Source organism: Battus philenor, unplaced genomic scaffold, assembly GCF_028537555.1.
Source record: "Battus philenor isolate CCGP_79_NKW_IND1 unplaced genomic scaffold, ilBatPhil1.0.hap1 SCAF_30, whole genome shotgun sequence".
Taxonomy (NCBI): Eukaryota; Metazoa; Arthropoda; class Insecta; order Lepidoptera; family Papilionidae; genus Battus; species Battus philenor.
In genome coordinates, this window is record NW_027181694.1 from 483,267 (window position 1) to 627,445 (window position 144,179).

The 144,179-nt window shown below is 36.2% G+C and overlaps 7 protein-coding genes across 9 annotated transcripts; 1 reads left to right on the forward strand and 6 right to left on the reverse strand.

Moving 5' to 3' along the window:
- The first annotated feature begins 6,633 nt into the window (after nt 1-6,633).
- Nucleotides 6,634-100,471, forward strand: alpha-Cat (catenin alpha). The gene is made up of 24 exons (XM_068771088.1): nt 6,634-6,758; nt 9,842-10,012; nt 10,411-10,554; nt 11,783-11,949; nt 12,621-12,830; nt 13,443-13,566; nt 14,449-14,510; nt 16,065-16,183; nt 17,709-17,823; nt 18,707-18,822; nt 19,268-19,385; nt 20,077-20,169; nt 20,381-20,537; nt 20,762-20,867; nt 21,886-21,980; nt 82,396-82,547; nt 84,739-84,808; nt 90,075-90,142; nt 90,516-90,697; nt 92,503-92,608; nt 92,902-93,036; nt 94,010-94,126; nt 98,788-98,952; nt 100,325-100,471. Exons 2-23 carry the CDS (start codon nt 9,844-9,846, stop codon nt 98,950-98,952), a joined length of 2,790 nt encoding a protein of 929 aa, XP_068627189.1. The 5' UTR covers nt 6,634-6,758; nt 9,842-9,843; the 3' UTR covers nt 100,325-100,471.
- Nucleotides 26,116-32,701, reverse strand: LOC137927381 (larval cuticle protein LCP-17-like). The gene is made up of 4 exons (XM_068771180.1): nt 32,667-32,701; nt 28,449-28,646; nt 27,419-27,523; nt 26,116-26,389 (listed from the first exon to the last, which is right to left on the reverse strand). The coding sequence occupies exons 1-4, from the start codon at nt 32,667-32,669 to the stop codon at nt 26,294-26,296; spliced, it is 402 nt and encodes a 133-aa protein (XP_068627281.1). The 5' UTR covers nt 32,670-32,701; the 3' UTR covers nt 26,116-26,293.
- LOC137927451 (bile salt-activated lipase-like) lies at nt 46,349-48,769 on the reverse strand. Its single transcript, XM_068771265.1, has 3 exons — nt 48,596-48,769; nt 47,185-48,398; nt 46,349-46,538 (listed from the first exon to the last, which is right to left on the reverse strand). The coding sequence occupies exons 1-3, from the start codon at nt 48,767-48,769 to the stop codon at nt 46,349-46,351; spliced, it is 1,578 nt and encodes a 525-aa protein (XP_068627366.1).
- Nucleotides 54,352-58,354, reverse strand: LOC137927297 (esterase FE4-like). Its single transcript, XM_068771080.1, has 3 exons — nt 58,148-58,354; nt 56,329-57,566; nt 54,352-54,595 (listed from the first exon to the last, which is right to left on the reverse strand). The coding sequence occupies exons 1-3, from the start codon at nt 58,319-58,321 to the stop codon at nt 54,397-54,399; spliced, it is 1,611 nt and encodes a 536-aa protein (XP_068627181.1). The 5' UTR covers nt 58,322-58,354; the 3' UTR covers nt 54,352-54,396.
- Nucleotides 59,959-67,118, reverse strand: LOC137927342 (esterase FE4-like). The gene is made up of 3 exons (XM_068771136.1): nt 66,920-67,118; nt 63,641-64,881; nt 59,959-60,244 (listed from the first exon to the last, which is right to left on the reverse strand). The coding sequence occupies exons 1-3, from the start codon at nt 67,091-67,093 to the stop codon at nt 60,067-60,069; spliced, it is 1,593 nt and encodes a 530-aa protein (XP_068627237.1). The 5' UTR covers nt 67,094-67,118; the 3' UTR covers nt 59,959-60,066.
- Nucleotides 100,472-107,595: 7,124 nt separating the features above from the next.
- LOC137927410 (uncharacterized) lies at nt 107,596-119,220 on the reverse strand. 3 transcript variants are annotated; one of them, XM_068771211.1, is made up of 4 exons: nt 119,083-119,220; nt 116,588-116,653; nt 109,226-109,354; nt 107,596-108,121 (listed from the first exon to the last, which is right to left on the reverse strand). In XM_068771211.1, the coding sequence occupies exons 1-4, from the start codon at nt 119,114-119,116 to the stop codon at nt 107,778-107,780; spliced, it is 573 nt and encodes a 190-aa protein (XP_068627312.1). In that variant the 5' UTR covers nt 119,117-119,220; the 3' UTR covers nt 107,596-107,777. The 3 variants fall into 3 exon arrangements, with proteins under 3 accessions (XP_068627312.1, XP_068627310.1, XP_068627311.1); XM_068771209.1 differs by having other exon boundaries at nt 107,600-108,121; nt 109,205-109,354; XM_068771210.1 differs by lacking the exons at nt 107,596-108,121; nt 109,226-109,354 and adding exons at nt 114,125-114,547; nt 115,494-115,643.
- Nucleotides 119,221-120,174: 954 nt separating this feature from the next.
- On the reverse strand, nt 120,175-139,114 carry LOC137927228 (peroxidase-like). The gene is made up of 9 exons (XM_068771008.1): nt 138,737-139,114; nt 136,682-136,874; nt 135,077-135,274; nt 132,675-132,819; nt 131,695-131,851; nt 128,293-128,460; nt 124,291-124,489; nt 122,699-122,804; nt 120,175-120,304 (listed from the first exon to the last, which is right to left on the reverse strand). Exons 1-9 carry the CDS (start codon nt 139,112-139,114, stop codon nt 120,175-120,177), a joined length of 1,674 nt encoding a protein of 557 aa, XP_068627109.1.
- Between the last annotated feature and the right edge of the window lie 5,065 nt (nt 139,115-144,179).

Here is a 144,179-nt window from a genome sequence, read left to right on the forward strand (position 1 = left end):
TTTAGAAATTTTTCGATTTTAGTTCAAGCCAATTTTGAAATACGGAAAAAGACATTGACCTAATTCACAGCTAAATAACAGGTGGCGCAAAAGTAATGTCATAATGTGAACGCGACTTAATTTTTACAAAATGGCGCCATATGTCACTGCGCTTTGACATCTATGATGTATAAGCTATATATGCTATACATGAGAAATGTAAAAGTTATATATGTTTTGTAATTTTTGATTTTAGTACAAGCCGATTTTGAAATACGAAAAAGATACTGATCTAATTAAGAGCCAAATAACAGGTGGAGCAAAAGTATTGTCATAATGTGAACGCGACTTAATTTTTACAAAATGGCGCCAAATGTCACTGCGCTTTGACATTTATGATGTAGATATATAGAGAAAGGGATGTCAATAAGCTATGGAGCGATACATAACTCAAAAGCGTAAAATTATTGACACTGCTTATTAGAAAAAATTTCAATTTGTTGCTTTAAAGCAGTGTTTATTTTGTCATCGTTTTTCTGGCGTTTACCGCAACATACCACGCACCTTAGAAGCCTTAAAGGCTAACACTGAAGAAGCTATTGCGTAATAATAATAATTCGTAGCCAAATGTTTCGCGAGCAATAATTCAAGATGCCATCAAATGAGCGCAATAATAAAATGGCTGCCGATTCAAATTATGACATTACTTTTGCAACATCTGTAGTTATGTATCAGAACAAAAAAATAGTGTTTTTCTATGAACACTATCAAAAATATAACCAACTTGCGGTAATTTTAGGAATCCATTTCCAAGCTTTACAGTTTTAAAATTATATAAATGATTTTTAAATATATATATCGAACGTTGGTGCTGTAAGTTTTTAGTAAAGACCAGCTGGTAGACGTGGCATGGGTATAGCTCCCACTAGGTAGACCGATGACATAGCTAAAGTCCCCGGAAGTTGCTGTATACGGGCGGAGCAGGTATGATCATCTTCGGTGGAATGCCCACGCATATAAGTGACATTTAGTCGAATGACCAATCTTGTACACATTTTATCACTTACATATTTCTGTGGGAAAATTATATTTACATCGCAAATACGATTCCTTGTTTATATAGTTGGTTCACAACGGATGTCATGCACTTAGACTAAGCGCGCGAATTCGCGCTAGCGGCGTCCGCCATCTTGTTTACCGACGTCATTCCGCGTAGTGTTCAGTGTTGTCAGTTCACTTCACATGCTTTGTTTAATATGTTATTACAGTGCCTTTTCGAACGTAATGTCGTTTGTAAATATTGTATTTTAATTACAATGTACGAGATAATATATTTGAGTGTTTCTAAAGTTACTTGCTGTTAATAGGTTTGTAAATAAAAACGTTGTTTCTCTCTCTTGTAGTGTCATTCGCAAACTTATTGTCGCTTAACGAACCAAGGAGACAGCTATGCTTGGAATTTTTCTGCGAGATGGAGACATCAGAGAAGTGAGCAGGCTAAACAGGGCATAGAAATATGGCTATGGCTATATATGGCTGCAAGAAACTTAATATTCTGGAGTGATGCGACAAGCGCAACGTAAAACGTGGTAATTTTCCAACCGGTTCTATTGGAAATCAATGGGATAGGCATATGTCCAACAGGGGAAAAAGGCATTAAGAAAATATATTCCTTAGATGATTTTTAAAACATTTAATGGAATCAGGCGTTATTTTGCGGAAGTCCATCCTAAGTAAGAAAAGGACCAATATTTAGCCACTTCCGCACATGCAGTGGTAGTCGTGCAACAAATTGCACCGCCCGCCAGCTCAACAACAACAGAGACTGCGTTTGGCACTAATCGGTGTAACATAACTCCTGAAGGTGCCCCGTGGAGGGGTGAAACACGTGTTGAGTGATTTGGTGGTGACAGTTGTGTAATTCGCATCGTTTGCCGCATACGCATTTATCAGCGGAAAATTATGTGCGGAAGTGGCTAAATATTGGTCGATTTTTAAAACGACATTAGATTAGTTTCTTCGATACGCAATATGTATATTTATTTAGATATGCCAGGAATTATATATAAATGAATACAATAAATATTGCGGTGTAATTAACGATTTTGTTATATTTTCCTTTATATATGATCAGGAAACATCAGATCAAAATAAATTTTGCCTCAATAATCTCTATTCTATTGTTTCTGAAGATGTTAATGCTGTTAGCCCTAAGGCTTTTACAGCTTCATCGGTACTGAGTTCACGGAGCGGAAGGGTTCGTGAACTAGATTGAATAATGTCGCCGGCGATCTCTTAGAATATATATTTCTTAACCCTTTTGTTACTAGCGCCGGAGTTAGTCGGCGTCCACTTTGTAATGCGTGCTTATATGTATCCCTGTTTTAAGATTTATCACAGACAAATAAATTACACCTATCCCCCGATTTACACGATAGATACGTTCCTGAGAAAAAAGTGTAAATCGAAAATTAAAAATTTCCAAGTCAAAACCGTGTAAATCGAAAAGCTTGCAAAAAATGCATAATTTTGCTATTTAACAGTTGTTGTGATTTATTTCAATACTTTTAGTGTACACAGAAATAAAAATAAAATGCATTGACAAGTTAAAATATTTAATATATTACGGACGCACTGTTTTTTATTTAATTACAATATATATTAAACAGAAGAATAAAAAATAAAAGTAAATGTGTTTTATTATCCTTTATCACTGTCAGAAATTACGCTCATTCTTTTTTTCCGAATTGAATGTTCGAATTCACTTTCATCACTCGAAGTTATTTGTGCCGATTCGATGTTTGAAGCAGAAATATTTACATTATGAGAGATGGTAATAAAATTGGTCATTAAAACAAAAAAAAAACTTATTTGGAAAACCGTGTAAAAGCGAAAACATGTAATACAAGTACCGTGTAAATCGGGGGATAAGTGTACTAAGTATTATCCTGACGTCCATTTTAAATTAATATACAAGTAAAATATTTAAATATGTAACATAAATGAGAAAATTCGTGCATCGGCCTACCGCCAATGTGCACACTTCGCTGCCCAGTTCACTAGCGTCACTTAGACGGAACGTACTGCGGTAACGAAAGGGTTAAAATACCATGACGTGTTAAGATCTATAAAGCCTGCAGGTAATTGTAGGCATTGATGTGGCGTGTATATCGCGCGACACTCAAACACCAAGCTCTTACCCACGTGACTGTCAATCGCATGGCGGCGGCGGCAGTGAAACAGATACATGACAGATGGCGCCACAGTAGACGCAACGAAAATCTGCATCGCGCTGTTGAGAGTCTCCGCGCTCATTATAAGGGCTAGCGGAGGTGGTCAACATTAGAATATAGCTAACACATCAAGAAGCAACCGACGAACAAGAAACAACCGACGAACAAGAGGCTACCGAAGAACAAGAAGCTACCGAAGAACAAGAAGCTACAGTACTACGACCACTCCTACAGCTTCTTGCTTCACACTCCTCATAGTTCGTCCAATGCCCATTGTTCACTTGTAGCATAGTCGCACAGACTTATTAAGACTAGGGGCCACTCGGGCAAATCATGAACTGATGGCGGGCCGGCCGCCAGAAGTACAGGTAATTAAATTTTTTTGGTTTTATTCTTTTTTTTTATACCCCCGCTATTGGGGGCCTCTCGTACCCCTATTTATGGTGGGACAGGGACTTTATTTGCAATTTAATTTTTCACATGATTTTTTATTTTCTCTCTCTTCTTTCATATTTTACTTTCTCTTTCGGTCTGTTATCTATCTTTCATGTTACATTTCTACTTTCTTACCCTTTTGCTCTGTTCATCTATCATTCTTTCCTCTTTTCTTATTACATTTTTACTTTTTTTATATAATACATTATATATCACATTTGAGTTTTATTTTATCACATTTCTTATTTTATATTTGGATTTTTATTTTTTTTGTATAACGTTTTTAACTATTTTCTTGCAACAAGCGAGGAATTCTTTCCTAGTTTCTTTTTCGCCTATCAGGGAGGCTATTGCCTCCTCCCTGATTTCAACGCCAGACCGGCACTCGAAGCCGTGCCGGTTGGTTTTATTCTGGAATAGAATTCAATATTTTTCGAATGCACGAGAGTATTATTTTTGCTGTCGGCGGGCCACCAGTATTCGACCGGTGGGCCGCGGTCTGTGCATCCATGGCTTATAGTATGCTCCTATATGAGAGATCTATCATTCCGTTGTGGTATCAGGGTAAGGGTTGGTCGTCAGTACAGGCCCCTCGTCCCATAATAGATAATTCGATGTAAAGAAAAACACTTGCCGAATGGTTAAACTTAATATATCACAGAACAAGAAATCTCAATCTGAGTTACAAGTATATCCTTTGTTGAACAGCGGTTGAAGCGACACGTCCGCTCGGTAGCGCGGCGCGTCAGAGAGTGAGCTAGATGTCCCGAGTGTAAGAAGGAGCATGCCAAAACAGATGCGTTCATAGATAATAAATTTGGGTGCGTTCTAATGAACCCTACAAGGGGTTATGTGATATAATTGATCATGGTCGAGCCTCTCTGGGTCAGCATATATCTGCTGCAGTGTTTTTTATGGTTCTGTCTTCTGGGTCCTTCGTTCAACCCCTATCAAGGATGTAGGGTCTCTATTTATATAAAAATCTTTCGTCCTTCTTGTGACAGCTCCGCTCGCATACGCCGTTCGACAGCTACTGAGGACCGGCTTCCCGCGAACGCGCGTTTTATGCGACACATATTATAGTGTGCGAGAGGGACGCTAAATAGATCGCTCTTATTCGCACATATAAATAAAAGTCATTTTTCGAAATAAAAACACGCAACGGTATATAGGTGACCAAAACGGCTTTTTTTGCTTCACACCTCCCATTCCTTTTCATACTTTCGCCTCATTTCCTTCGTCTTCAATCCAGTGTTCTACAATTATTTATTCTTATTTTTTATTTATTAATTATATAAACGTAATGGGCAACCTAATGGTGAAGGTGTTTTTCACCAGTTACCCCTTTGGACAGTGCAGATATAAATTAATGAAGGTAGATGAGATAAGTAAATAGTATTAAAGAGAAAGAGCAGAAAAAATCTAAAAAAGAAGCAAAATATCAAGGAAGATACCAAAAAATCTCATATAAATATAGTAGTGGCCAAAACTATAATTATATATATATATATATATATAAATATAATATCATATATATAAGACAATATCTCTCCACCATATAGGTATATGCTTCAAATAAACAATAATGCGTTGTTTTGAAAACAGAGAAACATTATTAAAAATTATTATTTCAATTGTCGATTCATTTTAAAAGTTTATTCTGCACAAATACCAACTGCTTTACCGACCGGCGACCGCACTGGACACCATTGTTAACAGCGCCATCTTTGAAGTGTCAAGGTTAAACAGATACTGCTCTACCGACATTAAATAAGCGCGGCGCAGTACAAAATCATCCTATGAAAACATTGTAAGCAATGGCAAACCCGTAAAATTAAAACATAAAGTGTGATTTATATATGGTTGTATCCCGAGGATTGAACTCGCGACCAACAATCGCAAGTGATAGTCCTCTATTGTTGGTCTACAAAGCATTATTATTAAAATTTTATCTAAATATGTTTAAATAACAGCTGACATAATGTTAACGAAGAAAGAATTAGGCAATTTAAATAGTGCAATAAAATAGTTTTATGAATATTTAGTAAAGGAAACATTTTGGAATTGGTAATATTAAATCAAGGTTTAATTTCTTGATCAAGCCATCACAACAATTTCTTTTTATTTGTTTTTGTATTGTAGTCATTTTATGTACGTATAATGGCGTTATTTAATGTATGAAAAACAATTCTATATTGTTGTGTAACGCCATCTAGTATACATATAATTAAAGTTGTCTGTAGTGTTGCAATGTATCCTTGTTATATTGGTTGCACCAAAAGTTCATGTTTTATTGTTGTTTTATCTGATTTAAAATATATTTAACAATGTTTTAAATAAATATATTCACTATACAACAATTTTTATTGCCTTTTTATAGCCTCATTATATATATATTAGCTTCATTTCTGTCATAATCGAGCTCGAAATTTTAATAAAAATAGTAAAGAACGATTGCCAATCTTAAATAAAATTAAGTAAATCGCAATATAAATGTGCTTTATAAAAAATATTATTACATTTAAAGCAACGTATTATTTTAATGCTTAAAATTCGTTGGTGAAGTTAAATTTCTTTATGTCAATTTTTTTACAAATTAATTTTAAGATTTAACGAATATCCAAAGTTCAAAATCTAATTAAACATTTAAACTTTTATAAATTAAATATAATGACATATATAATTTGTAACTTGTTTAATAAGAAGTATTATTACATATTTGAATAATCTCTCTTTAAGTATGACATTGTATTGCTTTATATCATTAAAGGCATATTGCCTTTAAAACTATATACTATTTTTCAGAAATCACGATTCAAAACCTATTTAATATCGAACGAAATATTTGTAAAGTAAATATAGTAAGATTATAATATATTCTTATTTAGAATAATATAATAATTAAAAGGCAACATTCTTTTAAATTTCACTTTCACATATTTGTTTAGTGGTATGGCAACACAGTTGCGCTTTGACACACCTTGGTGATACGATTTGTGTTTTCATTGCTTCCCTGTGTTATTTATTGTTAAATAAACAGAATAATCGTGAATCAAGCAAACTTTTTATTTAGAAAACTTCAGTATATACAACGTTGATCAATTATAAAAGGTAAAAATCTTCTCAAGCGGTTACTATACATACATTCTATAAATTTAAAAATAATCTTCCAATAAGTGTATCAATAATTCAGCCTCATATATACGATTCATATTTACTTTTCACACGCGGTCATTTCGAAAGTCATACTGTTTTTATAGAAAACATATATATATTCATATTTCCAAGTAAGTACTCAATGAGTCATGCTTTCACTTGAGGTACAAAACAATCGAATAGTTGTAACGTATCGACACATACCATTCAATTGTTTATTTAATGTAATATACAACCTATATGTTGTGGGAACAATATTTATAAAGAATTTGTTTATATAATTATCATCATTAAATAACAAGAAATATCAATATTTACGTAAATGGGACATGGAGATGGGTTTACTTGGGATTTCTTTACGCTATCAAATCAGGAATCGCGAGATTCGTAGATGAACAAAAGAAACTAGCATTGCCAAGCGGATTAGCAAGTCAAAGTAGCAGTAGCCAGGCCACATGACTGACTTGCATAGTGTAGGATGTTCAAGAGCAAGAAGGAACATCAAAAACCTCTTTTAGGTTGTTTGGACATAATGGATGTCTTTGCATTAGCTCTGAGATGTTAGCCCTAGGGCTTTTACAGCTTCATCTGAATAGAGTTCTTGGAACGGAAGGGCAGCTTCATCCGCAATGATTTCTCGGAATGGAAGGATCATGAACTATACTAAAAACTAAAGCGTTCAGGTTTCCAAACCTACATTATACCTACACACTAATGGATGATGAGGTAGTGAACATAAGGCTTTCCTGGTTGAGTCTGTTGTTGTTGTTTCTAAAGTAAGTGTAGAGTGAAAATTGGAGGGCAGAGTGGACCACTTGGCAATCGGAGAAAGGATACTGAACATACCTCGGATCGCCAACAATGGCAACATTGGAAGGCTAATTCTTTTACATGATGGATGGTGGAGAGTATCATGTTTGGCTTTTGATCATCGCATGCATTTTTCATCATCATTTTTCATGCAGTGAGCAGTCATTAATAAAGTGGTTATTATTGAGAATGGATGCAGTCTGCTTGCAACCACTCCTATTGCAAGTTAAGCTAAGAAAAAATATATGACCATATACCATAGACTAAATTATCATAGTCTATGAAAGTATTAAGATATATAAAAAGAATAGCTACAGACATGACAAACACTAAAGATAAAGATGAAGCTTATATCATATCTATTGTGATTGAAAAAGTAAGATGAGATTGTGATATAAAATTCCCAGGCATTAGGGGGTATATATTTTTTTCTAGATTTATTAGGACTTTCTATAACATTTATGAAGCATGTGTAAATTGAAAGATTTAATTATCTTATCTCCGAGTTAAACCTTACCTTACCACCATATTCTATTGGTTTGGCTGCATGGTACTTCTGGTTATTCAGCAAACTCGAAATGCCAAGACATGGACACTATTTTATCACAATTGAGGACATAAATACAGAATCAAAGAAGGTTTTAAAGGTTTTACTGGAAAAAGACTCTTCCAATTGTTTTAAAGACGGGAAGAAGTGTTGGTAAAAGTATTTCTTTATCACGCGCAGATATAACTTTGAAGGTGATGAAATCGATTTGAAAGAATAAATAAAGAATTTACTTTTTAATAACAAATTAACATTACTTTTTTATCCAAATAGTATGTTTGAATGAGGAAAGTATATATTCTATGCTTCATAAAAGTAATGTCTATGTATGTACAGAAAGTGTGGCATGGCATTACTATACAATGTCATTGATATATCATTTAAAAATTATTTATATATAGATGAAAACCATGTAAAAAGATACTATTTGTGTCTAGAATCAGTATTATACATCTATTTTTATATTGGCCCAGTTATGGGACCCTTTGCACTCCATATCTTGTACAAGGTTTAATATTCCAAAATGATTTTTTCACTATCTTTGTCTTTTATTTCGGTATTCTTCTATTGTTCTTTGTATGATCTATCTATTTTCTTCTCTTTGACAATTTTCTATTGTTATCTTTCATACTTATTTTTGTTCATCACCTAACTTCCTTTGCTTTGTTACTTAAATATCACAGATTTGAGTAATATCATATCTATTTACCTTGATTTATATTTATTTTGTGCTATTATACATTCTTATTTGATATGCTAATTTATAGCAAATTATCACAATTTGTCAGTTTACAGTTTTTATTCTTATTTCTTCAATTTTATTTTTGTTTTTTTTTTGCTTCCTGATTATTTGCATGCTTACCCGACCTGAATCTGTTTTATATCTTTTTTATTGTATCCTCTACTATCTTCAGCATTTGAGGAATACTAGCCTGTCAGTCATCTTTTATTAGTGAGGTGATGCTGTCCTTGCTGACCTTTTTGCCCAACAGGCATTTAGAGTCATATCAAAGTCCTCTGAATGTGGGACTGTCAGATATCAGATGCATTATGATCTGGTACAAACCCGGTTCACAGGAGCATTTAGCAATGTCCTTGATCTTTAACCATGAAGGTACTTGAAGAATCACTCGTGCCTCATGAAGAGCTGGATCAAGACAGTGTTTACCTCAATGCTGTGGAGCATGCGGTGTTATGTATCTCTTTTAGGTGTTTATAAAGCATGGGAATGAATTAAATGGATGTGGAACATTTCCAATTGGTCACATTGTAAATATATGGTGGAGGACATTGTTCAGCTGTGAACATCCTTTGGCTGAAATTATTTGTTGTAAACAACCATGCTGAATTATCTCCAGACCAGCTCAGACAGCGTCATTGCTTCTGGAGACGGTATGACCTTTTATCCACTGTAGTGTTGCGAGGTTGTTACTATTTACCTTCATTAGATATTTGTGACACTCTTATATTAATCTGGAGTTAATGGTGTGATCTCCCTACTGTTGAAGACAATTCAAATGGAAGATCTTCTTACTATCCTAGCAATTAGGGAGGCTCGGAACGCTGTGAAGTTGCTAGTGGTGTTGCTATGCTCTTGTTCAGGTCTTCAGAGAATGTTCCGGTGCCTGAACTATCTGCAATAGTAGATATAATGTTTTATGTATTCTAAAATTTTTAACAGGAATGGCGACATTGACGGACCCCTACGGCACCACGGGCCAGCTGACTTTAAAATGGGACCCCAAGAACTTGGAGATCCGCACCACGTCTGTGGAGCGTACACTGGAGCCACTTGTACTGCAGGTCACCACTCTGGTGAACAGCAAAGACAAGGCAGCTAAGAAGAAGCGGGGTGAGTTACATTGTAAAGGGTTGGAGCGGAGATTGCAGAAGAATATTTTGGTGATGAATTTGGTTTTTTTTATCTTATCCAATTATCTGCAAACCATTTTGGTTGATAATGTCTAAAAGTTTATGCCTTTTAGTAATATACCCCACTGGGGGTATGGACAGCATTGTTAGGGTCTGGTCTAAAACTGGTAACATAGTAACCTTTTGGTACAAGGCATACTTTGTAGTGGGCATATATGAGTTGATAGGAAGAAGATTACATTTACATATAGATATTAAAATAGCCTGATGAGGTCACCATATGAAAAGATTTACTAATGCAATGAAGTCATTTTTTTTGGAAGCTATGGGTAAGTCATAATTGACTGTTTATTAAAGATTTGGGGCACTTTCCAGCAGGTAAATCGAAGCGTGCCAGTGCTCTGGTGGCGACAGTGGAGCGGGCAACTGAAATCTTCATCGAGCGCGGTCAGACCATAGCCTACGAGAACCCGGAGATCACTCAAGAGATGCTGGCTGCTGTGGAGGAAGTCAGAAAGGCTGGTGAGTTCAACTTGGTTTTTTTTGAACTTCAACACTTGATGAATTGTTTCTTCAAAATTCAGTTCTTTATCAGTACAAGTGAACTGATGGCATATGGATCCAAGATGTGGTCACTTAAGACATGCCTCATAACATAACTCGAGGTTACCTAGAGAGCAATTGAGGTGGTTATTCTCGGAGTTTCCGCTGATGAACAAAGGTCACCGATATAGCTTGAAGGATTGCTCGTTTAAAGTGGCAGGGGTCGAAAGCTTCTCGAGTGGCGACAAGTAGCCGCAGGAAGGTCGGTTATGGTGGCGACCTTTGTAGAAGGCCCAAGCCTGGCAGTGGATGTCCATCGGCTGAAAGAAGATATGTAAAAATGGCGTATAAGTAATGTCATAATGTGAACGTGTATTATAGTACCCGGCGATTAATATGTGCAATATTAAAATGACAAGATTGACACATGAATGCAGTGTCATTTGGCCAATAGGCACACAGCCAAATAAAAGTTTGGCCAACACATTACTGCGTACGAATTTGTCTATATTCATTATGTAATCTCTTTCATCCGCCCTAAAGCATTCGAAAGAGACAGACTATTTAATTGTGTATGAACAGCTGTAGTATCTAGAGATGTGTTTACATGAGTCTAATTTTTTTTTTGGAAATACACCGGGGATTTCCCGCAATAACCGCAGAGACAGGATTAAATTCATCGACAATTGTAAATAAGATGTGTTTACACGTGACAATTTAAAAAAAAAATAATTTACGTAAATATAGCTACAATACCCGTTGATAAATATTGGACATCGACCTTTGGAAAGAGACAATCGGCTAATTTCGGCTTCGTAAAGCGTTGTCTCTGTCGCACGAAATACAAACAGTCCGGTATCTACTAGGAGCTGTTACAACAAGTATCATTTGCTTCCTTTGATAATTATTTTCAGATAAGTGGTGGCTTTAGGTTGGGGAAAATAAAATAAAAAAAATCATGTTCACATTATGTTTACGTATTTAATTATTTAGGAAAATTATAACTGTATATAACAAACACCGTTATACCTATTGTTAAAATTAGACATTTTAATAAAAATAAATATAATATTTCTGCTACCAATATCGCTGTACCGCGCCTTATGGGGGGAACGGAGTTATGCCCATGTTTCTTCGCCCTCTACCTAGAGTTTTCCTAAGGAGTGGTACAGCGGTTTCGGTCGCACTATAACCACCAGTATACCAGGTGCGGCTATGTCATTGGCTGCACGGGAGTTCTCCGAGGAACCATGCGCGTCGGCTGTGCGAAGTGCGATGGTTCGCGCGGCACGTGCGCTACTGTCTGCTGTCACTCGCCTCCTGATCCTCGCTGACATGGTGGATGTTCATCTACTGCTGGCCAAGCTTAGGGCGGTGAGTTAACAAAGCATTTTAAGGTAACGGGAGATGTCATGAAGAACACATCAGACCATAAAACAACAAGAGTGAGGTGTGATGAGGAATCATTGGGAATGCTTCACACACTATTATCACATTGGTTAATTATTTTATATTTTTTTTCTCTAGTGTATTCTCAAACGTTCAAGTTTCCGTCATCAGACGAAGCTCTACCTCTCGTTTTTCATCAACCTTCATCACCATCATTCCATTCATATTTTCATACTACGTATGGTGATTACTTGTGAACACCATAAATAGAATTCCAGGAGATCATAATTTTAGAGGAAATATTAAAAAAAACATTTTGAAATGACGGTTTTACTAAGTCACTTATTCGAAGAACCTTGGACTGGGTTATGCTCAGGATTTCCCTGCAAGTTCAAGATTTGAGAGATCCGTAGACGAACGGCTCAGAGGATTTGCGTGTTCAAGTGGCAGTTGCCTGGCCACTTACTCCTCAGAATTGACCACAGACCAGCTAGAGCCGATTGTATCTTCCACTCATGTAGATAGACAGATGGCCTTGTCGTCGGAAGATGCTGGATCCAGGTCCTATTGAAAATTTAAGGGGGGGGGGGTCTATAACCAGCAGAGTAAGGCTATATGATGATGGTGATTAACTTCGTTCTATAATTACTCTCCAGGTGGAAACTGACTTAGATAAACTGAAGTCAGCGTCATCCCAGTCCGAGCTGGTGGAATCAGCGCGTCAATTCGGCCGCTCTGCCAACGAGCTGGCTGCCCAAGCTGCAAGGAGGCAGAAGGAGCTGAAGGAACCCCGCATGAAGGACGAGCTCGCTGCCGCCAGGGCTGTGCTGAAGAAGCACTCCACCATGCTCCTCACTGCGTCCAAGGTATTTTACCAGATCTCTATTTACGTATTAATTTTCTTGGCAGAGCGTTCCCGATCTTAATGCTTCACAGCGCTTTATACGTTTTCCAGTTCTGTCACTGAGAACATTCAAAAATAGTTTATAGGTATGATTTATTTCGATTCAGATTTAATTTAAAAATTATGGTATCCGGAAATTATAGTTATAAGAAATAAGGCTGACACGCTTATACGACGACTGAAGTGACATTTATCCGATACACCCCACGACTGAAGTAAGATTTTGGCGGAAGACTCACACGACTAAGGCGACACATGGCCTACAGACCCCACGACTGAAGTAAGATTTTGGCGGTAGTCTCACACGACTAAAGTGGCGACACTTGGCGGATACACCACACGTCTTAGTGACAGTTGGCTGATATACCCAACGACTAATGTGACATTAGATCCATAGACCTTACGACTAAAGTGAGTTCAACTTGCCAATCTGTTGGACAATGTTGGCTGCGTTTACGGATCTCCACATAACTGAATCAATGTTCTTTCCAAGATCCTTAGAGTGAGAGACTGTTTTTCTGTGACATGAGTCATCCAAACCTGAGTCTTTGTTAATTGAAGAGCTGGTTTCCAGGTGTACGTGCGTCATCCAGAACTTGCAGCCGCTAAGGCGAACCGTGACTTTGTGCTTCGCGCTGTCTGCTCTGCCGTGGACACCATTTCAGCGGTTGCACAAGGACGCCCCCTGCCTCCTGGAGGTTGGTACTAACACTTTTTGGAGGGGATGACCTGGTCACATCTATATGATCCCAACGCATAACTCTAGCACTTTGGCGGTTTTATACTATGTATATATGTAGTATAACTTTATTGAACACTTATACATGGGTCTTGGATTTGGGGGTAGTGTGGAAGGGGCCAGTCGTCAATACGAATGAATCTTTCTCGATGTTTTTCCCTAATATTTAGTAATTGATTTCAACACATCGGGTCTGTAACACTGGATATTCTTAACAAAGTAAGCCCCTACCAGTAGGGGGGGGGGGGAAGAAAGAGATACCATGACGATATGATTAAGGCATACATTTATATATTAATAACTGTGATATTTGTTTATCATATATTCATAATGGCCCTTTTTAGAACCTCTTGTATGTATCATCGTATTGAGAACGGGGACCTTTTTTAGTTTAAATTTTTTATACTCTTGTTCTTCTGTTTACAATATTACTCTTCTTTTCTGTTGTTCACATTTTAATTCATTCTCTTACGATACTACTACTTATTCACATACCTCGCCTCTCTTCCTTCATCACAATCTTTTGGTACATCGCTGTAGTGTCATACATTCTTCCCATATCAGAGCTACTTGGAGTCCTTTTACTAAAAGAACCCACAACACTCGGATGATGTTTCTTTGGTGATGAGTGGTCATGAAGATAACTGTGATGGGGATTTCTCTATGGAGAAACCCCAACGGATTTACAAGTTGAACATATGACCGTTGGGGTTTTGAGGTACCACGGTTGGAAGAAGTTAGATGTCGCTTTAAACCAGGCCTGTTGGAAATCTGTGGGGAACCATGGTCTAGCTGTGGATGTCCTACTGCAGAAATGATGATAAATTTAATTGTGTTACAGGTAATAACCGGCCTCCGATCGAAGGTCCAGGCGAGCTGGCCCAAGCACTCGACGACTTCGATGTAAGTATATTGACGGTCTTCGTCTGCTAGATGGCGTTGACGATATTCGTCCACTAGATGGCGTTGAAGATCTTTGTCTACTAGATGGCGTTGACGATCTTCGTCCGCTAGATAGTGTTGAAGATCTCAGTCAGCTAGATGGCGTTGACGATCTTCGTCCACTAGATGGCGTTGAAGATCTTTGTCTACTAGATGGCGTTGACGATCTTCGTCCGCTAGATAGTGTTGAAGATCTCAGTCTGCTAGATGGCGTTGACGATATTCGTCCACTAGATGGCGTTGAAGATCTTTGTCTACTAGATGGCGTTGACGATCTTCGTCCGCTAGATAGTGTTGAAGATCTCAGTCAGCTAGATGGCGTTGACGATCTTCGTCCGCTAGATAGTGTTGAAGATCTCAGTCTGCTAGATGGCGTTGACGATATTCGTCCACTAGATGGCGTTGAAGATCTTTGTCTACTAGATGGCGTTGACGATCTTCGTCCGCTAGATAGTGTTGAAGATCTCAGTCAGCTAGATGGCGTTGACGATCTTCGTCCGCTAGATAGTGTTGAAGATCTCAGTCAGCTAGATGGCGTTGACGATCTTCGTCCGCTAGATAGTGTTGAAGATCTCAGTCTGCTAGATGGCGTTGACGATATTCGTCCACTAGATGGCGTTGAAGATCTTTGTCTACTAGATGGCGTTGACGATCTTCGTCCGCTAGATAGTGTTGAAGATCTCAGTCAGCTAGATGGCGTTGACGATCTTCGTCCGCTAGATAGTGTTGAAGATCTCAGTCAGCTAGATGGCGTTGACGATCTTCGTCCACTAGATGGTGTGTCTTCATCAGCTAGATAACGTTTATTTTTATAGCCCTGTGTTTTATGCCTCTCGTACCCCTAACTTAATTTTAGGTCAGGGACTTTTTTTATTTTTATTTCGCGTTCTTCAGTCGTTCCTCACATATTCTTTTATTATCTTTCTTTCTACAGTTCTTTCACCTTTCATTTTTATCCATTTTCCTTTCATTCAACGATTCTTTCTTTTCCCCATATCTCAACTATTACAATTCTTGTTTTAATTTAATTTCTAACATTTGGTCTATTCTAGGATTACTCTTTTAACAATATTGTTATGTTTACTTGTTTATTTATCTGCATATTTCTATTTTATTTACAATTTTTATTTTAAAATAACTCGCTGAAAAGTGTTGTTAAAGTTTTATGTCGTCCCTATCAACTGTACAAAAATAGGTTTGAGTGTATATAGTCTGAAGAATGCAATGAATTGTGAATTTTAAATACCTCAGTCACCGCCCCACTTTCGACTTGGTAATTCGAAGGTGGGGGTGGGCCCCCCACTAAGTGGGCCGATGACTTAGTATAGGTCGTGGGACCGGTCATCGTGGCGACTCTTGAGGGAAGCATATGTGTTCCAAGTGGCATCTATCGGCTGAAAAGAAGAAAAAGGACGATTTGATTGCATTTACCAGTGATCATGCTGATCCTGAAACCCGTTCCAGAAAAGACCCTGCCTAGATTACTCCAGCACTCATTTCGTGTCTGATCTCCAGGAGCGCATGGTGATGGAGCCGCTGGCGTACTCTGAGCTCCGTACCAGACCCTCGTTGGAGGAGAGGCTCGAGTCCATCATCTCCGGAGCTGCTCTTATGGCGGATAGCTCATGCACCAGGTATACACTAGTGTCTCTATATTTAGATTTACTTTAGAACTTTAATCTTAAATTATCTAAATATATTATTATGTGACAAAAAATCTTCTTCTTCTTCTTCTTTCCATTTTCCCTTTATTTAGGGTCGGGTCTCCTTATCAATTTGCGCCAGGCCACTCTATCCTGGGTTGACCCTGCATCAAGTTGAAGGGTTTCCAGTTCCTTTCTGATATTAGACCACCATGTAGCTTTTGGACGCCCTCTCCCTCTTGGGAATTCTGGGACAAAAAATGATAGGATAAAATTAAAGGTTCTAATATGTGTTCTTGTAGTAGTCTTTACAGCAACTTGTCCACCGCTGGACATAGATTTCAAACAGGACCGGTTGGAAGCGGTCTTCGTCCAGGGTCTTTTGACCTCAGCAAGGTTGTCCGTCATCTTATCTCATCTTTTTAAAACTAAAGGTCCAAAAATGTGTTCTTGTAGTACTCTATACAGCAACTTGTCCACCGCTGGACATGGATTTCAAACAGGACCGGTTGGAAGCGGTCTTCGTCCAGGGTCTTTTGACCTCAGCAAGGTTGTCCGTCATCTTATCTCATCTTTTTAAAACTAAAGGTCCAAAAATGTGTTCTTGTAGTACTCTATACAGCAACTTGTCCACTGCTGGACATGGATTTCAAACAGGACCGGTTGGAAGCGGTCTTCGTCCAGGGTCTTTTGACCTCAGCAAGGTTGTCCGTCATCTTATCTCATCTTTTTAAAACTAAAGGTCCAAAAATGTGTTCTTGTAGTACTCTATACAGCAACTTGTCCACCGCTGGACATGGATTTCAAACAGGACCGGTTGGAAGCGGTCTTCGTCCAGGGTCTTTTGACCTCAGCAAGGTTGTCTGTCATCTTATAAATTTCAGTAGACCATAGAAGTGATAGTAAACAATGTTTCTTATATTGGTACTCTGCATGGAAGGGTTGTGATCTGTGACATCTTCGATAGATGGCGCTGGCAGTCGATTGCCTCACGATTGTTAGACTCGTGCGTGATCTAAACAGATGTTAGATAGCAACTGATCAAGTCAAGGTCATCCATGTAATGCTACTAAGGGAGGAGGAGGAGGAAGGGGGTGTCCCGACGTAAGTCTGTAACATGTGGAATTTCCAAGGAAGCCTTGGAATGGGTTCTTTGCCCTGGCACCACGAACCCTTGGAAACTAAATGCCATTTGAACAGCAGTGTAGTTCAGTCTATCAAAAAATAGTTTCTTTACTGGTGATCAATTTAAACGATCCTTAACGGATAATAACATGAACCATTGCCCCTTATATTCTGCATGGTTGATCATCAGAAGCAAGAATCCTATTTTACCCCATCTTGTTTAAATAGACCAGGTGATTGGCAAGCGAAGAGTGTCTATCCAAAAAGTGGACAGACGATCTGGGTAAGGACGCTGGATGAAGATCGCTTTGAACCAGTTCTGTTGGAAATAGTGGGGGTGGTGGGGGGAAGTATGTCCAGCTGTGGGCATTCTACGACTATCTTGTTGCAGGGACGAGCGCCGCGAGCGAATCGTTGCAGAGTGCAATGCGGTGCGTCAGGCTTTGCAGGAACTTCTCCATGAATACATGAGCAATGTGAGTGATTCTTATCTTCAATGTGTTAAGGTTCAATTTGGATTGACCAAAGCTGATGCTTCCTCGTTCCTCATTTCTGTAGTCTCTATAGGTAGAAAACTACGAAAGTATCCATACATACACACACAAAGACACACATAGATATATATTTGTGTGTGTGTATGTATATAGTACATACAGACACAGTGTGTGTGTGTGCCTGTGTGCGTGCGTGTGTGTGAAATGTGAAATGAAAAAAATGTGTCTCATGAAAGAGGTGAATGAATGCAGAAGTATAGCTCTCTCTGTCTCACGACTATACCGCTATTGTGTAAGATGGATATTAAGATGTTTTACAAACTCACATATTTATATGTATATATATGTACACACATGTAAATATATACATATATATATGTGTATATATGTTTGTATACATGTATGTGTGTATAGCAATATATGTACACCATAAACTGCCTTCTTCACGTCTCTCATCTCTATCCAAAGGTTGTCTGGTAGAGATCACCTCGAGCGATAAGACCGCCTCTTGTACCATACGAATTGTTTTATTTTACTTCTATTTATTATCTATGGTGTACAAAAAAGTGTCAATAAATATAATAAAATAAGTATATACACGGGAATTGTTTATAGGTGTAATGAAATATGTTACATTTTTTTTTCTATTTGAATCCGACACATAGTAAATAATAATTAATTTTAATATGTAGTAATATGAATTTTGAAAACGCTTTTTCTTACTATGTATAGCTGTATGGTATTCTAGACACAATCTAGTGTGCGATTGGTGCTATAGGAGTGAGAGAGACAGACTACCGCTTCCCTCTCGCCTTCGTGACGTCATCTTATAAAGAAGCAGTATCTAAATTAAGTAATCTTTTATTAAAAATTGTTGTTGCCTGTTGTTGATCAGGCGGGCAAAGCGGAGCAGTCCGAGGGTCTGGAGCGAGCCATCGAGCACATGTGCCGTAAGACGCGCGATCTGCGCCGGCAGCTGCGCAAGGCGGTCGTCGACCACGTGTCCGATAGGTAGAGTAAACGACGATCAGTATCATCAGGTTCCAGAAAGCTCCCCCTTTTACTTTCATCTTGAAGTAGATTGTGGGGATCGGGGGAGAGTTTGGTATAAAGTAGAGAAGTTGAAAGAGGGAATTGACGGAGTAGAAAAAAGAGGGGAGGGGATAGAGAGGGTGAGATTAATGGAATACAAAAAGCAGAGTGAGTAGAATAGAGAAATGGAGTAGGTTTTACTAGGATTAGATTGTGAATTGACTTGTGGTTTTACTTTGGCTTTGAAATGAAGTTCAGTGAAGAAGAAATAGAGAGTTGGTTAATCTTTTCCCCCTTGCTCTACCTGTCAACAAGAAATACGGGATGAACATATAAATGTTTATGTATATGTATATATGTTTAGTGAGAAATATCAGAAAGTTTGTTCAGAAACCGGTGGTAATTGAGTATTTCACTGCGACAGCTTCCTGGAGACGAACGTGCCGCTGCTGGTGCTGATGGAAGCTGCCCGCAACGGCAACGAGAAGGAGGTTGAAGAGTACGCGATCATGTTCACCGAGCACGCCAACAAGCTCGTCGAGGTACGCCCTCCACTAATTCACCTTCATTTCTCCTAATCTTCACTCTTCTTTTACAGTTCTCTTCCACGCGTAATCTTTGCCTTCACTTATCTTCCTCAACTCTGTACTGTTCTTTCCATTTCTATCACGCTTCTACGTTCTCCGTGACTCTCATCTGCATTTTTCCCATTGTCTATCATTCTCCACTCTTCTTCACTTTACTGTCTTTTCCCACTACACTTCCTCTCTCTTTTCCTTTCACTCTCCTGTTCTTCTATCATATTCGCCTATCTGCAACCTTAAGCCTACTGGAGTCTATCGTAAAAATAATACAATGTAAACATACAAATGTTAACACCATAACGAAGCTGAAACGAGAGTATGAACTTGCCGTCAACTAAAGTGTTCGATTTTCAAATTTTATAATTATTTTTTTACTTGCCGTGCGAGATAAATTGAGGGTAGTTTTAAAAATCATTGATTGACGGTTAAGTTTGGGAATTTTGGTACGTCCGTCCACAAGGTGGCAGATGACCTTGTTATGGTTGAAGACGCCGGATGCAAGCAGCTATTAGTAATCTAGGGGGGAAGGGGGGGAGGTCATGTCTAGTGGAAGCCCTATGGCTGACATAATGATCATGATGGATTTTTAACTGGTGTCATTAATGATTTACTGTGGTCGAGGTGGTGGTGATGTTATGTTTGATGGTAGGTGGCGAACCTGGTGTGCTCCATGTCGAACAACGAAGACGGTGTGAAGATGGTGCGTCATGCAGCCGCCCAGATCGAAGCTCTGTGCCCGCAGGTAAGGTTTGATAACAAACATCAAGACTTGTCACGGGATGGTGGTAGAGATGTGATGGAACTGACCTCCAGCTGATGAAGAATAAGTACCACTTTAACGTATCCGTAACTGGTAGACTTCATCTAAAGGTCGTCGAATGGCGTCCACAGGTGTGCGTCTATCAGCTGACATGATGATGAGTGAGCACTTGATATCGAGTGATGTTTATCAGGTGATCAACGCGGCGCGAGTGTTGGCGGCTCGCTGCAGGTCTCGGGTGGCTCAGGATAACGGTACAGCGTTCGCAGCTGCGTGGGATGCAGCTGTTCGCCTACTTACTCTCGCCGTTGATGACGTCACTACTATCGACGACTTCCTCGCCGTCAGCGGTTAGTATGCTCTCTTTCTCTTTCTTCCTCTGCCCTCTTTCTCACACTTCACTTTTCCCATACTCCCTCTCTATTTTCCCACATCATTTCTCTACGTGATTTGATCTATTACGCATCACCCTGTAAAAAGTGATCACTTTCTAGAATACCACCAACACAGATCCAATGAGTAACATTCACCTATAAGCAATCTCCCTGTATACTGACTAGTTTTATCTCCACAGAGAACCATATCCTGGAGGACGTGAACAAGTGCGTAGTGGCATTGCAGGAGGGTGACCCTGACTCCTTGGAGAGGACCGCCGGTGCTATTAGAGGGCGGGCGGCAAGGTAAAATAAATGAAGACTAATTATTCCAAATATTTCTGTTACGATATATAGGTCTTGTCTCCAAGAAGGTATAGGCCTCCCCCTAAGAACGCGACTACCTAAATACAAAATAAAAGCCTAAAGTGTAAGTAGGGGGGGAGGAGGGGGAGATGGGGGGAAATGACTGGTAGAGTTTGCCTTGTATTTAAAGCGTTTGTTTTAAAGTCAAAAGTGAATAGGGTCCATTTAAAATATATAAAGTGTAGATAGAGTTGAGGTTGTCTTTGAAAAGTTTTCTAAACTTGTATTAATAATTCAATGGCAACCTTTTTCAGGAGCCTTTTTAAGCCTTAGCAAAGTTCGAAGGCTTCCTAGGAGGCCTCGGCATGGGCTAGTACCTCTACTTCAGTCCATAGAGAGTTGTATTAACAAATATATATATATATATATTAATAATATATAAGTTGAGGGTTATGATTTCTCTACGAGGTCGAATCGGCAATGGAGAGTTCCGTAGGTAAATAAAATTACTGAAATTGTCGTATTGGTTTAAGTGGCGTTGGCCAGAATGACTGAAGCCTTAAGGTCTGGTAAGACCTTGTTAAAGTCGTTGAGGGAGGTCTATGCCCTTGTAAAGGTTTTCAAAGACCCTAGATGCAGTTGCAAACTGCTCATGTAGAAAGTCAACGTGAAGCCTATATCCAAACTAGCTGATCCCGCAAACGTTGTTTTGCAAAAAAAAATATTTTTAATTTAAAAATAAGGGTTGATCGTAGAGGGGTGAAAATTTATGTTTGTATGTTGTATCATAAAAAAATAAAAACAAAAAAAATCGTCAAAAAATAAAAAAAAATTTTTAAGGGTGAACAACCTTTATCACTTGGGGGTATGGAAAATAGATAGTAGCCGATTCTCAGACATACTGAATACGCATGTAAAATTTGGTAAAAATCGGTCGAGTCGTTTCAGAGGAGTTCAAGTTCGAACACCGTGACACGAGAATTTTATATATTAGATGTGTAAAAACCCTCTTGTCCAGGGTCTGTTCGGTGGTGACGCAAGAGATGGACAACTATGAGCCCTGTATCTACACGAAGCGGGTCCTCGAAGCTGTCACCGTGCTCCGTGACCAGGGTAAGTGGAATTTCACTACATATAGGTATAGATATATTTACAATGCGATTAAAATAAGAATAGGACCGGCCTAGCGCCATGTTGTGACGTCACAACGGGAACTTGGTATAGTGTGCAAAAAAAGCAATGTTAAAAAATAATACCAGTGGCTAAAGTCACTCGCTCGGCTACCTTCGAAGCAGTTTCCAAATGCTTAATGAAACTTCCAAATACATCACGCGATATATGAATATTGCCATCTGGCCCTGGTACAATTCTTGCTTGTTTTAACTGGTCCAACAACATAATGGCACGTTTTTTCTCTTCCTCGAAGTACTTATCAACATTGCTGATAATCTCTCGAGCTCGCCGATGTAAAACACTACCTCTTTTGCTCATTGTAGAACAAATTAAACAATCAACGAAAACAATTATTATTATTTTTTATTTTATATATTTAATGCTGACCGTACTTATGTGAGTGAAGTTAGCCGAGAGCCCGTCCTATTCTTATTTTAATCGCATTGTACGTATGTCGTGTTTTTATGCGGTGGACCGCATAAAAGAATCACTCGAAGAAGAATCACTTGAATAAGAATCACGTAAAGAAGAATCACTTGAAGGTAAGTAAGTACCTCAGTCGTTTGGTGGTGATTCTTTTTTATTAAAGCAAGTCGGTGATCAGTTTAGGTGACGACAGCTGTTTTATTAGACATGCGTCTTGCGTAAACAGATTTAAGATTTTACCCACTAAAATTTATGTTTGATACCTTAATTATTTATTTTATAATTTTATTGATATTTTCATATAGTGCAGGAAAAAATCGAGCATATATATGTATATATAATGCTGCTAGTCCGGAGGCTTTTATAGCTTCATTTGAGATGAATTCACGGAGCGAAAGGGTCAGGGTCACTCCTCTGAAACGGCTTGACCGATTTTTACCAAATTTCATATGCGTATTCAGTAGATCTGAGAATCGGCTACTATCTATTTTTCATACCCCCAAGTGATAAGGGTTGTTCACCCTTAAAATTTTTTTTATTTTTTTGACGCAATTTTTTGTTTTTATTTTTTTATGATACAACATACAAAAATATGTACAACCCTAAATTTTCACCCCTCTACGATCAACCCTTATTTTTAAAATTGAAAATTAAAAGTATTTTTTTTTGCAAAACAACGTTTGCGGGATCAGCTAGTATATATATATTATCTTGTACTTTAAGTTACTTTATATTGTTTATAATGATATTAATGTTGCTAGTCCGGAGGCTTTTATAGCTTCATCTGAGATGAATTCACGTAGCGGAAGGGTCAGGTAGATGAGTGGTATATATATATATATATATATATATATATATATATATATATACCACTCATCTACCTGTGTTAATGTATAGTAGTAAGTTTGGTATTATGGTACGCAGAGGACACTGGTGTTCATCCTTTTGAAACTTGTTTATCAGCAGTTGCAATCCTATATAATTAATGCACAGTGTGAAATATATAAGAATGTAATGTGGGAATCGAACCTGGAACCTATAGCAAGTCGTAGTCTTCTATCGTTGAGCTGCAATTGCTTGTTACTCCATGTTTTTATTAAAAGTTGACTCTGTGTTTGGCACTAATCGGTGTAACATAACTCCTGAAGATGCCCCGTGGAGGGGTGAAACACGTGTTGAGTGGTTTAACGGTAGCAGTTGTGTAATTCGCATTGTTTGCCGCATACGCATTTATCAGCGGGCTGGCGGGCTGTGCACTTTGTTGCACGACTACCACTGCATGTGCGGAAGTGGCTAAATATTGATCCTTTTCTTACGCCTGATTCCATTAAATATTAAAAGTTAAACATTATGCAGATTTTCCTAAATCATGAGCTAAGAAATTATGGAGGCGACTTCAATGTATTTCTATTAGATGAATACAGAATTAAATTGTTTTTTTAATGACAAAAACCATATTTGATTGTATCTCTCTTTCTCGCACGTTCGCATTCCGAGATTCTAAATACAAAAGTTCTTTCAATAATAAGCCAACACATGACGTAACACAAATGTTCTTAAATGAAAGTTGTATATTGAATATGTTTTTATTTCTTGAACACATTCCATGCCATGTGGGGCGTATACGACCACCGCTGCATTTTCCGTTCAGGCCATTTGCAGTTCTCATTGAATAACAAAGGATTCTTAAAATGAATTGCAGGCTCGAATATATATAATTTGACGTCACATATGCGTACGTAATGCATCTATATATATATATATATATATATATATATATATATATATATATATATATATATTTATATATATATATATATATATATTTATTTATTACCTTTTCCCGCTAATTATAGCTTTTCAGTAGTAAAAGTTTAAAAAAAATCGGCTAATTTCGGCTTCGTAGAGCACTATCTCTTTCCCACACTACCTATGTGACGTTTTGTCAGTCGTTGTATTACGTGCGACAGAGATAGCGCTCTACGAAGCCGAAATTAGCCGAATGTCTCTTTCCAAAAGACGATGTACAATATTTATCGCCGAGTGCTGTAATTTAATTTGATTGTATTACAGATATAAAGGCTTTTTGATAACCAATATGGTATATATTTACCCTTTTAAGGTTTTTACACATAAAAAATGACCTAGTATGTTTTAGTTGAAACAATGAAGGGAATACTACATACTTATAGCTTTTCAGTAGTTAAAGTTTAAAAAATCGGTTAATTTCGACTTCGTAGAGCACTATCTCTGTCCAACACTACCTATGTGACGTTTTGTCAGTTGTTGTATATCGTGCGACAGAGATAGCGCTCGACGAAGCCGAAATAAGCCGATTGTCTCTTTCCAAAAGGCGATGTACAATATTTATCGCTGGATGCTGTAATTTTATTTGATTGTATTATAGATCTGAAGGCTTTTTGATACCCAATGTGGTATATATTTACCATTTTAAGGTTTTTACACCTTTAAAAAATTACCTTGTATTTTTTAGTTGAAACAATGGAGGGAATACTACATACTTATAGCTTTTCAGTAGTAAAAGTAAAAAAAAATCGGCTAATTTCGGCTTCGTAGAGCACTATCTCTGTCCCACACTACGTATGTGACGTTTTGTCAGTCGTTGTATTTCGTGCGACAGAGATAACGCTCTACGAAGCCGAAATTAGCCGATTGTCTCTTTCCGAAGGTCGATGTGCAATACTTATCGCCGGGTAATGTAATTTTATTTGATTGTAATATAGATATAAAGGCTTTTTGATAACCAACGTGGTATATATTTACCCATGAAAAATGACCTTGTATGTTTTAGTTGAAACAATGGAGGGAATACTACATGCTATATACTGTTTTAGATCCCGTTTTGTAGATGTTCAGCATAAAACAGTTTTAAAGTATTATCTGTAAAAGTATGTTGAGGTGATTTAGAATTAAATAATAAGCAAAATCTAAGTTGTAACTTAATATATTAAGTTTCTCCTATCACAGAAATTCTACAGTTTGTAACATACAGTTGAGTATTTATAATTCATTTATAAGTAAATATATAACTAAACAATTCACTCGATAGTTTATAAGAAAAATTGCACATATGTTTAATCATTAACAACAATGTAAGCATGCGTTTATATGCACCTTTCTTAAGTACAGACATCGAAAAATATACGTATAATACTATTTAGATTTTTCATGATGTCATTTGCACACAATAAAAATAGTCGCATGTGAATACATCTTTACAATAGTTGACGCCCACAATAGTCTGTCCCTTTCGCACGTCCACAAAATGCTATTGAATGTTCACTGTGTTAGATCTGACGTTGAAGAACTAAGGTTACAGATGTAGCTTGTAAGCATGCGTCCACATGCATCTGTTTTGTTAATTGACATTTTCTTTGATGTCGAGTAGATTTTTCATGATTCCTGCACACTGTTTAAACAGCCACATGTAAATACATCTTTATGTGTGTTTACAAAAACATCTGTTTGTTTGTTCTGTGGAAAACCGAAAGTCACGGAAATAGCATAAATAATTGCACGGGTCGAAAGGTTCTTGGCGACCACCAGCTGGTAGACAGGCGGGAAGGCTTCTGGGTTGTCTGACATGGTGAAGGTCGGAGACGGTCAGACTTGGGCAGCGGAAGACATCATCGCGGTGGTGTGATGGGACGTTTATGATTTGCTGTGGTTGTTCTTCGGCTGGCATGATGGTGGGGATATAATTTGGAATTGGATTTTAGAATTACAATAGATATATAAATCGACGATTTACGTCATTTTCTTAGCATCTAAAATGTTTGATCTGATGTAATTGTCAGGAGTTGAACTTAGTTCTTCTCAGGCGGTGGGGGGTGGGCCCTGATGTACTCCAAAGCCCTGAGGATGGCCTCTGGGATCGGCGGTGGGGTTGGCAGATGTGAGCCCTGAAAAAAATGGTTTAGTTTATTTCACTGTACTGATTGGATACAGCATTGTTCTCCAACATGTGGAATATGCCCCAGTAGTGGGCAATTGTAAAATGAACTGCATTTTGCAAAAACGATTTTAAATTTCGCAGTCTTTAATAGTACTTGAATATAATTTCGCTTGACGAGACAAAAATGTCGAATGAGTGTATGGCGTTAGGTAAAGTTTCCTGCGCTTCTATCGTTGAACTAAAATTAGTTTGCATCTGAATTGTCCATTGCAACTTATGTATTGTGTTTTAAAGTATTCAGGTGGCGTTGATTTGAAATAGGCGTTTTAATATAAAAGTTATTGTTATGCGAGGGGAGGGGGAGCGGGGGGATTTGAAATTTTTGAAATGCAAAATTGAGGTGTGCACAAAAAAGTTTGGGAAACACTGGTATATAGCCTCTTGCAGTGGCCAGCAAGCAGAAGAATTATATATATGTATATATATATATATATATATATATATATTCCTGCATTATATGACAATATCAATAAAATTACTAGATAAATAAGGTATAAGAGCAAAACTTTAGTTGATAGAACTTTGTATGTGTGTGTGTGTGTGTGTGTGTGCGTGTATACTTGGAGATATACAGGATGATTATTGATACGTGTAAAATCTTTAAACGGGTGAATGTACAGGCAACTCATTTGTTTTAGATTAATGTACGGTATTCTATATAAAAATAATAAAGAAGTAATGTAAATATCAATTAAAATCATCATCATTTAACAAAGGATGATTGAAAATAGGTGATGAAAGCTTAAAAGTTTGTTGGCAAATTAGTAACGTATCCACCGTTTTAAATGTTCCGGAGGCTTTAAGAGATGCAAGTTCCCATCTAAAGTAATGATTATGCCCACTACGATGGTTTTGGTGGGAAATTAGGAATCCCATACAATATATTGCCTTATACGGTTTCAAAGGTTTTCGTCATTAATAAAAAAAATGATTGGTTGTACTTAATAGTTGCAATTTCGTATTTAAAACTAATTACCTGCGCTTGGAATCCGTTCTCATCGGCTACATATTGAAGCTGAATGACTTCGCCGTTGGGCGCTGTCCATTGCGCTTCCCCTTGGGCCACTTGCGATGGGTTCTCCTGTTAAAACGTACATGTACTTTAATATTTAATATTAACTCAATATCTACATCACAATTCAATAAGTATAAGCTTATATTTGTAAGTTATATATAACGTAGACAAAGTTTATTATATTCGATACAAGATGGCGCTTGGGGCGCTGTGATGTCAATTAGAGCCGATAGATGGCGTTGGCTGTCGATTGCCCCAGACAAATCGTAAAAGAACCTTTTATTTATTTGACGATTAGGGTGATGGAGTATCTTCCATCACTTCCAGAACTTAAGCCTTTTTGAAAGCGATAGTAATGGTAACCAGGTAATAGGCAACTGGCTAAGCCGAAGCCACCATATGGATCCATTCTTGCGACACTCGAATCCAGCTACTTTTACCAATGGGTCTCGTGGTCGTCATTTGAAAACCTTTCTGCCAACGACCTTGGATTTCAAGCAGCAATGTGACTCGCTCATGGTTATTTAGATAAACACCTTGGTTCTTCTATTCTCCCTCATTTCAAGCTCTCTTGTCTTGTCTTGTCTCTACGGGCTGCTTTTCTTAACCAGGCGCCACTGCTCATTTTTCGTCTGGGTTAGTCTTACTCAAGCCAACCCAACTCCTCGAGGAATCTCAAATCCTTGGTAAAAGGTTTTTATCTTTGATGATGAAACGTCTATGTTTCGTCTAGTCCAAGATTGCACAGACTTATTAAGACTAGGGGCCACTCGGGCAAATCATGAATTGAAGGCGGGCCGGCCGCCAGAAGTATATGTATTTAATTTTTTTTGGTTTTATTCTGGAATAGAATTCAATATTTTTCGAATGTACGAGAGTATTATTTTTGCTGTCGGCGGGCCACCAGTATTCGACCGGCGGGCCGCGGTCTGTGCATCCATGGTCTAGTCCAACAGTGGGTTTATTGGAGCTGGTAAGGTAAACAACTCACCCCCTGAGGGTTGTTCAGGGCACCGTGCTCGTGTGCGGAGATGCCATTCTCAGTTTCGATGGCCCATTGGTACTGGCCCTCGAGTCCCAAGTCCTGATCCTGTTTGATGATCTTGGCGTCGGCGTCGCTGCTTCTGGGCACGATGTGGGACACGTCAGCCGCGGCGAACGCCACCAGGAGTGTGATGATGAGTAGTTTCTGGGGGTGTTCAACATACAACAATCTATTATCTATTCAGATAGTGTCAGAGGTGAGAAGGCGATAAAAGCTCAACAAGAATACTTTTTTCTAATCCCCCCACAGGAGGGCAATTTAATAAATAGGCTAGCTAAGAACGGATTTTACAAAATACTGTATGTAATATATATATATATATATATATATATATATATATATATATATATACATGTTAGGGGGACCGGAAAGTAATGTCGTCTTTGTCGACATTCAGAAAAACCGATTGATTTGTTACCGCTCCGGCATTGATTTGTACGAAGGTGAATATATTGTTGATTAGAAATAAAAACTTGTTAAAAATGTAGTTGTATGAATTTGACTTAAGAAAGCGTATATATATATATATATATATATATCCGCAGGTTATAGAGATATTTCGATGTTATACCTGTTGTGGTTACTTCTACCGCATACTATATATTATAATTATTAATACACACTACGTAAAAATATTTTCATATTTTCATCTTTTACGAACTTTGGTTATTTTAAAATGATACTAGCAATTCGCAAGATATATCGAAGTGGTCAAATCGGCAACCACCGCACAGATGGTGCACAACCTGATGATGTCAATATGGAGTAGGGACGAGGAAGTGGTCGCGCGAAACGTAATGTTGAACTGGACATTGTTATGGCGTCGTTAAAATATATCAAGATACTTAGTAAACACTATCAATTGAAAAACGTAAATATTAAACGCAATTATAAAAACAAAGACACGAAATGTCTGTGGAATATAGGTTTTATAAGTGATACATACATATAGTGTCTTGAAAGTTGGACCTGTGTTAGGAGGTCGATATTTAGACCACACGGACCCTCAAAGTTTATCCAATCATCGTTACGTAATAGCAAATACCACGTAGTTTACGTTAAAAAAAAACAACCTTCCGATATTACGGAGTCAAATAAGCCGTAGTCGTATATTTCGCAACTCCGGATCGCATCCCATAATGTCGAATACATACCTCATTATGAGGCGCGGTTACATTACATAAGCGGTAGCGGAAAGTAATTTATGCAAATATATTTTTGGGTGTATTTACTACTATGATAGAAGTAGGGCTTATATCGAACTAAAATCTGAATGCAGGTATTTGATATTTGAAATCCAATCTAAATTATTTAATTTTTTTGTTACATACTTTATGTATTTTTATAAAGAAGACCATTAGGCATTATTCATTAGGCAGTAGATGTAAAACATAGCCAATCGTTTTTTTATTGCCGACACCGCCGCTATTCGATGTTGCCATACTCGGCTCCTTTTGTGTAATAAATGTGCCTGATATGGATTTTAATACAATAAAATTGTATGTATATCTTAAAAAAAATTAATTAATTAATATTATTTAAAATTAGATTTATATTGTGCATAAATTCAATGTTTGTCATGGTATACATAAATACCGGTTTGTAATGCCGGACAAAAATCGTCCGGGATGCCGGAGTTCCGGTATTGTAAGCCATAGATAGAAGTACAGATGAAAACCCAAAGCCTTAAGGCTCTGTGAAGTAGTATATAGTGCTATAACTATCTGTATTGCAGGCTTTATTCACTAATTTTTAGTATGTCGCATTAAAATTAAATAAATAGATGAAAGTAACATATTTAGTAGTAAAGTACAATATTTTTAGGCGTGTAACTCTAGTATTTGTCTTTCTACTATGATAGAAGGACAAATGACAACTTAAATAAAGCTTGCCGGTGCTATAAAATTAGTAAATTATTTATGAGGAACTGTGAAAGATTTTATAAGTAAAAAGCTCTGGAATGAGTCGAATAAATTGAATTTACAGCGAGTTACGTAGGAGATTTTTGTCCAGCGGTGGGCGTGAGTTAATTTCTACGATATATATGATAATAATGAATATTTAAAACAATATGATAAAATTATCGCCATCTAAATCGCTTCCGCTTATCACTAAAACCGCATACAGAGGTCTTCAGAGAATGTCATCTTGCGGCCTCCTCGTTTCGTGTACCAACTCAAACACGCAAATGTAAATATAGTTAATTATTTAACCTTTACAAAATTAGACTTTGCAATGTACAGGATGTTTGGTAATGCGTGTAAAAGGTTTGAACTTTTGTTTGACAAATGTACCTACATGCAAGTTCTCAAAACTAATTAGTCATTCTGTATATTAAATTTTAGGACAGAATATATATAGATATACACGAAAAATAGATGCATTAAAATGATTCAAGTGATATGGGTGGGCAGGGGTGGTCAAACTGCGGTTCGCGAATCTCCCGAAAAAATATACAAGAGGTCAGTATTCATTTGTGTAAATATATAGCTATACTAGCTGATCCCGCAAACGTTGTTTTGCGAAAAAAAATTAAAGTTTTTAATTAACAAATGTAAGATAAGAGTTGATCGTAGAGGGGTGAAAATTTAGGTTTGTATGTATTTTTGTATGCTGTATCATAATAATAAAAACCAAAAAAATTTCGTTAAAAAAATTAAAAAATTTTTTAAAGTGTGAACAACCTTTATCACTTAGGGGTATAGAAAATAGATAGTAGCCGATTCTCAGACCTACTGAATACGCATATTAAATTTGGTAAAAATCGGTCGAGCCGTTTCGGAGGAGTTCAAGTTCGAACACCGTATTTAATAATATATATATATATATATATATATATATATATATATATATATATATATATATATATATATATATATATATATTAAATTAAATTGTAGCTCGCGTAATATTACAAATTAAAAAAAAGCGTCCGGACTGTCAAGTTCACCACTTTTGTTACATGCAATGACGAAGATAGAGATATCACCTAATCACTCATCACGATATATACGGAACCATTCGGCTTAGAGATTTCAGATTGGGTAGGTATATACCTTTTATAAAATATATATCAGTTAAGAATTCATATCAGAGTGAGATTACGGAAACCTGGAACCCTTGGAGGTTTAAGATGGAAGAAGTCATATGGTTGGACTTGTTGAATTTTTAGACGAAAACAAATGATCAATATAAGTGATATAAAGTGTTATATTAATCATAGTTAGTAATAATCATAGTCAGTTCATAGATGACCACTGCAGGGCCTGGGCATACCTCAAAGATATATATATATATATATATATATATAGAGAGAGAGAGAGAGAGAGACAATGTACCATAATCGCCACGCTTGAGGCAATCCTAGGCACGAAGTTTGAATTATATAAGATAAGACAGGAATTGAACTCGAGATCTAGGATCGCAAGTCTCAGTGCTCTACCGGAATACATATGTACTTATATACACAGGATTATTGGATATATGATACACCCTTTACATAAATAAATGGCTTAATAAATAAAAAATAATGTAATAAAGAGCGTTCAAGAAAAAATTACGTAATATATCTCGAGAGTTATGTCTTTATATATGATTAGAAATAGATGTAAAGTAAAAGGAAAGTACAGCTGGTTTGCTGTAAATTAATATAATGTTACCACCATGTAAAGTTTTAGAAATGATATATAATGTTAATAAAATAATATGAAATAAAATTAACTCTTAAATGCATAAAGATATAAAACTGCAACATACGACTTAAATGTGGAATGGGTACTACAATTAAAAGTAAATGCATAGTGTTGTATACCTGCAACATGGTTTTTTCAATAAATAAGTATAAAAATATTAAAGATATACATATTTTGTGCCATTTTTCCCTGCATTGTTGTGTACTTAACTGTTAGATATATATATTTTTAAAGTATAAATAACAGTCATGCATTTAAGGGTTAATCATTGTTTACTATATGTCCCTGGAGACACTGCCAAAGTAACTGGAGTATTCCGATACAAAAAATTATACATACTATATTTCAGTTATAGGTTTATACAGGGTGATTGTAAATATATGTAAAAGCATTTAAGAATTTGAACCTCTTATATGTATATATATATGTTATATGTATATGACTTCGTCACTGTCACGTCACTAAAACTCACCATGTTGATATATATGTTATGACACAAGTGTTTCACTCGACTGGCTGCCTTTGCGCTTAGCGAAGCTTATATACAAGATGAGCACCGTAAGGCCATCCGCTATTGTACGGGGGTGGTCGGCTAGGGTGACCATGAATGTTAAAACATTCGAGATATTCCTGACTATGTTAATAAAATTCAAAATATGTTTATTTGCATTTGCGCTTTTTAATCGTATATTATTTCAATATATAGCAAGCTGTCGCACGATGGGAATGCTGATCTATCAGACAGATTTAAACTAAACAGATGCTATATAAATGAAAATTAACAATGTATGATGTGTACATTATAATATCAAACTAAAAGTGTAAAGAGACAAAGGTCGATATGCTTCGATCAAGTTAAAACTTTTTACTGGAATTTAACAAAAAGGCATACACATTTATACGCATTTATCAGCGGGCTGGTGGGCGGTGCACTTTGTTGCACGACTACCACTGCATGTGCGGAAGTGGCTAAATATTGGTCCCTTTCTTGCTTAGGATGGACTTCCGCAAGGTAACGCCTGATTCCATTAAAAAAAAATATCGTAAGGCAGGAACGCTTTGAAGGAGGCTTTTACCCTGACGGGGTCAATACAAAATTAATTCAAAATCAATTATTATTTAAAATTATTAAGTTTTAAGTCATTTGTATGGAATAAAATAAAACCTTATTATTCTTATTATTAAGGGAGAACGCTATAAAAATAATTAAAATATAGGAGTGTAGAGTCGTATTAACGTCCGTTGTCTTATATATTTTAAATATATTAATGTAATACACCTATCCCCCGATTTACACGGTAGATACGTTCCTGAGAAAAACGTGTAAATCGAAAATTAAAAATTATCAAGTCAAAATCGTGTAAATCGAAAAGCTTGCAGAAAATGCATAATTTTGCTATTTAACAGTTGTGATTTTTTTCAATATTTTGAGGTGCACACAGAAATAAAAATAAATTATTTGGTATATTACGGAAACACTGTTTTTTATTTATAGTAATCTAAATTATGCACTCACTTGTAATTTACGAATATGTGAAGTTAAATCTTTCTAAAACTGTGAAACTTTCACTCAAATACAATTTTCCGTAGATAAAACTTTAATTTTTTGCGAAGAAATACAGACACAGTGTGCGTGTGCAGCAAGTCGGCGCATAAGCTCGGGATTCCCCGTGAGATGTGTACACAGCGCACGTGTTCAATCGCAGTAGCATTTAGTAGAGTGCGGTAAATACCAAAAAAAAATTTTTTTTTTGGAAAACCGTGTAAAACAAGTACCGTGTAAATCGGGGCATAGGTGTACTTCTATATTGCGAGCCAAGGTATGAAATAATCTTCCGGCGCCATTATTTCCAGACAATCATAACTAAGGAGTCTTCTAGAAAAGTGTGAATAGGTTTCTATGGAAGTTTCTATGGAAGCATGTATCATCTTGACACCAGGCGAGACACATGTCAAATGTTTCACCTACAAAGAATAAAATTAAAAAAGGAAATCCTGACGAATATATATTCATGGTCACCCCAATTTTCTGTATTCGGTGAACGTTTATTTAAATGCGGTTATTAATTCAGATCGTCTGTTTATTTTTTTATAAATAAAACGGTGATGGTAATGTCAAGGTGACGAATAGTTATATATTACTGTTGGTGATAAAACCTCGTGGAAGGTCATCCTAGTGATGTGGTGTCTAGGAGGTGATATGTGCAGGTAGACGCAGCCAACCCAGTGGAGGTTCCTACCACCTCCACTGGGTTGGCTCGCACGACCTTTTTTTTTTGGTTTCGGAGGGGAGGGGAAACTTCCGGACGCTCAAGACGCCCTGCCTCTGGGGGGAGGACAGGGGTATGTGGGATTTCTACCCACTAACCCCTCCCCCCCTGTGATCGTCCTCTGCGCTATACGGGGGATCGCGGCGTCTTCCGTTCAGGGATCACCACGCGGTCTTCCATCGCGCCGTGCTATTTTTCGATAGCCCGCCCCGGGGTATGCGTGTATGATTCACGTTACCCCCGAAAACCCTCGTGGATCAGTGTCTAACCTTTTTTTTTTGGTTTCGGGGGGGAAATCTTCCGGACGCTCAAGATGCCCCGACTCTGGGGGGAGGACGGAGGTATGTGGGATGTCTACCCACTAAAATCCCCCCGGTGATATCCCTCTGTGCTATACGGGGGACCGCGGTATCTCCCGGTCAGGGATCGCCACGCGGTCTTCCCTCGCGCCGTGCTATTTTAGATAGCCCATTCCGGGGTATGGGTGTATGATTCACGCTACCCCCGAAACCCTCGTGGATCAGTGTCTAACCTTTTTTTTTGGTTTCGGGGCGAAAATCTTCCACACGTTCAAGATGCCCCGCCTCTGGGGGGACGACGGGGGTATATGGGATGCCTACCCACTAACCCTATACTATCCCTCTGCGCTGTACGGGGGACCGCAGTATCTCCCGGTCAGCGATCGCCACGCGGTCTCCCCTCGCGCCGTGCTATTTTCGATAGCTTGTCCCGGGGTATGCGTGGATACGCTACCCCCGAAATCCTCGTGGCGCTATCACGATGGTTCGAGACCACGTCGAACCATCGTCCGCCTCAGAGTCGCCGAAGCTAGTGGGAGTTTAGGGCCCTCACCCTAAACTTGCGCGACTCCGAAGGCCCCGTTTATGGTGGGGAGCACCATTTGCGCTGACGGCGTCGTCTCCGAGCGGGATCTGTCCTCTGCCGATCCCGTTCGGCAGTTGGTCGCACGATCTAGTTCAAGTTAACACTTCTACGGATCTTGGTGTACGTATATATAATAAAGTTCCAAGAGTAGGTAAAAGCGTAGTGGCAGAAGTTATTGGCATTGCTATAGAAAAGTGAACGCTTATACAGAACGATTTAAAATAGGTAAGAATACTTTGAAGCTTTTGTCTGATAAATGAGCACATTCTTCATTTCAACTAGGTTTTCCGTGAAGATCGATACGATGACAGGTCCTGCGCTTCCTAACCTAACCTAACCTAACCTAACCTTCACTATGTCGTCTGTCCACCAAGTGGGTCGTTCGTTGCACGAGCGATATGCCCCGCCTACTGTCAGACGAGCAATTCTTCGAGCTACGTCGGTGATGTTGGTTCTTTTGCTGATCTCCTTATTTCTGAAATTCCGAGCATATCCCTATACCTTGGTCTCTGGGTGACCTTGAGTCTTATGATGCCCGTCGTAAGTGACCACGTATCGGATACGTATCTCATCACCGGCAACACACATGGGTTGTCTAGAAATTGTAAACAGAAATACATAGTCTCTATGTTAGAGGAAATTTTGTAAAAATAAATTAAAAAAAAAAAACACAGATTGGTCAAAGACCATCATCTTCAAAGGTTTTGGTTTACACTGCCTTAATGTATTGTATCCCATGAAGCAATGGAAAGAGAATTTGATCATATTTTTATTTATTATAGAGGCTTTTAAATCTATTATGGTATACCTCATAGGATCATTGCAAAGCTCACAAATATTTTTATTAATTTAAATAATAAAGCCTTTGTTGAAGTAGAAAAGGCTAGAATACTGCTCTCTCTCTCTCTCTATATATATATATATATATATATATATATATATACACATCGACCACATTCAGGGTATGTTTAACTTCTTCCATTACTCTACATTTTATGATATAGTTGTCTTTATTTTTTCGTAAATATTTTATTATTGTCGACACATTAAATTAATAAAAAAGGTGATTATATTTTAATTTGTCTCCACTTTTAAAAGTACGAGTTTGAACGAAAGGATCTGTGAAAGAAAGAAGGAGATTATAAGAAGTTGTAACGTTTGTAAGAGGATAAAGTGAGAGAGGAAACAATTAAATGTGAAACACTTCTGTATCAATAATTAGGTGTAATGATAGGTCCTCAAAATTTTGACAGGATAATTAGCCATAAAAATAAACTTGACTGTGATTGCGTATGTGAAATTTGAATATAAATGATCTTTACAAAGCAATTGGACATAAACTTCTACGTGGAAATCATGAATGGATTACAAATAGGTCTGGAATAAAACTGCCTACATGCAGCGCCTTCCGAGGACCTATAAAAGATCGTCTATCCTTCGTATAGTTAAATGCTATACGTATCAAATTACACCAATATCTCACTTTGCGTCGTGGTTACGTTCCAAAAAAACACGACGCAAATTGAAACGCCGCAAAGTGAATTAAGATTTTCTATAGCAAACCATGTAAAGATCGAAGATAGGTTCCAGGGTCTCGAAAATACTACTTTTCAAAAAGAATATTGAACAAAGTAAACATTTAAAAAACATAAATATTATGACTCTGCCGATAAATAAATTGGAATAATATATACTTTTTTTGTAACCAGAAACAACACGTTAAAATTTATATAAATTTATAATTATCTTTTAAAAAAAGCACAACACACTGTGTAATTGAAACTGAACTCTAAAATTAGCAAAACAAAGTGAAAATAAAACTGTATTAAAATTGCGTTGATTTTTAGTTAGAAAGGGAATCCCCGAGTTTTGATGGCATGGCGCGATTAGAAACAAAAGTGTTGCCATCTCTTGGAAAAAAAAATTCCAAAAAAAAAAATTAAAGGCTCGAACCCAAAACGACGTAACCTCGAAAATCTAACGACGCGCAGTGAAAATTAGTACTAATTAAGCAGCTCTCTTACATTACAAACGATGATATTCACCTAGACCGTAAGGTAGAACCCGTCAGTAATAAGAAGTACATAGAACCTCACCATCACTTATATGTCGAAGACATACAGCTCTTTGACACTACAAATATATACGTGATTCGCCGAATCAACCAATAGTACGTCGAACATTAATCCCTATTGCTGTCTCTCTCGCACAGTACCTACAGGCAGACCTGTGCGCGTTCACTCACCCACTAGTTGTACTACCCAAAATGTTTAGATATAGCGGCAATATAAAGAAGCGCAGGAACAAGCCAGAAGAGAATCGAGAACCAAATCGACTAGCGATATTGAATACAGTGTTTCTTATACGTTTGGCGAATTTTTACTTGTAGAACTATTTCCTATAAGTGCTAAGTATAAAACGGACAAAACTGTTTGAGTCTATGTTCACGGAACCTTACGCTCTGTGATTTCAGTGTCGATGAAGATGTGAAAGCCTCCGGGCTAACAGCATCAACTTCAAATGGAACAAAGCAAGCGTTTGAGATAGTAAAGTGCTGGTGTGATAATAAATTAAATGAGAAATATCACAATAAAGGGACTTCCCCTTTAATAGAGTAATTTCTAACTACGCCAACATTTGCTATGCTTTTCTCTTTCCTCACACTTCACCTGCCTACTTAATATTAAACTGGACATTATTATTGCGCCGTTAAAATAGAATAAGAGACATAGGAGACACTGTATCAAAAACTTAAATGTTGAACACAATTGTAAAAACAAAGGCACTGTCGCTAATAAAAAAATGTTTATTATTGTAAAAATTCATAGTGTTTCCTGGATGCATTTGGCAGGTCGGAAATGTTAATCTATGAGAATAAAATTGGAATGTTCGTTTGTAATAATAAAGTAACTTCCTTTTACTACATGCATACATACGGTACATATATCAAAATTACCTATATTTAAATTTCTGTCTGTCTGTTTGTTACGGATAATATTTGAAACGGCTATACCGATTTTGACGGGATTTATATTGGCAGGTAGCTGATGTGATAAGGAGTACATTGGGATAATTTTATTTTAGAGGAAAAAAAATTATTTCCACGCGGACAAAGTCGCGGATGTGGATAGTATATAAATATATGTGGATTATAGGCGCTAAAGAAATATCCTCTCTCTGAATAGAGAGCGATTTCGCGCTGAAACATTCCGTCTTAACAAGATTACGTAATACAAATTATATTTCATCCGTATTTGGTCACTGCAGACCCCAGATCGCCCGCGGCTTGAAGAGGGTCAAGTGGGAGCCGGCTGCTCGTTGCAACACCGATGAATTGTGTTTTTGCATTGCGGTTTATTTATGGCAACACTTTGTAAGATCAACACTGGGTCAGCTCTGGAATTTCTTACCTCGCATAGGTATCCTTACACATTTTTTTAGAGGTTGCTAGTGTCCGCCTTTGGCCATAAATTTGACTGTTGTAAAGCGAGGATCTGATCGAAGATCGCAGACAGTAGGTTCCTGTTCTCTCTGACCCTGAAGAGACCTGGGTCGTCCAAATAAGGTACATGGTATACACATATTTTTAGCGGTTACTAGTGTCCGCCTTTGGCCAGCAGTTCGACTGTTGTAAACCGAGGATCTGGTCGAAGGTCACAGGCAGTTGGTACCTGTTCACTTTGACCCTGAAGAGACCAGGATTGTAATTCCAAATAAGGTAGAGGGAACATAAGAAACGTTGAGTCGAAACGCTTGGTACAGCTCCAAGGAAACTTCACCAAAAAAATTATAGGAAAGGCGATACAGAGAGAAAGAGAAAGATAGTGGAATTGTGGAAAGAAAGAAATGAACGACAGATGATATGAAGTATGAAAGAAGACAAAGAAAATAAAAAAAAAGTATGTGAAAAAATAAAATAAATGTAAACAAAAAGTCCCCGTCCCACACCAGATAGGGGGTACGAGAGGCTCCCAATAACGGGGGCCATAAAAAAAGGAAACTTCACCAAACAAATCTGTGATATCAAAAAAATAAAGATAAAGATTGTAAAATAAAAATGTACCTAGCCACCTAAGAGTAAAAAAGATAAGGAAAGGAAGGCGATGAAAGCAAGAAAGAATGAAAGAACAAAAATTGCAAGATATTGTGAAGGATAAAAGGAAAGAACAAAAGAAATTGAGAAGTATGAAAGTGAGTGTCGAATGAAGATAAAACTCTGAAAAAATTATGTGTAAATAAAGTCCCTGTCACAAACTAGATAGGGGGTACGAGAGGCTCCCAATAGCGGGGGCCATAAAAAAAAAAGAACGGAGGTAGGTGTGAAGTGGCGATGGTGGTTGCAGATGATAGCTGCTCTTAAACATCCAGGAAGAGAGAAAAATAATTTTTGTGATATATATCAGGGGGACCAGAAAGTAATGTCCCTTTTTGGCTGCATTTCTAACAAGTTTTTATTTCTAATCAACAATATATTCACCTTCGTTAACAACCTTTTGCCGTCTAGTATACAAATCAATGACGGAGCGGGTAACAAATCAATTGGTTTTTCTGTATGTCGATAGAAACAACATTCCTTTTCAGTTCCCCTAATATAATGTACCACTGAGATCGCTCCATAGATTCCCGTTTGGAAGTGTTTGCGGAAGGCATATTAGGGGTATCGGAAAGTAGTCGCTTTCTAAAGTTAAATTCACACGATTGCATTCTTAACAAGTTTTTATTTCTAATCAACAATATATTCACCTTCGTTATCAATAACCGTTTGCCGTCTAGTATACAAATCAATGCCGGAGCGGTATCAAATCAATTGGTTTTTCTATATGTCGACAGAAATTACACTAATTTCCGGTTCCTCTTATAGTTATTTATTTGGTTCTTAAAGAAACCAAATAGCCCGCGTTTAAGGGAGGGGTGATCAGAGGAGGCAAATGTCACTCCTTACCTCCGAGTAGTCAAATCTACATCACAGTACAGTCACAACATTATACAACTACACGGTGATAGTCCCTCTGTGTAAATGGTATACAATCTGCTAGATTAACATTTTTAGTATTTAATGGAATCAGGCGTTACCTCGCGGAAGTCCATCCTAAGTAAGAAAAGGACCAATATTTAGCCACTTCCGCACATGCAGTGGTAGTCGTGCAATAAAATGCACCGCCCGCCAGAGCGCTGATAAATGCGTATGCGGCAAACAATGCGAATCACACAACCGCCACCGCCAAATTACTCAACACGTGTTTCACCCCTCCACGGGGCATCTTCAGGAGTTATGTTACACCGATTAGTGCCAAACACAGAGTCAAAATTTTTAGCTCTCGGACCTCCTGTATCGGAGTTCAATATTGATGAAGCTGAACAAAGTTTTAGTCGACTAGCAGCTAGTACAGCATAGAAAGAAGATAAAAGCGAAAAAATGGTATAATTAGAAAAACCTGTGATATTTGAGGAACGAGGTGATGGAAGAGAGGCAATGGTTGAAAGTAAATTAGTATGATGAGGAATGCTAGAGAATTTTAGAAAGAAAGAACATGGGTAAATGCCCTTGTACCAAAATTAGACAGGAGAGTGTGAAAGGTCTGGTAGCGTGGAAGTATTGCGAATCATGATTCGACTTCCCGTGATCAGGACTCTGTAGCCAGTTCACCCTTCATGAGACATATCCCCGAGAACCTTTCATCCCCTACAGCCATCTGCACGAGGTATATCCATCGTCCACTGCCACTTAAGACGTGACCTACTTTTAATCTCATTTCTGATTTGGTAACAAAACTTTAAGCATTGCTCTCTATATACCATATATACGTGAAATAGATTTAACATGAAAACAATTTTAAGAAAGTAACTGCTTAGTTTGGGCAAGTAAGGCAGATCATACACGCACAGAAGGCGGCTTGTAGAACCTTTATGTTCTAGATCAGGGACAGAAGAAGAGAGGTAAGAGAGAACACGAACAGCGTGGGACATTGATGTTCGTAAACGACATTCAGGTCATCGGAAGACGCCTGGAGGTAGGTCACATCATCACTAGGTGCTATTCTAAATCTTTGAGAGATATTTATGTCCAGCTGTGGACTTTCAATTGTTGCAATGATTTGTGGGCAGAAATGGATGGTTTAACAATACACTCCTATGTATTGCGACTGAATTATCTCGTAATAAATTGTAGAGAAACAGGAGTGAGTGGAGTCCATATAGCGGGAGGAATTTCAGGACATTTGGTCTTCAAAGATCGATATGTCCTGCCCCTGATTAGCAATTCTTCGTCAATGATCTTGGTTCTTCTGATATTATTATTTGAGACATACCCTCGTGGCGTAGGTCCGAGATTTTTCCAGAAAATTCCAAGATGTTATAATTAGTTATATGCAGTCTCTAACAGCGAGTTGAGAGACTGTGAAATGCGTTCAATAACCACCTGTAGAAGTAATCATATATGACGATTGATTTAAAAACGCTCCGTCATATTTAATGGCCCGCGATGGGTAAAAAATGTTATTTACCTCGCGACCTGCTTCGTTCGACCGTCACCCTTCATATGTGCGTGGCTATTAAATCAGCGGGCGCGTGCGCTTAAGCGTTTTAGTAATTTATTTTTATATTTTATTTACCCTTTTTTAACTTCATTAAATCAGCTTGTATATAACACCTATTCTTTTTTTTGTGGCCCCCGCTATTGGGAGCCTCTCGTACCCCCTATCTTGTGTGGGACAGGGACTATTCAACATTATTTAATTTTTTCACATATTTTTTTAATTTTCATTATCGTCTTTCATACATCGTATGATCTTTCGTTCTTTTCATTCTTGCCACAATTCTTCTGTCTTTCCTTTTCGCTCTGTAACGCCTTTCATACATGCCTTATTAATCTTTTACATTTTTATTATTTTATTTCTATATAGGATTATTAAAATATCACTTGGTTTTACATTTTTTTTTTATTTTTGTTGTTTAAATTTTTATTAGCTTTTATTTCTATCTTTTACTATACTTATTATTTTTCTAGAGTAGGAGGAACTCTTCTTTGATTTTTCTTCTCTTATCAGGGACGCTATTGATTCCTCCCTGATTTTCACACCAGACCGGCACTCGAAGTCGAATATAACACATATTATAGCGTGAAGGATTTAAGTGGTAATAAAATTCGGGAATGCGTTTAAATTTGTGGTTACTCCTTGAAGTTTTCTTTGAAGGATATTTGATGGGTTAAATTCGATTCTAGTTTATATCGAATTGGAATCTTCTATCATCCTCATGACGCCCATTTCAATGCTCCAATAGGTCTAGTTGTCGACGACCTTTTTTTAGGTATCAGGGGAGAGAAATCTAGATTGGTACAAGATACCCTGCCTTCTGGGGGAAGGAGAGGGTTTTGTGGAAATCTCTCTTCGGTATCCTTCGAGGGAATGCCGGATAGCTTGCCTGCCATTCTGTACTTTGCCAAGACACCAGTTGGCTTGCGTCTGAATTTATGACCACATGTGGTACATTTTAAAAAATGTAATTAAATCAGGACCAATCTTCATGGGGAACATTAGAGAATACCTATGCCCTGCAGTGGGCGTCCGTCAGCTAAATAAAAGAAGATGGGCTGTAAATGATAGTGAATAATTTAGTTTTGACTAGCTCATTTCGTGGCCCGACACGCGATTTCGCAAGATGTCACAGAAAGGAGCGGACGAGCGCCTTGGTGAGGCATTTCTGATCAGTTGCGCAACATGACGAAGCTTCGAGGAGTATTATATATAAAACATTAATATGAAATATGCCTTGTTAAGGTCGAAACACTCTGGAAGGCAGGCCGCTTGCATTATTTGAATCTTGTTGAAATTGGTACAATGAATTCATATGTATCTTTGAACAAGTACTTTTTAAACGGTTTTATTTAGTTCGACCCGTACGGAATTTATTTGGGTCAAAATTAGAAATTGAAATTTAAGCACCTTCCCGTTGTCATATTTATCCGAAATTTGGTACACGCATTTAATTTAGATGACAATACAATATAATAAAATCAATAACATTATAAATCTGAGATGGCCGCCGATACAAAATGGCGGATTACATATTTTTCCTTAACCCCCTCAATATGGGTATCAAATGAAAGGGCTACACTAGTAAAACACGATGATTGTGTCAAAATTTAAAATTCAAGATGGACGCCGTTCCAATATGGCGGACTAGGTACATATTTTTCCACAACCACCACAATATGGGTATCAAAAACTTATAAATATATTTTCAAATAAGCACGCTAACTACACGATATATACAGGATGTTTAGTTATAAATGTAAAACCTTTGGTGTGAATGTATAGATCGTTTTCTGTAGATTTATATATAGTACAGCCTGTATAAAATCAATTGCAACAAGCGTTCTTGTTGTAGAGTTCTTGTGTTTGATTCTCGATATAACTTATGACATGTCTAAATTTATGAATCTATAAGTTTGAATACACCTTGTCAATTTTTTACATAACTTTCGGGCTAAAAATGGCGGAGATAGATGAAGTTATATGTTTAATTTTTTTAAATAAACAAGGTGGGTAGAGTACAAAAAATAGTAAAGCGATTATAATATTAGTAAAAATATTTGAAATGTAACAATTTAAATACATCTTGTCAATATTTTTACATAACTCTCTGGCTAAAAATGGCGGATATAGACGAAGTTGTATGTTTTATTTTTTTAAATAAACAAGGTAGGGTACAAAAAATAAACAGATTATAATATAAGTAAAAAATATACGTCTAAACGGCACGGTAAGAATATGTACAAATGTATTATAAATATTTGTAATGCTTCATGTAGACAAAAGTTTTTCGTTTCTCCAAAGTTGTATTTATAGACACTTGTGCATTAATTATATAGGATTGTCACTCACAAACAAGTGTCTAGAGCATGGTTGCACAGACTTATTAAGACTAGGGGCCACTTGGGCAAATCATTAACTGATGGCGGGCCGGCCGCCAGAAGTATAGGTAATTAAATTTTTTTGGTTTTATTCTGGAATAGAATTCAATATTTTTCGAATGTACGAGAATATTATTTTTGCTGTCGGCGGACCACCAGTATTCGACCGGCGGACCGCGGTCTGTGCATCCATGGTCTAGAGCAGAGTTCCCCAAACTTTTTTGTGTCGTAGACCCCTTGCCATGTTTTTCCGTGTTGGGTAGACCCCCTACTTACCTGATATTGATTTCCTGTAAATTTCTAACTGCAGTGAAGTTTAGTGTTAAAAACTTAAAGTAAAAACACATGTTAATTTTATAAACATATATAATAATTTTTTTTACTTCATAGGTACTTTTATAAATAATGTAAATGTTTTGATATTATAAGATAGTATGATGTAAGTAAATAGGTACTATCAGTGTATGCGTTGAGATCCACTATCGTGGACGTCCATTTTCATTTCATGGACCCCCAATTTTTTTTCGCTGACTTAGACCCCTTGCAGGTTATCATAGACCCCCATGGGTCGATATAGACCACTTTGGGAATCACTGCTATAAACGATCATTTCGTATAGGGAAATAGTAATGTTTTTAATCATAATGAACTTATAATTACGGATATTAAATGTTATTGTGTTTAACATTTCAAATGAATCACTAGAAAAATTCTTGGGCCGAGGTTAATTGCGTGATATGACTTATAAGAGAAATGTTTGGTGACGTAATTGCATAACTAAGAAAGGGACATATATATCTTCTTCCGCTATGCAGCAGAAACCGACTCATCAAAACATTCTGCTGTAGATTTTTTCTTGAGGAGGTCCGATAAGTTGAACGGAGGTATATTAAGGTTTTCACATAAGGTCACGTGGTTATGTCTTTTGGATGCGAATCGGGAGCAGTGTCTGAGTAAGTGATCAAAAGTCTGTACTGTGCAGTCGTCACATGGGCAAGTCTCATTATCGATTATTTTAAAACGGTGCAGGTGCTGCTTGCAGTACCCGTGCCCGCTTAGTAGTTGTGTCAGATGGAAGGATGTCTTGATGAGTTTTCGCAGTTTGTTTATGTAGGTGAGCTTCGAAAGGAGTCATATGGTATGTCGACTCTGAGCCGAGCTCTTGTATCTTAAATATTTAATGGAATCAGGCGTTACCTCGCGGAAGTCCATCTTAAGTAAGAAAAGGACCAAGTTTAGCCACTTCCGCACATGCAGTGGTAGTCGTGCAATAAAGTGCATCGCCCGCCAGTCCGCTGATAAATGCGCATGCGACAAACAATGCGAATCACACAACCGCCAGCGCCAAATTACTCAACACGTGTTTCACCCCTCCACGGGGCATCTTCAGGAGTTATGTTACACTGATTAGTGCCAAACACAGAGTGTCTCGTATCTTGTTATAAGAGCTATGCTAGTAGTTTTGCTTCGAGTTCGAATCAGAGATGAGGTCACCTGAAAATGAGGGTCAGAAAACACCTGCCTGCCAAGCGCGGTGATGGTATAACCACCAACCCCTCTTAGATATTTCATCATTGCAGAGGGCGCTTATGCTACAACCAAGATTACTAATAGCAAAAACATTGAAATTGCAAAAAGAAGTGATTTTATGTATTACTTTTTATTAGTCTAAATCAGTGATTCCCAAAGTGGTCTACATCGATCCCTAGGGGTCTATGATAACCTGCAAGGGGTCTACGTCAGCCAAAAAAATTTTGGGGTTCATGAAATGAAAATGGGGGGCCACGATAGTGGATCTCAACACACACACTGATAGTACCTATTTACTTACATTATACTCTCTTATAATATCAAAACATTTACATTATTTATAAAAGTACCTATGAAGTAAAAAAATATATTATATATGTTTATAAAATTAACATGTGTTTTACTTTAAGTTTTTAACACTAAACTTCACTGCAGTTAGAAATTTACAGGAAATCAATATCAGGTAAGTAGGGGGTCTATCCAACACGGAAAAACATGGCAAGGGGTCTACGACACAAAAAAGTTTGGGGAACTCTGGTCTAAATTATCATTATCTTAATCCATATTTTGTCCCTTTTCCAAATGTCTGTATGTTTGATAGAACAGCTCCCAGAATGCCATTCGTTGGTGAAAGGGTCTCTTCTTCAAAGTGAGCTGATTATCTATGTTCAGGTAGTGCAGGGTGTTCTCTGTCGCTGGGATCCATTTCACCGGAACCAGGTCTGATGTCTGAGGAGTTGGGTCTCTGTGTAATTGGGATAATGTTTTTATAAATTTAATCTGTCTTGTCTAAATAATGTATCTTATATGATTCTGTCAGCAACATGAACAGGGAGTTTTTTTTGGAATCTCGTTAAATTTCTAGCATGGCTGATCAGGGTCTTTATAATTTTAATTAATTTTCATTCTCATCTTTTGTCCTTCCTATCTTTTATTCTTTCCTCTAATTTCTTTTTCATCTCCATGCATTCCTTCCATACATCGACTCACTTCCTCCGCTTTCTCTCTAAGATTCGACAATGTTGATGTAGTGGCAACATTACATCATCATCAGCGGCGTATCGAAAAGGGGAATTCCCCAAAAATAAAATTGTTCATTTACGTCGAATGAATATACACACTACTACTTCGGAATTCGTTTTGTTAATGCCTCTAGACCTTCCGGCCCTGGAAAGAATCCCACATTACATTTACATAAACCATTTATAATTTCAATCCAAACGGAATGGCAGTGACTATCTAAATGACGGCGTTCCAATTCAAATTCGATATTTGAATTTGAATTCAAATGTTCTAGAATAATTTAAGTTGAAACAACGTTGTAGACATTTCAGATTTTCCATCACATTGCTATATTTAAGTCAATTTTGTTGTAAGTAAAAATGACTTACCCATGTTTAACGAAATCTGTCCACATCTTTGTGATTCTGTCTATCATAAGTTGATCCTCTCTTGTGGGTTCTGCTAGAAATGACACATCGAAGAGGTACCCAAGTTCATCTGCATGAACTGCTCCACCTTCTGTAACGTTTGTTCTAGATTTCAGAAAGTTTCTTCCACCGGAATACGAGAAGATGTAGTGGTAGACCTTTTCTTTATTTATATACTTCTGCATGCTTCTATATACAGGATAATTGAAAAGGAAATCAGATTCGAAGTCGACTAGTTTATATTTTACATTCTCTGTTATTCCTTCATCGCCTATGTAGAATTGACGAACTAGTTTTTCCATTTGTTCCTCCACGTGAAACGCCATTGGTAAATGTTTTTTAAAAGCATTCGGGTAGAGATGATCCGGTCTGTTTATGTACATTAGTAGCATCTCATGATTATTGTAGCCGCAGAGAATTGATATGTTTTTGGACTCTGGTATCACAGTAACAGGATGTTCTGATATGAATATTTCTACTCCTTGAAATTTCTTTTCTACACACGGCATGAATGATAGGAATAATGATGCTTCTATAAACCTTTTTGGTTCAACAGTTGTTAGAAAGTTTAGTGCTTCATCCAAGTCTTTAGTTTTCAATCCTAAACTATTTGCAATTTCTATTGGAGCGTTTCTATCAGACTCTATTATAGACCAAGGACCTAAAGTGCTTCCACTCTGCATAATAGCTTTATCAAATACCTTATCTGAGTAAAGGAGATGAAAATCTACCGACGCACCGCCGGCGCTCTCTCCAAATATCGTAATTTTATTTGCGTCTCCACCAAAAGCACCGATGTTCTCATGAACCCATCTCAAAGCTCTCAACTGGTCTTTAAGACCTTGATTCCCTGGTACTTCAGGTGTGTCTAGACACATGAAGCCGTAAGCACCGACTCTGTAATTAACGGTGATGAGGATAACGTCGTGTTGGATCAGATATCTGGGTCCGTAGACCTGACGACCGGCGTGGCCGAGCTGGAAACCACCGCCGTGGATCCAAAAGACCACGGGAAGTGGATGTGATATCGAAGCCTTATTGGGCACGTAAATATTGAGATGTAGACAGTCGAGGGTTCCTGTTGGAAGGAAGGTGATGTCGTCGATTTGTGGACATGGCGCCGAGTCCTTTGTAGCCTCGAAGATGTCGTCGAAGTCCGGGAAAGGTAGTGATGTCTGGAATGAAGAAATTTGTTCACCATCACCGTGATATTTAAGAAAAAAAATTCTCTGTGGAATTTGTACCGATAGAAGATATCCCTTTACATTTCAATAGGAAAAAATGTATTAATGTAACATATTTCGGTGTGATCATTATATACAGGGTGATTAGAACAGCTACCCATATCGATTTATTTCTAAATATAACTTACCCCGAAAGGATTGCTGATGTTGACTCTACCGTAAGGTATGCCCAGAAACATGGAGTAATCTCCGTCGGATGCCTTCACACCTCTGACGATACCTTTCTTAGTGGTCACCAGGTCCGGTGCCCAGGAAGTGGAAACACCACAGGTGAAGAGGAGCATCAATGCAAGTACTTGCATGTTGATGGCAAAGTAACTTGTAAGGGCCAGCCGTATACATTTGGTTAGTTATTTGATAAGATAAGTAAGATGTGTAATTGTGCCATACTTAAGGAACATTTTTACTGTTATATATATATATATATATATATATATATATACACACACATACACACATACACACGTACACATATATATACATATATATATATATATATATACACATACACACATACACACGCACACATATATATATACATATATATATATATAGTAAGATCGTGTCAATCGATAATTCACAATGTATATGTTGTTTAATCTATTTAATAAATGTAATTTCAAATTAAGAACATAACAGAATTCGAAATTTAAATAATTAAAACTAGGTGAATTGATATTAGGAATATATAATTTAGATGAATTGAAGTCCTCCGAATGTAAATTGAAGGAATATATCGAAATACTATTAATTAAAATTAGTAACTGAATTTTTTAAATTCAATTTAGATGTATCGAAATATTAAAAACATAAACAAGAAAAAACTTGATTAAAAATATACGCTAGAATAATCCATGTTCAAAACATCGAATTAAGAAAAATCTAAATTTAAACTGTCGTAATTGGATAATCGATATTAAATAAATCTAAATTTCAGAAATAGTTATTTAAAAAATCCATATTAGAGCAATTGATATCCAATACATCTTATTTAGAAAGCCTAAATTACGAAAATCATAATAAGATAATACTTTATAAAAAAAAATTAAATTAAACAAATCATAATTCAAAAGGTACTTGTAAAAACCGAAAAGCATATACGAATTAAAAAAAAATCGAAATTCAAAAAATCGACACTTGTGGAATCGAAGTATAAAAAATCTGAATTAGTGCAGGAATTTCTAATAAATAATATTTAGAAAAAAGATATTACTAAAATAATTATTACGTAATTAAAATAAGAGTTATTGAATTTAAAAAATATTAAAATTTTAATTACAATTCGTAAAGCTCTAATTACAAAAATAATTATTAGAGAATATATATTTAAAATTATAGTTATCGATATTCAAACAATAAAAAAAAACAAATTTGAATAATCTGTATTAAATGAATCGATATTCGTAATGTTCGAATTTCAAAAATCTATACACCTCAATAAAATAAATGTGATTTGGGACCACATACGACCACTTAAATCGATATCTGATTATACTAGATAAGGAATGAACAAATAAATAAGTAATGTATCTGATAATTACAACTATTGCTTCATTGAATCGACTCGTATTAAACCATAGAATGAAATCGATGCCAGCACATTTGTAACACAATAAAGAACGAAACGAAGGTATGAAAGAGCAAAACGAAAGATATTGTGAAGGACGAAAGTAAAGAATGGAAGATATTGTGACGCGTGAAAGAGAGCGATTAATAAAGAAAATACTGACAACATTATTGAATAATAATGTCCCTGATCCCAATAAGTTAGGGGTACGAGAGGCCCCCAATAGTGGGGGCCTTAAAAAAAATTACTACTACTACTACTACTACTCCGCTAGCTCAGTGACCCAAAGTGGGTCTTGGGCTCCGAAGCGAGAGACTTCCACTTTCCTCTATCTTGCGCCATCGTCTGCCATTGGCTGACATTCAATTAGCGCAAGTCTGCCTCAACGCGATCGATCCAGCGATACCTGGGTCTACCCACTGGTCTTCGACCCCTCGGTTTTTCCAGGTACGCTACCTTCACGCTCCGATCCGATCCCATTCGCTCCAAGTGACCAAGCCAGCGGATTCATTGAGCTTTATATTCGCCAATGATATTTGGCTGTGCTACTATAGTCTCAATTTCGGCATTCTTTCGGAGCCTCCAAGATCCGTCTTGACTTCTCGCTGGTCCCAAGATTTTCCGCATGATTTTGCGTTCCGCCACTAGCAGTTTTTGTTCTTCTTTCAAAGTTAGCGTCCAAGCTTCACAGTCATACATCAATATTGATCGTATTACTAAAAAAAACTAAGAGTGAAAATCCGTTTGGAGGGCGCAACCACCCGCTTCCTAACAGCGTGGTCGAATCGAGGTTGGATCCGGATCCATCATTTGCTCGCCTGTGGTCCACGCTGCCGTCCCAAGCATATACATCATCAACACTACACAGCTCTACTCGGGTAGAGCGGTTCACTGCGTGCGAACGTCATCAACTGGAACGCATCTGTTCAGCTTCTGTTTTATTTTAAAGTTCACGGACCCTTCCGCTCCGTGAACTCAGTTCTGAAGCTGTAAAAGCCATAGGACTAACAGCATCAACTTCAACCGAAACTGAAACTTCAAGGTATATGGATTTAAAGGAACCAAAGGTAAAGCAGTTTGGCAAGAGATATCTGTGAGGAGATATACAATAATCTTTACACTTGGTAACCGATTTTCAATTGACAAATATAAACCTAATATAAAGGAATAGCAAAATTGAAGTTATTTATTGAAGTTAGATAAAATAAATATTCTGTACTTTGCAGGTGATGCATGGAGTACATTTGTACCAATACTATATCTAAAACAGAGTTCCCCAAACTTTTTTGTGTCGTAGACCCCTTGCCATGTTTTTCCGTGTTGGGTAGACCCCCTACTTACCTGATATTGATTTCCTGTAAATTTCTAACTGTAGTGAAGTTTAGTGTTAAAAACTTAAAGTTAAAACACATGTTAATTTACACATTTATTAATTGAATTTAAATTAAAGCTACTCAAAATAAAATTTTGTATCTGTTATGTAAAATATAGGTAACATTAAATAAACTATAAACATAATAACATAAGCAATAAGTCAATATTTCTAGTGAGAAGGATGAACCTGATGCTTTAATAATAAATTATCAACATTTGGCGTCAATTTTGTAAGGGTTAAACTTAAATCTTCTCGGCTAATGATGTCTATTCTGTGGACCCCCAAATTTTTTTTTGCTGACGTAGACCCCTTGCAGGTTGTCATAGACCCCTAGGGGTCGATATAGACCACTTTGGGAATCACTGATCTAAAAGATTCATCCGCAAAACATTATTACTAAAAGTAAATTGACATAAAAAGTCTTATTATTCAATAAATGAATATTTAAATGAGAAGAATCCTTGGCGGTGATGTCGCTTGTTTTGATTTCATTCAGGCTATATATAAGTGTATATGTATATATCTGTGTTAAACTTTATTATGTGTTGTTGTGGAGTTTCTGCTTCTTCTACACAATAACACGTTGCGAAGCGGAGTAGAGTCAATAATAAAATAGATAATATGTTGTCGATCAATAAGAGTTCAGTTAAAAGTTCCAATGTTGAATAAATTACACCTATCCCCCGATTTACACGGTAGTTGTTTTACACGTTTTCGCTTTTACACGGTTTTTCGAATAAATTTGTTTTTGTTTATATAACCGATTTTATTACCATCTCTCATGATGTAAATGTAAATATTTCAAACATCGAATCGGCACAAATAACTTCAGTGATGAAAGTGAATTCGAACCTTCGATTCCGAAAAAAAGAATGAGAGTAATTTTTTTTTTGTTCTTCTGTTTAATGTATATTGTAATTAAATATAAAAAAAAAAACAGTTTTTCCGTAATATATTAAATATTTTAACTTGTCAATGCATTTTATTTTTATATCTGTGTACACCTAAAATTATTGAAAAAAATCTGCAACTGTTAAATAGCAAAATAATGCATTTTCTGCGAGTTTTTCGATTTACACGGTTTTGACTTGAACATTTTTAATTTTCGATTTACACGTTTTCCTCTGGAACGCATCTACCGTGTAAATCGGGGGATAGGTGTAATTTTGTCTTATCACATATGTCTAACAAATTTAAAATAGTTGTTATTTTTTGTTTAACTACAACAAATTCTTATTATGCTATTGCGAGTTTGTTTCATATCTGTCAAATTTGTCATCTACAGGTTGTATTACAACTTGTGATTTTTTTTTGAAGATTTTTTTGAAGTAAAATGAAGTTGACGAAATTGTAGCAATTAGATTTGAAAGAGTATGTTTCCAGTAATGCGTACTGCAGGCTACTTTTGTACTTGTTAAACGGTTTTATTTAGTTCGTCCCGTACGGAATTTATTTGGGTCAAAATTAAAAATTGAAATTTAAACACCTTCCCGTTGTCAGATTGATCTGAAATTTGGTACACACATTTAATTTAGATGACAATACAATATAATAAAATCAATAACATTATAAATTTAAGATGGCCGCCGATACAAAATGGCGGATTACATATTTCTCCTTAACCCCCTCAATATGGGTATCAAATGAAAGGGCTACACTAGTAAAACACGATGATTATGTCAAAATTTAAAATTCAAGATGGACGCCGTTACAATATGGCGGACTGGGTACATATTTTTCCACAACCACCACAATATGGGTATCGAAAAACCGTTTAACTTAAAAGTTTTTTAAATGTATTTATTTATGAATATATTTACGATGATATCTTATCACTGTGATCTATTTTAAATCGATCGCAAACTAAGCCGTTGTGACTCGAAAAAAACTGCAAACTATTGCGGAGAAGGAGTTGGCAGAAATGTCCATATGAATATCGTATTGTCAATATCAAATTTCGCTCCAATAACATCGTAAAAGACATTACTATAATATATATATACACACACACACACACACACACGCACACATACATATATATATATATATATGTATATATATATATATATATATATATATTATAGTAATGTCTTTTACGATATATAATATTGTATATGTATCCTATAGAAAATGTTTAAATTTAATTACAGTAAAATATATTTTCACTTCATTTTACTTCGGCGGAATGTACTGCGATAAGGAAAGTGTTGAAACTGACGAAAGAGAAACATATATACGACCTGAATTCACAGACATTTAAAAGTACACCAATACCTCACTTGCGTCGTGGTTACGTTCCAAAAAAAAACACAACGCAAATTGAAACGCCGCAAAGTGAATTATGATTTTCTATAGCAAACCATGTAAAGATCGAAGATAGGTTCCAGGGTCACGAAAATACTAGTTTTCAAACAGAAAATTGAACAAAGTAAACATTTAAAATACAAAAATAATATAACTCTGCCAATAAATAAATTGGAAAAACGTATACCTTTTTTGTATCCAGAAACAACACGTTGAAATTTATATAAATTTATTATTCTCTTTTAAAAAAAAGCACAACACACTACGTAATTGAAAGTGAACTCCAAAATTAGCAAAACAAAGTGAAAACAAAACTGTATTAAAATTAAGTTGAATTTTAATTAGAAAGGTAATCCCCGAGTTTTGATGGCATGGCGCAATTAGAAACGAAAGTGCTGCCATCTTTTAAAAACGGAAAATTTCAAAAAAGAAATTAAAAACTCGAACCCAAAACAACACAACCTCGTAAATCTAACGACGCGCAGTGAAAATTAGTACTAATTAAGCAGCGACGCAACTTCGAAAAAAACGCAAAACTAAACGAAGCAAAGCGAGCTTTTGGTGTGATATCTCGGCGACTATTTTTATAAAGACGTTTATACGCAAGATTCGCTCTGAATAAGCAATATAAAGACATATTACAATGCTCTTATATTTTTATTGTTTAATTAAAAATTGGTACATTATACAGTTTCCCTTTGATCGTTGCCCTTGAGTAGATGGCTGTTCATCTTGTAGAACAGATCCCAGAAGGCCATGCGGTCGTGGAAAGGTCTTCGTTTCAATGTCAAATCAAGATCGATGTCAAGATAGTTTAGGACATCTTCAGTAACTGCACTCCATTCAACTGGAAGCAGTTCCGAAGTTTCAGGAGTAGGGTTTCTGCGAAAATAAATATATAAAATTTTTTACATGTTAGCATTCGTTTTAAACTTGTAAAATTACTTATTCTTTTCTGAACAATCATATACTGTAAAAAAAAGACCAATAATTAGCCACTTCTGTACATGCAGTGGTAGTCGTGCAACAAAGTGCACCGCCAAACACATAGTCTAAACACTAATCGGTGTAACCTAACTCCTGAAGATGCCTCGTGGAGGTATGAAACACGTGTTGAGTGATTTGACGGTTGCAGTTGTGTAATTCGCATTGTTTGCCGCATACGCATTTATCAGCGGGGTGGCGGGCTGTGCATTTTGTTGCACGACTACCACGGAAGTGGCTAAATATTGGTCCTTTTCTTACTTAGGATGGACTTCCGCGAGGTAAAGCCTGATTCCATTAAACCGTATACCGTATTATGAAGCATACATAGGAGATAGCATAACATATTTAGTATTCTCTAGGACCTCTATAATACTAGTGTTACAAAGCACGAGTTACAGAACCCTCTGAACAATAAACACTGAACCCTAGGATCGAGAACACGAGACCTTGAAGTTATTTATAGATTTTTGTGTTACGGTTCTCGGAAATTCTAACCGAGTACTATCTCGAACTTACTAGAACCTTATCCGTAGTATAAATAGGTGTACTCCTCATGTCGACAGTTCAGTGTTGTTTTTCAAGTTATAAGATTAACATCAGTGGTTCAACAGAACTATCTTCCAAGCCTGGAATAGCTTGTTGCAGGAACAACAATGCAGATATGTTGTTTTTCGAAAGTGCTTGTAACAGCTTGTTCGAATATTTTGATCTTATCTGTCTTTATGATCTCTAAGTTATATACATCAGTTTTATCTCTTATCATTTGCATTGACGTGTCTAGATAATCTAGATTTTGTAGCATTGCAACTGTCTAAAATCAAACGAAAGATATGTGGCTCTTGCGTACAAGCTGAGGTTGCCAATATGGAGTAAGGATGAGGAAGTGATCGCACGAAACGTAATGTTAAACTGTACATTGTTATGGCGTACTTAAAATATATTAAGATACTTAGTGAACACTGTATCAATCGAAAACGTAATTCTATAAACAAAGGCAATGTCGCTAATGTCTGGAATATAGATCCGAATAATAAAAAAATGTTTGTTACTTCTGGTCTAAGAAGTCTATATATGTTATGACATATGTGTGTCTATAAAATTTTGTTTTTTATCTATTGTTTGTGAAGATGATAATGCCTTAAGGCTTTTTAAAGCTTCATCGGTACTGAGTTCACGGAGCGGAAGGTTCTGTCAACTAGATGGTTTTTAAGCAAAATATTGTTTATACTAGAATAGGCATCAATATAGGTTTGATTTAAGAGAAAATTTAAATTTGCCTGTACCATATGATTCTATTATAAAGTGTAAGTAATATAGATACAGCGTGGATAGTTTCCAATAGATAATGTCGCGGGAAATGACAATCAAGGCTCAAGACTGGCCATGGTGGTGATCTTTGGAGTATTGGCTGATGTAGTGATGACAATGAAGTAAATAAGCCGACATAGTCCAGCGGGTTGGTAAATTCAGGTGGCAATTGGGAAGCCACATAGCCCGTTGAATATGTGGCCCCTGGGTTCTAGACGAGAGTCAGGCAGGCGCAGTAGGTCTTATTAAAAATCTATGGTGAAGACGTATGTGGAGTTCCTATGGCAGTGATGATGAAATAAATAAAGAAATATTCATACCCATATTTCGCAAAGTTTGCCCACAGAGCAGTAATCCTATCGATGACCAGCTGATCCTCTTCCGTTGGTGGTTGTGGAAAGAAGGAAACATCGAAGAGATAGCTAATCTCGTCCGCGTGAGCCGCCCCTCCTTCAGTTATATTTTGCCTATATTTCACGAAATTCCTGTCGCCGGAATAGGAGAAGATGTAGTGGAAAACTTTACCGCCGTTTTCAAGGTATTTCCCAATGCTCCTGTGCACCGGGTAGTTGAATGTGAAATCTGAGAGGAAATCAACTAAGTGCCATCTCAAGTCCTCGCTCATTGGTTCATCACCAACGTAGTACTGTCGGACAAGCGTCTCCAGATCTCTATCTTCATTCAAATTAAACGCATCCCTCAGGTTATCACCGAACAGGTTTAAGGTGTCATCATTCCCTTGTCCAGGGTTGAAGGTCAACATTTCATGGTTGTTGTATCCGGTCAGGATTGTTGTTGTCTTTGCCTTTGGTATATCGCTGTTATGCGGATGTTTGACAATGAACTTCTCCACACCTTCGAAGTCTTTTTCCACGCACGGCCTTAATGATATCGGCAGCCCAGACGTCGCAGCTATTACCAGCTCTGGCTCCACGGTCGCCAGGAAGTTCAACGCCTCACCAAGATCATCAGTTTCGAAACCTAATTGTCTTGCTATCATGGCTGGAGTGTCCCTATTTGATTCTCTCACCGACCAAGGACCTTGTGCAGTACCACTCTGTAATATAACTTGGTTGAATAACTTCTCCTGTTCTGAAAGAAGATGGAAATCAACCGAGACACCGCCAGCGCTTTCACCGAATATGGTAATCTTGTTTGGATCGCCTCCAAACGCTTCGACGTTTTCCTTGATCCACCGTAAAGCGCCGAGCTGGTCTTTGAGACCTTGATTGCCGGGAACTTCGGGAGTGTCCAGGCACATGAAACCGTAAGGACCTACCCTGTAGTTGAGGGTGACGAGGATAATGTCATGTCGCACCAAATACTTGGGCCCGTAGACATAGGTGCCTGCGAATCCTATTTGAAAGCCTCCGCCGTAGATCCAGACGAGGACTGGTAAGCGGTTACGAGTGGTCGCCTGGTTGGGAACGAAGACGTTGAGGTGTAAGCAATCGAGGGTGCCGACTATTTGTCCGCCAAACTCTTCTATTTGTGGGCATATCGCTGTGTCGTCGATGGCTTCGAAGGTTTCCTCGAAGTCCGGGTAAGGTAGAGACGGCTGCAAAAACATACAAGGAATTGGTATTACTGAAGTTGAAGATAAGATGGTGAAACTGAGTGGCGACCATGAGCCGGTTGACGCGGTGTGGGTAGACCCCCCACCCCAGGTAGACCAAGGGTGTAGTCAAGAAGAAGTTACTAGATCCGTGAGGCGTAGGATCGGTCATCTTAGTGATCTTTGGAAAAAGTGTATGCCTTATAGTGGGCGTGTTTAACTGCTGAAAAGAAGAATAAATAAACTGAGGCACTTTCCAGTGTAGCAGGAGCTGATATATCGGCTACAGGCACTAAAAGGGTTAATGCTGTTAGCCTTAAGGCTTTTATAGCTCCATCGGTACCGAGTTCACGGTAGTGTACGTGAACTAGAAAATGATTATTATGGTATATCCCTTAATATATCTTTGGGGGAGGCATGTATTTTTTTGACATTATGAAATGTCGGTAGTAATAAAATTATTCCTAATGAGCTCGACTCAAATCTGGAATCTTTTGACATTTTCCTCACGATGTTTTCGAGTGATCACATGAGGATATTAATATGAATAAAGGAAACAATGAAAGGATATGTAATAGACTCACCCCGAAAGGATTACTGGCGTTGACATAAGCGTATGGTATACCGAGGAACATGGAGTAATCGCCATCGCTCGCCTGCAAACCTCGGATCAGACCCTTCTTGGTTTCCACCAGAGGATCGATCCTCGGTGCAGCCCAGGCGCCGCTGATGAACAGCAGTGCGAGCACAACCTTCATGGTGAATAGATCACGGTGGAATCTAGACGGATGCGTTTCGAATGTTTGATAAAATCTATTATCAGCATTTTTATAAATTCGTAAATCTTATCTGAATGTGGCGTCTCATGTTCCGATATCGATCTTGGATCGATGATTTATTTATGTATTATCGTGTGCACTTTGGTGAAACTTATTACAATAATGCCAAAAACAATTGAAGACTGCGTCGTCATGCTTACACATTTGTTTTTGGAACAACTGGTCGCAAATCTTCTTGATAAAGCTGTTTAAAGTGGTCAATATTCTTACAGTGGCTTCACAATACACATACACACACACATATATATATATATATATATATGTATGTATATGTGATATAAAATTCTCGTGTCACAGTGTGCGTGATTGAACTCCTCCGAAACGGCTCGACCGATTTTCGTGAACCTCAGCACGCATCGGCCAGGGCGGAGAATCGGACATCTATTTATCATCCCCCTAAATGTTAAGGGTGGTCCACCTCTAAATTATTTTTTTAGACAAAATTTTTTGTTTTTATTTTTTTATAATATAACATGCAAAAATACTGTACGTATTATTACCCTAAATTTTCATCCCTCTACGATCAACCCTTATTTTTTATTTATTTTTTAATGTTTCCTAGATATAACATACATGGTGAAAACAACGTTTGCGGCATCAGCTAGTATTATATAATAATGTTTTGTTATCGGTAATAAAAGTAAATTCAAAAAGACATATGTCTATAGTGTGTGTACTTACTAGGCAATGAGAAACTGACTGTACCTAAGTTTTGACTGCAAAAACTTTTTATGAACCAATTTAAAAAAAAAAAAAAACATTACGCAAAATAAATAATGGAATAGACTTATTATTCATAATATGATAAGAATCCTTGGCAGTGATATCGCCTGATTGTTTTAATTTAATTATGGCTATATCTGATAAAGTGTACACGTATAAATCTGTGTTAAACTTTAAGTATATGTTGTTGTGGAGTTTCTTCCTGCTTCTTCTACACAACTATAACACCTTGCAAAACAGAGTAGAGTCAATAATAAAATAGATGATATGTTGACGATCAATAAGAGTTCTGTTAAAAATTCCAATGTTCAATAAATGAATGTTATTAACTTTGCCAAAGTTTGCAGGGATAGATAAAAGACAATAAGTAGTTTTATTATCTGGAATATGTAAACGCTATTTAATAGAATCAGGCTTTACTTTGCGGAAGTCCATCCTAAGTAAGAAAAGGACCAATATTTAGCCACTTCCGCAAAAATAAACAATGAAAAAAATGTTACACCGATCAGTGCCAAACTTAAAGCTCACTCTGTGTTTGGCACTAATCGGTGTAACATAACTCCTGAGGATGCCCCGTGGAGGGGTTTTAACACGTGTTGAGTGATTTGGCGGTGGCGGTTGTGTGATTGCCGCATGCGCATTTATCAGCGGGCTGGCGGGCGGTGCACTTTGTTGCACGACTACCACTGCATGTGCGGAAGTGGCTAAATATTGATTCTTTTCTTACTTATGAAAACGCTATTTTTTACTTTATTACCTTATTTATTATTTTTGTAATTGATGACAATTGATTTTTGGATAGGATGCAATATAAATTATGAGCTATGCTATCACACCTATGATCAAACACCATGTATATAAAAATTTATTCATAAAACTAGCCAATACGAAGATATCTCCAAATCGCACCCAGATTTAGTCTTCTACATCCAATTCAGTCTTTAATTCTTCAATAAATGGCCGTACATCTGGAAGAGCAAGTCCCAGAAAGCCATGCGGTCATGGTACAGACTCCTCTTGAGGTCCATCTGAAGGTCGATGTCCAAGTAGTACCGGACGTCTTTGGTCACGGGCTTCCATATGACGGGTAACAGATCCGTAGTGTCAGGTGTTGGGTTCCTGCGGTACAATGTTAGATTCATGTTAATAAAATGTTTTATTATCATATCTATTGTACGGTCTTGACCGGTTGCGCGTTGCCTGCATCTGGTGATTTCTCCCAACCTTGGCTCTAAGTCTCTAAGCTACCCTCGTATCTATCTTATAATGCTGGACATATACGTTCTTCATACATTTCCAATAAAACCATTAACAAGGTGACCCTCGTTTTTGTGGATCTTTCATTCTCCTCTACGATGATAAAGCAGAGTCTATCAATTAACAATTATTGTCATTCTCCTCTCTCATCCTACTTAATATCTTTCATTAATTTCTCTTGTTTCTCCTTTACAATATCTTGCATTCCTTTCATACATCTCTTTCTCTACAGAATCATACATTTACATTTTCTCTTATTTTGGTTGAATAATTTTTGATTTTTACATTTATTTGCCTTAGTTTAATATTGCTAGTATTTTGTTTTATTATCTATATCACAGTACATTTCACTTTTATTTCTGTTTATGTATTATATAAATTATTTTAATTATAGCCTATGTTTCTTGACTCTTAGCATAAGTCCTATGACATTTCTACAGAATTCTAGGAATGTCTAGAACGACTTGACTTATGGCTAACTATTGAGGCGATGTTTCTCCACTTATCTTTTCTTGCAATCGAAACTGGTGATTTATTCTTAAAGATTCAAATATTTTTAACGAGGTTGTCTGTTGACCTTATGTAAGGATTTCATACGTTCGTTTGCAGATCAGTAGTCCTAACTGAATAACCTTAATGTCTCAGGACATCTGTTTTGATCGTTATATAACCTATGATGATGTCCCTAATATAAAGGCCTCCATGGTTCCAATGCGATTTGAGAGAAATCAACAATAAACTCTAGTGTTGATTCTGTATGTTATTGCTTTCAAAAATGTCATAGAAATCATTACTGTGTCAAGTAGATGCATTGCAAGCATTGGTAGTTGGTATTGTCTCGGATGAAGTTTTTGCTGTTAGTCCTAAGGCTTTTACAGCTTCATTGGAAAAGATTTAACGGAATTGAAGGGTCTGAACTATTCAAGCATTAGTGTCCTCAATGATTTCTAATAGATTGAGGCGTTACTTCGCGGAAGTTCATCCTAACTAAGAAAAGGACTAATATATATATATATACACACATATATATAGCGGAAGTAGCTATATACTAGTCCCTTTCTTAGTCCTCTATGATTGCCACATATTGACTATATGATATACCGACTGATATATATGCAGCGTTACGGGTTGAATGCCAGTTTCGGTTGCACGAAAGAACAGAAAAAGAGAATATAGCCTCAGAAAAGGGAAGAAATAAGCCGCCAGACCTTCATGGATTACTGCCAGAAGTAAATAAAGATATTAAAGCGAATAAAAAGCAGTAAAATGTTATAAAGAAAGTAAGTGATAAGGCTGGTATAGACATAAGATAAAACAATAAAAATAAAAATGAAATCTGAATATAACAAAATGCAAAATATGTAAATAAATATTAAATTGAAAACTGTAAAGTAGCAATGCAAGAGGAACGGTAAATGAGAAGAAGCAAGGAATGAAATGTAGAGGAATAGATAAGAATGGAAGACATTGTGACGGATGAAAGAAGAATAACTAAGAAAAGGACCAATATATCAGCGGGCTAGCAGGCGGTGCACTTTGTTGCACGACTACCACTGCATGTGCGGAAATGGCTAAATATTGATCCTTTTCTTACTTACGATGGACTTCCGCAAGGTAACGCCTGATTCCATTAAATATGAAAGAAGAATAAGTGAGATAAACTAAGAAAATAATACATAAATGAGAAGAAATGATCAAGTAAAAATTGTCCCTGTGAACACAAGACAGAGGAGTTGTAAGAGAGATACTCAATTTACCAGAGTACAGGTCTCGTAATACCAGCTTGCAGCTACTTTTGCAATGTCGTAGGTCCAGCTGTTGGAGGACCTGTTCACTGTGTCACTCGTGTCAGATATACAGTAGATATGAATGAAATATATGAGTGCTTGTGTTTTGATGTTTGTTCCATCTGAACCCTTGAAACTATCAACACTCACATCAATATATTTAACAAGTAATCTGACGTTTCAACGTGGACACGATATCAGCGATATCTAGTTGGCTGTGACGTTTTGAGTGTGTATTTGTTTTTTAAATTTTAATATCAAGTTGATCGATTGTTATGGCCTTATGTGTTCATTTTAATCTATCTACATGTGAATTCATATCGGAATTATCAAATTTGCAAAATAATATATTTATACTCTTGAATATATATAACTCTGTTAGATTAATATTGGATTCTGATTTCTGTAGGTTTTTAGATTGATAATCAGATTTGTTTATAGTATTCGAAATGTAGATTCATCAAAAATACGCATTTTAATATTTAATGGAATCAGGCGTTACCTCGCGGAAGTCCATCCTAAGTAAGAAAAGAAGCAATATTTAGCCACTTCCGCACATGCAGTGGTAGTCGTGCAACAAAGTGCACCGCCCGCCAACCCGCTGATGAATATGTGGCAAACAATGCAAATCACACAACCGCCACCGCCAAATTACTCAACACGTGTTTCACCCCTCCACGGGGCATCTTCAGGAGTTATGTTACAACGATTAGTGCCAAACACAGCTGTGTTAAAAATTGGTCCTTTTCTAACTATGATTTGTATACTAGACGGCAAAAGGTTGATAACGAAGGTGAATACATTGTTGATTAGAAATAAAAACTTGTTGAAAATGTAGTCATGTGGGTTTAACTTGAGAAAGCGACGTTACTTTCCGGTCCCTCTGATAGTGTTAGATGAAGAAGGTAGAAAGAGACAAACTATATATGAACTCGCCGGACTAGATAGAGAAAGATAAACTGCGTAGTAAAGACCTGATATATTGGATCAAATACCTGAAAGAGAAACCTACAAAGACAGTCTTCCTAATAAAACCTAGGTACATCATATGTGTGCCGCTAGACACCCACAGCAAAGATCGCGACTATTATCGGACCTTAACAATGTCGTCGGTCCATTTGTGGGGTAGTTTCCCAATGCTGGGTCTATCTGCTCGTGGTCGCCACTTGAAACGTGCACACTGCCACTTAAGGCTAGTAAATCTTTAAGTTACATCAGTGACCTTGGATATTTGACCTCTGTCTCAACTTATGTTATATGATGCAGTCTACGTTGCTACTTATATAAATAAATAGTTTAAAAAGGAAGGATTGCAATTGCTTAAACCCCCCCCCCCCACTAGGGATGAATCGACGTAGTAAAGGTCACATTGGGTACACCTAAAGTTAGGTAACATGTCGCGTCGCATTAGATTGCAATTATTTACTTCCAGGATGATAAAGAAGAACTGTTAACTAAGAAAGATACGTACCCATATTTCACGAAGTTTGTCCAGAGCGTTGTGATTCTATCAATGATCAACTGATCTTCCTCAGTTGGAGTGTCTGTTAAAAACGATACATCGAAAAGGTAACCCTTCTCGTCTGAATGTGCCGCTCCACCTTCTGTGACATTCTTCTGCCATTTCACCATGTTCCTACCACCGGCGTAGGAAAATACGTATGAATATACTTGACCTTCATTTTCGAGATACTTTCTTATGCTTCTGTGTATTGGGTGATTGAATGTAAAATCAGATTCGAAATCGGTCAGCTGTGACTTCAGCTCCTTGCTTTCTACTTCATCACCTACGTAGAATTGTTTAACAATTGTCTCCATTTCCCGATCTTCGCTTATATCGAACTGAAGCTTTATGTTAGCATTGAAGATGTCAAAGCTATGATTTCCATGCATACCGTTACCGTAGAGCACCAATAGTTCCTCGCTGTTTATTCCTGCTAGAATTGGTATATTTTTTGCTCTAGGTATATCGTTGTCTAATGGATGTTTCTCTACAAGTATCTCTACACCTTCGAATTCTTTCTCCACGCATGGTCTGAACAGTATTGGTAATTTTGATACAGCTCCTATAACTAATTTTGGATCGACAGTTGATAGAAAATGTAATGCTTCACCATTGTCATCACTTTCAAATCCTAATTGGTGAGCAATTTTTATTGGTGCGTTTCTATCAGGTTCGGTTACCGCAAAAGGGCATTGGGTTGTTCCACTCTGCATTATCACCTTGTCGAATAGATTTTCCTTTGTAGACATTAAGTGATAATCTACAGAGATTGCCCCAGCGCTGGATCCGACGATTGTAATTTTATTTGAATCACCACCAAAAGCTTCTATGTTCTCCTTGATCCATCTCAAAGCGCTTAACTGGTCTTTTAGACCCTGATTACCAGGTACTTCGGGGGTGTTGAGACACATGAATCCGTAAGGTCCAATTCTATAATCGACGGTTATGAAGATGACGTCATGTCGAACCAAGTATTTTGGCCCGTAGACATACCGATTGCCAAAGCCGTATTGAAATCTACCGCCATAGATCCATACGAGAACCGGGAGACGATTGAAAGTTGTGGCCTTATTGGGGACGAAGATGTTGAGGTGTAAGCAGTCCAGTGTGCCGGCGATCTGGTAATTGAACTGTTCTATTTGTGGGCACATTGCTGAGTCGTCGTATGCCTCGAATACATCCTCGAAGTCAGGGTATGGTAATGATGGCTGAAAGGAAAATAATTTTATTACCTGGGACTCATCTAGGCGCAATTAACCCTGTTAGTGCCGGGAGAAAAATTGGTGATTATGAGAAAATAATCAGCCAAATTTCAGAGTTTTACAAAGGTTTGGGGAAATGCTGATAAAAACCAAACGACAAACAATATTTACATGATTCAAAAAGCAGTGTGTTAAGGATAAGATAGAGTAACAAAACAATGATACTAGTTTTTTTCTACTCATTAAAAATTATAAAAAATATAAAAGTTTAGTTCTCTCTTACAAAACGTATTTGCGTATACAAAAAGTCTTTTTTTCATCACAATTTTGGACAAATTATTATGAAGTATTAACTTGGAAATTCCAATGTATTATCTAACAATAGAAACAATATCACATAATGAAAATTAACTATTTTAATGCCGGGTGCCGATATATCGGCTCCTGTTACACTTGCGAAAAGTGCCAGAGCCGATATATCTTTGGCATATATCAGGGCTTCTTAAACTAGGGGTCGCGACCCCAAATGGGGTCGCGTGGCAAAATTCTGGTGTCGAGGGATTTCAATGTCAAATATTTGAAGGTTTAAAAGTAATATAAATACAATTTTATAATTTTTTGTGCAATTTTAAATTTTAGATTTTTGTAAATTACAAAACGAATTCTAAAACCATATATTTTCATATGTATATGTATATTGTTAGTATTAGTAGTAAATAAATCGTAAAAAATAATTTTTTTTTTATATTTGTATGGGGTCGTCAAGAAAGTCGCAATCATAAATGGGGTCGTGAATGACAAAAGTTTAAGAAGCCCTGGCATATATTTTTGGTCTGTCAAAAACAACAATGTTCGATACGATCGGAAAACAACGGCAATAAAAATGACGCTTTCAAACTGCAACTGGGACGAAATATACTGTTCATAAGAAACGTCAAGGAGAAACTAAGCCATGCTATGTCTTGATGTGGCAATGCAGTTGTTTATGTAAAACGCACTCGACAAGTTCCGATAAGGGCTCCCGGCATTAAAAGGGTTAATAACTGTTTTGTATGTAACTATAAATGCTTTTCAACTATCTAGCAGTCTTCGATCAGCCTATGGACTTTAATTTTCTCCTGAGGAAATCTTGCATAGGATACCCCGCTGTGGGGCAACGAAAGGTTAAGGATTTCCACCAGCTAAAACTTTTCATGATCTTTTTTAACGCCTTCTGTTGAAAATACGGAAACAATTTCAAATACTTCCGCAGTTTCAACGGCGGTGGCCTAGTGCTTCGACTCCTTACTTGCGGCGGATTACCCAGAATCCGTCACCAAGGTTAAGAGGGTTGGAGAAAGGCGTGGTATATCACCCTCCGACATCCAGGTTTCCGAATGCGGATGAGGAGCTCAGATGTAAGAAAAGGACCAATATTAAGCCACTGTTTAATATTTTCGTAAATAAAAATATAAGTATCCCTTATCCATCTTATGTTACAATTCCTACTACACCTCTTGGAAATATTACGATACAAAATTTAATCTTAAATATTTAATGGAATCAGGCGTTATTTTGGGGAAGTCCATCGTAAGTAAGAAAAGGACCAATATTTAGCCACTTCCGCACATGCAGTGGTAGTCGTGCAACAAAGTGCACCGCCCGCCAGCCAAATGCGTATGCGGCAAACAATGCGAATTACACAACTGCCACCGTTAAATCACTCAACACGTGTTTCAACCCTCCTTCGGGAGTTATGTTACACCGATTAGTGCCAAACACAGAGTGCTAGAAGTTCAGATGTTCTTTCTCTCTCTCGCCTCAGCCTCCTTCTACGACAGCACTTTACAGAAGGTTGTACCAGCGCTCCTGATATAGATAGCAACCCCCCCCCCCCCAGGTCGCAACGATTACTGTCTTCCACTATCAGCATCCAACGTCTTCCTTAATTATGTCCTCAGTTTACACTAGTGGGACGGCATACCCACGCTATATCTACCAACTTTTTTTATATAGTTATTGGCATAAACAATGTAATATTAATATGGATTTACTGGATACTCACCCCAAATGGATTGCTATTATTGACTCTCGCGTACGGTATACCGAGGAACATGGAATAATCACCGTCGGACGCCTGAAGACCTCTGATCAGACCACGTTTAGTGTCCACGAGTGGGTCCAGTCGCATCGACGCCCACGCCGATGTGACGAACAGGCTTAGTAGAGATACCTTCATCTCGTTATGTATTGAATGGGATGAAGTCCTGTATCGTGAAGCTTCCTTTTAAAATGAAAGTAGTTTATCTCGAGTGTCCGATAACGTGTGATAAGATGCATTTGGAATTAGAATTAGGAGATCCCTAAACGAAAGTATTTGACCTAAATATGTGAGGCGATTTGCATGTTGCAGTAGTAACAATGGCTGGTCTTATAGCGCACGAAATAGATGGTCTTATTGGATAGGCTCTGATTTATGGCCGTGAATTTCGTTTGGAAAGCTGTTTAAATATGTCAATAATATATATATATATATATTCTAGCTGATCCCGCAAACGTTGTTTTGCAAAAAAAAATTAATTAACAAATAAAAAATAAAGGTTTATCGTAGAGGGGTAAAAATTTAGGGTTGTATGTATTTTTGTTTCCTGTATCGTAAAGAAATAAAAACAAAAAAAAATGGTCCAAAATTTAAACAAAAAATTTTTAAGGGTGAACAACCCTTATCACTTAGGGGTATGGAAAATAGATCGTAGCCGATTCGCAGACATACTGAATACGCATATAAAAATTGGTAAAAATCGGTCGAGCCGTTTCAGAGGAGTTCAAGTTCGAACACCGTGACACGAGAATTTTATATATTAGATATATATTTATGATAGTATCTTGTATGTTTACAATAGTTATAAGTTTAAAAAAAGGGGGACGTTAATAGTGTATTTACAAGGCAATGGGGAACTAACTGTATCAAAAGTTTCAACTGCAAAAAGTCGTACTAAAAGTAAATTGACATAAAAAGCCTTATTATTCAATGAACGAATGTTTAAATGAAAAGAATCCTTGGCGGTGATGTCGATAGTTTTGATTTCATTTAGGCTATATAAGTGTATATGTATATATCTGTGTTAAACTTTATGTATGTGTTGTTGTGGAGTTTCTTCCTGCTTCTTCTACACAACTATAACACCTTCCAAAGCATAGTAGAGACAAATTAAAATAGAATTAAAAAATGACGATATGGGTCCTGATAAAAGTTCAAATTTTGAATAAATTAATTTTATCTTTACCTATGTCTAGAAGTCTAGATCAGTATTTTTGAAACTTATATGCCATGCCATAGCCTTTATAAAATTCGTGCACCCCCTTTATGTGGGATATATAGTTTTTATATTTAAAGTGAAAGGGTTAAACTCGTGTCGAGTCCATTTTTAAATTGCCCCACTGTGGGACTTGGACCACACGTTGGCAAAACTGCTCTAGTCTCCTAAAATATTTCCTAATTTAAATGTCTACTGCCACTTTAAACGAGAAATTTTTCGAGTTACATCCGTGACTGTTTTGCAGATCTTTTTATTTTTGATTCGATCCCACTGCAAAGGTTTGACCATAGCCGTATTTTCTCTATTGTTCAGTGTTTTTCAAACTTTTTTCTGTCACAATTCTTACGGCTCCCCTGTATATAACTTTTATATTAAATCGAAATGGTTAAACTGGAGTTGAGTCCATTTTCAAATTGTCCCCTCAATCCAATTGCCCAACTTTGGGACTTGGACCACACGTTGGGAAAACTGCTCTAGTGTCTTGAAATATTTCCTAACTTAAATGTCTACTGCCATTTTAGACTAGAATTTTTTCGAGCTACATCTGTGACAGGTTCATTTGCAGGTCTAACCATAGCCTTCTTTATTGTTCAGTGTTTCTCAACCTTTATGCTATGCTTCACCTTAGCGTTTCTAAAATTCTTAACACTAAATATACCATTACGGGTCAAATGACCCATTTTGATATTTTGCATTGAAAATTTAAATAATATAATGAGCTATGGATCAAAAATTTTTATATTTTGCGTTTGTAAAAGAAATGATCAACTTACCATTTTGTCTCATTATAAAAAAAATATTTGCATTTCCTTCCTAACCACCATATTCCATACGTTCTAGTAGGACCCAATAAGTGTTGGTATAATTAGTGTTAAGTCCCACCTATATAACATTAGGGTCAAACTCGTGTCGATTCCACTTTTGAATTGTGCTCTGGACGTAGACCATGTCCAGCTGTGGACATGTTTTATCTGTAATAACGGTTTTCTATATATACGGAACATATTAATGCATTTGTTTGGATTCACCTTAAAATCTTATTTATCTTAAACATTTCACTGATATATGCCACTTTAACTGTAATGCATCGGTTTTTAGATAAGGTTATGCAATGTCATGCGCTAGTTTTGTAAATACGCAATTACATTATACTCCACCATCTCCTCTGTAGAAGTTGACCTGATCTACTAAGACCCGAGTTCCCCTGGAGCTTTTTGGATACTCCACCATCTCCTCTGTAGAAGTTGACCCGATCTACTAAGACCCGAGTTCCCCTGGAACTTTTTGGATACTCCACCATCTCCTCTGTAGAAGTTGAGCTGATCTACTAAGACCCGAGTTCCCCTGGAACTTTTTGGATACTCCATCATCTCCTCTGTAGAAGTTGACCTGATCTACTAAGACCCGAGTTCCCCTGGAGCTTTTTGGATACTCCACTATCTCCTCTGTAGAAGTTGATCTGATCTACTAAGACCCGAGTTCCCCTGGAGCTTTTTGAATACTCCACCATCTCCTCTGTAGAAGTTGACCTGATCTACTAAGACCCGAGTTCCGCTGGAGCTTTTTGGATACTCCACCATCTCCTCTGTAGAAGTTGACCTGATCTACTAAGACCCGAGTTCCCCTGGAGCTTTTTGAATACTCCACCATCTCCTCTGTAGAAGTTGACCTGATCTACTAAGACCTGAGTTCTCCTGGAGCATTTTGGATTCGACGTCCTTCCAGTTAGGGTTTCTTTGGAAATATAACCCGGGTTCTTTCAGGGTCAGAGAGAACATGTACCTACTGTCGTGTATCTTGTCTCAGCGAGCTGGTTTCCACAACCAATCGGCGCTGCGTATTAAAACTGTATAGAATAAGGTACTTAATAAACTCTGTACCCTAGAGACTGAAACAAAGCTAAAGATAGACATAGAGAGCATCGTCGTTATGATGGGCGACGACAACCTTCGCCCATCATTCCTATCTTTCGCTCGTGGGGTGGCGAGTGATACGGTTGAAAGAAATAAAACTGTATAGAATAAGGTACTTAATAAACTCTGCACAAAATAAATTGTTAACTAATAATAAGAAATAGAAAAAGAAATGTGTAATAAAGAATTAAGAAAGTAAAATAAATGTGTAAATAAGATAAAATTAAAGAATAAAAATAAATAATATGTACCTAGCCACCTTAGACTAAGAAGATGATGGAAGAAAGGCGAGGAAAGAAAGAAGGTATAAAAGAGCAAAACGAAAAATATTGTGAAGGACAAAAGTAAAGAATGAAAGATATTGTGACGCGTGAATGAGAGTGATGAATAAAGAAAAGACTGAAGAATAAAAAAATTATTATAAAGTCCCTGATCCCAAAAAGTTTGGGGTACGAGAGGCCACCAATAGCGGGGGCTATAAAATAAAAGCGGCGCTGTGTCGTGGTTGGTATTAATCAAGCCAACCTAACTCCTCATGGAATCCTAGCAGACGTCGTGTTGCTGGCGATCTCTGAGAGGCACCTCGGCGATCCTGGGTGCTACTCCCGTGCACCGAAGTAGTACAAGAGCTGCTGTCATCCTCCTCCAGGCACGCTCTGCATAAAGAACTGGTCGTAACGCCTGATCTTGACTGGTTCAGATCTCTGCTACTAAAGGCAGTCAGGTTCAGGATGTTAGAGAGCTTGCAGATTATGATAGGCATTACCTCTGTTGTCACTCCTCATGGCTCTTCCATCGCCCTCTGTGTTGGTAGTGTGATGAGGGGTTCCGGGCCGTAAACCACCACCCTGGAGCCTATAGGTACCTATTGAGTTGGTCAAAGGTAGACCAGACCAGGCAGAAAAAGCTTCCTCAACTTTTGCAGAACAGTAACCAAAACAGGATTTTTAATAAATAGGAACAAATGTTAAGATAAACAGTGCAATAAAAAATGTATATTATAACTAATTGTAATAGAAATAAATATGTAAATACTAATATTGACAATGAGAGAAATAAGAGAACTGTGATATATAGGTATAAGATGCAAAATTAACTTAAAAAAGCTGTGATATATATAAATTGTATAAATAAACTGAACTGCAGTAATTGAGGATGAACGGAACGATATTAGAGCGGAAGAGAAGAAAAGACTGAATTATTGAATGAAAGAACAGAACGATAGAGATCGTGAAGAACGGAAGAAGACAGAAAATAATAAAAAAGGAAGTGAAAAATTTAATAAAGAAAAATTACAAACAGTTGTTCATAATGGATGTTCAACTATAGTTGTAAAACATTTAAAGGTGTGAATGGTAATGGTGGTATAAAAGTCAATAATTTCAGAGATAAATCACGTAATGATAACATAAGTAAGAAATACTGTATATATGTTAGTTTAGCGGTAGAGTTTTGGGTTCTATTCCCGAAATACAATTTTCATTAATAATGCTAAATTAGTCGATTGTCTCTTTCCAAAGGTCGATGTGCAATATTTATAGCCGGGTACTGTATTAATTGTTTTAGTGAGTAATTTGTGAACTTTAAACCGTATATTAAACCAGTCGTGTCTCCAAGGTCTTCGAGCTGATGGACCTTGGATATGATTCATGTGACATCCACGCTGATGGCATCTGGAATGCGGTACAGCTGTATATGGTCAATATAATAACTCGCATATACATTCACGTATGACTAAAGAATGAATCAATTGAATTTTTATATGAAGGTTAAAAAACTAATGCATACAGGAATGTTAGAAGATAAAGGTATTTGAATAATGTACGTTGCTGGTGATGATGTACGGATCAGAGACGAGGTCACTTACGACGGGCATCATAAGGTTCAAGGTCAAAGAGCAATGGAGAGGTCTATGCTCGGAGTTTCAGGAATAACGTTTAAAAAATAGGTAGACGCGGCGTGGGTAAGCCTCCCACTGATGGACAGGTGGCAGTCAAAGTCGCGAGGATTGTGGAAAACGTAAGACAGTTCTTCGTGGACGATCTTTGGAAAAGATCTATGTCTTGCAGTGAACGTCTACCGGCAGATATGATGATATATGTGATAGTTTAAAGTAACTATTTTGAAGGTGTAGAAGGGATGTGGTTGAAATGTAATAAATTAACTGAAATTGTCTATAACCAAAAAAGAAGATATGCAGAAGAAACTAGACAACTGATGTAGCTGGAAGAATTGCACGTCTAAAGTGGCAGATCGAAGGGTTCTCGAGTGGCGACTGCAAGCCGGCAGACGTGGCGTGGGTAAGCCGCCCACTAGGTGGGCAGATGACAGACAAGGTCGCGGGAATTGTGGACAACGTGAGACAGTTCTTCGTGGTGATCTTTGAAAAAGATATGTCTTGCATTGAACGTCTACCGGCAGATATGATGATGTATGTGGTAGTCTAAAGTAACTATTTTAAATTGCGATCTGTATTATCGATAAAAATAAAATTAATTAGTTGACGGAACTTAATATTCATCTTCATTAACTGTCAAATGCTTTGTCTGTGACTAATAAAAAAGATTCAAAGGGAACCATCCAGAGAGCAATGGAGAAGGCTATGCTCGGAGTTTCACTGCAAGATCATTAAGGAGGTACGCAGAAGAGTTAAGATCATCGACGCAGCTCGAAGAATTGCTCATCTAGAATGGCAGACCGAAACGTTCTAGAGAGCAACCACGAGCTGGTAGACGTTGCGTGAGTACGCCCTCGGTGCACCCGCACTAGATGCACTGACGACATAGTTAAGTTCGCAAATGTCATGTGGTGGTGAAATGATATAAGCGGATGCTATTGAGAAAATTTATTGTTCACACAACCACTATACAAAGAAAGGCGCGTCGGAGCGAGAGTTTATTAGGGCGTGCTTGCGTATGCGCTGAACCCAGAGTGCGGTGAGACGCGCGCGCCTAGCGACCGGGGATCCGGGCTGCTGGCTTAAGTTAATACGCTAGGACGCGCATGTTGCCGCCGCGGACAGGACAGTCCGACGTAGTGGGACTGTCCGCTATAGTCACTTCAAGCATCTGAAGACCGGTCATCGTGTTTTTTTTTTGGACAGATCTATACCTAGCAGTAAGCATATTTTGGCTAATATGATACCAAACTATAGTGGGAAAAGAAAAAACTATAAGTACTTTGACAATGCTATCAAAATGCATGTTCATTACATAGCTAATACTAGATCAGTGTTTACCAACGTGGTGCCCACGACATGGATCTACCTAGTGGGGGCCAAAGCTACGCCACGTTCTTCCTTTTTAATTAATGTTACGAACTGTATTATAGTTTACATATATATAGCGTCATCAGAGGTCAAATGCGTTGGTATTAAAAAAGAACCATGATCACCAACGTAGTTGCAATATTTGCTCGTCGAGGCGTCTCTATTGGCAACCACGAGCAGGTAGAAGAAGCGTGAGTACGAACTAAGTGCACCCGCACTAGGTGCACTTGCACCAAGTGCATCCGCACTAGATGCACCGACGACATAGTTTAGGTCGCAAATCTCAGCGGATCAGGCAGCGGAAGACCGGTCATTGTGGTTGATCTTTGTGGGAGGCCTTGCAGCGTATATCTTTCGATTGAATAGAAGACGAAGTTATATCACGATTTAAAAAAGTTTCACAATATTTACATTTGATTATTTTTATCGATACGTCATTGAAATTATAAAATATTGTATAGTCATTCATGCTGAAGGTTACGTTGTTTATGTAAATATTCGAAGAGACTGTTAATAGTGTTTTAATATCGAGAAATTGTATCTCTGTATGTCCATTTATATATACACAGATTGATTGGTTATAAATGAAAGTTTTAAAAAATATTTATTATATGCGAAATTAATTAGTAATTTTGTGATAGATGCAAATGTTAAGTGATAGTATATTTTCGCATTTTGTAAATAAAATTGAAAATTTTTTTGCGAGAAGTTCATAACGAACTGTCAAATATCCGTGCGCACGCGTCTCTCTCAGATCATTGTAAATTATCCTAAGCGGTAATAATGCAGTGTACATCTCATGACATTAATTCAGGCTTTTATGGTTTGTTACCAGAATTTATATTAAACGTTAAAAATGTTTCTGCATTATAAAACTACAAAACATGACTACCCACAAGAGTCATTATGTGGGTAGTCCTGTTTTCAATTTTGATACTTACATCTGCTCCTGGTTTCCATGGTCATATCTTCGACTGGTTCGAACTCCGTGTCTAGATCGTCGCTGGTCTACACATGCAAGCGGACAGACGAACACGTTTAGCATGCGATGATGGGCGGACGGTTGGTGATCAGATGCAATGGTGATGTAACGGTGCAGTGTATATCGCAGCGGCGTTATTTGAGGCTTTTATTGTTTATTGTCAAAATTTATAGTAAATGTTAAAAAATGTTTCTGGATTGTAAATCTACTAGCTGTCTACCCAGTTCCTGAACTTAATGAATGCCACTGTTTTTCCAAAATCCATAATTCTAGTATTCCAGATATTAACTAATAAATCTTTTTGCACTGGATCCCAAGTTTTTGGTTTCGTTTATATTGCAATCCCAACGATTTTACAAAAAAGTATTCTGAACAAGTTTCATATAAATAAACTCAAAAATTTCCGGGTATAATTTTCTACATGACTTCTATTCCGCGAATGCTATATTCCTTCAAGCCTCTAAACCTTATGATTCTTGAGATATCGTGATGAGTGACATGGGTGGATATTTTGAGCTTTTTTCAGATCAACATGCGTTTGGAGCTCTAGCTGTAAGTTCAAATGTGACAATATAGACAATATTAAATAAGCCTCTAGTTTATTTTTTCTATCATATTATGCTTTTTTGTCTTTCTTCTCATGACGTAGACCAGTGATGATTGTAAATTATCCTAAGTGTATAAGTCTTGGGTCGTTTATATTGAAACAAACCCGTCCAGGTGTAGAAGTAAAGTTATGCGATGCCTGGATCCATTTTTAAATTTAAATTTACTCGTTTATTTCTATATAAGTAAGGATAAGATCTTTTTTCATGTTAAACATTTTTCTGAATCCTATTTTTATTTTCTTTCTATCCTTACATTCTCCACAATTTGTTTCATTCGTCATCTCTTTTTCGTCACAATATATTCGGGTCATTTATATTGAAAAAAAAGTCTAGGTTTAGAATTAAAGAATGATAGACATTAATATGTGATGCCTTAAACCTTTCAAAGTAGGCTTTACAGTTAATGTCTGTTTGTTTACTACTAATAAGGTCAAATAAGTTGGATCAGAAAGAATAAAGAAAAAATTTCAGTATTAAACGGTTTGATTTAAAATTTAGCGCGGTACAGATAGAAAAACTAACTAATTTTAGCCAAAGACAAAAACATTAAATATAAGATACATGAATACGAATATAAGATATATGCAAAGATGGCGGTCGCAAGAAGCGTGCGTCCAACGCGCGAGCATAGCTAACAATGGCATACGGTGGCCGGAGATAGCCGAAGTTGCCCGATGCGCCCGCGCAGGCAAACGCTCGCGTAATGTAGGTGCGATCATTGTGCTACTAAAGGTACGGGTCACAGTTTAATGAAAGTAGGTGGATCGCGTAGCCCGTTACATGGATGATATATGGACCCTAAGGTCAATAATGTGGTCTGGGTCATAGATGTACTAGACCAATAGTACGAGCAAAAGCAAGGTGAGCATGCCAGAGAAGGTGGAGACAGGACCATCCGTATATATGTCTCTGCCCATGTACCGTAGAGATGGGCAAAATGTATCCCTGACGAGAAAAGAGTGATTTATATGATTTCGATCTTGGCATATATATCACTCTTTTATATTTTTAACTCATTTAGTTCAGCGCGGAGAGAGAATGAGACAGCAGACACTAAACATACATCCTTTATATCTTCGGCTCTTTTAGATCAGACTTAGAACTGGGTTATGTGGAATAAAACGTGTGGAATATTCCTATTAAGCATTTCGTGTCTTTGTCATAAAGCACAACAAAGCTAATCGCGCGCGTGATGTCGTCGTTACGAAAATCCGTAGTTTACATTTTTAATACAAACATGCTGTAGCTATCTGCCTCTCTCTTACGTATAAATTGCTATATAAGTCCATCTCTCTCTAACTCTGAGCCGCAACTCGTTACAAGTACAAAGGCATAGAGATACAACTGCAACGCGCGCGCTGGAGAGTGATTATATCTTTTGCAAAGATATATATCTTTCTTGTCTTGTCTAGTGAACTATCCATCTCTATTGATCAGCTTGGGGACAGTATAATTAATAAATTTGGAATTGTAAAAGAGAGGTGTTTACATTTAAAAGTACAATGTGTGTTATATTATATAATTGAATTTTATTTAATTTCTTTCGTCTGTTTTTCTCAGGTGTGAGGTATTGAACAGCGTGGTAGAATCGGTTAGTATATTAAACTAGCTGATCCCGCAAACGTTGTTTTGCAAAAAAATTAAAGTTTTTAATTAACAAATTAAAGATAAGGGTTGATCGTAGAGGGGTGAAAATTTAGGTTTGTATGTATTTTTGTATGCTGTATCATAATAAAATAAAAACCAAAAAAATTGTATAAAAAATAAAATAAAAAATTTAGGGGTGGACCACCCTCATCACTTAGGGGTATGGAGAATAGATAGCCGATTCTCAGACCTACTGAATACGGATATAAAATTTGGTAAAAATCGGTCGAGCCGTTTCAGAGGAGTTCAAGTTCGAACACCGTGACACGAGAATTTTATATATTAGATAAAGAACGAACAAACAGACAAAATTCTTGGCTAAGTGTTTCACCATACATGGTTACAGAGCAAACAAGGCGAGTCTAAAACAAATTTGGTTACCTCGCAACGGCACTCCGTGTATCAAAACATGTTGCATCAGTTCCTAATGGAATTGTTGATTGATTAGTAAAGACATTTACATCTCACGATTTCTTTTATTGTAAAAATATATGGATTTGGATATAGGTGTAAAAGGCGTGAAGGTGTGAATGTATGATACAGCCCTGTATAAAAATAATATATATGTATGATTATTCTTTTTGATTATTATAATTTATATCAAGTTAGTTTAGTTTTTAAAACTGGATATATACTCTATGAAATGAAGCTCCTATGTTTTTTAAGTTTGATTTTTAAATATTAAAATATCATTACATTTCTTCAAATCAATACAATTTTAAATAATATACTTTTATTTACGTAGTTATGAGAAAATCAAAATATATCACTATTCTGTATAAGGGCTTTTATTTCTTAAGCGGCTCACATGATAAGTCGCTTAGATCATCGGAGAACTTGAAATACGTGTTTCTGTATTTTAGTGTATTATTAATCTCTTAAAGTCATTGTCACTACTAACAATGGGGGGGAAGGAGAGGGGGCAACCTGAGGTGCCCACCAGTGTGGCTGAGTTGAAGCCGTGTTTATTAATAAACATTAAAATTAATTATTGACTTTGAACTGTAAGTTATTGGTCTTAAAATAAGCTTATAAGTCTAAATACTTTTTGCTGACAATTCTATAATAATGATCTTGTATAATTAAAAAAAATATTACAAATCGTTACGCAGTCGTGAAGTGTAAATGTCGTCAGCTAATGCATACTTGCTATTTAAAATCAATCTTAAAATTAACTGAATGTCGACAAATCGATGGAAGAGACGCGAAGGATAGAACTTCTACCAATATTAGTTATCTGTCTGGAAAATACGCTATTCTAGAATCTTCCATTTTCCACTAGGATGACGAAGATATATTGTATCTGTATGTATCTCTGCATGCAGCAAGTCGCTGCATGCAGAGTGAGACTGTTCAATGTGATCTTTGTCGGAGTTTTATAATTTCCTGTAGAAGAAAATATTTCGGAAATTCCACCCCCATGAGTGTATAAATAAAATATATAGCCTTTATTTATACACCAATACCTCACTTTGCGTCGTGGTTACGTTCCAAAAAAACACGACGCAAATTTAAACGCCGCAAAGTGAATTAAGATTTTCTATAGCAAACCATGTAAAGATCGAAGATAGGTTCCAGGGTCACAAGAATACTACTTTTTAAAAATAAAATTGAACAAAGTAAACATTTAAAATACAATAATAATATAACTCTGCCAATAAATAAATTGAAATAATATTTACCTTTTTTGTAACCAGAAACAATACGTTAAAATTTATATAAATTTATTATTCTCTTTTAAAAATAGCACAACACACTACGTAATTAAAACTGAACTCTTAAAATTAGCAAAACAAAGTGAAAATAAAACTGTATTAAAATAGCGTTGATTTTTAGTTAGAAAGGGAATCCCCGAGTTTTGATGGCATGCCGCAATTAGAAACAAAAGTGTTGCTTTCTTTTAGAAAAACAAGAAAATTTCATAAAAACGCAACGTTTTGCAACGCGAAAGCATTTTGACAACTGTGATTATTTCTTTACAAATAGTTTGATGATTTTGTATGGATCCCCTCAGGGTAAAAGCCTCCTTCAAAGCTTTCCATTTTTCTCTATCTTTGGCAACTTGGAGCCACCTGTGACCTGCCATAGCCACGATCTCGTCAGCCCATCTGGCATTAGGTCTACCTTGCTCTGGTACCTCGTGGTCCTCTTCTTCTTCTTTCCCTTTTCCCTTTATTTGAGGTCGGGTCTCCTTATCAATTTGCGCCAGGCCACTCTATCCTGGGTTGTCCTTGGATCAAGTTGAAGGGTTTCCAGTTCCTTTCCGATATTAGACCACCACGTAGCTTTTGGACGCCCTCTCCCTCTTGATAATTCTGGGAGGCTTAAGGCAGTTTTTACCACGTGGTCATCTGGTTTTCGTTGAATGTGGCCATACCATCGCAATCTTTTTTCCTGTAATTTGCTGGGGATCGGAGCTACCTTAAACGAACCTCTGATATATTCGTTCTGGTACCTCGTGGTCCTGTATATTTTAAAACCCTTTATGTCCACCTGTTATCAGCGAAACTCGCCACATGATCTGCCCAACTCTTCTTTCTACTTTACCCGTGTTTTTGCGGATGGCTGTGATATCCAAGTAGCTTCTCTCCATTGTTCTCTGAGTGGTTTGCATTTTGTTCCTACTCTTTTTTGTTTGTTTGGCCTCCGCTATTGGGACGTCTCCTTCAACCCCTATTTGGTTGGGAACAGGGTTTTTTTTATTTTTTAACAATTTTTTCACATGATTTTTTTATTTTCGTCCACGTCTTCTATAGTTCACAATATTTTTTTTTCCTCCTTCTATCATTCTACAATTCCATCTTCCTTTCTCAATCATTCCATTCCTTTCATCCATCCTCAAACACTTCAGTTGTATTTTCTATTGCAGTATCACAGCTTTATTTGGTTTATTTATTTTTCTCATGTACATCAATATTTTTCACAGATTTTTTACATTCTTTTATTTTAGTTTCAATAAATCTATCTTAATAAGATTAAATATATAATAAGACTTAAAATATTTTATGTTTTAACTATGTTTTATTCCTATTAATTGAGTATTGTGCTACTTTCCTGAAGAATTTGAGGACGGACTCTCTTGCATCCTTTTCCATTATAATGGAGGCGAGTATTCCTAATCTTCAAGTTAAAGGTCCAGGTTTGGCGTCCGTGGGTGATGGAAAAATCACAGATTCCATAATTATCTTCTTGGTGGGTAGTTGGAAATGTGATTTTAATATGCCCTTATGTCGACTTCGAGTGCCGGTCTGGCGTTAAAATCAGGGAGGAGTCAATAGCCTCCCTGATAAATGAAAAAGAGACCAAAGAAGACTTCCTCTCATACTGCAAAGAAATAATTATAAAAGTAATTAACAAAAATAAAAGTTAAAGAAAATTAAGAAAAGGACCAATATTTAGCCACTTCCGCACATGCAGTGGTAGTCGTGCAATGAAATGCACCGCCCGCCAGCCCACTGATAAATGCGCATTACACGACTACCACTGCATGTGCGGAAGTGGCTAAATATTAGTCCTTTTCTTACTTAGGATGGACTTCCGCGAGGTAACGCCTGATTCCATTAAATATTAAAGAAAATTAATACAAATGTAAATAGAAAATAAGAAATGTTAATGGTGATATATAATGTGATATTAATGTGAATCGAAAAAACAATGTAAATAAACAGAAATAAAAATTACAAAATGTTAATGTGTAACGAGAGAGTAATGAAAGGTCACAGAGCGAAAGAAAAAGAAAGAGGAAATGTGGAAGAAAACCGAATGAAAGATCTTAAGATGTATAAATGAAGAGTAAGAAAATAAAAAAGATTGTGGAAAACTAAATAAATTAGAACAAAAAGTCCCTGTCCCACACCAGATAGGGGTTACGAGAGGCTCCCAATAACGGGGGCCTTAAAAAAAAAGTATGCCTTTATAAGGTAGTATTAATAGATTTTAATACACATTGTAATATATGAAGATGTTCAACACTGACTGGATGCAGGTCAAGGCCGACCGCCTGTCACGGCCACCGTTCAAATTAATGGCATTTTAAATTTGAATAACAGCACGTAATTTATTTTAAAACGTATTTCATAATGCTACGTTGAACGGAGTCGTATGCAAATGGTTATTATTGATCAGCTAATGACTTTGCTATGTTATTTGTTATTTCAAGGTTGCTCCCCCCACACACATCCCCACCATGTCTGGGATTAGAACTTTACATTTCAGGCTTATTTTTTTTTTCAGTTTTTTTTTTTATTCTTGCTTCACCTTCTGATCTTTCAAATGTCGTCTTACTAACCTCATCTACATTCTTGATAACATCTGGTTCTTATATCACAGCAGTTACGGTTTTAGTTACAGTGAGATACCACTAGAGATAACTTTTGTATTCCTATTGTATGGCTTACATGACCCATTATTTTAACCCTTTCGCTGCGAACAGCGCCTTTTGGTGCTCGACTATACATACTTTTTCTTAGTGAATAGCGCCTTCTGGTGCTCGACTATAAACACTTTCTCAGCGAACAGCACCTTTTGGTGCTCGACTATACACACTTTTTCTCAGTGAACAATGCCTTCTGGTGCTCGACTATAAACACTTTCTCAGCGAACAGCACCTTTTGGTGCTTGACTATAAACACTTTCTCAGTGAACAATGCCTTCTGGCGCTCGACAATACACACTTTTTCTCAGTTAACAGCGCCTTCTGGCGCTCGACTATAGACACTTCTTATCAATGAACAGCGCATTCTGGCGCTCTACTATAGATACTCTTCCAGAACTATGCATCATGTTTATATTTGTGGTATAAATACGCAGCGTGGTAGAGAAATGAGGAGAGATACATAGCTTGGAAAATTAGTCGTCTGAAGTAGCAGTGGATAGGGTATATCCCTCGTGCAATCGACTGTCGTTGAGACCGAAGACCAGTCGGTAGACGCAACGTGAGAATGCTCCCAGATAGGTCACGGTGGGTCAAGCCAAGACCTGGAATCCTCCCAGCTAGGTCACGATGGGTCAAGCCAAGACCTGGAATCCTCCCAGCTAGGTCACGGTGGGTCAAGCCAAGACCTCTGGAATCGTGATGATCTTTGGAGAACGAGTATGAATTGCAGTGAAAGTCTACCGGCTGATATGATGATATATGTAGTAGTGTAAAATAGTCTTGAAAGTTTTGCGTTCAAAGAGACGAACCTCATATGCAGAAAAGCCTCCCAAACGAATTGAATTCATTTTAAACCTGACACTGTTACTCCAATGGATTTTTAGTTGCTATGGGTTCGAAGCGGCAGAGTTCAGATTAACAGGCGTTAGCTTAAACCTTTTTAAAGCTAATGAAAGTCAAAAGCTTCCCCCCCTCCTTCCCCCCTAAAGATCCTCGGCTAAGGGTGCTTCTGTCTGCTGTATTACCGTATTGGGAGTCCGCCCAGCTCCTCCCATGGAGTGATTAGGCTTGATGATCCTCTCGAAGGGACCTCGGTTTAGTGTCATTTGTCGATAATGCCTGTTTAGGCTAAAAGCTACTTAGTTAGTTAGTTGCCTGAACCCACGTTAATCCATTGTTCCATTGTTTCGTATAAAGTTAGTGCTGCTAGCCTTGCGGCTTTAACAGCTTCATCTGTAATGAGTTCACGGAACGGAGGTGTCTATGAACTATATACCCACGTAAATATTTAGTTAAATTTACCCATGTCATCGACAGCGTACAAACAGCAACGTGATGTAATATGCTACTAGCGCCATCTAGTATACAATTAAGAAACATTTTAACATTCTTTGTTAAACTTTATAATTTTATTTATTTCCTTTCAAGTGATGTCCAAGTTCGCGGTGAGAGTGGACGCGGCGGTATCAGCGCTGGGCAGCGGCGCCGGCGCCGGTCTGGACGAGAACGACTTCATCGACGCGTCGCGACTGGTCTACGACGGAGTAAGAGAGATCCGTAGAGCCGTACTTATGAACAGGGTAAGTGAGATCTTTACTCCGAGAGGAACTAACCCCAGAGGGTTTGTTTGATTTTTTTATTTAATCTAGGATATACACCAATACCTCACTTTGCGTCGTAGTTACGTTCCAAAAAAACACGACGCAAATTGAAACGCCGCAGAGTGAATTAAGATTTTCTATAGCGAACCACGTAAAGATCGAAGATAGGTTCCAGGGTTACGAAAATACTACTTTAAAACAAAAATAATATAAGTCTGCAAATAAATAAATTGGAATAATAGTTACCTCTTTTGTAACCAGAAACAACACGTAAAAATTTATATAAATTTATTATTCTGTTTTAAAAAAAGCACAACACACTACGTAATTGAAACTGAACTCTTAAAATTAGCAAAACACAGTGAAAATAATACTGTATTAAAATTGCGTTGATTTTTAGTCAGAACGGAAATCCCAGAGTTTTGATGGCATGGTGCAATCAGAAACAAAAGTGTTACCATCTTTAAGAAAAAATTAAAGACTCGAACCCAAAGCAACGCAACCTCGAAAATCTAACGACGCACAGTGACAATTAGTACTAATTAAGCAGCGACGCAACTTCGAAAAAAAACACAAAACGAAACAACGCAAAGCGAGGTATTGGTGTACCTGACAAAGTGGTATATGTATAAATCTGTGTTAAACTTTATTAAAAGACGTGTTTATGTGGTTTCTTCCTGATTCTTCTCCACAACTATAACAAGGCTAAGCAAAGACATGTTCTTTTAAAATTTCTAATTTTGAATAAATTAATTTTATCTTTATTAAGGTATCTATTTATCGTTACCGAAGATTCTAGATATGTATTTTCAAACCTTTTATGTATCATGTCTGAAAAAAATGAAAGGATTAAACTCTGTCGAGTCAACTTTCCAATTATTCCCCCTGTTGGGCGTGGGCCCCATGTTTAGAAACATTGATCTAGAGCAGAGTTTCCTAACCTTTTTTGTGCCATGCCCCACTTAACCCTTTTTAAAATTCTTACACCCCCCTGTGTAATATATATAATTTTTATATTAAAGCGAAAGAATTAAAATCTATTTTCGCATTGCCCCACTTGATAATCAAATTGACCACCTGTAGGGCATTGGCCCCTCGTTGGGAAACACTGATCTAGAGTGTAATCATGACACGTGTTCATCTAAAGCCTTCTAAGAGGAAGTCGATGAAGACGAACTCATATTTACCTAGCTTTGACTCATAGATAGTCCAGTGACCAAAAACAGTTTTGTTGATCTTGGACCACAAACTCACCTGCAGCACGTCCAAAGTGCTCGAAAAGGTGGCTTCTTGACCAGGTGGAGTATGCAAGATATAACCCAATGCCAAACTAGTAAATATCAACAATGGAGCAGTTTTAATCCATGCCATAAATGAGGGTAGTACAATTTTCACAATTTGCAAAAGTAACTCATCTTTTTTTTGTAATGATTAATTAAATATCAAAATACACAACTATCGGAATTATCAATTCGTTATCTGTGTTGTTAGTCGTGTTATTTTCCCACAGCTGGAACTCAATGTAAAATCAGTGGGAATTTATACATGTTACAAATGAGTTACATTACAGATAAATTGGATTGTAATTTACAATACCCGGCGATAAATATTGCACATCGACCTTTGGAAAGAGACAATCGGATAATTTCGGCATCGTAGAGCGCTATCTCTGTCGCTATAATAAACAGTCCGGTATCTATAAGGAGCTGATACAACAAGTATCATTTGCTTCTTTTGATAATTATTTTTATTCTTTCTATAAAATACAATAATTTTTCTATAAAGCTTTAGGTGGGGGTAAAAAAATTAAAAAAATCATGTTCACACTATGTTTACGTATTTAATTAATTAGGATAATTACAATAAATAAAGCCGCAGATTGTCTCTTTCCAAAGATCGATGTGCGATATTAGTTTTAGATATGGTAATTGAAGTAAATGTTTCAATATATTGTACTATTTAAATGAAATCAATGAAGAGTGTGGTCGGAGCTTGGCTGTCATATTGAAAGATCAGAAATTAGGAGAACCAAAAACCAAGGTCATTGATGTAGGTTGTAGAATTGTTCATCTGAATAATGAACAACTGACGGCGCTTGATTACATGGCGTAATAGCAAAAAATGTCTCCTGGAAAGTAAGGATTGCAAGGTTATATGTCGCTGTGTCCAGGATGACGAGGATCTGGATCCAGAGGACGTGGAACTGGACGAGCATTACACTTTGGAGACAAGAAGCAAATGTGAGAGCAAAAGTGTCTGTCAGTTTAAATGCCTGTGGTGTAATTTAGATGTGTCTGTAACATTTGCGTACGGGAATTGTCAATTGGATTTCAGTTGAGATTATTTATTTATCTGTTGACTTGAGTTATTTTTAACTGGATAGATCTGAAGTCAATTGATATTTCCCTGTTTCGTCGGCTCCATGTCATTATGTTTAACTGTGTCATATTTGTTTATATGTTTTGCATGTTTGTCCTTTGCATCTGGAATCTGGATTTCAATATTCACCTGTTAGTCTATAGCCTTGCTGAAGTTCGACGGACCATGAGGATATGCGGTGATAACTTCTGTTTTTGAGGGCCTTTCATTCCCTCTAATTTTATTACTATTCTCTTAAAAATACTTTACAATTTCTTCTATTCTATCCTCTTCCAAACATTCTCATTTCTTTTATTCACAATTCTTATACACATCGTCTCTTTCTTCGCCACTATCTCTAGTTATCATTTTTTCTATTCGTATCTCTATTTTTGCTTAACTTTTTGCCTATATATTTAGTTTATTATTAAACGGTTTTATTTAGTTCGACCCGTACGGAATTTATTTGGATCAAAATTAGAAATTCAAATTTAAGCACCTTCCCGTTGTCAGATTGATCTGAAATTTGGTACACACATTTAATTTAGATGACAATATAATAAAATCAATAACATTATTAATCTAAGATGGCCGCCGATACATAATGGCGGATTACGTATTTTTCCTTAACCCCCCCTCAATATGGGTATCAAATAAAAGGGCTACACTAGTAAAACACGATGATTATGTCAAAATTTAAAATTCAAGATGGACGCCGTTCCAATATGGCGGACTAGGTACATATTTTTCCACAACCACCAAAATATGGGTATCAAAAAACCGTTTAACTTAAAAGTTTTTTAAATGTATTTATTATGTTTCCGAAAGTGTTAATATTCGATCTATGATGATGATCATAGACGAACAAGAGTAACTTACAACGAACCGTATAAGTTTGAAGTGGCAGTTCAGGCTATATTGCGTAGATAGCCACTGGAGCCTTAAGGTTCTGGACGTCACTGGCAAGCGCATCGTAGTATGGATAGATGAACTTATTTAGATCGCTGAAAGATGTTGGATATCAGCGGCTTTCAAACTATCATATTCGCCCAGCAGTGGATCTATAGTTGAAATGTTGATGATATTTTATTCACCATCATCATATTAACCTGAAGATGCATACTGGTATTCAAGGTATTGATCTCCACCAAGAATTATTATTAGACCTTATATGTCGTCGGTGCATCTAGTGAAAGGCGCCTACCTACTTCGCGTCTTTTTTTAAACTAAATAATTATTTTTATTGTACTTTTAGTCAGTATATCTATTGGTCTGTCGAGCCAGATATATGTAACTTACCTAGAATAAATGTATTATGTATAAACTTATATTAATATATATTGAAATCCAGCTTCTAGATGCATGTGTGTTTATATGTCGGTATCATTCATAATATGCAACGGTGCAGTGTGATGTTTCGTAAAGAAGGTTTTTAATTAAGGCTTTCATAGGCTGTGATTGTTATTAATAAAGTTTTTAATGAACGAAATTACTTTTCGCATTGACGGTTGAGGACGGAATACGTTTATGCTAATCAAGTGAATATTTAAGACTCTAGTAAAGGATAAAACGAAAGGCCTCTTTCAGCACTTTGGATTGTATTTATGGAACCCGTTGGGGTAAAAGTATCTCCAAAGACATGCCACGTTTCTGTGTTCAGGTAATTTTCTCCTGCGTTCATTACAATTTCATCTGATCATCTTGATCGATCACTTGGTTTGGTACATCTATGTCCTTGACCACTATACTGACCTTAGGGTACATCTATGATCCTTGTAACAGGCTATGTGATCTGCCTACTTCTATAAAGCCTTCATTGATAGTGTTAAACCTTTTCTTGACAATGTATCTGTAGAGATACATCAGAATTAAAAAAAAAATAGTGGCATCAATTTTGAACGCTAAGTAATCATTTGTATGTGAACGTTTAGGTAATTTCTTAATTTTCGAACGCTTGTTCAGTTTTCTCTGTTGGGAAAATCCAAAATCCTTGGGTCTTAAAAGTCAAGTGGTATGAATATTAATGTTATATTTAAAAAAAGTATCTGCCAAGTTAAGGGTTAAGGCTGTGTGACGAAAATAGTCACCTTCCTTTCCTGAAGGTACAGCACTGAAGTAATTAAAAATGTCATAAATGAAAACAAGTTAGGATAAGTCGGGTAAAATTTGTATTTTATTTAGAAGTTAAACACCTTATTAAAAAACTAGATATCATTGAAAAAGTATATGAAAAAAAGGATAAAAATACAATTGATAAAACAATTGTAAAGAAGTAACCTACTGTAATATTTTAGTAGAGGAGGAGAAGGAAGGAAGGTAGTGTGTGTAAGGAAACAAGTAAGCCAGGAGAGTGTAAGATATTGTGACGAATAAAAGACTGTGGAGAATGTAAGGATAGAAAGAAAATAAAAATAGGATTCAGAATAATGTTTAACATGAAACAAGACCCTGTCCTTACCTATATAGAAACAAACGAGTAAATTTAAACTTAAAAATGGGTCAAGGCATCGCAAAACTTTACTTCTACACCAGGACGTGTTTTTTTAATATAAATGACCCAAGACTTATACACTTAGGATAATTTACAATCATCACTCGTCTACGTCATGGGAAGAAAGACAAAAGAGCACAATTTGAAAGAAAAAAGAAACCTAGAGGCAATTTGATATTGTCTATATTGGTATCTTTGAATTTAAAGCTAGAGTTCCAAACGCGTACTTATCTGAAAAAATCTCAAAATATCCACCCATGTCACTCATCACGATATCTCTAGAACCATAAGGTTTAGAGGCTTGAAGGAATATTGCATTCGCAGAATTGAAGTCATGTAGGAAATTGTACTTGGAAATTTTTGAGTTTATTTATATGAAACTTGTCCAAAATATTTTTGTAAAGTCGATGGGATTGCAAAATGAACGAAACCAAAAACTTGGGATCCAGTGCAATAAGATTTATTAGTAATAATCTGGAATACTAGAATTATGGATTTTGGGAAATTTCCCTCGCATTGGGTCCAGTGGCATTCATTAAGTTCAGGAACTGGGTAGACAGCTAGTAGATTTACAATGCAGATACGTTTTTAACATTTACTATAAATTTTGACAATAAACAATAAAAGCCTCAAATAACGCCGCTGCGATATACACTGCACCGTTACATCACCATTGCATCTGATCACCAACCGTCCGCCCATCATCGCATGCTAAACGTGTTCGTCTGTCCGCTTGCATGTGTAGACCAGCGACGATCTAGACACGGACACGGAGTTCGAACCAGTCGAGGATATGACCATGGAAACCAGGAGCAGATGTAAGTATCAATATTTAAAACAGGACTACCCACATAACAGCTCTTGCGGGTAGTCCTGTTTTCGTTTTAGAAATTTTACGTTTACCTACATAATAATTGGAAGCAAGATGAATAAGGTATTCGGTCCAATTTAATATTCTTATCGGTTCCCATGCGTGGGCTATCGGCTAATACTTCACACGATGTTTAAACTTTTTTCTTGATATTTATATCAATTATTACCATTATATCGCGTCGAATGAGCAAATCTCTGCTAGCTATCTAGGCTGCCTTAAATACGCCATTACATCGATCGCCATCTTGATATATTTCTAAAGGTGTTGCCATATATTTTCTCGAAATGCTTATACATATTGTGCAATTTTCATCAAAGTACCAATCTTCAAAAGCTTGAACAGTTGGCAACATTGAAATATTCGATCTTCACTTTACTAAGTTAGAGTAAACATATCATTGCTCTCGAAGCGATACAAGTTGTTTAAAAAGGTATGTAACTAACCATCAAAGTATGTTATTCCATTAAAGATTAAAAATATATAACTTAATAGGTTGGAAAAAAGGTTCCTTCATTTCACATTGTTACGAGATAGGGTGGTGCTCAATTTCAAATTCCACTTACTCAATAATGTCTTTATTCACGGCACCGCAATAACAAATAGACAAGAATGTATATTGATTATTCGTGTAACATTCCATAAGGAGTTTAGCCGTCAGATACGATAAGGCTCTCTGGCCTTCCTCAAGAGCGATTCTTAAATACAGCTGGCTGGTTATTTCTAGAGAATTCGATGCCGGGTGGGGAAGTAAAAAAAAATTAAAGTAACAAAGCCATCTGAAGAACGAGCGTCTAATGTAGTCTGTACTTTATTTTATCTCACCACCTGCTAGCTGCTATAACTTAATTGCCGGAATTACCATTAATTATTTCGATGCGTGCCGTCAGCCCCGATTGGTTGGATCGTATTTTCTTCCTTTGTTCCCGGCGGACACAAAGACTTTGTTAAATATTTGCCAGGTGGTCATAATATGAAAATTGGAACATTAATTTTTATTTCAAAAACTATTTAATCTCTTGTAGGTTGATGCGAATATTGTAGAAATTTTGAGATATATAGATAGGTACATGTTATTTGAGAATTTTAAGGAGAGACAAAACCTTTTTTCCAATCTATTACGTTTCCATAATCGCTGTGCTTCTTTTTATATTGCATGTATGTGTTGTTTTATCATTAATTGAAGGTAGTTTAATATAATAAGAGATATAATTTGCATGATTAGGTATATGTGAATAAAAATTAGTTTTTGTCTTAATACTTTGAGTCCCAGAAATGGTTTTACTGTGTAACTTTCATAATTTAGGTGATTCCTACAAATGATGATGTCGTTTAATAATCTTAAAACGTTCTAGAAGTTTCTATTGTGGCTTCGTTGACAATTTCACAATCACTACACGTTCCATCAAAAGGAATGGGACAAGCGGATTAGCTAGCTGAAGTGATAATAGGCAGACCTCATAGAACAGATGGCCGCTAGAGCCTTAAGGTTTTGCAGTGTAGATCATAGATAAACAAGCGCAACGTAACACGTCCACCCACAAATTGGACAGACGGCTTGAAACCACTATATTAGAAATTTCTGGGCATATCCATGTCCAGCGATGGACATCTTACGTCTGAAATAATAATTGTAATATACAAGCTTTAAACTTGTGTCGATCCAATGACTTGAAAATTTTATATTGAATCCTCATACAACGCGCATTTCGATCGTGTTAAAGGAATAATCAGTGTATGAACAAATTAAATCAAATTGATGAACTGGTGTTGTTGTTTTCCACAGCAAGCGCTCACACCGGCGAGCATGGGGTTGATGAGTATCCCGACATCAGCGGTATCACCAACGCCAGGGTAAGAAGGAATTTAGACTATATCAATGGAAAGTTCCAGAAAAAAAACGTATTATCAGTCATTAATCACGAAATATTGTATTACAATGCAATTTATTCAAGTAAGCTTATTCGAATTCGAAAGCTAAGTAAGTTTATTCGAATAGCGACCACGTGCTGGTAAGTAGACGCAGCGTTGATAGCTCTCCCCCCCCCCCTCCCTGGCCAACGACATAATCAAGGTTGTGAGAAGTCGCTGGGACTTGGAGGAGGCCTGTGGCTTGCAGTGGGCGCCTGTCAGCTGAGATGGTGAAGAAATTGGGTAATTTTTTCTATGATGGTATATTTAAGAAAGTAATTTGAAGATAATCATCAAAAGGATCCTCGTGTTGCAGGAGGCCATGCGAAAGATGACAGAAGAGGACAAGCGCAAGATCCTGCAGCAGGTGGAACTCTTCAGGCGTGAGAAGATGACCTTCGACAACGAGGTCGCCAAGTGGGACGACGCTGGGAACGATATCATCATGCTGGCGAAACACATGTGCATGATCATGTTGGAGATGACTGACTTCACCAGGTCTGTGAATTTATTGCATGGGTTTTTAGGGGGTGTCCAACCCTTATTGCTCTTGGAACCGACAGCTGTTGGGTCCGAAAAGTTCTACAGTACACCCAAAGAGAGGGGGGGGGTGCACTGACTACACAACCCTTGTCGAAGGATGTGGCCGGATGCGAGCAGAGGAAGACCAGTGATCCTGGTGATATTTGCTGGAGGTCTTGCAGGGGGTTTCTATCGGATGACATGATAAAGGTGAGGGTTCAGATATTGCGGTTGAGTATATGATATCCGCAATAATCTCCTGCAACGGTTTTTCATTGCGATGTCTTCTGGTCGCTTTCATTGAAAAAGGTTGAAACGCTGGAAGCAAGCGCTGCAAGATATAGGCATCCCTCAAAGATTGCACCGATCACGGCTGTCGCCTTTCCACCAAGTGATGAGTCTCCCCACGCCAAAGTATTTATTTACTTTATTGGAGATAAACAGTAACAAAAAGTAGTAAGAAAGTACAAACTAGAAGCATAGACATATAAAATTAGTTACAGTTGTTACCTTATAACTATCTCACTGAAAACATTTAATGATTTATGTTCAAACAATGACAGAACAAGTAAAAACATTACTAAACAGGGGTCAAAGATTATGGTTTATAAACTTATATTATGTTTGTTTATATATCTATATCATATATTTATATTATGGTTTAAACTGTATTGTGTGTACTCAATAATTTCGAACGAAATAGTCTTTTAAAAGATACGAGAGAGCACGAGAATATATCAATATCACTAATATATGAATTGTGGAGGTCATACATTCTGTATAAGGTTGCACGTTTACCGATATTTGTCTTTGCCGTTGATAACAAAAAGAGAGATCTAGAACGCGTTCTTGCTGCAGTAATATTAATACTGGAATTTTCTTTCATATAGATGACACGAAGTGGGACTTCCATTGACTGTCTGGAATTTCTTGAAGGTTTTCTTCCATCTTTTGTATGTAGTACTGATGGAGAATTTACCTTGATACTGATTTAGCCCTCTCGTGCGATAGCCGAAGGTCCAGTCATTGCAGCAGTCACTCAATGTAGTGTCCGTTTAGACCAGAGTTCCCCAAACTTTTTTGTGTCGTAGACCCCTTGCCATGTTTTTCCGTGTTGGGTAGACCCTCTACTTACCTGATATTGATTTCCTGTAAATTTCTATCTGCAGTAAAGTTTAGTGTTAAAAACTTAAAATATAAACACATGTTAATTTATACATTTATTAATTGAATTTAAATTAAAACTACTCAACATCAAATTTTGTATCTGTTATGTAAAATATACGTAACATTAAATAAAATGGTAAATAGATTCAGGAAACGAATAAACGTATTTGTCCCACATTCGTATTTATAGAGTGACGAATTGAACAAATCAGTGCAAGGTAGCGAAGCTCTGAGACTGCGACTCTCAGGTTTTTACAAGTTCAAAATGTATTGCGACCACAAAGCGAATACCAACATCCTACAACTTACACAATTTTTTAAACATATATAATATTTTTTTTTACTTTATAGGTACTTTTATAAATAATGTAAATGTTTTGATATTATAAGATAGTATGATGTAAGTAAATAGGTGGTACTATCAGTGTATGTGTTGAGATCCACTATCGTGGACCCCCATTTTTATTTCATGGACCCCCAAATTTTTTTTTCCGACGTAGACCCCTTGCAGGTTGTCATAGACCCCTAGGGGTCGATATAGACCACTTTAGGAATCACTGGTGTAGAGGATCAGAGGTCTAATAACTGATTTTACGAATTGTTTTTCCGTTCAGAGGTCGAGGTCCGCTTAAAACAACCATGGACGTGATCAACGCTGCGAAGAAAATCTCCGAAGCCGGCACCAAGCTGGACAAGTTGACGCGTGAGATAGCTGAGCAGGTGGGTACTTGGGAATTCGATGAAGTTACCTATTTTTAAAGAGACCGATTACGGTTCTCCATTCGCATTTAGACGCTTTTAAAGTGACAGTTCAACATTGTAACTGTGATAATGTGGGGGTAGAAATTTCTTCATGTAGCCGTCTTCATATTGGCAGCGCAAGTTCGAGGGGTGATGTGAATTGGGGAGGGGTTCTCTTTCAGTGCCCGTCTAGAGGCTGAAAAGAAGAAAAAGAAAATTATAAAGTTTGTTAAGCATTGGGTTAAAATAATGTCCCTGGTGTTGGATTCCAGTGCCCCGAGTCCTCGACGAAGCAGGACCTGTTGGCGTACCTCCAGCGGATCGCACTGTACTGCCACCAGATACAGATCACCAGCAAGGTGAAGGCGGACGTGCAGAACATCTCCGGAGAACTCATCGTGAGCGGGGTGAGTCTCTACTGTTACAGGTGATGGTACACCTGGGATATCTTCAGGAAGAACAAATGCCTGCTGCAGCCTTTGGTTTTAAAGTTGAACAAATTTAATAACATATCAAAATTGTGACAGACACGTGATATATACTAGAGATTGATAGCTCGCGAGCTAAAGACAAGAAAGATATATATCTTTGCAAAAGATATATATCTTTGCAAAAGATATAATCACTCTCCAGTGCGCGCGTTGCAATTGTATTTCTGTCTTTGTACTTGTAACGAGTTGCGGCTCAGAGTTAGAGAGAGATGGGCTTATGTAGCAATTTACACGTAAAATAAATACACGGATAGCTACTGCATGTTTGTATTAAATGTAAAACTACGAATTTTCGTAACGACGACACTCAACACGTGTTTCAACCCTCCACCGGGCATCTTCAGGAGTTATGTTACACCTCCACTGCATGTGCGGAAGTGGCTAAATATTGGTCCTTTTCTTACTTAGGATGGACTTTCGCAACGTAACGCCTGATTCCATTAAATATTTCAGAGTGTTTACTTATGTATAGGATGATTGTAAACTGCACTATCTTTAAGGCTTTTACAACTATAACCAATCATACTGTATTTAAATTCCTAATTAAAATTGGAACCACCTACCATCTGTATAGTTGCAAACTGTAAGTTGTAAGTGAACTTTATATTCGTCTCTTCTTCTTCTTCTTCTTCCTTCTCTTTTCCCTTTATTTGGGGTCGGGTCTCCTTATCAATTCGCGCCAGGCCACTCTATCCTGGGTTGTCTCTGCATCAAGTTGAAGGGTTTCCAGTTCCTTTCCGATATTAGACCATCACGTAGCTTTTAGACGCCCTCTCCCTCTTGGGAATTCTGGGAGGCTTAAGGCAGTTTTTACCACACAACTTTATATTCGTCTAGCGAAATAAAATACTTCTTCAATAGTATATATATGGAATATTATATTTCACAGTTGGACAGCGCGACTTCACTGATCCAGGCGGCGAAGAATTTGATGAATGCGGTCGTCCTGACGGTGAAGGCTTCCTACGTCGCATCAACTAAATACACTCGACAGGGCACCATCGCTGTGAGTTGATTCTTTTTTAATTTCTCACACAACCACTAAAACTAACCTAACTTAACCTAACCTAACCTAACCCGTTTTTGTAATACCCACATTCCTAAAACTGTAGAAAAATGATAATACCTAATAAAAAAATTGTAAACAAAATGATAAATGTTAAATAAAAGAAAAAATAAATATATTATACAACTAAGGAATTAGGTGACGGAAGAAAGGAATCGGAAGAGAGAGAAATGGAATGAAAAGGTAAGACAAACGGAATGTGGAAAGTGAGAAATAGAATGAAATAACTTGAGATGGATGAATGTAGAGTGCGGGAATAAAATAGATAAGAAGAAATGAGCCTGTTCTTCCACAAGATAAAGGAACGAGTGCATCTAATGCAAAACAGTGCCATAAAAAAAATCTGTTTTTGTATGGTTAATAAACCGCTGACCTGCATGCTCAGTGTAGGATATAGGACCCTGTCAAAATCGTCGGAAAATGTTGAATGTAGACCGTTTCCAACCAGTCCAGGAAATATATGGGGGAAGGATGTCCAGCGCAGGGGTTGGACAGATGATATTGTTGAGGTCGGCAGACCCTGGATGTAGACCACTTCCAACTGGTGTTATCGGAAATCTATAAGAGGGATTTATGTCCTGTGTAGAGGGTTCAGTCACAAGGTGGACAGGTGGAGTTTTTAAGATCAGAAAACTCTGGATGTAGACTTCTTGCAGCTGGTAATATATGAAATCTGGGGGGGGGGCATGTCCGATGTAGGGGGTTCACCAACATGGTGGTCAGGTGACATTGTTTAGGTTGGAAGAAGCTGGATGTAGACTTCTTGCAGCTGGTGTTATATGAAATCTGGGGGAGGCCCATGTCCGATGTAGGGGGTTCACCCACGTGGTGGTCAGGTGACATTGTTTAGGTTGAAAGACGCTGGATGTAGACTCCTTGCAACTGGAGTTATATGAAATCCGGGGGAGGCCCATGTCCGATGTAGGGGGTTCACCCACGTGGTGGTCAGGTGACATTGTTTAGGTTGAAAGACGCTGGATGTAGACTCCTTGCAACTGGAGTTATATGAAATCCGGGGGAGGCCCATGTCCGATGTAGGGGGTTCACCTACGTGGTGGTCAGGTGACATTGTTTAGGTTGAAAGACGCTGGATGTAGACTTCTTGCAGCTGGTGATATATGAAATCCGGGGGAGGCCCATGTCCGATGTAGGGGGTTCACCCACGTGGTGGTCAGGTGACATTGTTTAGGTTGAAAGACGCTGGATGTAGACTCCTTGCAACTGGAGTTATATGAAATCCGGGGGAGGCCCATGTCCGATGTAGGGGGTTCACCCACGTGGTGGTCAGGTGACATTGTTTAGGTTGAAAGACGCTGGATGTAGACTCCTTGCAACTGGAGTTATATGAAATCCGGGGGAGGCCCATGTCCGATGTAGGGGGTTCACCTACGTGGTGGTCAGGTGACATTGTTTAGGTTGAAAGACGCTGGATGTAGACTTCTTGCAGCTGGTGATATATGAAATCCGGGGGAGGCCCATGTCCGATGTAGGGGGTTCACCCACGTGGTGGTCAGGTGACATTGTTTAGGTTGAAAGACGCTGGATGTAGACTCCTTGCAACTGGAGTTATATGAAATCCGGGGGAGGCCCATGTCCGATGTAGGGGGTTCACCCACGTGGTGGTCAGGTGACATTGTTTAGGTTGAAAGACGCTGGATGTAGACTCCTTGCAACTGGAGTTATATGAAATCCGGGGGAGGCCCATGTCCGATGTAGGGGGTTCACCCACGTGGTGGTCAGGTGACATTGTTTAGGTTGAAAGACGCTGGATGTAGACTCCTTGCAACTGGAGTTATATGAAATCCGGGGGAGGCCCATGTCCGATGTAGGGGGTTCACCCACGTGGTGGTCAGGTGACATTGTTTAGGTTGAAAGACGCTGGATGTAGACTCCTTGCAACTGGAGTTATATGAAATCCGGGGGAGGCCCATGTCCGATGTAGGGGGTTCACCCACGTGGTGGTCAGGTGACATTGTTTAGGTTGAAAGACGCTGGATGTAGACTCCTTGCAACTGGAGTTATATGAAATCCGGGGGAGGCCCATGTCCGATGTAGGGGGTTCACCCACGTGGTGGTCAGGTGACATTGTTTAGGTTGAAAGACGCTGGATGTAGACTCCTTGCAACTGGAGTTATATGAAATCCGGGGGAGGCCCATGTCCGATGTAGGGGGTTCACCCACGTGGTGGTCAGGTGACATTGTTTAGGTTGAAAGACGCTGGATGTAGACTCCTTGCAACTGGAGTTATATGAAATCCGGGGGAGGCCCATGTCCGATGTAGGGGGTTCACCCACGTGGTGGTCAGGTGACATTGTTTAGGTTGAAAGACGCTGGATGTAGACTTCTTGCAGCTGGTGATATATGAAATCTGGGGGAGGCCCATGTCCGATGTAGAGGGTTCACCAACATGGTGGTCTGGTGACATTGTTTAGGTTGGAAGACGCTGGATGTAGACTTCTTGCAGCTGGAGTTATATGAAATTTAGTGGAGGCCTATTGTCCAGTGTAGGGGGTTCACCAATGTGGTGGTCAAGTGACAATTTTAAGGTCGGAAGACGCTGGGTGTAGAATTCTCGCAGCTGGTGATATATGAAATCTGGGGGAGGCCCATGTCCGATGTAGGGGGTTCACCAACATGGTGGTCAGGTGACATTGTTAGGGTTTGAAGACCCTGGATGTAGACCCATTCCAACCGGTGTTATCGGAAATCCACTTGGGGGGAGGGGGGTAATGTCTAGTGGACTTCCAACAGCTGAAGTAATGATTTTCTGTGTATTTTGAATAAATTCATTTATAATAACATTAGATATTGTAATTTGAATACTGAAGTTTTGCCAGTTGCTTTTTCTTAGAGTTGTGTGCGAAGTGAAAAGTAAAGTATGATATATATTTGTATGGCATTAGGTATATTGAACTGCTTATATATAAGTTTTGATGAAATATATACAACTATTTCTTGCTTCGCTACGGGCGGGCGCGGCAGGGGAATTATGTGAGTTTTTGTGCATGCCATGCATTCGCATTACGCATGCATGTATGCATGTGCATGATCTTAATTTTATATGCACATAATTTGTGTTTAGTCTATAAATCCTAATGGTTATAAGTTAAGTGCACATTCATAATGATTAATGTGACATTAAAACATCCTTCATGAATGTGATCTATAGGATCTATAGATCAAATACATGTGATCTTATATGTTAAGAATAATCTCAGTTCGCTTTATACATTCAGATCAACTTGTAATCACTAAATTTAGATAGTAAAGAATAAATTTAGATGACACTGGCCAGTTAAATGATCTATAGATCCTTGATGGTAATGAGTAAATTAAGTTGACACTGGTCAAGTAATTGTTCAATAGATCCTCATGATAGAGACCAATTTTAAATGACATTATTCGTGTATATGATCTATAGATCCTTGGCGGTAATGAGTAAATTAAGATGACACTGGTCAAGTAATTGTTCAATAGATCCTCGTGATAGAGATATATGATCTATAGATCCTTGATGGTAATGAGTAAATTTCGATGATAAGGGCAAAATAAATATTCCATAGGTCCTCGTGATTGAGACTAATTTAAAATGACATTATTCGAGTTTATGATTTATAGATCCCTGAAAGTATAGAGTAAATTTAGATGACAATGATTAAATAAATGATCTATAGATCCTCGAGATTATACCTAATTTTATATTACATTATTCTTGTATATGATCTATAGGTCTTAGTTATTTATGTTGACTAGGTAAATTATCTTTATATCCTCGTGATTGCCAAACCACCTGCCAAGCGTGGCGATTATGATACATCCCTATATATCTTTGACCATATAAGCCTTGCGGCGGTCATCCATGGGCTGAAACGATCTTCCTTGAGAGGGTTGTCACTCAGGATTTAAAAACACTATCTGTGAGATATTTTATACATATACAAATAAATAAAATTCAAGTGTCTGTTTTTATATTAGAATAAACGTTTTTTTACTAAACTTCTATGTGTAAATATACGGTATATGTACCAAAATTACATTTTTAAATTTATCTGTTTGTATGTCTGTTCGTTCCGGCTTATTAGTGCAATGGCTGAATCGATTTGGACAATCTTTCACTGGCAGGGTAGCTGACGTAATAAGGAGTAACAAAAAATTTAAACTTAAAAACTAAACTTAATATATTTTTTTAAAGTCTAGACGAAGTCGCGGGTACAACTAGTTTTTTTTTTAATAATATTGTAACTTATATATCTATGATTCTAAATTTAAAACATTATATATTCATAATCACTAATTGTATACATTAATTTGAAATTATAACTGACTTTATTTTTACGACAGAAATATTTTATGTCTACCCACACGTAGAACTTGGTTTTGCTTTTTTTAATCTTCGCTGATATGAGATGACTGCGCAAGTGTTTTTACATACCGCTTAAGATTTATTTGCAAATGCGATATGTTCATTGCATGTTCATTTATTATTTACTTATATGTATTTGCACTAATATTTATTATTCAAACTGTTTCCTTTGAACACAGTATGTTAAATATGTGGGTAGTTTTGTATAATAGTCTGAGAGTAATTGTGTATGCCGCAGTCGCCGATAGTGGTGTGGCGGATGAAGGCGCCGGAGAAGAAGCCGCTGATCAGGCCCGAGAAGCCGGAGGAGGTTCGCGCCAAGGTCCGTCGCGGCAGCCAGAAGAAACAGCCCAGCCCCGTGCACGCGCTCGCAGAGTTCCAGAGCCCAGCAGAGAGCGTCTAGGTAAGTTAACTTAGTCACAGCTAGATGCTACGCCGATCCGTCGGAGTCGCGGGAGTTTAGGGTGGGGGCCCTAAACTCCCACTAGCTTCGGCGACTCTGAGACGGACGATGGTTCGACGTGGTCTCGAACCATCGTGATAGTACCACGAGGGTTCTGGGGGTAGCGTATCCACGCATACCCCGGGACGGGCTATCGAAAAATAGCAAGGCGCAAGGGAAGACCGCGTGGCGATCCCTGACCGGGAGATACCACGGTCCCCCGTTTAGCGCAGAGGGCGACTCCCGGGGGGGGGGGGGGTTAAAGGGTAGGAATCCCACATACCCCTGTCCTCCCCCCAGAGGCAGGGCTTGTTGAATACCCGAAGATTTTCCCCACCAAAAAAAAATGTCACAGCTAGATCCATGTCATCCAACCTAAAAGGCTTCCGGAGGCAGAAAGTTCAGGTAATCCACCAGCGTTGCAACTGAATTCAGGTCCTGGATGCGATCTTCTATGTTATTCACCAGGGTTATTGCTGGATCCAGGCCATCTGATAACCATGTTACTAACAGATTTGTATAGCCACGTCGATCATGTCTAGGTTAGAAGCTAGGGTTGCTGAATCTTGGTTCCATGTCACAATCTAATCACCATAGTAGTTGGTGAAATCCATATCCTCGGGAAGTCTAGTTGAGTCGCCAAGGTTGCTGTTGCTGAGTCAAATCAAATTACTTGACCACCATGGTACTCCTAAAGATCCAGAGCCTCAAGGTAAATCACCAGTCGCTACAGGATCCAAGTCATCAGGACTCTCGCAGAGTTCCAATAGCCTAAAGCGTCTTTATGGGCAATTAATATGACTAGCTGGACCAGCTCCCGAGAGAACTTTCCAACCTATTTTACTGTTCAGAAGTACTCTAGATCAAGTATTCGACGTTGAACCTGGTGATCCTAAGAAGTCTACTACTGTACATGGCGCTTCTCGTATATATTTCCAATAAAACGGGTAAGAAGCGACCTGTATCCAGTACTTCATATTGTAAAACCTTGGCTTTACCTCACAGGATCATCATTTTAGTCATAGAACGTCCACTGTTGGACATAGATCTCACCCGTAAATTTACGTTGATAGCCGTTGGAAGCGGCCTATATCAGGTGGTTTCTGTCGGCTTTGATAAGGTCCTGTATCCACATTGTGAATGGACATCCCATGCTGGGCTTTCTGGCCTATGTTCTTCACTCCAGAAACTCGAGGTCTTGGGCTGCTCAAAACCACTTGCCCACACTGACCTATGTCACTGTAAATGCCAGCAGACAAAAACAGCATTTTATATTTTTTTAGATATAGATTTACCGTCACTCCATTATTATTTTTTAATAATTTATTTTCAGATACTACTCTGGCATCAACATAAGCGACGGCCGTGTGAAGTGATATCATTTGGAATTTATAATTTTGTAATACCCGCAAAATACCCACCGTTTAGGTTGTTGGCACACAATTTATGACTACCCTCGATTCTGATTTCAAATTTAACATTAAATTATTTACATTTAAACTTTTATACGATTGTATTAGGTACTAAATGGATTTTGACGAAAATTTTATCCTTTTGAGATAAATATCAAGATAAGTGATATCTGAGGGTATTCAGAAATTCACTCACATATGAAAATTAACAAGACCAATATTTGATTTTTAAAAGATTCAAGTGGTATTTCCTATTACATAAAAATGTAAAGATTGACTTGGTTGATAGGTGATTTTATCTTATTTATTTAAATGCAAAAAAATATCTATCTAACTCATGGAAACGGCTTTTGAAATAAATAGATATTGAAACCAATTTTAGTAGTACCTACATACTTTAAAAAAATATTTCATTATATCCAACATCTAAACTTTTATATTCAAATTAACACAATTGTCCCCGTATAACACGGTACTTTTATAACGCGGTTTCGTATCATAACATATGATTCCGCTCTATGATGCGGGGATTTCACGAAATACTTTTAGTAGTGTGATTTCATTTCCAATATGTTTCCTTCACAGCGTTTTTTTCGACCAAAGTCCAATTAGAAACTACGGTCAAATTGAACATCCCCTATAAGGCATCTTTCATCATAAAGCTACTAGGGTTCCAAACACACTCATCTTAGAAGAGTCTAGAAAAAAGTAAATTACACATAATAAAGTCACATGAACGTGTTATACGAGAATGTTCATACAAATTGACTAATTCATAGTGTTATAAGGGGGATTAGGTAAATGCAATATATTAAATCTATTAGTTGACAATTTTTAACAAATAAAAGTGCAATCCATACTAAGCCAACTCTTACTTTTTGGGTTAATATTCGTTCTCTAGTGATGAGGGCGTTAGTGTGCCAACTACCTAACTATACAACCTTATGTAAGGTTATTTTGCCGTCTTTTTTATCTCGGCAGTTGTTTAAACGGGAAAATGGTGAAGGAATTGACAGCCATTACTTTGTTTGCGCGGGAAAAGTTGATATTTATTTATATACAAGTGTGTTTTATATTTATTCGAATGCAAAGGCATGATGTATCGATGAAATAGTCGGCCAAAAATTAATTCTAATTTCAAAATCTTTCCCTCGCAAACTGAGTGATTTGGTTCTCTCCTTTGCAAAGGCAGCCAAACTTTGACAAACGTTTATAATGCGTTATATATTCGATTTTGTACTTTAGTGTTATTTGATTACATCCTTACAGGTTCACGTCGGTTTAATGTTCGAAATTCAAAAGCACCAATATGCTCTTTATTTATATATTTATTGGAAAAAAAATACCTAACATATATAAGAAGAAAGAAGTGACCATTTATGTCTGAAAATTTATATTTAGCATTTGAAAAATAGTTGAAATTTCTGACATATCGAAATACACCTCATATACTCATGCTAATTAACATTGAGAAGCAGTTTATTATTACTGTGATTAAAGAGCGTAGGTATAAATGACTGGCTTAACGAAACCCACTAGGTCATATAGTTCACAGAGCTTAACCAAACACACTGCATATACACAAGTAAATAATTTGTATACCATCCAAAAACGTAACTGAGTTTCGGGTATAATTTTGATAGTGAAATAATTGGCCGATCGAAACTCACTATTATTCAGAGTTTACTGCGTTTCTGGAATAAGAGGCGAACTACTAAAATGACTAGCCTATATGGACATCACCACATATGCACTTAGGTTTTACTCTTCTACGTGAAGAGCAAAATGTATTATTAAATTTTGGATACAATAGCTTAGTAAAAAAAACTGGCCTATCGAAACACACACCACTACTCACACCGTCAAAGTTTACTTTCCTAAGTTAATAAGGAAAATGTATTATTAAATTTTGGATAGAAAGGCTTAAGTTCAAAAATAATTGGCCTATCAAAACACACATCACTTCTTAACCCCCTCCCCCCTACCACACCTAGTTTACTTTACTTTTAATGTATAACTAAATTTAGGGTATAAAGGTTTAGACAATAAAATAACTGGCCTATAGAAACACACTATCACAGATACTCGAAGTTATGGAGTAACTGAGTTTCTGGTGTTAATAACAGAACCGTAAGGTTTAGAACAAATTTTTCTAGTGCAATTTGTGAAGAATTTACTGACTAGAAAATAGTATTTGTTTTATATATATATGTGTGTATATTTATTTATCAATTTTCTTTTATAACACCACTTGAGTGTTTGTTGAATTCCGTATATTATATAAGGATTATATAGAAATCCTTGGAAGCTTTCGTGATCCTGTAAGGACGTAGTCTCTTAGGTTTAGTGTAGACGTCACAAGTATTATAGGAAATATTTATTGAGGAGATTCCACTGCTCGAAATACAAAGTAATGTAAGACTACCCACAGTTGCAGTACCTTCTTTATTGGGGTCACATATGCCTTAAATATGACAAGGTCTTTTTGTGACTTTTTTGAGGGTATTCTGATTTTCTAATAGAATTCCATATTTTTTTATCTTTCTACCCTAAATAATTTTGATGTTAAACAAATCAAGTAACAAAAAATAAAATTGAATGTGCATTTTTTTTCTTTACGAAATTTACTCGAAGGCACTGCGTGCTAACATGACTCCAGTTATAAGTGACAAATTAACATAGAAATGCTTTTTCTTGTTAGAGTTATATATATTTGGCTGTGGATTGTGATTTTTTAAAAACAATAGCTTATTCCATATAAGCCAACGCAATAATTTTCAGCAAAAACGTCTCCAAGTATCTTTGAATAATCAAAGACTTGTTGATGGTCGATTTCAAATGAGGGTATTACTAAATTATATGAATAATTTAGAATTTAAGCACCACATTTTGTTGTACATGGCAACACTAACTTTCGACGCAAAAGAATCTCCTCGGCGGTTGAAATTAGATACGATCAAGTAACAATAAGTAGTCAGTTAAGCTAGCGTCAAGTAAGTTAAGTTTTATATTCTGTATTCAACGCGTGAAGGTGGAGATGTCTTATCCAGGTGCAAAAACAGACATCAATGATTTTTTTTACAATTTTTTATTTTATCAATTTTAATCCAAATTACGATGGTTTATATCTCTGGTTAACATGGATTTTCTATTTATTTAATCCTAAGGCTATAAATAGATATATTGAATGGTGATTAAAACAGATTTGATATATGAAGTGCCAAATCAAATGCCGGGTACTATAAACAAGTTACAACGTGCAGATAATAGTTTAAAAATGACGCAAATCATGATAAAGAAGTATTAGAAAGGAAAGTTTATTTTTTGACACCTGTCAAAATCAATTCTACCCTCACTTTTTAGCTGATCGACGTCAGGTAAAAAGTCCTCTTAAAGAAAACTACCCAAAGATCGCCACGGTCACTATATAGCCTTGACCATGTTCAGCTACTTTCAAAGACCTTGACTGTGTCATTAGTCCACTTAGTGGGCGGCTGTCCCACGCGCCCACCGGCTCGCGGCAACATCCTATGAATAAGACATCTCCGAACCTTCGGTAGGTTTATAAATATAGAAATCACTTTAGATTCCGTACAGGAAGTTTTTATCTTTATAAACAATTGTATCGAGCAGTGGCGTTATATATGACATCGGGATTATTGATACAACATATATCAGACGAAGGTATACGTATATGTATATCTTCATTTTTCATATACAGGATGAGACATAAATTTGAGCGGATTTCAAAAATCATACAAAAAATATAAAGCTTAAAGCTATTTATCAATACTACTCGCGTCTGCGTGCCTTACGAGTTACATTTTTTTGAAATCAGCTGTCATTTCTGACTCATCCTGTATAACTGGACAATATGTTTATATAAATGAAATAAGTATATATATATATATGTTTGAGTTGGATAACTAGAAAATGTCTTGTCTCTTTTTTTTTGTCTGGATAATATGTCAGGGCGTATATATACACCCCTACATTACTACTGTTTTAAAAATGAATGAAATAGGTAGGCTTATACAGGATGATTGATTATAGGTACGAAATCTATAAAAAGGAATATGATGTTCATTGTCTGGTAATGATCTAGTTAAAAAAAAGTGAGTTTACAAAATTCTAATTTTGTATTGCTATAAGTTATTGCCCTATCGCATTTCAATAAAAAGGTAAAGTAATAATAAAAAAAACGTATCTAACACCTTTTAAGGTTTTTACATATGCAATCATCCTGTATACGACCATTTATTATTTCAGTTTTGTATTTATAATTTGACAATACACATAAATGAAACGTGTGCACGTGTATATGTGACTAGATGATATATATAAACACAATTGTTTTTACAGACTTATTACATATATTTATTGCTTGACAATTAAATGAAATGATATATGAACATATATACGTTACGTCTTCAACTACCTGAGGGCAACGACAGCGCGAGGCAATCGCCTTCAAGCGCCATCTATTGGTGCTCTGAAGTAACATAACTCAGACATGTCTCCACAAATCGCTTCACAGATATAAACATATATGTTTATATATATATATATATATATATATATATATACGCGTCTAAATGTCTGTCATATCGATGTCATATGTAACGGTATATTGCATTTAAGTAAATCGAATTTTGTACGCGAGCGAAGTTTTCCAGTTTTCTACAGATTTTAAAAATAGAACACATAGTTTAGCGATGAATTTAATAAACGAAAGATGAATGTTTTGTCTTTTATTTTTAATATTATATAACATTATATATTAACTATAAGTCCATCAATGAGTCCCACTGTTGGACAATGGCCTCCATAGTTTTATCAAAATACTAACCGGTTGGAAATAACAAGATCATCTGTCCTCTGCTGCGCTTGCCGGTCTGTGTTCCATCCTCCAATACCTAAAAATCCTTACCGTAAATCTGTTCCGCGGTGACCATTTCATTGCCATATTAAAAATAATTTAAAGCACGATTTATGACGTATGGTCTAAGGAGGTAATTAAATAACTGAAATAGAATTGTGTAAATAATTTAAACTAGTGGAATAAAAAGTATTGAGAGTTGAATTTAAAAAAAATTGTAGATGGTCATAAGTGACATTCAGCTGAACTCTACAGGCGAGCCAACGAGAATCATGCAACGAAATGGGAGATACACGGTATATATAGTTATATGTATTCACTATACATATATTTATATAGTACATATATACACTTACATAGCAGATATATACACATATACTATATCTGTATAGGTATAGTAAATATACACCCTTATATAGCAAATATATACACTTGCATAGCAAATATATACACTTGCATAGCAAATATATACACTTGCATAGCAAATATATACACTTGCATAGCAAATATATACACTTGCATAGCAGATGTATACACTTACATAACAAATATATACATTTATATAGCAGATATATGCATAGGTATAATAAATATACACACTGACATAGCAAATATATATACTAACTTAGCAAATATATACTTACATAGCAGATATATACATAGATATAATAAATATACAGACTTATATAGCTAATATATACACTGACATAGCAGATATATACATATACATAGGTATAATAAATATATACACTTATATAATAAATAAAGCTTCGGTTCAGTTTGGATTTCATACTAAAATCCTTCTATGTTCATGTATGGGAGGTAGGTACAATGAAGGCTTCGATGGAAGGTTCTAACAGTACAACTATAATTTTGTTGAAAGATGGATTAAATGATTCATTAAAAAAATTATTATTAACTTATATTTTTTTTTGGTATAATTCTCTTTCATATTTTTGTAATTGATTTCGCATTATGGTATTTTCTGTTTCCTAATGACAGTCGAGACGCCCACTGCAAAGGATGGAGACCTACCCCACGCCCACGCCGGGTCTACCGGCACGTGGCCGCCACTCTAGAACCTTTGTCCACGACGGCGAATAAAACAAATACACAAATGAAAATCAATTTTTTTATTCACAAAACAAAAGACTTAATTTTCATGTCATCACAAGACAAAAGATCAACAAACTTGTCCAATGTCTCAAAAATTATTATAAGCAATGTCGAAATCAAATGATTTATGGCCAGATGTTTGATGAAACGTAAAGAAATATTTGAAAACTTGATTTGATCCAGCAAAAAAAAATCATCCAAATGAGAAAATATCTATAAGATTCGAGTTCACCACGAAATAAATATATAAACTAGATTTAAACTTCACCTAGAACTTTCAAATAAACAATAAACACTTATAGAATCAATGTTTAAATTCTTATACTAAAATTTGAGGGTAGTTGAAGATTAAATTATTCGAGATACACTATAATACTGCTGTCACACTATATATGTTTTTGTATATTTCAGAAAATTAATGAAGGTAGGTGGATTTTTTAATTGCTTCATCCTGTCAATGAACCATACACACAGAAAACATGAATAAACTATATATAATAAAGAAACGGTTTTAAAGAAAACAGTATTTGCAAATATTACTCCAAACTCTTCAATTTCAAGGTAAAATGTCATTACAAATTACTTACTTAATATCTTACCCTGATATTATACTGTCCACCATCTACAGATGGTCACCAGCATCCTTATCTAAGTATACAGAAAATAGGAACACCAGAAATAGGTTATAACTTACTTCACCTAAAATATTGGTAAATGGATCAAAAATCAACGGCTAGAAAGAAAAATCATAGACTAATTAACAATTAAATTATCACAAGAATATTGTACACTCACTATTACGTGACATATCCAGTCTTCAGGTACCTTCAGAGGAATCAAGAAAATATTAGTCCTTAAGTCATATAAAATGGAGGGTAGTTCTAAATTTCAAGTCACAACTTAATTTTCAAAAAATTCTGGACTATCGCTTAGTACTAGTGCTTATTATAGTCACTTAAGAACGTGTGACAAGAGTAAATATCTTCAGAAGACAAATAAAAAAATGGAGGGTAGTTGTAAATTTCAAGTCAAACTTAATTTTCAAAAAATTCTGGACACCTACTTATCACAATCACTCAATTGTGAAAAAACAAAAGTAAATGTGCTCCTTCAGAAGTCATATAAAAAATTGGAGGGTAGTTTTATATTTCAAGTTAAACTTATTTTTCAAAAAATACTCGATATCATTTATCACAATAACTTAAGAAAATGTTGAAAAACAAGAGTATATGTACTCCTTCAGAAGTCAAATGAAAAAAAGGAGGGTAGTTGTAAATTACAAGTTAAACTTAATTTTCAAATCAATCCGGGATTCCCACTTATCACAGTCACTTAAGAACGAGTGGCAATCACCGAGTCCTTGTAAACTATCACTTTGGTCACTTTAATTTAGCTTTTTTACTAACTTGATCACTTTCTTCACCGAAGTTGACTTCTTCTATGTCTCTTTTCAAACTCTTCTCTTCTCTTTCAGACTCTCCGTTTTTGGTTTTAGATTTTTTACCTTTTCCCTTTCCTTTGTTGCTCTTGTGGTAGTACTCTTCTATTTTGTGGCTGTTCTCTCCTGTCAGAGGTTCAAGGCACAACGATTCATCTAACTCATAGTTTTTGGGTAAATTATCCTCATCAACAGAATTAATCTGGTTTTGTTTTGACCCATTTATACCTTCTTTGTCTGTTTCATCGACATTTATTACTTCTGGATTTGTTTTATCTGGTTTAACTGAAATTATTCGTTTATTAGGAGAAACATCAATACACTATTTTATAAACGCATGTATGAACTTTATTATGGGGGACTCAGAGACCTTTAAAATGAAGTTCCAGAACTTAGCTGAATATATAATGCTGTAATATATATATATACATATATGAACATATTTTCCAGACTCCCACCGTAAGGTAAAATCCTTCCTCGAAGATCACCACGAGAAGCAGCCTTGGACTGCCAGTATCCAAGGACTTCCCACAATCTTGACTATATTATCAATCCACCAAGGGAGCCCTATCCTCTCTACCAGCTCTACTCTCCCCTCAACCACTTCAACTTGCAAATCCACTAGGTTATTCCTTTTACTATCATGTACAGTAATACCCCGCTTTACGCGAGGGATACGTTCCAAAAAAAATCGCGTTATCTGAAATTCGCGTATAACGGGGTTTATGATTAAACATAGTCAAAAATTATTACAAAAACATACAAATCATTTTATATCAATCACTTTAATTCTAGGAACACTTTATACAATACATACTCATATTTTTACGGAAAAATACATCTATTGTCTTTTGGGTAACGTTTTGTTTACGTTCTTGTAAAATACGTTCATAACACCTAACACTGTTTTTAATTGTTTGACAGATGGTCAAGACGCCATAGAGAAGTTGATGACTACATTATATTTATACGCACTCTTTCGCGTAATTCGCGGCATTTGAGCGCAATATTTGCAATTCGCGTTATAGTGAAACCGCGTATAACGGGGTCGCGTAAAGCGGGGCATTACTATACTTAATAAAATGAATTGAATTTTTTAATTCCGATAAATGCTTGGAGTGGTTTGATCTGACATAGTACATGATATAGTCGTGGAGTTTCAGTTTCTTCCTGCTTCTTCTACACAACTATTACACCTTGCAAAGCAGAGTAGAGTCAAAAATGAAATATATAATATGTTGACGATCATTAAGAGTTCTGTTAAAAGTTCCAATGTATATATATTAATAAATTAATTTTATCTTTATCTTTTATTTTCACCTGTATTATCTGCCTTTGAACAATAAAATAATATAAATAAAGGTATACCTGTTACTTCATTGATCACACCTTCACTGTCCGAGTCATTGTTTGAATTGTTCGCATTAAAAAACTTTGTGATTGGTTTCTGCCATACAGGAGTCTCCCGTGGACACACTGGGTTGCCTCCACCATGACTCTTGGAACGTTCATTCATACCTGAATTATTACAATTTCATATCAATTCAAATAACTATGTTTAATACACTGATTTCATTTCATGTCACCCATTACATATATATGTAAGTTGCATTTACACTATGTAATATATATATACACCAATACCTCACTTTGCGTTGTGGTTACGTTCCAGAAAAACACAATGCAAATTGAAACGCCGCAAAGAATTAGATTTTCTATAGCAAACCATGTAAAGATCGAAGATAGGTTCCAGGGTCACGAAAATATTACTTTTAAAAAAGAAAATTACAACAAAGTAAACATTTAAAAAACAAAAATAATATAACTCTGCCAATAAATAATATTTACCTTTTTTGTAACCAGAAACAACGCAGAAAAATTTATAAATTTATTATTCTTTAAAAAAAAAAGCACAACACACTACATTACAACACACTACTTAATTGAAACTGAACTCTTAGCAAAACAAAGGCAAAATAAAACTGTATTCAAATTGCGTTGATTTTTAGTTAGAAAGGGAATCCCCGAGTTTTGATGGCATGGCGCAATTAGAAACAAAAGTGTTGCCATATTTTGGAAAAAAAGAAAATTTCTAAAAAAATTAAGGACTCGAACTCAAAACAACGCAACCTCTAAAATCTAACGACGCACAGTGAAAATAAGTACTAATTAAGCAGCGACGCAACTTCGAAAAAAACGCAAAACGAAACGACGCAAAGCGAGGTATTGGTGTATATATATAGTTTATTGGTAGCCCAACAGAGGAGAACTGAGACTCAATACAATCTTATATACTTCACACTTTGTGTATTAATTATGTAGAATTGCCACTATTTACAAGTTTCCATATGGGCAGCAGTGACCTTTGCATACCATAATACCACACTGCAATCGCCAACCTGCCTGCTAGTGGCGATTATGGTAAATCCCACACTGATATCTTTTGTTTTGTCTTGTGTTTGTGACAGGAAGATCACAATAAATTTGTGAAAATTTTTAAATTTTCTAATTTTATGTATCTTTTTCATTTCTTTCCTCACATTCTTCCCAAAATTCTTTCATTCTTCACATTATAATTCTCTTTCTTTCTTTATATATATTCCTAATTATTGAAATGTTTGGAGTAGACCTATGCCATACAGTGAGTGTTTATAAGAGAAAACATTGAAGTATGTAGTTATTTGTATAGATGAATTCAGACTATTGGGAAATGGAGGCATAGGTGCACTTCTATAAAGCCTTCAGACCTATATCTAATCATCCTGTATATTGAAATCCCTATTTACTTACAATATAAGAGTTCTTATTTATTATGGAAACTATTGAATTTAAAGTTTAAATCACTATTTAGAAGTATATAACACCTTAGTCAATTAGATAAACATTTTCAAATATTTTTTTTAATATTAGAATATTTTACAAGACTAATTTATTTCTATCATTTACAATGAATAATTGTAAATGATTAAATCGTATTACATGATTAAAACATTCAAGAAAATGTAATTTTTTTTTAAATTACTTTTTTTCTCTTCATATATAAAGTTTTTATTAAAAAAAAAAGATCTTTGATATCTATAAAATAGGCAGCAAATGAAATATACATTCACCCCTTTTTGCTTTTACACTTATTTACAAACACTCTATATATACATAAACATAATTATACAATTCATATATACAGCATGATACCCTTCTAATATAAAGTTTTTTATTAAGAATAATTTCTATAGTTTGAATACAGTAAACATTGCACATCGACTTTTTGGAAAGAGACAATCGACTAATTTCTGCTTCGTAGAGCACTATCTCTGTCCCACACTACCTACTTGACGTTTAGTCAGTTGTTGTATTTCGTGCGACAGAGATAACGCTCTACGAAGCCGAAATTAGCCGATTGTCTCTTTCCAAAGGTTTATGTGCAATAATAATTGCCAGTTACTGTACATTTCTAATTTTTGTGTAAATCACAAAACAATACATATTTAAAACTTATAGAGATATTAAAACAACATACTGTATATATTGATATTTAGTACATAAAGGTACTGTACACTAATAAGGTATAAAGACAACTTTGTTGAGTTTGTAAGATGCTGTATGCAGGTTTGTAAAATAAAATCCATAAGGAGATCTAAGCCCAACAGTGGACATGTTACTGCTGAAGTGATAATGATCCAGTCCGTTCATGTAAGACCTACAATACATGTGATATACTAGATTTTCATCACCAGATGATGTATCCAGGTCACATCCGACCAATGATATTGTCAATCTCTGGACAGGGTTACATCCAAAGGTGGTTACAGTTGATATTTAATTGAATCAGGCATTACCTTGCCGAAGTCCATCCTAAGTAAGAAAAGGACCAATATTTAGCCACTTCCGCACATGCAGTGGTAGTCGTGCAACAAAGTGCACCGCCCGCCAGCCCGCTGATAAATGCGCATGCGGCAAACAATGCGAATTACACAACCGCCACCGTCAAATCACTCAACACGTGTTTCACCCCTCCACGGGGCATCTTCAGGAGTTATGTTACACCGATTAGCGCAAAACACAGTCTCTGTGTTTGGCACTAATCGGTGTAATAAATGTGTAAACATTGTTCCTTTTCTTACTTGTGAACAAGATCATCTGTTGTCTGCTGCGCTTGCCGGTCTGTGGTCCCTAATCTAGTACCTAAAAATCCTTACCATATTTCTGTTCTGTGGTGACCTTTTCATTGCTATATTAAATATAATTTGAAGCACGACTTATGACGTATTGAACAATTTATGGTCTAAGAAAGTAATTAAATAACAAGTAGACTGAATTTGTGTAAATAATTAAAACTAATGGAATAAAAAGTATCAAGATGAATTTAAAAAAACTAGATGAACATTAGTGACATATTCAGCTGGAGTCCACAGGCGAGCCGACGAGAATCATGCAACGAAATGGGAGATACACGGTATATATATTATAGTTATATAGTGAATACATATATTTATATAGTACATATATACACTCACATAGCAGATATGTACACATATACTATACCTGTATAGGTATAGCAAATATACACACTGATATAACAAATATTTACACTGACATAGCAGATATATACACATATATAGGTACAGTAAATATATATTTATATAATAAATATAGCTTCGATTCAGTTTGGATTTCATACTTAAATCAAAAGAAGGTATATCAATACAGCCTTCGATAGGTTCTAACAATACAACTATAATTTTGTTGAAAGATGGATTAAATGATTCATTAAAAAAAATTATTATTAGCTTATATATTTTTTTGTAAAATATAATTCTCTTTTATATTTTTGTAATTGATTTCGCATTATGGTATTTTCTGTTTCCTTATGACAGTCGAGACGCCCACTGCAAAGGATGGAGACCTACCCCACGCCCACGCCCACGCCGAGTCTATCAGCTCGTGTCCGCCACTCTAGAACCTTTGTTCACAACGGCGAATAAAACAAATACACCAATGAAAATCATTTTTTTATTCACAAAACAAAAGATTTAATTTTCATGTCATCACAAGACGAAAGATCAACAAACTTGTCCAATGTCTCAAAAATTATTATAAGCAATGTCGAAATCAAATGATCTATGGACAGATGTTTGATAAAACGCAAAAAAATTGTCAGAAAACTTGATTTGATCCAGCAAAAAAAATCATCCAAATGAGAAAATATCTATAAGATTCGAGTTCACAACGAAATAAATATGTAAACTAGATTTAAACTTCACCTAGAATGAACACTTAAAGAATCAATGTTTAAATTCTTATACTAAACTTTGAGGGTAGTTGGAGATTAAATTATTCGAGATACACTATAATACTGCTGTCACACTATAAATGTTTTTGTATATTTCAGAAAATTAATGAAGGTAGGTGGATTTTTTAATTGTTTCATCCTGTCAATGAACCATACACATAGAAAACATGAATAAACTATATATAATAAAGAAACGGTTTTAAAGAAAACATTATTCGCAAATATTAATCCAAAAAATTTCAAGGTAAAATGTCATTACAAATTACTTACTTAATATCTTACCCTGATATTATACTGTCCACCATCTATAGATGGTCACCAGCATCCTTATCTAAGTATACAGAAAATAGGAACACCAGAAATAGGTTATAACTTACTTCACCTAAAATATTGGTAAACGGATCAAAAATCAACGGCTAGAAAGAAAAATCATAGACTAATTAACAATTAAATTATCACAAGAATATTGTACACTCACTATTACGTGACATATCCAGTCTTCAGGTACCTTCAGAGGAATCAAGAAAATATTAGTCCTTAAGTCATTAAAAATGGAGGGTAGTTCTAAATTTCAAGTCACAACTTAATTTCCAAAAATTCTAGACTATTCCTTACTACTAGTGCTTATTACAGTCACTTAAGAACGCGTGACAAAACAAGAGTAAGTGTACTCCTTCAGAAGTGAAATAAAAAAATGGAGGGTAGTTGTAAATTTCAAATCAAACTTAATTTTCAAACAATACTGGACACCCATTTATCACAATCACTTAAGAAAGTGTGAAAAAACAAGAGTATTTATACTCCTTCAGAAGTCATATAAAAAAATTGGAGGGTAGTTGTAAATTTCAAGTCAAACTTAATTTTCAAACAATATTGGGCACCCACTTATCACAATAACTTAAGAAAGTGTGAAAAAAATGAGACTATATGTACTCCTTCAGAAGTCATATAAAAACATTGGAGGGTAGTTATAAATTTCAAGTTAAACTTAATTTCCAAATAATCCGGGATTCCCACTTATCACAGTCACTTAATAACGAGTGGCAATCGCCGAGTCCTTGTAAACTTTCACTTTGGTCACTTTAATTTAGCTTTTTTACTAACTTGATCGCTTTCTTCACCGAAGTTGACTTCTTCTATGTCTCTTTTCAAACTCTTCTCTTCTCTTTCAGACTCTCCGTTTTTGGTTTTAGATTTTTTACCTTTTCCCTTTCCTTTGTTGCTCTTGTGGTAGTACTCTTCTATTTTGTGGCTGTTCTCTCCTGTCAGAGGTTCAAGGCACAACGATTCATCTAACTCACGGTTCATGGGTAAATTCTCCTCATCAACAGAATTAATCTGGTTTTGTTTTGACCCATTCATACCTTCTTTGTCTGTTTCATCGACATTTATTACTTCTGGATTTGTTTTATCTGGTTTAACTGAAATTATTCGTTTATTAGGAGAAACATCAATACACTATTATATAAATGCATGTATAAACTTTTCACAGAGCCTTTAAAATGAAGTTCTAAAACTAACTAAAGTGATAAATAAAAAAAGAATTGTAATATATATATATACACATAAACATATTTTGCATATATTCCTTCCTCAAAGATCACCATGAGGAACAGTCTTGGACTGCCATTATCCAAGGAGTTCCCACAACCTTGACTATGTCATCAATTCACCAAGGGAATCTCTCTCTACTAGCTCCCTCTCCCCTCTACTCCCTACCCTCCACTCTACCACTTCAACTTGCAAATCCACTGAGTTATTCCTATTACTATCTTGTACTTAATAAAATGAATTGATTTTTTTATTCCCATGAACGCTTAGAGTGGTTTGATCTGACATAGTACAAGAAATGGTTGTGAAGTTTCTTCCTGCTTCTTCTCACAACCATAACACCTTGCGATACGGAATAGAGTCAAGAATAATATAGGCAAACATTGCCTCTGTTTCTAAATCATAAGACAGAGAAAGAAGGCAGACCTTCCTCAACTTCTGCTGAACAGTAGCCAAAACAATAATCAATACGTACAAATGAGAAGTTGAACAGTGCAAAACAAATTGTATATTACAACTATATATAATAGAAATAAATTAAATATGTTTAGGCTTTATCTAGGTGTATATGTACATATATCTGTATTGTTAAACTTTATTAAAAGATATGTTGTTGTGGAGTCTTCCTGCTTCTTCTACACAACTATTACACCTTGCAAAGCAAAGTAGAGTCAAAAATAAAATAGATAGTATGTTGACGATCAATAAGAGTTCTGTTAAAAGTTCCAATTTTAAATCAAAGTAATTTATATTTATCTTTTATTTTCACCTGCATTATCTGCCTTTGAATGATAAAAGATATAAATAAAGGTATACCTGTTACTTCATTGATCACACCTTCACTGTCCGAGTCATTGTTTGAATTGTTCGCATTAAAAAACTTTGTGATTGGTTTCTGCCACACAGGAGTCTCCCGTGGACACACTGGGTTGCCTCCACCGTGACTCTTGGAACGCTCATTTATACCTGAATTATCACAATTTCATATCAATTCAAATAACTAAGTTTAACATGCTGATTTCATTTCATGTCACCCACTAGACACCCGTTACATATATATGTAAGTTGCATTTACACAATGTAATATATATATACGGCTTCATAGAGCATAATCTCTGTCCCACACTACCTACTTGACGTTTTGTCAGTCGTTGTATTTCGTGCGACAGAGATGACGCTCTATGAAGCCAAAAGAAAAGAAATTATCCGATTGTCTCTTTCCAAAGGTTTATGTGCAATATTTATCGCTGGTTACTGTACATTTCTAATTTTTGTGTAAATCACAAAACAATACATATTTAAAACTAATAGAGATATTAAAAAACATACTATATATATTGATATTTAGTACATAAAGGTACTGGACACTAATAAGGTATACAAACAACTTTGTTGAATTTGGAAGATGCTGTATGCAGGTTTGTAAAATAAAATCCATAAGGAGATCTAAGCCCAACAGTGGACATGTCACTATTGAAGTGATAATAATCCAGTTGGTTTATGTAAGACCTACAATACATGTTATATACTAGATTCTCATCATCAGATGATGTATCCAGGTCACTTCCAACCGGTGATATTTGCAATCTCTGGACAGGGTTACATCCAAAGGTGGTTACATTTGATATTTAATGAAATCAGGCATTACCTTGCCGAAGTCCATCTTAAGTAAGAAAAGGACCAATATTTAGCCATTTCCGCATATGCAGTGGTAGTCGTGCAAGTGCACCGCCCGCCAGCCCGCTGATAAATGCGCATGCGGCAAACAATGCGAATTACACAACTGCCACTGTTAATTCACTCAACACGTGTTTCACCCTTCCACGGGGCATCTTCAGGAGTTATGTTACACCGATTAGTGCCAAACACAGAGTGAGATTACAGTTGAAATGATGATAATGTATAGTTACCAGAAGGTCCAGGACGTGGAGGTGGGGCTGCGTTGTTTCTTGCTTTGCTACTCTTTCCGAGTGCAACTGTAAAAAGAAACATTATAAATACATCAGGCTTATTCTCACTTCTGTTTACTGAAGAAGATGTCTGGAAGGTGATGTGTATGTGTGTATATCCAGCTTCTCATATGAGAAAAATTATTTAATAACTCGGGGGTCATCGCACAATGAGATTTGACAATAAAAATCTGATACAGTCTATATATTCCGTAAATTCATTTTTCACAGTTAAAATGTTGATCCACCTATATATCTCTAATTTTACACCAACATGCTTAGAGATATTTATATATCAAATATGAAAATAATTCACATTGAACATTTTTTAAACTTCAACAAAAGCCCCTTATATGCGCTTCCTTCATTCGCATATCTAATAAGTACATACATAATAATAAAAGGATTCCTACAGGCATCCAACACAATATCCTTTGTAAATGCCGTCAGATGGACTAATAAACAAAGTTATGTTAAAATGTTAAAACTCACAGCACAGACCCAAACAGTTACATACTACCGACTACTACTGTACTATACTATGCTAGTGTTGTTGCAAACATGCCTCCCAAGACGAGCGGTAAGGCAGCCAAGAAGTCTGACAAGGCTCAGAAGAAAATTTCTATTTTATATTAAGTCTGATAAAAAGAAGAAGAAGCACAAGAGGAAGAGGAAGAAGAATTGAAAAGGCTTCAATGCGCACTGCAAATGTGACATTTACTTGAAAAATCTTAGCGAAGGTTTAATAATGGTAAAGCTTTGAGATTTCTTTATGAACATTGACCCGTCTGTGGAACGACAGTCTTATGTTTAAGAAGTAAATTGCCAACGCGACTGCTGTTCAGTCTGAATTGAAGGCTTTTTTAAAAACTGCCAAGCGAGAGAGAATAACAAAATTCATACCACTGTTTAAATCTTAAGATAAATAATTAAAATGTTCAAAGACTTCAATTGAATTGATTTTTTTATATATTCGTTTTTTATTTTGTCACATAGGAACATATTCCTCATAATCACATATAAATGAGCATTCCATATTCACTATGTCTGAATTTGCTGCAAATTAATGGAACATATACACTGACATAAAAAGTTTTTATTGTATATCTAATATATAAAATTCTCGTGTCACGGTGTTCAAACTTGAACTCTTCTGAAACGGCTCGACTGATTTTTACCAAATTTAATATGCGTATTCAGTAGGTCTGAGAATCGGCTACTATCTATTTTCTACACCCCTAAGTGATAAAGGTTGTTCACACTTAAAAAAAAATTTTAATTTTTTTAATGAAATTTTTTGTTTTTATTTTTTTATGATACAGCATGCAAGAATACATACAACCATAAATTTTCACCCCTCTACGATCAACCCTTATTTTTTATTTGTAAATTAAAATATCAATTTTTTTTTGCAAAACAACGTTTGCGGGATCAGCTAGTTTTTATTTAATATAATAGTTGGTAGTCAGATATAAACAATGTCTTTGGTGTAATAAAAGCAACATATATATGTCGTCACAAAAGAAAATTTACATTTTATTTAACAGACTTAGAATCTTAAGGTAAATCCAGCCAAGAGGACCTAGGTTCACTGACATCAATGACAGAGAATCTAGACTTTTAAATCATTAGTTAAGATATGTTGAGTCGTTTAAATTACTTGTTAGCGCCTAAATTACCAAAATTTCCTTGACAAAATAGAAATGCATGATCTAAAAGGATCTAAAAACATCACCATGTATCTTACCATATGTGTGTCTTTTACTCACTTAATCTTCAAGTGGCTTGAGACCCATGACCCTCATTGGATTTTGTCTTCGGTTTTATTGAAGATTTTTAAACATATACTACATTTAAAATCAACAAGTTAAGATAACCTATCCTAGTTGCATTACGACAAAGCAGGAGACAATATCCCATACATGTCTTACTTCATCTAATTTTCTCTGATAAATTCTTCCGAACAATACATTTAATAAAACTGTATACAGATATTCATAAATATTAAAAATATATAATATAAAATATACAAAAAAATTCTTTATTAATGTCAATTTCTTATATGTTAGTAAAGTTATTCAGTTGGGGGTAGTATTTCAAAAGTATTAATATTAAGCATAGGTAAACAGCTTTAATATAGTTTTAGTTTGATATTAAAGATATAATTAGCATAAATATGTATAATACTCAGTAGTTTATAAACAATATTATAATGAATGCTATCGTTATACTATTAAAACAGAAAAATAATATGTAAACCATAAAACTTCTGCCATACTTTTTCACAAACAATAAGTTATAATGATTTATACATATTCTGAAGTGGTATCTATTAATATAGTACAAGTATCATTAAATAATAAATATATATTTCAAGTATTTACATTACAATGATTATAAAGACCCGATAAAACATATCATAGATATGGAGACGATATGAAAACATTGCAACTAACCTTTAGCACCAACTGATGCCTTGGTCCTAGCCATTATATAATAACAATATATTTAAGCTTCGTATGTTTAACAATCACTATTAAAATAAGATGTAAGAATAAACAGAAAGTATGAAATAAAAGTTTTTGACAATGCACACATTTTGGCGCGAACTACAATGGCCTTAGTAAACTATGTCACTACTATACGTTAGACACGGAGTCTTTTTGCCATATATGAAAAAATAATTTTAAAAAATACCAAAATACGTCTTCATTATTTAATTTTTGTGTGGATATATTTAAATTAGTCTAATAATTTATAATTTAAGCTCATTAAAAATATTCATTACTAAAATGATAAAAATGCATTCTTATTAGGCTGTTAACTTTTTCCGTAAATTTTAATTCTCATAAAGAGTATCTATATATATCTAATACAATTAGTATAAAAATCAATAAAACGCGGTTTAAATTTAAATAATTTGAATTTCTTTATTTTATCTTTAAGAAAAAATATTATCTTTGGTTTCAACAGACATTTTAAATTGATGTAAGTATTTGTCTTTTGCTTTATAGTATCGCTTTTTATTTACTCTTTTATACATTTATTAAGTATGAAGGCGAATTAAATGCCAAAATTCTATGACTAATAAAAATTATAAAAGCACTTCGATGGTTTTATTAAATAAGATCACACAGATATACTTATACTATATGTTCTGTGGCAAACGGTAATAGATATATTTTGTTAATAAATAACAACGTCTAAACTAAGCACATTTTTAAGACTTTCATTACCGTCAGTACAGGTCAGCAATTTAAGTTAGACAATAAAATCTTTTTACTCCTTTTTTTAAAGATTTAACTTAAATTAAAAAACAGTATAATGAAAAGGAAAAGTAGGAACACCAATTAAATAAAAAAATAAAACGACATTAGTTATGAGCATAGATTATATTTAATTATTTATATTTACAACTTACATGAACCGATTATAAATATATATAATATAACCTAACCTATATAGTAATTATTAAAATTGTTTTTAAATTGACTACACACAAAAGAATTCCACGCAGATCGTTAGAAACGAATGTATTAAATTTCTAATTACGTTTCCTGTGTTGCATTAGCGAATGTAATTGTTGAATTGTCTGAATTGTTCGCTAGCACGCAATTTGGTTCCCGCCATGCTTCAATGTTAGGGCTGGGAATGTACGAACAATTAACTATTTCGTTGCTGAAAACAAAATTAAATGGAATTAAAGCGTGAATTTTAATTAACGTAATTGAAAACATAATATTTTTAATCTGTTTTTTATTTCAATCAAAAATAAGTGTATAATATTCTATTATATTTTAATATTATCTATACATACAGTGTGATTTGTTATGATTATAGATGTAAAAGATTTTAAGTGATTTTAGCTTAAATTGTCAACAAAAAGTTTTAAAGCCGGTGTGGCCTATGTTCGATCGACAATGATTTATTTATTCTATCTTAATGAAATAAAAATTAAAAAAAGGTTACAGCTTTTGCCGTCTATTAAGGCACAACCTATCTAAAACCAAAGGTTTCTGAAATTATAAATAACTTTATGGTAGTAAAAAAGCGTTTTAAAAATACGATTTACTATATATATTAAAATTATATATTGTTTATCTGTGCCAGCAGGCTAAATACTGTCAAAAGCTATGTATACGCTTATTAACAATTGAGCTATACATTCATCTTTTAACATTTTTAAGCCCATGTGACTCTGTGTTTGGCACTAATCGGTGTAACATAACTCCTAAAGATGCCCCGTGGAGGGGTGAAACACGTGTTGAGTGATTTAACGGTGGCAGTTGTGTAATTCGCATTGTTTGCCGCATGCGCATTTATCAGCGGGCTGGCGGGCGGTGCACTTTGTTGCACGACTACCACTGCATGTGCGGAAGTGGCTAAATATTGGTCCTTTTCTTACTTAGGATGGACTTCCGCAAGGTAACGCCTGATTACATTAAATATTTTTAAGCCCACAAATCAATCTGTATAGTAAAGAAAAAGTATCCCAAAGAATACTTTTGTTTGGACCAAAGTCTATTGTAAGTTAGACAAAGATTTCAAAGACTTATAAATTTCATATCCGGGTTTTAGCTGCCATTTGAAACTTTGTATTGTATCTGCTGACCTAACTTTTGTTTTGATACCGAGAGGACATCTTTTAGATGGGTACAAGATAGTCTGCCCTCCGAGAGGAGAACAGAGCTATGTGTATTCTTGTCCACTAAAACAAGCCTCGGTGGTCGTCTTCGGTATCTTTGCAGGGGTCGCTGGATCTCCTACGGAACTCATGCATCTGCCCCTGAGAACTGTGTCAAGATACATCCAGGTAGAAAGCTGTTCTTCCCCTGGAATTCAACCTATACCGCAGTAACATGAGACCACTTTGCGTTGCTGCCCTTCTCGGGTTCCTATCGTGTGGACTATGAAGGCCTCCACCCTCAACTAATGTCAACCTGATGACTTTTTCATCGCCTCTTAGGACAGGCAGGGGATACCTTAGCAATGTTCCAGTGAACCTGGGATAAAGGGTTGCTCGCTGGTTAACCTAACCTAACCTAACCTTTTTTTTGGTTTCGGGGAGGAAATCTTCCGGACGTTCAAGATGCCTCGCCTCTGGGGGTAGGACAGGGGTATGTGGGATTCCTACCCACTAAAACCCTCCCCGGTGATCGCCCTCTGCGCTATACGGGGGACCGCAGTATCTCCCGGTCAGGGATCGCCACGCGGTCTTCCCTCGCGTCGTGCTAATTTCGATAGCCCGTCCCGGGGTATGCGTGGTCACGATGGTTCGAGACCACGTCGAACCCTCAGAGTCGCCAAAGCTAATGGGAGTTTAGGGCCCCCACCCTAAACTCCCGCGACTCCGAAAGCCCCGTTTATGGTAGGGGAGCACCATTCACCGGAGGGCCGTCGCGATGCACGTCTCTGCGCTGATAGCGTCGTCTCCGAGCGAAATCTGTCCTCTGCCGATCTCGTTCGGCCGCCTCCTTCTGGACCATGACAGTCTCACAGAAAGAGGCCACGGCCCTCCACGCCGATGTCCCACTCAGCATCGCCGACACGACTACTGGCAAAGAAAGGTCCTGTCCTATCTCGTCCGCCAGGATTCACTGCTTCGGCTGCCACGCCGGGAACCTAACCTAACCTTTTTTTTGGCACCAAGAGGAGAAATCTTCTGGATGGGTCTAAGATACCCTGCTCTCTGGGAGCAGGACAGTTTTATGTGGGATTCCTCCCACTAAAAATACCCTTGATGGTCGACTGCGAATGGTTTACTCCACACAATAGCCTTTTATTTCAAGTAGAACATAGAATCTCTATAATCCTAAAGAGCCTAATAGAGAAATAACAAAATAAATGTTAATAAATATAGTCTGTGATAATAAATATCATAAACTGTGATATGGGAATGTAGGTGAAGGAAGGAGACGCAAGGAAGGAGATCTTCAAGCGAAGATCATGTGAAGCAAATGGAATCAGTAAAAGATAATGTGAAAGAAGAAAGAGAAACTGAAAAATTAGTTACCCCTATCTTGTGGTAGTGAAAGGCCGTCAAGAAACAGGAGTAATAAAAAAAATTCTTACCCATGACCTGGAAGTACAAATGCGCGAGGCTGAACAGCATCAACGGAATCACCGTTGTCACAGATTATACGAGCCATTGTCACCTTTCTAATCTCGTATAGTTGCTCTGTAAATATTCAATCGGTTTTTTTTTATTATTTACTATCTGAGCTTCGCGAAGTCCGCGTGGAATTAAAAAAAAAACATTTACATTTTTTTTAATTTTAATTTTAGTTATGTGCACTGGACATGAATTTCAAAATTCGTATAAAATACTAGCTGATCCCGCAGACGTTGCTTTGCAAAAAAAAATTAAAGTTTTTAATTAACAAATAAAATATAAGGGTTGATCGTAGAGAGGTGAAAATTTAGGGTTGTATGTATTTTTGTATGCTGTATCATAAAAAAATAAAAACAAAAAAATTTGTATAAAAAATAAAATAAAAAATTTTGGGGTGGACTACCCTTAACATTTAGGGGGATGAAAAATTGATGTTGGCCGATTCTCCACCCTGGCCAACAATCACGCTAAGGATCACAAAAATCGGTCGAGCCGTTTCCAACGCCGAGTTCAAGTTCGAACACCGTGACACGAGAATTTTATATATTAGATTATGTCACCTATAACTCGAAACGTCATCATTCGTTCACTGTTTTCAATTTAACCCATTCCACTCCAATGTCGAGTGTCACTCGACACTGATTTTGTTCCACAAGCTCCACTGTCGAGTGATACTCGACATGGTGTAACACTTCTTTTTGCGGAAAATTTTAAAACAGGAAAGATTTTTGTTACTAAAATGTTTGAATCACGAACGAATGAAACATATTCTAGAATCGCAAGATACTATAATTCAATTAAATTTTATCGATGCTATATAACAGCCTTGGAGTGGAAAGGTTTAAATCAGTATGAACTGTGGCGATATATGAAATTCATTAGAATGACAGTGGCGCCATCAGTCAAAAATTAGTCATACAAACTTAGAAACCTTCGCAGGCTCACGCGCAACAACTTTGCTATAGATCATCACACGATCAAACGCATAGTTTACGATCCTATAAAGGACATACAGACAAACATTCATTTTCTATCTAATATATAAAATTCTCGTGTCACGGTGTTCGAACTTGAACTCCTCTGAAACGGCTTGACTGATTTTTACCAAATTCTATATGCGTATTCAGTAGGTCTAAGAATCGACTACTATCTATTTTCTATACCCCTAAGTGATAAAGGTTGTTCACACTTAAAATTTTTTTTTTATTTTTTAACGAAATTTTTTGTTTTTATTTTTTTATGATACAGCATACAAGAATACATACAACCATAAATTTTCACCCCTCTACGATCAAGCCTTATTTTTTATTTGTAAATTATAATATCAATTTTTTTTGCAAAACAACGTTAGCGGGATCAGCTAGTATATATATAAAATTATTAAATATAAATATAGATCGTCACATGATGCCGTGTGCCAAATCATATTCCGACAATATCAGCGAAGTCTATAATTATCAATCGACGATTTTCAAGCACAAAATTATTTTTACGTGGCCCTCGTTGGCTTTAAGTGAAAATTTTATATCACTTTTTAATCACCTATCCTTACCTGGTGTGAAGGTTCCAGGGTGTACAGGATTTTCGTACCAGAACCTATCAGCTCGCCTCCAACGTTGTAGCTGATCGATCATGATACAGGCTAAGGTTGGGCCCATCACTGCTCCACGCATGGGATACTCCACTAGGATCGCAGCCATTAGATCCACATCCTCAACCGACTCATATCTTCTTGCCATCACATCCACTTGCTACAATATTTAAAAATCTATTAGTACCTACAGGGTGATTTAAAGTGTTAAACATGTAGCTAATTTTTTATAATAAATCTTTAAAACTGTTACACCTATTCCTAATTATCCTGTATAAAATTATCACTATGAAATACGCAAGTATTTTAAAGAAAAGGACCAATATTTAGCCACTTCCGCACATGCAGTGGTAGTCGTGCAATAAAATGCACCGCCCGCCAGCCCGCTGATAAATGCGCATGCGGCAAACCATGCGAATCACACAACCGCCATCGCAGAAATTACTCAACACGTGTTTCACCCCACCACGGGGCATCTTCAGGAGTTATGTTACACCGATTAGTGCCAAACACAGAGTGAACACTGCATGTGCGGAAGTGGCTAAATATTGGTCCTTTTCTTACTTAGGATGGACTTCCGCGAGGTAACGCCTGATTCCATTAAATATATATATATCTTTCAGATAAGTGCACTACAATGCAGGGGAAAAATAGAAAAAAATATTTACATATATTATTTTTTTATACTAATTTATTAAAAAAAAACTTTATGTCGCTTATATACAACTATGCATTTACTTTTAAGTGAAGTAATCATTTTACGTTTAAATAGTATGTTGCAGATTTTCACCATCATATATATATATACTAGCTGATCCCGCAAACGTTGTTTTGCAAAAAAAAATATTTTTAGTTTTCAATTTAAAAATAAGGGTTGATCGTAGAGGGGTGAAAATTTAGGGTTGTATGTATTTTTGTATGTTGTATCATTAAAAAATAAAAACAAAAAATTTCGTCAAAAAAATAAAAAAAAATTTTTAAGGGTGAACAACCCTTATCACTTAGGGGTATGAAAAATAGATAGTAGCCGATTCTCAGACCTACTAAATACGCATATAAAATTTGGTAAAAATCGGTCAAGCCGTTTCAGAGGAGTTCAAGTTCGAACACCGTGACACGAGAATTTTATATATTAGATATGTATATTTCTATTGCAATGGAACAAGGCAATAACTTCTAGCAGTAGTCTTCAAGGACAGATAGTAAACAATATTTAATTTTAATATATAGTAACACCAATTTTCAAAACGCATTTTTTTACTGTATTATCATTACGTTGTTTATTATTTCTGAGATCATATATTTTTGGTAGAGATATATGACGTTTCAGCCCATTACCTGCAAGGTATATGCCTCTCCCAAAGATATCTATGGGAAGATATACCGTAATCGCCAGGTTTGGTAGGTGTGCGATTGCAGTGTGGTATTATGGTACTTGAAACTTGTGAACAATGGCAATCCTATATAATTAATTTATAAATTGTGAATTATATATGAATGTATCCTCACAAGAATATTTCGATAAAGCCTCTTCCCACCCCCACCCCCTCATTACACCACCCCCTACTCCCCCTTCACCTCCTCGTAAAACTTGTTGTAAGGCGTGCTAAAGACGTCCTTATGGATCCTATCGCAGGGTTTCCAAAATCCTCACCACACACCACACGCTTCAGACATTCTCAACACTGCAAGCGCAAACACAATCTCTACATCAACCACTCTACTGATGACCACTCGCCTCAAACATTAACACGTTCACTGCGGGCCCAATTTTGAAGAACTTTCAGCTGGTGCGGCTGAGGTCGAATCAGCCTCAAGCTGAACTTCCTAGTAGTGCGGTTGAGGCCTTTTCTGCCTCATGTTCATCAATATTTTTTTACAATAATGAGTCAATACTTCGCAGACATAAAGAAAGCTATATTTGTCTTTGTCATACCTCATACGGTTGAGTGTAAACAGCCGCCGCGCTAGAGAGAAAACACGAGTTTCACGCGCCGCACCAGTGCAAAGTCTACCATGAGGCTGAATCGACCTCAAGCCGCAGTGAACGTGTTAAAAACCTCGTAAGGCGTGCTAAAGATGTCCTTATGGATCATATCGCAGGGTTTCCAAAATCCTCATCACACACCACACGCTTCAGACATTGTCAACACTGCAAGAGCAAACTCAATCTCTACATAAACCACTCTACTGATGATCACTCGCCTCAAACATTAACACGTTCACTGCGGGCCCAATTTTGAAGAACTTTCAGCTGGTGCGGCTGAGGTCGAATCAGCCTCAAGCTGAACTTCCTAGTAGTGCGGTTGAGGCCTTTTCTGCCTCATGTTCATCAATATTTTTTTACAATAATGAGTCAATACTTCGCAGACATAAAGAAAGCTATATTTGTCTTTGTCATACCTCATACGGTTGAGTGTAAACAGCCGCCGCACTAGAGAGAAAACACGAGTTTCACGCGCCGCACCAGTGCAAAGTCTACCATGAGGCTGAATCGACCTCAAGCCGCAGTGAACGTGTTAAAAACCTCGTAAGGCGTGCTAAATACGTCCTTATGGATCCTATCGCAGGGTTCCCATTATCCTCATCACACACCACAAGCTTCAGACATTCGCAACACTGCAAACGCAAACTTAATCTCTACAACAACCACTCTACTGATGATCACTCGCCTCAAACATTCGCGACACTATTCGCCGCGAACAACATGGGTAATCCAAGGTAGGATCAATATTCTTCTATTACCGAGTGGTCCACGCTACCGTCCACACTTTCACTCACTCAGTACACGAAAGCCACTCCTTTACTCCCTCCTCCTCCATCAAAGTGTCTAATGCAGGTTCGAAAACCTGAATGCCTTTAGTTTAGTTCAGGGCTTCTTAAACTATGGGTCGCGACCCCAAATGAGGTCGCGTGGCAAAATTCTGGGGTCGAGAGATTTTGATGTCAAACCCTCCTCCTCCATCAAAGTGTCTAATGCAGATTCGAAAACCTGAATGCCTTTAGTTTAGTTCAGGGCTTCTTAAACTATGGGTCGCGACCCCAAATGGGGTCGCGTCGCAAAATTCTGGGGTCGAGAGATTTTGATGTCAAATATATTTATACCATTTTATAACACCACTAGAGCTGGTGGAATACTGTGGACTTGCAGCGTCTTGATACGCGCAATTGTTGAAGGTTTTAAACTAATATAAATATAATTTTATAATTTGTGCAATTTTTAATTTTAGATTTTTGTAAATTTCAAAATAAATTCTAAAACTTTATATTATCATAAGTATATTGTTACCTAAGAAGTCGTGGCTTCGTAACATTAGAGAGTGGACCGGAATCGCCAGCGCTGCTGAGCTATTACGCAGAACCAAGAATAAGGAAGAGAGCAGGAAGCTGATAGCCAACCTCCACTAGTTGGAGAGGCACTTCAAGAAGAACGAAGATTGTTATCTAATAAATAAATCATTTAAAAATATTAATTTATTTTTCTTTTATATTTGTATGGGGTCGCCAAGAAACTCGCAATCATAAATGGGGTCGTGAATGACAAAAGTTTAAGAAGCCCTGGTTTAGTTCACGGACCCTTCCGCTCCGTGAACTCATTTCCGATGAAGCTATAAAAGCCTTTAGCAGCAAAAACTTCACAAATACAATACAAATATATATCCTGTATAAGTCCAGATCTTGTATTATATTATAAAAATAAATAAAATGTACCTAGCCACCTTAGAGTAAGAAGATGATGGAAGAAAGGCGAGGAAAGAAAGAAGGTATAAAAGATCAAAACGAAAGATATTGTGAAGGACAAAAGTAAAGAATGAAAGATATTGTGACGCGTGAAAGAGAGTGATAAATAAAGAAAAGACTGAAAAAAAATTACTATAAAGTCACTGATACCAAAAAGTTAGGGGTACGAGAGGCCCCCAATAGCGGGGGCCATAAAAAAAAGATCTTGCATTTGATACTCACGTCTTTGGGTATCCATTTATAGAGGTCCCGGAAACTGGAGGCTGGTGGTAGACCGCAGCGCTTCCGGTATTGATTATATGAGGGTAGTCCGACATCGCGGCCTTTCATTATATCGTTGGCGCTGACGTCGGTAGCACGTTGCAGAGGTCCCAATATCCTTTCACCCACCTAACGGGAGTATGTAATGTACTGACTTGTAATAACAAAGGTTACTTATATCCCCCTGTATAACATTATATATATATATATATATATATATATAAACAATTGAAGACTGTGACGTCATACTTACACATTTGTATTTGGAACAACTTGTCGCAAATCTTCTTGAGAAAGCTATTTAAAGAGGTCAATATTTGTCAGTGGCTTCATAATATACATATACATACATACATACTTATATAGATATCTATTAAACCGAAATGTTTAAACTTGAATCAAGTTCATATCATATATATATATACATACATATATATATATATATATATATACATATATATATATATATATATATATATATATATATATATATATATATATATATATATATATATAAACAATTGAAGACTGTGACGTCATACTTACACATTTGTATTTGGAACAACTAGTCGCAAATCTTCTTGAGAAAGCTCAAGCTAATTAAAGAGGTCAATTTTCTTACAGTGGCTTCATAATATACATACATACATATATATATATATAAAAGCGAAATGTTTAAACTTGAATCAAGTTCACCTTCGAATTGCACCACTATGGGGCGTGGGTCCTACTTTAGAAAACACTGCTCTAAAAGATGTAATTTTAAATAATAATAAATGAATAATAAACAATTGAACACATTGCAGCGTAACACCGTGTATATGTCGATATCTATCGGATTTCTTTTAGTATTTTCAACTGTATTTATAATCGCAGAAGATAGATAAAAGATAGATATTATAAATATCTTAATACACTATTAAAAATTCTAAATTTTATGTCACTCGAAAATGCGGAACAATGCACAGAGGTGATAAAAATTTTATTAGATTTGTATCCGCAATGCCTTGAAGCTAATAGCCGAAATAAATAAAACCTTTTACAATTATGTACTGTATGTCCGGTAGCAGAATTCGTATTTTAAATTTTAATTATCAAAAAAATATTATAATTACATATTTATTTTAGAATAAATTAAATAGTAAAATTATGCGGATTTTATTTTTTATATAAATTAGGTTTTTTAAATACTGGTTTTTAAGTTTGTACAGTCTTGTAATCTGACTTCGGTATTTCGCGCCACTTGCTGCAGAAGCGACCATAAGATTGCATTAACCTTGCGAAAGATATTTTCTTTAAGCGCTAAGATCACAGGGTTCGTTTTATAGAGTTAACCATTCAGATACCTTCCACAAAAAAATACAAAAAATCATAGGGTTCGTTTTGTGGACTTTACCCTTCAGATACCTTCCACAAAAAAATCACAGGGTTCGTTTTGTAGACCTTACCTTTCAGATACCTTCCACAAAAAAATCACAGGGTTCGTTTTGTAGACCTTACCTTTCAGATACCTTCCACAAAAAAATCACAGGGTTCGTTTTATAGACTTTACCCTTCAGATACCTTCCACAAAAAAATCACAGGGTTCGTTTTGTAGACCTTACCTTTCAGATACCTTCCACAAAAAAATCACAGGGTTCGTTTTGTAGACCTTACCTTTCAGATACCTTCCACAAAAAAATCACAGGGTTCGTTTTATAGACTTTACCCTTCAGATACCTTCCACAAAAAAATCACAGGGTTCGTTTTGTAGACTTTACCCTTCAGATACCTTCCACAAAAAAATCACAGGGTTCGTTTTGTAGACTTTACCCTTCAGATACCTTCCACAAAAAAATCACAGGGTTCGTTTTGTAGACTTTACCCTTCAGATACCTTCCACAAAAAACTCACAGGGTTCGTTTCGTAGACTTTACCCTTCAGATACCTTCCACAAAAAAACCCTTGAGAGTGTGATCTGGTGACCTGGGTGGCCAGATGTCACAAAGACTTCTTATTCCTCTTGTCAGCTCTCAGCAGATCCTGCACTACCCGCATTCAGTAACCTGGATGCACGAGTTCTGTACCTCGCTCATGCCATTTCAGACAAGCAATTCTTTGAGCTAAGTCTGAGATCTTGGTTCTCCTGCGGACCATAACCCTCTCCATTGCTCTCTGTGACCATGACCTCTTATGAGGTCAGTCGTAAGTGACCACATCTTGGATCCATATGTCAATTATAAACGACTTAACCATAAACAAATTAATTTGAATTTCGAATTCTACCGCCAGACATCGTGTAGTCTAATAAACATGTTTTAACCCCTTCCACTCCAATGTCGAGTGTCACTCGACACTGATTTTGTTCCACAAGCTCCACTGTCGAGTGATACTCGACATGGTGTAACACTTCTTTTTGCGGAAGATTTTAAAACAGGAAATATTTTTGTTACAAAAGTGTTTGAATCACGAATGAATGAAACATATTCTAGATTCGCAAGATACTATAATTCAATTAAATTTTATCGATGCTATATAACAGCCTTGGAGTGGAAAGGGTTAAATTGTAAAAATCATTTAAAGCGATCGTGTATATATTCAAATCTATTGATATATATAGTTCCATATTCGAAGTGGTATGATAAGTTAGTATGAAACTTTGGTGATCTTAAAATTTTTGAAATATACTCTGCGCATGTTTATTATTATTATAATTGAAATTTAACTACAAAATTAACTGAAGAATATTTTTAAATACTATCACAAAGAAGTGAATCGGATTACTTTTGTCACTTTTCAACAAATTTGTAAGGTCTAACACAGTGATTTCCAACGTGGTTCATATCGACCCCTAGGGGTCTGTGGCAACCTGCAAGGGGTCTACGTCAGCGAAAAAAAATTTGGTGGTCCATGAAATGAAAATGGGGATCCACGATAGTGGATCTCAACAAATACACTGATAGTACCTATTTACTTACATCATACTATCTTATAATATCAAAACATTTACATTATTTGTAAAAATACCTATGAAGTAAAAAAAATATTAAATATGTTTATAAAATTGTATAAGTTGTAGGATGTTGGTATTCGCTTTGTGGTTTGTTACGTATATTATACATAACAGATACAAAATTTTATTTTAAATAGTTTTAATTTAAATTTAATTAATAAATGTATAAAGTTTTTAACACCAAACTTCACTACAGTTAGAAATTTACAGGAAATCAATATCAGGTAAGTAGGGGGTCTACCCAACACAGCAAAACATGGCAAGGGGTCTACGATACAAAAAAGTTTGGGGAACTCTAACAGATATTCTCAAAGTTATCGAGTTTAGTGTGTATAAAAGACAAAGCAAAAGATTGAAAGGGTCAAACTGACCTCAGGGTCCACAAGGAGGTCGTTAGCAGCGCAGGGCTGCCGGAATGATCCCTGTGTGACACCTTCGACGGTATTGTTGACCCTCATCGCAGCTGTTCGTAGAGAATAGTCCATCATTGGCAACTCGTTTAACAAATTGCCATTGTTGTCGTATAATCTGTGGTTATTTATTTATTTATTAATATAGATTAAAAATAAATATAATGAAAATTAAAAATGTGAGCTTGTTGATCCTTCTTAATTTAAATTACACCTTGTAATAATATTGCTATATAAAAAGCCGCCATATGTGAAAGTTCCCGCGGACGTCGCCACAACGCTTAACCTTTTGTTCGTCTCGCCCACTCGTCTCGCTCACTCGCACGGCGTGCACGATACGCGCTCTTGCTCGCTCTTGGCAGGGAGCCAAGACGCGCAGCACGTGCGCCCGCGGCCGTTGGAGTTCCAGAGAGTCGGATTTGAGCCATGGTTCGATGCGCAACCGCGCGTAGGCGAATTATTCATTTTCCGCGCACAAATTGTTTTAATAATTAAATAAACGTTTTTCCACATCACATTCTTAATTTAAATTACACCTCGTAAATATACCAAGAGATTGAGTCGTCAGTTTTATCTAAAAAAAAGAGGAGATAGTGGATTCCTTTTACTTTTATGGCCCCCGCTATTGGTGGCCTCTCGTACCCCTAATTAGTTGGGATCAGGGTCTTTGTTTACAAAAAAGTTTTTCACAATTTCATCTTTATTCTTCACTCTCTTTCATACTTCTCAATTTCTTTTATTCTTACCTTTTTTCCTTCACGATATCTTTAATTTTGTTCTTTAGGGTGCTAGGTACATTATTTATTCTTTATTTTATTGCTTATCCTATTTTTTATATCACAGTTTTCTTTCTTTGGGTTTGTGTTTTTTTAATACATTACTACACTTTTCTTATTCTATTTTAGTCTATTTTCCTATTATTAATTGAGGATTCCACTTACTGCAGGCGGCCTTCCTGAAGAGAGTGGAACCACCTGGTTCCGATCACGTACTCGATGCTGACCCTCGGCTCCTGGAGGTCGTCGTAGTCGTTGATATGGTCATATGTGTTGAAAATGACCTGGTTTTTCAGCAGAACCTCATAACCTGTAAGAGAGGGCGTTCATCATCAATATATCAGCTGACAGAAGGCCACTGCTGGCTCTTGAACTTTCCGCGACATTTACTATGTTATTAGTCCACCTAGTGGGCAAAGGTGCGGCATTATTCAAAGGCTTTACTGGTGTCAAATTGATTTCTCTCTCTCTCTCTGTTTTCAGGCAATGGACATCTAGTGCAAGGAATATGCCTACCCAGAAACCACTATGCTTACCTATTGATACCTATTGATTTATAAAACATGATCCAACTGTGATAAGAACTCTGTCTTCAATTTTAAACCAGTTTTACATTTATTTACTAACTAGATCAGTGATTCCCAAAGTGGTCTATATCGACCCCTAGGTCTATGACAACCTGCAAGAGGTCCACGTCAGCGAAAAAAAATTTGGGGGTCCATGAAATAAAATTGGGGGTCCACGATAGTGGATCTCAACACATACACTGATAGTACCTATTTACTTACATCATACTATTTTATATTATCAAAACATTTACTTTATTTATAAAAGTACCTATGAAGTAAAAAATTGTTATATATGTTTATACAATTGTGTAAGTTGTAGGATGTTGGTATTCGCTTTGTGGTCGCAATACATTTTGAACTTGTAAAAACCTGAGAGTCGCAGTCTCAGAGCTTCGCTACCTTGCACTGACTTGTTCAATTCGTCACTCTATAAATACGAATGTGGGAGAAATACTTTTATTAGTTTCGTTCGTAAATTTACAGGAAAATATCAGGTAAGTAGGGGGTCTACCAAACACGGAAAAACATGGCAAGGGGTCTACGACACAAAAAAGTTTGGGGAACTCTGAACTAGATTAATTATAAACTATAAAATATTTAAACTTTAATTATTAATTTAGATATAAGCAAGCTTAGATTTATTCATTGTCATTTAAGACGGAGAAAAATACACGAAGAATTCATTTTGAAAAAAATTAAAATGTTATATTTTCTCACATATACTGATATTATGAACTTCACAATAAACACAGAAGATATCTTTATATCATCGAATCAGGAGTGTGAAGATGTTTAGATGATAGAAGGTGATCAACATAGATAAATTGGCAGGTTTAAGTGGCAGTTGAAAAGACGCATAGCGTAAAACAGATGGAACTTTAAGATTCTAGATTGGATACCTAAAACCGACAAGTTTAACAAAAGACGAACATTTATAAATTCTAATTCTAATTATATTTAATGAAGTATGTATTTATATATATTAGGGAGACCTGAAAGTAATGTTGTTGCTATCGACATACAGAAAAACAGTTTGATTTGTTACCGCTCCGACATTAATTTGTATACTAGACGGCAAAAGGCTGTTGACGAAGGTGAATATATTGTTGATTAGAAAAATAAACTTGTTAGAAATGTAGTCGTATGAATTTAACTTAAGAAAGCGACATTACTTTCATGTCCCCCTAATATATCATTTCAGCGATATGAGGTCCACTAGTGGACATATGCCTTCCGCAAACACTTCCAAACGGGAAAGTAATGTTGTTTCTGTCCACATAATTTACAGAAAAATCTATTTATTTGTTACCGCTCCGGCATTGATTTGTATACTAGACGGCAAAAGGTTGTTAACGAAAGTGAATATATTGTTGATTAGAAATAAAAACTTGTTAGAAATGTAGTCGTGTGAATTTAACTGAAAGCAACATTACTTTCATGTCCCCCTGATATATCATTTCAGCGATATGAAGTCCACTAGTGGACATATGCCTTCCGCAAACACTTCCAAACGGGAAAGTAATGTTGTTTCTGTTCACATAATTTACAGAAAAAATCAAATGATTTGTTACCGCTCTGGCATTGATTTGTATACAAGACCGCAAAAGGTTGTTAACGAAGGTGAATATATTGTTGATCAAATATAAAAACTTGTTAAAGATGTCGTCTAAATTTAACTTGAGAAAGCGACGTTGCTTTCCGGTTCCCCTAATAAAACAATATAGAATGAAAGAAACAGTACGACAAATAAGATGATACATGAAAGGGAAGAATGATAATAATAAAAAATATGAATAAATTACTAGAATTAAAAAGTCCCTGTCCCACACGAGATAGGGGAACGAGAGGTCCCCAACAGCGGGTACCATTTAAAAAAAAATAAGAATAAAAAAATATAAGTAGTAAGAACGACTTTAATAGAAGATGCAGAATGCTTGTCGCTTTCAACGTTTAAGTAATCTAGGGGGTGAGATAGAGGATTATCAGGTTATACTGCACCTAAAATAGACGGCATCAGCTCGTAGTATATAATATGCTGGTAATAAGCTATGTTGATGTCCCTTGCTGCATAAAATAGTCTCTCATCACCCCAGCAAGGGTTCACGCGGCTCAGTTGTCTGGCGATTTGGTTGTGGTTACGATAAAACCATAAACCCAAAAGCTGGATGCCCAGAATAGCATTCAAACCTTGGTTTCCTGGGAACATACAAAATTTGTTTATAATACAAGGTACAACACCAATACCTCACTTTGCGTCTTGGTTACGTTCCAAAAAAAACACGACGCAAATTGAAACGCCGCAAAGTGATGATTATCTATAGCAAACCATGTAAACATCGAAGATAAGTTCCAGGGTCCCGAAAATACTACTTTTTAAAAAGAAAAATAAATATAACTCTGCCAATAAATAAATTGGAATAATATTTACATTTCTTGTTACCAGAAACAACACGTAAAAATTTATATAAACCTATTATTCTCTTTTAAAAAAAAGCACAACACACTATATTACAACACCCTACGTAATTGAAACTGAACTCTAAATTTAGCAAAACAAAGTGAAAATTAAACTGTATTAAAATTGCTTTGATTTTTAATTAGAAACGGAATCTCCGAGTTTTGATGGCATGGCACAATCAGAAACAAAAGTGTTGCCATCTTTTAGAGAAAAAAATAAAATTCAAAAAAGAAATTAAAGACTCGAACCCAAAACAACGCAACCTCGAAAATCTAACGACGCACAGTGAAAATTAGTACTAATTAAGCAGCGACGCAACTTCGAAAAAAAAACGCAAAACGAAACGACGCAAAGCGAGGTATTGGTGTATATGAAGAATAAAATTCCATAATCATAAAATATTGGAGCGAGTTTCAAGCATAAGTGGCCCTTTACTCCTTATAATAAAACTACAATAATATAAGCGCTTAAAAATATGTAAAAACTGTATTAATGTCATCATTTCAGTCTTAGTACGCCCACTGTTGGACATAGACTTCGCCCACAGATACCAGTAAGACCAAAGGACATTATATTGACATAGATTTATATAAAGAATTATATTTCTGTGGAATTCCCCTTTTAGATGCACCGCTGACGAAACAAAGACTTTTGCGGGGTCCTGTCTTACTTTCCTAGTCTTGGATACACAGGGATTATTTTTACAAAATGTCATTTATTGTTTCATATTTTATTCTCCACAAATCATTTCATTCATCACCATACTTTAGTCGTCTTTTCACCAGAATACTACAACAGGTGACTATTACCACATTCTATTATATAAGAAAAAGACCAATATTAAGTCACTTGCGCACATGCAGTGGTAGTCGTGCAACAAAGTGCACCGCCCGACAGCCCGCTGATAAATGCGTATGCGGCAAATAATGCGAATCAAACAACTGCCACCGTTAAATCACTCAACACGTGTTTCACCCCTCCACGGGGCATCTTCAGGAGTTATGTTACACCGATTAGTGCCAAATACAGAGTTCTATTATGTTTCGCTTCATTTTATTTATTTTAACTAAGATTTATACACTTTCGTTTGTTTTTTGACACTTGTTCCTTTTAATGATATATCATTGTTTTTTCGTATACATTACCGGAGTCATAGCAGTAAGTTTCACGGGGGGGTTGGTTGACAATGCAAACAAGACCTCCATTCGGAGGCCAGTCCTTGCCCTTGAAGAGTTCAGATCGCAGCAAACCACCTGTCTTCTGTCGAAATCTTTCTGCATTAGGTACATCGTTTCCGTACAAAATGGACAAATCCAACATTGGTGGCGACGTGTTGATCTGGAATCAGATACACCTTCAAACACACAACGTATATGTCACAGTGTCGAGGTGGAAGCAGTCTTGGTCTAGACCTTCACGGAGCACGGGAGGAAGTCTGAGTACCTACACAGGTTCAAGCTCAAGAAGGACCCCTCGTGCTTCTGTAAACCGTGGACCAGACCGTGGTCCACCTGGTAGTCCACTGTCCCGTATTCTAAGGACTCTGGGTCGACTCCGAATGCCGGTTAGGCAGTAAGGTTAAAGAGGACTCAATGGCCTCTCTTATCAGGGAAAAAGAGATACGTTCTGAATTCCTAAGGTTTGTTAGAGAATTGCTGCACATATAATAAATAGGAATAAAAGCTAGAAGTAAGAAAATTGTAAATAAATAAAAGTAAACGTAAGGAATAAAAATGTGTACATAAATTAAATAAAGTAAAATCAAAATCAAAATTGTAAAAACTAAGGAACGAAGTGACGGGTGAAAAGTACATAATATTGTCTATTATTTATTATAAAGGGAAATGATTAAACTCATGACGAATCCAAATTCGAATTGACCATATTACATTCAAATCGTCGAAGTTATGTGGGAATTGAGGAAAGATAGGAAACTAAACTATTTCCTTCCTTACTAGATAAATCACGACGCCACATATTGTAAAAATAAATTTAAAGTAAAAATTCAAATTAAAATAGAGATAAGAACATAAATGTACAATTAAAAAAAGAAAATCGTAAAATAGTGTCGAAGAACGACAGACTGTATAGAAGAATTATAAATGAAATAAAAGAGAAAGTAAGAGAGTGTAATGTTTAAAACAGAATGGAAGAAATTGTAAAGGACGCGTAAAGAGAATATTAACAAATAAATACATTTAAAAAACTTTTAATTTAAACGGTTTTTTGATACCCATATTGTGGTGGTTGTGAAAAAATATGTACCTAGTCCGCGATATTGGAACGACGTCCATTTTGAATTTTAAATTTTGACATAATCATCGTGTTTTACTAGTGTAGCCCTTTCATTTGATACCCATATTGAGAGGGTTAAGGAAAAATACGTAATCCGCCATTTTGTATCGGCGGCCATCTTAGATTTATAATGTTATTGATTTTATTATATTGTATTGTCATCTAAATTAAATGTGTGTACCAAATTTCAGATCAATCTGACAACGGGAAGGTGCTTAAATTTCAATTTCTAATTTTGACCCAAATAAACAAATTCCGTACGGGTCGAACTAAATAAAACCGTTTAAAAATTGAAACCGCCTTGCAAATGAAAGTTTTGAAGCAGTTCTACATGTTGTTACAAATAAATTTTAGCCAAGTATAAAAAAGATTGTAGGCACTATGCAATGCCATGCTTCAAATTAATAAATTCTTTTTCAATTCTAATAAATTATTATCAATTCTTTATTGTCTTATATTACCTATACTTCTAGCGGCCGACCCGCCATCAGTTTATGATTTGCCCGAGTGGCCCCTAGTCTTAATAAGTCTGTGCAACTATGCAGTAAAGTATTAAAAATACAGCAGTTTATTTATTTATTTATTTACTTTATTGGAGATAAACAGTAACAAAAGGCAGTAAGACAGTACAAACTTAGAAGCTTAGAAATATAAAATTAATTACAGTTGTTACCTTATAACTATCTCACTGAGAACAAATGAGGATTTATGGTCAAACGATGAAAAAACAAATAAAAATAAAAACATTACTAGACAGGGATCAAAGACTACGGTTTATACATCTATATTATGTTTGTTTATATATTTATATTATGGTTTAAATTGCCTTGTATGTACTCAGTAATTTGGAACGAAATTGTTTTTTAAAAGATAAGAGAGAGCACGAGAATAGTTTAAAAACTTACCCTCTCTGGAGGTAGTGCAGATGAAGCACATCCAAGTTGTTGATACGTGATAGCTCTCGTCAGGTTCAGACATCGTATATCACTAGTCCTCAAGAACAGATCATCTGAAGGTACCTCTATAGGCATGCACTGAGGGTTCAAACGACCAGCTGGTGTACAGCACGTGGTCTCGAAGACCACGTAATTGACTGTATCGTGCACTGACGTCACATCACCTGTCATTACAAGCAGCAGATAGGTGATCAATTGCGTGTGATGATTATTGTGAACTCTTCCATCGGATAATAATGATACTCTTAGATTCCTGGCGTTTGGAAGTGGACCTCCAGTTGTGGAGGTCCTCGGTCCGCCGTTTACAGCGTGGTTGGGTGGTAACATCCTGTGGTATGGAGTAAGGGTTGCTCCACGTACAGGGTGTTGTAGATTGTTGCAGCTACCATCTACGCGTCGTGGTTCGAAGGGTGAACATTCAGGAATATTTATTGTACACCATCTATAAAAAAATTATGATGATAAGCTCATTTATCAGGAAATGGCTTTAAAACTTTCTAAAACTATTTCGAATTCTGTACAAACTAACGTCAATAATTTCTGTACAGAGTCCACAGGGATAGATAGTAAACAATAATTTATTTTAATACGTAGTAACATGAATTATAAAAAGACATTTTTCTTACTTATCTTACTTATGTTATGTATAATATCTTTTTTTATATATTATTAGAATCTATATTTCACAGACAATAGGGTCCGTGCCTTTGTTTTTACAATTTTTTTTCTCATATTTCTACATGTCAGTGTTTATTAAATCTCTTAGTGTTTCTCAACTAAAATTAAAAAACAAAAATTATTAATCGTAGATAAGGTTAGAAAGACGAGCTTGTAATATTCCAGTATCACTGGCCAGTAAGGCCACGATACTTTTATGATAAATAATTGTAGCGCGTTCGAATTTAAATTTCGAACGCCGATTTGAATTCCACCGACATTAATGAGGTCGCTGCCGTTGCGTTAGGTCGTGTATTCTGTAAATGCGCTGTACAATTCTTTTTTCTTTATTTTCCTTCACCATATCTCTCATCCTTTTCGTGCTTTCTTTGCATACATCGCCTCATTTACTTTTAGTTCTCCTTCCATCCAGAGTTCTCGTTCAACGTTTATCATTTAATCATTTGTTCAACAATTTATTTATTATAAGTTCTTATACATTAAACACTTAATTTTATTATGTCAGCTATTTTATTACTCTTGTTTATTGTTTTTATTTTTTTAATATTTATTGAAAGATTTTTATTGTTTTCCCTATTACCAGTGAGGCAATGATTTGTATATATATAAATACATCTTCTTCGATAGCTCTTGGCTGGTATCTTCTTTGCCAACGTGTTTTAGCGACCAATCGCGAATGAACTCTTACATTTCTCTTCTTTTTAAGATGATGGACGATTACAGCAAGTCCTAGGTCATTTGCAAAGATCTCTTAGAGCATTCCTGTGCTGCCAGAATCCAGCGACTCCCATAGGCCTGAACTATTTCGACGTTCTACCTAGTGGGTCGTCACTTGAGAACCTTTCTGACCAACACCTGTCATTGCCACTTCACACGAACATTTATTAAAGTTACTTCGGTGATTTTGTTTCTTCTGTTCACTTCCATATAATATAGCTGTCATATATATATAATAATATATATAACTGAAGACAAGTTACAATAACTACACCAAAAATAAATAAATTTAAGAAACTTTTAAGTTAAACGGTTTTTTGATACCCATATTGTGATGGTTGTGGAAAACCTACTACCTAGTCCGCCATATTGGAACGGCGTCCATCTTGAATTTTAAATTTTGACATAATCATCGTGTTTTACTAGTGTAGCCCTTTCATTTGATACCCATATTGATGGGGTTAAGGAAAAATACGTAATCCGCCATTTTGTATCGGCGGCCATCTTAGATTTATAATGTTATTGATTTTATTATATTGTATTGTCGTCTAAATTAAATGTGTATACCAAATTTCAGATCAATCTGACAACGGGAAGGTGCTTAAATTTCAATTTCTAATTTTGACCCATATAAATAAACAAATAAATTCCGTACGGGTCGAACTAAATAAAACCGTTTAACAAAATACAAGTGTGCCAGAGAGCGATGGAAAGGTGTATACTAAATATACAAATACAAAATTAGATAAGAAATAAAGAAATAAGGAAAACAAAAAAAAATATTAGACATTTTAGAATGTTCTAGAAAAATTAAATGGAATTGGGCGGAACGCAATGAATAGACCAGAAAAAATTGATACAAAAAGGTATCTACCTGGCAGGGACCAACAAATAAAAGATTATGAGGTAGACCAAAGGAAAATGGACCGATTAAATAAAAAGAAAATCTGTTGAAAATTGTATCACCAAAGAAAAAGACAGTTGTGGAGCAAAATGTAGAAGACATTTACCCATAGAGGTTGTATATGTTTTATAAAAATGAATTTTGATATTAATTCTTTTTAATTTATTTATCATTTAAAACTTTATATACAATTGAAATTATATATTATGATTGTAATATAAATTTAATGATTATTAATAGTTATATTTTTTTTATTCCTTCATGTATGTAATGTTTAATATGATATACTTATTTATTATATTATTCATATTGAAACAAAGAGTTCTTTAACTATATGTTTATATATATATTCGAAAGTGTAGATAATAAAAAAAATCAACTGTATTTCGTGGATTATTTTCAACTTAGATCTATAACGGGAGATTCAAAAACATTCAGATGGCTTCGATCGAAGCGATCTAAGAAAGAAATTTTTGAGGTTTTCTAAAGAAACCTCTAGAGCAGGGCTTCTGAAACTATAGGTCGCGACCCCAAATGGGGTCGCGTGGCAAAATTCTGGGGTCGAGGGATTTCAGTGTCAAATATTTATATATACCATTTTATAACACTATTTCACTAGAATTGGCAGACTTGCAGCGTGTAGACACGCGCATTTGTTGAAGGTTTAAAAGTAACATAAATACAATTTTATAATTTTTTGTGCAATTTTAAATTTGAGATTTTTGTATATTTCAAAATGAATTCTTAAACTTTATATTTTCATATGTATATTGTTACCTAATAAATAAATCATTTAAAAGTATTAACTTATTTCTCTTTTATATTTGTATGGGGTCGTCAAGAAAGTCGCAATCATAAATGGGGTCGTGAATGACAAAAGTTTAAGAAGCCCTTCTCTAGAGGATAGAGGATATTTTTTTACCTTTAGCGCTGACGAATATATCTTTTATGGTAGCAATAAAAGATATATTCGTCAGCGCTAAAGGTAAAAAAATATATAAGCACTATGACTTTAGTGTTATCGCTAATTTTATTCTATTTATTAATTAATTACAATTTATTAGTTAAAAATCCACATTTATATTTTTTTTTTTGCAAATATCTTTAAGTGAACAAGTTTATTTCAAATAAAATTAAATTATAAAATGGTCGAATAAATACCTTTTTTTCTGTCAATTATTATGTAACATACAATTACATATAACATATAAAAATCAATTGTTTTTTTAAATTAATAAATATCAATAATGATATAGTAAAAAAATGCATTTTAAAATTAATTATTTTTTACTCTCTGTCTCTGTGTCTGTCTGTCTCTCTTTCGATCTGTCTCTGCGGACTTTGTACAGTGATTTATTAGGAGATTGATCACTTTATACAGTATGATTAAAAATAGGTGTAAAAACTTTAAACATGATAAAGAATAGTTCATTTGCTGTCTATATGTGGTAAATCCTGTATTAAAATCAATGGCTTAATAATAATAAATAGCCTAATGATAATATATTAAGAAAAAGCATTTTCATAAATCGTATTTCACATTGATCTCTTTATACAGGTTGATTAGAAATAGATGTAAAGGCTTTAAACATGTGAATCTATAGCCCATTTGCTGTCAATGGTGCATCCTGTATAAAAATCAATGGTAATTATATAATAAATACCATAATGTGATAGCAGAGAAAAATTGAATAAATATTTAAATATATGGTTATATATGGTTATTGAAAATATATATATAATCATTATGTATATGTTATATGAATTAAAGTTTATTTTATACTTACGGCTGTATAGAGAAATATGTCATCATCTGACCGCTGAATATTCCAGAATTGTTGGACACCGGTCGTGGAGAATCCATCACCTTTCCGGAGAAAGCGTCGTATATCACCCCACATACCCCACCCATCAAAGAAAATAACCACAAAATCAACATTGCGATACGAAAGTCAATAACAAACTGAAACGAAATATTTCATTGCAACAAAATCATTAGAACAATTAGCTAAATCATTTCCTTGCGTGTTTTTCGTATTAATCGTTTTGTTCTGAAGGTTTTGTTTAAAAAAAATCTCCAAGTTTCAGTGAAAATTCGATTCGAAACCAGGTCACGTGGTATAAAATCTGACGAGGATGTCCAAAGAACAAAGGCTTCCACCATAGATTTCCCAATATACAGTTTAGGAGTGGTCTGCATCTAGAAGCTTCTAGTTACTGATCAACCGTGATTCTCTAACGAAAGAACCATCTCTTACATATTTATTATATATGAACCAAGATCACCTACATAACTCGAAGAGTTTCCCATGTGAAGTGGCAATGGAAAACGTGTTACTCTACCGAAAGATTTTATAAATCCTCGAATAACTTTTTTTTTTATTTACTCCCCCTCTCTTATATATTAATTTACTATTTGCAATATATTAATAAAGATCACCGACGTAGATTGAAGAGTTTCCTCTCTGAAGTGAATGAATTGAATTCATCGCTACATGATAAAAATCTGTACTTTTATAACGGAATGTACCAACTGGTATCATCGGTAAAAACCTCTTTTATAAAAATTGTAGCAAAATTGCAGCATCGGAATTTGCTATTTTAAAACAACAGGCGCTCGCGCTAATATTTTAATTAAAAACTGAATTGACTATTGCTGACTTAGACTACAATAAAGTGTAAAATTTATAAAACTATTTATATATAATAAACAATGTTTAAACATGTATATCTATGTATGTTTGTATATATACATTTTGTACACATTAACTACCCATTATGTGTACTTCTACCTTTTCCATATGTTATTATGTTTGTATGTAAGAGATTGCACCGTGTGATAAAACCGCCCATTGTACTCTTTTGTTTTATTATTATGAAACTATTTAAATGTATCCTAGACTGTACAATAAATAATATTAAATAAAAAAAAGAATAAAAAATATTTTTTTAACCTCTTTCTTAAATTGGCCAGTTTTAAGGATTTATGGATTGTGACTCCCTCTACAAATCTGCAGCTCCGGTTGCAACAGTCAACTTCGTGTCGCATTCTCCTTCGACTCTTCTTTTGTTATCTCCCTTCGATCTTGACGA

Coding starts and splice junctions, on each gene's coding strand:
- alpha-Cat (XM_068771088.1), top strand. CDS start 9,844: ATGGCGACATTGACGGACCCCTACGGCACCACGGGCCAGCTGACTTTA. Junction 11,950..12,620: donor TGCTGGCCAAGCTTAGGGCG/GTGAGTTAACAA, acceptor ATTACTCTCCAG/GTGGAAACTGACTTAGATAA. Junction 13,567..14,448: donor ACGCCCCCTGCCTCCTGGAG/GTTGGTACTAAC, acceptor ATTGTGTTACAG/GTAATAACCGGCCTCCGATC.
- LOC137927381 (XM_068771180.1), bottom strand. Junction 27,524..28,448: donor CCCTGAACAACCCTCAGGGG/GTGAGTTGTTTA, acceptor ACGTTTTAACAG/GAGAACCCATCGCAAGTGGC. Junction 26,390..27,418: donor AGAACGGATTCCAAGCGCAG/GTAATTAGTTTT, acceptor CATTTTTTTCAG/GGCTCACATCTGCCAACCCC.
- LOC137927451 (XM_068771265.1), bottom strand. CDS start 48,769: ATGCAAGTACTTGCATTGATGCTCCTCTTCACCTGTGGTGTTTCCACT. Junction 48,399..48,595: donor ACATCAGCAATCCTTTCGGG/GTAAGTTATATT, acceptor TCTTCATTCCAG/ACATCACTACCTTTCCCGGA. Junction 46,539..47,184: donor ACAGATTTCGTTAAACATGG/GTAAGTCATTTT, acceptor CCAATTACACAG/AGACCCAACTCCTCAGACAT.
- LOC137927297 (XM_068771080.1), bottom strand. CDS start 58,321: ATGAAGGTTGTGCTCGCACTGCTGTTCATCAGCGGCGCCTGGGCTGCA. Junction 57,567..58,147: donor ACGCCAGTAATCCTTTCGGG/GTGAGTCTATTA, acceptor ATGTTTTTGCAG/CCGTCTCTACCTTACCCGGA. Junction 54,596..56,328: donor GCAAACTTTGCGAAATATGG/GTATGAATATTT, acceptor TTATTTTCGCAG/AAACCCTACTCCTGAAACTT.
- LOC137927342 (XM_068771136.1), bottom strand. CDS start 67,093: ATGAAGGTATCTCTACTAAGCCTGTTCGTCACATCGGCGTGGGCGTCG. Junction 64,882..66,919: donor ATAATAGCAATCCATTTGGG/GTGAGTATCCAG, acceptor TTTTCCTTTCAG/CCATCATTACCATACCCTGA. Junction 60,245..63,640: donor ACAAACTTCGTGAAATATGG/GTACGTATCTTT, acceptor ATTGTACCGCAG/GAACCCAACACCTGACACTA.
- LOC137927410 (XM_068771209.1), bottom strand. CDS start 119,116: ATGGCTAGGACCAAGGCATCAGTTGGTGCTAAAG. Junction 116,654..119,082: donor GGCATCAGTTGGTGCTAAAG/GTTAGTTGCAAT, acceptor TTCTTTTTACAG/TTGCACTCGGAAAGAGTAGC. Junction 108,122..109,204: donor TGTGATCAATGAAGTAACAG/GTATACCTTTAT, acceptor GAATAATTTCAG/TTAAACCAGATAAAACAAAT.
- LOC137927228 (XM_068771008.1), bottom strand. CDS start 139,114: ATGTTACCACCCAACCACGCTGTAAACGGCGGACCGAGGACCTCCACA. Junction 136,875..138,736: donor CTGCACTACCTCCAGAGAGG/GTAAGTTTTTAA, acceptor ATCTGATTCCAG/ATCAACACGTCGCCACCAAT. Junction 135,275..136,681: donor AACTTACTGCTATGACTCCG/GTAATGTATACG, acceptor GTATGTTCCCAG/GAAACCAAGGTTTGAATGCT.